The sequence below is a fragment of the Hydractinia symbiolongicarpus genome, chromosome 12, assembly GCF_029227915.1.
Source record: "Hydractinia symbiolongicarpus strain clone_291-10 chromosome 12, HSymV2.1, whole genome shotgun sequence".
Classification (NCBI taxonomy): Eukaryota; Metazoa; Cnidaria; class Hydrozoa; order Anthoathecata; family Hydractiniidae; genus Hydractinia; species Hydractinia symbiolongicarpus.
This window is the reverse complement of record NC_079886.1, coordinates 13,302,580-13,426,222: the sequence shown is the minus strand read 5'-3', so window position 1 is coordinate 13,426,222 and position 123,643 is coordinate 13,302,580. Positions and strand designations below refer to the sequence as shown.

The window sequence follows — 123,643 nt, the reverse complement described above, 5'->3', positions numbered from 1 at the left end:
TCTACATTATCAAGTAATTCAGGTGGGAGTTGAACCCACTGCCACTTTTGCAAGCGGTTCTTCCATTTAGAATCTGAATCGAACAAAATGCATGAAATAAACATGCAAATTATAATTACTTATTTTAAACTATATTTATATATATTATAACATAGACGTAAACGTTAAAAAAAAACTTGCACCAAAAAGTATAAAAAAAATATTATATATACATTACTTTAAAGTATGGACAAACAACTTTATACTAAGATAGGTTTTTCTGCCAGTTAAAACTTACGTAAGCTACGTAAGCTGTATTAGCTACAATAAATATATAATGCCTAGTGAAAGAGAGCAAAACCGAGCTGTGTATTACACTTATTGAACTCTTTATTTCTCGTCAAACCATTGTTTAGTGATTTCATTAGTGTGTAAAAAGGCTTAATTAGGATCTATCATTTATTTATACAGTAACATTCTATTTATTAAAAGCCTTTCCTTACTTAGTTTCTCTAGTATATATGTCATGTCTGTTTTACCTTCCGCTCTACCGCCTCTTATACATATAAAAATAACTACTATATGTTGAATGTTAATAAACAAACCTTTTCTTTTGTTGGAACACATGTGGTATTGTGTAAATTTAATGCAGAATAACTTAAGACCTTGTACTGTTTTCTTTTCACTCTCTTTTCCACTTTCCTTGGAATCCCTTCTCTTCCACCATTCAAATACTTCACAATAAAATTAAACATTTCATTGGACATCAGAGTTGTATTTTTTTGTAACTCCTTATCCAACCATGCTTCAAAATTAAGTCCAATGTCGTCCATTTTGAACATGCAACTCTAAATACAATATATTATAAAAGAATATTAATGTAGCAACTGCTAGCTACATAGATAGCTTGGTGTCAATGTAACCATCAGGACAATGAAATTAAAAACGAAAACTATGTTTTAAAACAACTAAACTGTGTATCACACAAAGTCGGGCCTTGTACGAATTTTTTTCCCTATCTGGTGCATGTAAAAAAAGTTACATTGCTGATAGAAAAAAGAGAGCATTTTTTAAGTGTTTGAAATAAGAAAAGAAATAAATAAAGAAGAAAAGAAATTATTTACGGCAAAATAAAAAGAATTTTTTTACCATATGTATAAGAAAACCACTGTATTGCAAAAAAATGCCTTTTGCTCAGCTTTGTGCAATTAAACCAAATTACGCACAATCAAAAAGGGCGCTTTTTATGACGTGTTTAGGAAAATAATACGTTTGGATAATTTTAAGATAAACCAACTCATAAAACTAGCAGCCTTTATTTGTAACTGTTTTGCGTGATTTTTTTAAGAAAGCAATCAAAGGTACCGCAAACCCTGGCTAGCCAAAATCTGTTTCTACTTCCCTGCACAATTTGTAATCTAGTGCTTAGGTATATTCCTCCGTATGGGTTGACAGAAGCTTAGAATAATGAGATAGAGGTTGGTATTCCTGCCCAAAGCTAGTCAAAAATCGTAAATATTAAAATGCCCTACTTTGGGTTGTTTTTATTCCTGCCCAAAGTCGATCAAAAATCGTCAATATTAAAATGCCCTACTTTGGGTAGTTGCTATTTCTTGCCAAAGACGGTCAAAAATCTGAAATACCACTCTATTCTGGGCATGCTTTTATTGAAATAGTTGAAGATTAAAAGTTTAAATTTTGGTTAACTATGTGTTCATGTTATGTTATACTTGGCGCTTCATATTATGCGTATATATTTATGGTGTAATCGGCACTTGATATAATATATATAGTTAAAACTAAACATGACGCTGCGAACAGGATTAACCAGCGACAACTATTGTTGAAATAAAGTAGACGTTATATCTTAAAGAATCTTTAAAATCAAAATATTTAATTAACGTTATGGAAGAACAAATGAAGAATGCCCTTGTTCCACCTGTATTGGATCTATCAGTTTAAGCTGGAAAGAGAAGTGGACTGACTATGCAATGTTGACTGGACTTGAGGAAAAAAATCCACAATACATCAGTGCATTGATACGTTACACTTTCACTAGCGAGACGAGAAGTATATATGAGTCGTTTTCGTTAACAGAAGAGCAAAGGAATGATCCAGTAGCAATAATTGAAAACCTTGAGAAGTTTGCAAAAGGACTTGTGAATGACACATTAGAACGTCATATTTTCAACTCACGCACTCAAAACGAAAGTGAGAAATTTGATGACTTCCTGACAGATGTTAAAAACTTGAGCAATAACTGTAATTTTTGCCCAACTTGCCATCCAGGTTTAGTGAGAGATCGAATTGTCTCTGGTATTGCCAGTAGTGCTACTCAAAAGAAACATTTATCTGAAGCCAGATTAACACTCGAAAAAGCTGTGGATATTTGCAGAGCTGATGAAAAAGCAACCGAAGGTCTCATCACATTGAAAGCAAAAAAAGAAGAGGAAGATAATGTCAACTATCTCCACGGTAAATCAAAAGTTGCAGGTATGAGGAATGATTTCTCCAACAGTAATAATGTTTTGTGCAAATTTTGCGGACGTAACCATGCATTTGGGGAAAGGTACTGTCCCGCATGGGGAAAAAGTGTATTAATTGTGGCCAACTGAATCATTTTGCTAAAAGTTTACTCTGTGGGAAACAAAATTATCAAGGCGGATTTAATAAGGACACAAAGGGAGCCCATGACATTCAAGGGACTGATGAAGGGGTAGGTGCCCTTTTTCTCGGGAGAGTGGGGGCCTCTGTAGATTCAATTGAGAGCAGCTGTGAAGTTAATGTGCGTGTTGCGTGTAGATAATAACAATTTGAAAATGAAAATCGATACCGGTGCTGATATTTCTGTGATCGGACTCAATCATCTGGAACAGATAGGGTATCAAGTTCTTAACCTCCATCCAACAACTAAAAAGTTATTCGGACCGGACTCGCATCGATTCAAATGTTATGGATTTATAAACGTGTCTCTGAAAGTTCACGAAAAAACTGTTAGTGACAAGTTGTATGTGTGTGAATTTGTAAAAATAGCCCTTTTGGGGCGCCCAGCAATCGAAAAGCTCAATTTAGTAACAATTAATCAAATTAAGCAGGACAATGACTATCCAGAAGACATTATTTCTCAATTTCCAGAGGTGTTTGAAGGTTTAGGTGAAATTAAAGGTGAGCCTATTCGCATAGAAGTGGAAGAAGGTAGTACTCCTTATCATATATTAGCCCATAGAAGAGTACCATTACCATTGTTGGATCCTCGTAAAAAGGAACTTGATCGAATGGAAAATTTAGGGGTCATACGTCGAGTTACGCAACCAACGGAGTGGTGTCATCCTATCGTAGTTGTGCCTAAACCAAACGGGACTTTGCGAATATGTTTGGACCTGACCAAATTGAATGTCGTAACAAAAAGAAGTCTTTATCAACTGGACAGTGTTAATGAAACTTTGGCCAAATTAGGGGAGGAATGTGTAGTTATGTCTAAATTAGATGCCAACTCGGGTTATTGGCAAATGAAACTAGAAGAAGAAAGAAAGCCAGTTAAAAGCCACATTTATCACTCCATTTGGTCGGTATTGTCCAACTCGTTCTCCGTTTGGCCTTACCTCCATGCCCGAAACATTTAATGAGCGTATAGATGACATGAATGTGGGGAAAAGTGGTATTGTTAAGAGTATGGATGATTTTTTAGTTTTTGGAAAAGATAATCAACATCATGACGAACGTTTGAAAATATTTCTATCAGACTTATCTAAAAACAAAGTAAAATTGAATTTAAAGAAATGCCAATTCAGGAAAACTGAAATTGAGTTTTTAGGACATAAAATTTCAAAAGAGGGAATTCAGCCATTAGCAACTAAAGTGGAAGCTATTAAGAAATTTCCAGTACCCACAAACATTACCGAACTCAGACGATTTATGGGAATGGTTCAACAAATGTCACGTTTCAGTGCAGATCTTGCTAAAACTGCAGAGGCACTAAGAGACCTTTTAAGTTCGAAGAATGAATGGATATGGACAGTTGTTCATACAAACGCTTTCAACAATTGTAAAGAATCATTGTCAATGCAACCGATTCTTACACATTATGATGTTAAAAAGAAAACAAAAATTAGAACAGATGGAAGTGTTACTAATGGTATCAGTGTCATACTTTATCAATACGATAATGAATGGCGATCGGTTGGTTGTGCTTCACGTTTCCTAACAGCAACGGAAAAGAATTATGCAACGATCGTGGTGGAAATGTTAGCAGCTTCGTGGGGAATGGAAAGAATGGCAGTTTATTTGTACGGAATTTCTCATTTTGTACTAGAAACAGATCACAAGCCGTTAATACCAATTTTGAATAACAAACCACTGAATGAATTGTCTCCACGTATACAACGACTAAGAATGCGTATGATGAAATTTAGATTTACTGCAACCCATGTACCCGGGAAAGACCTACTGGATGCTGATGTATGATCACGTGCACCATGCCAGGAACCAACAGAAGATGATGCAATTGCTGAAATTGAAGTGACTGCATTTGTGAATCAAGTGATACACAGTGTACCAGCATCAGAGCAACGATTAGTAGAGATTAAAGAAGCCACTGCAAATGATGTCGTATTACAAACAGTGATAACAGCAACCCAAACTGGATGGCCAGAACAACGCAGAAACTGTTCAATTGAAATTCAACCATACTGGGAAGGCCGTGCTAATCTCACCTACGTTAATGGTTTGCTACTACTTGGAGAAAGAATCATAGTACCAAAGGAACTGCAACGTTCTATATTGATGAAATTGCATCAGGGACACTTGGGTACAGAGAAGTGTAAACGCAGAGCTCGTCAGACTGTTTTTTGGTCTAAAATGAATCCAGACATTGAAGATTTCATAAAGAAATGTTCGACTTGTCAAGAAATGCTACCATCGAAAACCAATGCTCCATTATTGCCTCACTTATCACCAGATATTGCTTGGCAAAAAGTTGGCACTGACCTGTTTCAATATGCTGGTAGATCATACCTTATAGTTGCGGTTTACTACTCATTGTGGCCAGAAGTATATTTACTCCTGATGCTGCTTGTGTCATAGAAGCTACTAAATTATATTTTTCTCAACATGGCATTCCAGAAACATTAGTCTCTGATAATGGGAGCCAGTATGTATCTTATCAATTCAAGAAGTTTGCAAACGAATGGGGATTTAACCACATTACTAGCAGTCCTAGATACCCCAGAAGTAACGGTCTGGCTGAATCAATGGTGAAAATTGAGAAACGTCTTATAAAGAAAACAGAAAAATCAAATGACGATTTTTACTTAGGATTGTTAGCCATCCGTAACGCACCGTTAAGTTGCGGAAAGTCGCCTGCCCAATTACTGCTTGGGTTCAATCTATCCGACACCTTATCGTCAGTTGTTCGTCACACACCAAACTTCTTCAGAAACATGGATAGAGAGAAAAAACAAATGAAAACCTACCATGACCAAAAGTGTTCTGGTACGGCCTCAATATTTCAACTGGGCCAAATAGTCTCCATTCAACATCAGGACACTTGAGAATGGACAATCAAAGGGAAAATATTGAATGAAGTTGCGCCTCGCTCATATACAGTTCGACTTCGAAATGGAAATATTATTCGACGGAATCAAATTGCTCTCAGGCGAGTCTATGGGGTGTCTCTCCTGGGGAAGGGGTTTATTCCTCCCCGTTAATGCAAACGACAGCGAAGACACTATTCCGTATAACGAATGCGAGGAAATACACAGCGATGCTACCATTCCGTATGATGACAGTGAAGACAGTAACTTATCTGTGTCAGAGAACAACAACGTAAGATACGATTCAAGTGATGATGTAGTGCAACGATCAAGATTCGAAAGGAAAATCAAACGTGAAAGAGTGTTAAACTATGAAGAGTTATAGAAACGTGTAAATACAGTCAAACCACATAACCTTGGTTATGTTTTATAAATTTTAAAAAGGAGATGTTATGTTATACTTGGCGCTTTATATTATGCGTATATATTTATGGTGTAATCGGCACTTGATATAATATATATAGTTGAAACTAAACAGTTTATAAGAGTAAAGTAGTTTAAAAGAGTTACTTTAAGACGCAACAATGCAGTTTCAACTGATAAAAGAATGTGTTTTGTCACTGTGGATAGTCTTGCCCTACTTAGGTTATGATTTGAAAATGCCCGACTTTGGGCAGCCGCCCTACTTTGGGTGGAACAACCGTACCTCTTGACTACCACAAAGTTTTCCGCTTCAATTTGTAGGGTTGTGCGATGTCTGACAAGCACAGTGTGAAGTTAGGTAATTAACAGAACGCGGAAAATATTGCCCAAGATGATGTAGAGGACAACACGGGTTGGAACAGCTAGCGATAACTGCTTTCGCAGAAAGCAGGACAAAAATTCAATTTTTTTTCAATTCAATTTATTTATTTGTCATAAAAAAGTTGAAATTACAGTAGGTATAATACAATATATAACCAGTTACATATAGTTATATTTCAATGGCTGGGGACCAACACCATCGAAGCTAATAGTAACGTGAAAGCCAACAAATGGCACGGGGAGTAAAAAGGGTTAAGTGTATAGACAGGGAAAATACTATTCCATTTTCCCGATACAAACCAAAGGGTAAAAATAATAATAATAATAGTACGAAGAAAATTGACACAGATGCACACACACACACACACACACAAACACGCACGCACTTTAAGATAGAAATCCATGTTGACAGACATACATACACAGCACGTACAAACACGCACACACACTACTGAAGGGTCATTTCTTAAGTGTCTAGAAAAAATCTGTTCAGTTTATATTTATAACAGAATTTGACAGTGTGATAAAGGATAAAGAGGTAATTTTTTGTAAATTATTCCAGGAAGTAGTGCATTGGGATCTAATTGAGTTGGTACCATAGTAAGTAGTGTTTGAGAGAAAGTGGTCAAGCATTCCTTGATACCGTAGGTTTTTGTTAGAGCTATAGGAGTGGAATCAAGGAGAACATTTTTAATAAAGAGAATGTTGGAGATTTGTACAGTATCAAAAAATTTTAAAAGACCAAGTTGATAGAAGATAGGATCTGTTGTAGCAGTAGATTGAGAAAAAGTTAGCAATAGAACAGCCTCATTTTGCAATATAGAGATACGTTTGATAAGGTTAGAGAAAGGTTGACCTCAGGCTTGACAACAATAAATAAGATTTGAATAAAAAAGGGAGTAATAGACCTGGATAGTTACTCTCAGTGGCATATAGTGTCTAAGCTTAGCAATAGCACAATTAGCAGCCATTTTTCGCGAAAATTATTACGCTAGAAATTATTACGAACAGGCAGTAGTAGAACAAAGATGCTAATGAAAAATATCTACATACCACTATTGCACTGCTTTTCGTCATCCTCACTGCTTTCCATGCCTGGTCACTTTTTTACTTGAATCAATCAGGGTCCTCTTAACAACTTTCTTCTTATTTAGTTTGATGGTTACACGTTCGCGCATTTGATATCACTTTCAACTTTTTAAACCCAACAAAAATAACCGCTGGAAAATAACAACCTGCGCGGCAGAGGAAAAACGCGAAAAAAATGAATGAAATTTTTGTTTCACGCATGTCTGGAAATTTATAAACTTTTTCTTTTGCTCTTTCTACGTCTGGGTATGATACATATGTAGATGATAATCTGGTCTCCAGAGCTCTTCTACGCCTATGATATTCCGACACATAAGCGTACAAGAGCCCTGAAGACGAACTTGTATGATATCTTCAACATTCCTGCCCTATTAACGGTTTAAGAAAACAACTAAAAATGACATGGATCATGCATATCGCGAGCAGCAAATATTTCATATTGAACAAAAATTAAACAAATTTAAAATTGTTTCGCGGCTGGTTGTTCTTGTTTTTATCTTTTCTATATCCGGACCGGAGATGCTCGTCTTTCTATATCCGGACCGGAGATGTTCGTCTTTCTATATCCGGACAGGAGATGTTCGTCTCGCCGTCTTGATATGAAAAAGAAGCGACTGCAAGTAAAAAAAAGTATTGTAAGCTTCAAAGAAAATTGCAAGAGAATTGCTTTATAAATTGCTTTATATTTTTATAAGGAATGATTTGAGCCTGTGGCTTTTATTATGTTGTGTCGGAAAAATATGAGGTTCGTGTTCTTTTAAAAAAGGACGTGTGTATATTTCGTGTTGACTCAAGAACCTTGTCAACGTATATATTATTTTGCGTCCTTTCCTACTCTAGGCCTTTTTTTCTTGCGTTCTTTTTATAAACAGCACTGGGAACGAGGGGTCAAGCGATATTTCAAGCCACAATGTTGCTTTGCTCTGCACCTGCACCGTAGTGCAAACAGCACCTTCACACGATCAATTATAACTTTCCTAAGTCTCGTGACGAAGACAATGTTTTCTTGATTATTATTTTCCACAGAATGTCCTTTATCAACGCGCAGTACAGCAAATGGGGAAATTATTGGAAAGCCTTATCTCACTGTATAGGTATGAAAAAGAGACAACAGGCTTTGTAAACGAGGTTGGACTTTAAAAACCTGCGGTAGTGCAAGTAACAGTCATTTCTAAATATAAAAAAATTCAACTTCACACAATCTGCCTTCCTTCAGTGCCAGAAAATATTGATATCTTTTAATTTTATTCAAAAAAAGAATAAACTGCAGGCTTGAACAGATACTTTACAGCAATATTTGCAAAAGCGTTAAACCATCACGTTTGCTTCCTAGCTTCGTATACGTCATTTGTTTATTTTTTTCGCATCCGCTGAAACTAGATCGTTTCGAAGAAGGCCGCCGTTACTGCCAAAGGTTGCACGTAGTATTTCTAACTTATATTAACGAATTGTAAAAATAATTATTAAATTCTGTAATAGTTTAACATTATCACCGATATAAGTTAAGTTTTTTGAGGTGGGGGTAACCTTTAAGATGTATAAACAAAGTGATGCAGGGTCGAAAGTTGGTGAATTTATCCAAACACAATGACTTTTTATCCCCAAATTTTACTAAAAACTAAGGTTCTCAAAAATTAAATTTTCGCAAGAATGTATATTGGCGGGAACATATTTTTGCGAATAGAGACAGTGGCAATCGAAGTATTTCGCGAAAAAGAAGAATTTTTGCGAAATTCCGAAACGAAAATTCCATGGTAATTCTTAAATCTATATGCTATGATTTTAGGTGATGGACCGAAAGTCACGTGAAATATGAAGTCTGGCAAATTCAAACCATCCAATGGAAAAAAGTAGAAACCTGTTCTTGATCATTATTATTATTGTTATTATTTTTATTATTAACAATTTAACAACTCGAAAAAAAAATCTATAAAGTGATTTTTTATCGTAATGGATTGGAGTCTTTTGAATACCCCCGTTTATTTTTGTCAAAACATTTGCAGTACGTGGAATTAGTAAACGATTAGATGCAACATTTCCAGCAAGAATTTCAAAATCGAGAACATTGTCTCTCATATGACACACCACTAATCTTGTGCCATTGCACAATCCGTTTTATAGCAGGAGGGTTATTAATACACCTGAATTTCCAATAAACCCTGTGTGGCGGCATACTAGAGGGTGTAATGCTATTTAAAAACTCCATAGGATACATACCAGGTCCGACGACACGAATTTTTAAGTGGTGTGCCTAATGCATCAGCGCCAAAATGTTTGGCATTTGGACCCTCTAAATTTAGAGTAGTTTTCTATTTTGAATAGCAAAAAAATCAGCTGCTCCCACTTTTTCCACGGCGGGTTTGAAATGTAACTAAAAAATCTTTGAATTGCTACACACTGAAAACGGATATTTTTTATGAGGAGAAAATTATGAAACTGTTCCGACCCATATTGTCCGGTCGACCCATGTTGTCCGAAAAACGGCAACAACCCATATTGTCCGAGTCCAACCCATATCGTCGGGATAAAGTAAATACATTTTTATCGCTTGGTTAATTTTCAGAAAATACATCCTGTGTCAATGCTGACTGTTGGACCCTGAATAAGACCATTTAATGAAATTTAGAAGGTGACGCAAATCTCATTCTCATCTAAACCTTTTCAGACAACATGGGCTGGCATATTGCCCCTACCCATATTGTCCTAAACTTTTCTGGACAACCTTGGCAGACATATAGCCTTTACCCATATTGTCCTAAGCTTTTTCGGACAACATGGGCTGACATATAGCCTCTACCCATATTGTCCTAAACTTTTTCGGACAACATTGACAGGCATATAGCCTCTACCCATATTGTCCTAAACTTTTTCGGACAACATGGGCAGGCATATAGCCTTTACCCATATTGTCCTAAACCTTTTTGGACAACATGGGCAGGCATATAGCATTGACCCATATTGTCCTAAACCTTCTAGCTCAACATGGGCAGGCACAAATCCAATAAAAAAAACACAAAACAGTGCAAATTTTTTGAATGAATAAAAGTCAGGCATATATTATTTATTGTTGAATTCAAAATTGGTTTCAAATAAAGATTAAAATGCAGTCCAATGAAGTTAACCAATACAAACGTTGTAAAAAGATTGTGCCTTTACTTAGCAATTTCTACTTGGCATTTAAGCCCTATGTCAAAAAATTAAATTGTGTTCTATATCTTTTCTTTGCTGGACAAAACATAATATGCAACGGCGCCAATGAAAACGACTTGGGACGTTGTAGCGCATTGAGACTGGAAGGAATAGGCCAATGGTAACCTGCGCAAGCAGATGGAAGCACGTGATTTACGTGTGAGGCCTTTATTAGACTGCGAAAGGCTACATTACATACACCTTTTATTGGACTGTGCACGTAGTTAAGAGAGTTCTAAGGCAACAGCGCTAAAGAATACCACTTGGAACGTTGTAGTGCATTGAGACTGGAAGGACTAGTCTAATGGTAACCTGCGCGGGCAGCGGAAACCGCGTGATTTACGTGTGCGGCCTTTATTGGACTGCAAAAGGGTATATTACGGTCTTTATAGGACTGTGCACGTAGTTAAGAGTGTTCTAAGGCCACGGCGCTAACGTAAACCACTTGGAACATTGAAGTGTATCGAGACTGGAAGGAACAGTCGAATGGTAATCTGGGCAGACAGGTGAAACCACGTCATTTACGTGTGACGCCTTTATTAGACTGCAAAAGGCAATACTACAGCCTTTATAGGACTGTGCACGTAGTTAATAGTGTTGTAAAGCAACGATATATATATATATATATATATATATATATATATATATATATATATATATATATATATATATATATATATATATATATATATATATATATATATATATATATATATATATATATATATTCCAATGTGGAGAGCAATTGTGAGTGCATATCATATTAACAGGATACCATTACAAAGTTGCAGGATAATCGCGAAATCCCTTTGCCTCGGCAGCCCAGGGACTCGAACCCGGGATCGTCGCATCAGATGCACCACGGGCTCTTATCCACTGAGCTACGTCGTCGGCAAAGGATTCGTGAGAATCCAGACAACTTTGGTATTTCGGCTAACAAGCCTTCGTCAGCGGATACCAGAGCCAGTATTGAGCACTGCAGGAACTCTGGGGCAGCTCGAGCTATATATATTCCAATGTGGAGAGCAATTGTGAGTGCATATCATATTAACAGGATACCATTACAAAGTTGCAGGATAATCGCGAAATCCCTTTGCCTCGGCAGCCCAGGGACTCGAACCCGGGATCGTCGCATCAGATGCACCACGGGCTCTTATCCACTGAGCTACGTCGTCGGCAAAGGATTCGTGAGAATCCAGACAACTTTGGTATTTCGGCTAACAAGCCTTCGTCAGCGGATACCAGAGCAAGTATTGAGCACTGCAGGAACTCTGGGGCAGCTCGAGCTATATATATTCCAATGTGGAGAGCAATTGTGAGTGCATATCATATTAACAGGATACCATTACAAAGTTGCAGGATAATCGCGAAATCCCTTTGCCTCGGCAGCCCAGGGACTCGAACCCGGGATCGTCGCATCAGATGCACCACGGGCTCTTATCCACTGAGCTACGTCGTCGGCAAAGGATTCGTGAGAATCCAGACAACTTTGGTATTTCGGCTAACAAGCCTTCGTCAGCGGATACCAGAGCCAGTATTGAGCACTGCAGGAACTCTGGGGCAGCTCGAGCTATATATATTCCAATGTGGAGAGCAATTGTGAGTGCATATCATATTAACAGGATACCATTACAAAGTTGCAGGATAATCGCGAAATCCCTTTGCCTCGGCAGCCCAGGGACTCGAACCCGGGATCGTCGCATCAGATGCACCACGGGCTCTTATCCACTGAGCTACGTCGTCGGCAAAGGATTCGTGAGAATCCAGACAACTTTGGTATTTCGGCTAACAAGCCTTCGTCAGCGGATACCAGAGCCAGTATTGAGCACTGCAGGAACTCTGGGGCAGCTCGAGCTATATATATTCCAATGTGGAGAGCAATTGTGAGTGCATATCATATTAACAGGATACCATTACAAAGTTGCAGGATAATCGCGAAATCCCTTTGCCTCGGCAGCCCAGGGACTCGAACCCGGGATCGTCGCATCAGATGCACCACGGGCTCTTATCCACTGAGCTACGTCGTCGGCAAAGGATTCGTGAGAATCCAGACAACTTTGGTATTTCGGCTAACAAGCCTTCGTCAGCGGATACCAGAGCCAGTATTGAGCACTGCAGGAACTCTGGGGCAGCTCGAGCTATATATATTCCAATGTGGAGAGCAATTGTGAGTGCATATCATATTAACAGGATACCATTACAAAGTTGCAGGATAATCGCGAAATCCCTTTGCCTCGGCAGCCCAGGGACTCGAACCCGGGATCGTCGCATCAGATGCACCACGGGCTCTTATCCACTGAGCTACGTCGTCGGCAAAGGATTCGTGAGAATCCAGACAACTTTGGTATTTCGGCTAACAAGCCTTCGTCAGCGGATACCAGAGCCAGTATTGAGCACTGCAGGAACTCTGGGGCAGCTCGAGCTATATATATTCCAATGTGGAGAGCAATTGTGAGTGCATATCATATTAACAGGATACCATTACAAAGTTGCAGGATAATCGCGAAATCCCTTTGCCTCGGCAGCCCAGGGACTCGAACCCGGGATCGTCGCATCAGATGCACCACGGGCTCTTATCCACTGAGCTACGTCGTCGGCAAAGGATTCGTGAGAATCCAGACAACTTTGGTATTTCGGCTAACAAGCCTTCGTCAGCGGATACCAGAGCCAGTATTGAGCACTGCAGGAACTCTGGGGCAGCTCGAGCTATATATATTCCAATGTGGAGAGCAATTGTGAGTGCATATCATATTAACAGGATACCATTACAAAGTTGCAGGATAATCGCGAAATCCCTAGGCGATGCCGAGGCAAAGGGATTTCGCGATTATCCTGCAACTTTGTAATGGTATCCTGTTAATATGATATGCACTCACAATTGCTCTCCACATTGGAATATATATAGCTCGAGCTGCCCCAGAGTTCCTGCAGTGCTCAATACTGGCTCTGGTATCCGCTGACGAAGGCTTGTTAGCCGAAATACCAAAGTTGTCTGGATTCTCACGAATCCTTTGCCGACGACGTAGCTCAGTGGATAAGAGCCCGTGGTGCATCTGATGCGACGATCCCGGGTTCGAGTCCCTGGGCTGCCGAGGCAAAGGGATTTCGCGATTATCCTGCAACTTTGTAATGGTATCCTGTTAATATGATATGCACTCACAATTGCTCTCCACATTGGAATATATATAGCTCGAGCTGCCCCAGAGTTCCTGCAGTGCTCAATACTGGCTCTGGTATCCGCTGACGAAGGCTTGTTAGCCGAAATACCAAAGTTGTCTGGATTCTCACGAATCCTTTGCCGACGACGTAGCTCAGTGGATAAGAGCCCGTGGTGCATCTGATGCGACGATCCCGGGTTCGAGTCCCTGGGCTGCCGAGGCAAAGGGATTTCGCGATTATCCTGCAACTTTGTAATGGTATCCTGTTAATATGATATGCACTCACAATTGCTCTCCACATTGGAATATATATAGCTCGAGCTGCCCCAGAGTTCCTGCAGTGCTCAATACTGGCTCTGGTATCCGCTGACGAAGGCTTGTTAGCCGAAATACCAAAGTTGTCTGGATTCTCACGAATCCTTTGCCGACGACGTAGCTCAGTGGATAAGAGCCCGTGGTGCATCTGATGCGACGATCCCGGGTTCGAGTCCCTGGGCTGCCGAGGCAAAGGGATTTCGCGATTATCCTGCAACTTTGTAATGGTATCCTGTTAATATATATATATATATATATATATATATATATATTAATAGTGTTGTAAAGCAACGATATATATATATATATATATATTAATAGTGTTGTAAAGCAACGATATATATAATATATATATATATATATATATATATATATATATATATATATATATATATATATATATATATATATATAATCCTGGATGAACTCAAAGTCGACAGTGACCTAAAATTCTGCGATAAGTCGACACAACTAAACATGTTTAAAATAGGGCTTCGTAACTGCAGAGTGTCCTGTTAACGTTATATATCGTCATTTTAGCCAACTAAAATATTTCTATGTGCCATTTTAAGAAAAAGAAAAAAAAATGTCGACCTAGCGATTTGCAGACACTTTGTGTCGACTTACCGATTTTTATCACATTGGAAGGGCCTTAAGTCGACAAATGTATTTTTCGTTTTTTAATCAAATGGTGACATCTTTGCTATATTTGTCTGTTTTACGCGACATATATATAGGTGCAAGGCTGTAATTTCCTAGTGGCAATTTAAATTTGAAAGGTGCGAAAACGGAGAAAATGCTAGTCAATGCACAAGTCAAATTAGAAATCTTAGTCCACCTGTGGTGAGTATTGGTGTATAGTTAAATTTAGTTCTTAAGGACGTGCAGGATAAGAATGCGCTCACATGTTAATTAGTTCTCGAACCGTGAACGCTACTATTTTCCGTTTAATTCATAAAGACGTAAAACTTTAAAAATTCGATGTACAAAGTAAGACTGAAATTGACATGCTGTAACATTTTACCACCATCCATCTTGTGCTTGCTGATACAGATTCCTGTCTGTATAGAGCTGTCACAACAACAAATTTGGAAACTTTATAAAGAAAAACCGACAAGTCAGCCACAGAAAAATGTACTTGATGTACTGGCATCCATCAGATTGGATAAAACAACAGGAGCCGCAAACACAAATGTTCCAGACCGCTTTTTTGAACATGGTAGACGGCGCTTGAAGAAAGTCAAAGATATATGTGGAGGATGACGTCGTGGCGCATTCATTATACATTACAAAAAAAATCGAGGTCTTTAAAGCACCTGCCAACCTAGCTTTTTCGTACACACTAGTAGAAATTGTTGCGTCTTCTCTGTCTTAGAAATTAGTGAATAAATCGGGATCTTCGGTTGACCGCAGCGAATTAATATGTTTTTTTTTCGAGAAATATTTGCACGTTACAAATGAACATTTGTGAAAAATAAAAGGTTATTACAATTAAAATTTTTTCAGAACAATAATTAGTAAGTATCGTGTTGCAAAAATAGCAAAACATTGGTAAAATAACAAAACACTGGTAAGACATAAGCCATTATATTAAATGGTGTAAACGGAAGACGTTTTTACGCGCACATCATCATCTTCATATTTTTTTGAGTTCTTTTTCGTTTTTTCATTCGTTCGTTAACTATTCTGGTTCGAATTCTTTCAAATGGTACACCGTGAAGCTCCCCAAACAATTTCATTTCATCAGTGGCTGCGAATAAAAAAATGTAAGGTTATTCAATAGGTCACTTAGAGGCTGTTTCGTGAATTGTAATAGAAACTTTTCAAAAATTGTGAACAAAATGACGCAATGAAGATTAAGTGCACGTGTATTGCGAAGATAATTCAAGAAGAAAATACATTAAAAATAAGTACGTATGGAGAGTTATTTTTACTTACTTGGATAGCCACGATCTTTGTCTAACCATTTAGAAAATACTTTGTTAAACATTTCCCTTTGTGAGTCTGACCAAATAAAATAGACTCGACCACTCGACGACCCGACACTGGGTCCTACAACAAAAAGTAACGTAAAAGTAAATATAAAAGAAAATACAGAAGTTTAGAAACGACAATATCACACAAACAAAAAAGGCACAAAAAAAACAAAACAAAAGGCACGAAGTCAGCCATAGTTAACTTGTAATGTTTTGGGAAATATAAACAAAGGAAGCGCTCACAATGAATCTACTTTAAAGAAAGAAACTTTCGCGCCACAAAATGCCAGCAACGATGAATAACCATATGAATTTGATCTACTTAAAAAGTAGGTTAACGATTATTACACGACAACTTAAACAATTAGGATGAAAGGGATACACGGATTTTTCTTTTCATCTGACAAAAATAAAGTACAAGGTTGAAAAAAATTTCGCGAGAATTAACTTTCGCAAATAGCCTATTTTAACATTATTTTGAAAAAAAAAACTCTCGCGATTAAGCCTTTTTTAAACATTTTTCGCGGGGCCTAACTGGGTGATTCGCGGAGGTTTCTTCCCTTAAAATCAAACATCTATCAATGTCTCATTAAACATTGCCAACTATGTGTTTATTTGACTTATCATACTTCCAGGATTTTCACAGCGCGTCAAGAAACCTATTAACGTCCACAGCTGCAGCCAAACTGAATTTTTTTATTCAACCCAACGAAGTAAAGTGCGCATAAACATAAATAGCACATTATTTTTGGTAATGTTATTTTCAGAGTTTTTAGCGAAAAGAAAATTTGGCGAATTTGAGAATTCACCTAATTAATTTCTGGCTAAAAAAATTAATTCTTGGAAGTTGTCAAATTTTTGCGTTACTATAAGTTACCTATATATTTTTGTTTTATTTCTTTCCAAAAGTTTTAAAAGCTAATTCCACGCCACATCATTATGATCGTAGTTAAACTTTACACGTACATCGTGGAAACGCTGCCTTAGAAAAGGTGTTTATTACGAACCACGAAATAAAATGCATAAAAAATCGGATTCGTTAGAAAAAAGTGGCGCGCTACCTAGTGGTGATGAAGTTCTCTTCGCAAAAACGAGGTCCGAGCATCCGTCGTTAATATTTCTTTAATAGAAGCACATCTTCGAAACTAGGACCTTTCACGCTAAAAAACGTTTCTCAATTTTTCCCTTCTTACTTTCACCCGAAATTAAATTACAGCGAAATACACATATTCGTTTGAACAACGATAATAAAATGCTTTGACAAGAAAAACCCGCGAAATTAAAAACCCGCAAAAATTTTTAATGCCTCGAAATTTTCATGCAATGAAGAATGCTTATGCGATCTCTAAGTACACTTACGCGATGTGGTTTCTGATTGGATTGCTTCACTTTCGCCTTCTTTGTCCGATTCATTGTCAGTTTCGTCGGATTCATCGCTTTCATCCGATTTGCGCCATTCATCAGAATGGCGATCATCAGTAGTTGTGATATATCTTCCATGCTTTTGATCAGCTTAAAAAGAAAACGATTTTAAGAAATATTACTAATTATTAACTTAAATTTTAAGAAAACTACTTCAAAGTCATCTAGGGTAAACTTCCAAAAATTGTTTTTTATATAAACCTGTGAATGTTAAAAAGCGATCGTACCCGTTCTTAATCTGTACTTTTTCACAGGAGTAGACGTAGCGAACTTTCTTTTTAAAGACAGCAATTCAGGGGAGTTTTCTCTATTAACTTTAGATGACTTCGTATCGCAGCCAAACACGTTAGGCCTTTTCTCTTTAGTAGGGCAGATGTTTAAAGTCGAGGCTGGTGTTTTTACCATAGTATCATCCACTTTACATGAATTCGTATCGCAGGCAAATACGTCAGGCTTTTCCTTGCTAGTAGGGCAAATGCTTAAAGTTGAGGCTGGTGTTTTTACCATAGTATTGACGTTATCGGTAACATAACACGTAGTTGAATGAGAGTTACTGCTGTGTGTAGCAGTATCAATTTGTGTAGCACTTAATGCACCATCCAAACCCTTATCGATTAACTCTAAGTAACGACCTGTTGACTTTAGCTGTCTTTCAGCTTGGGGAACTTGATATATATTTCTATTTACATCACCACTATGACCAAAATGGTCAAAAGCCAACTGCTGTTCTACCTCACTTAGCCCAAAAGATCCAATCAACGTCGACACACGGTGACGATTCATAGTTCCATTTACCTTGTCAGTCAGGTTAGCTTTTTTGCAACAAGCCATAAGCGAGTGCCAACCTGATACATGGTTATCGCTTCCTTTTGTGGACGCAAATACGTATTCATTCTCCTCTGCTACATCCGAGTGTTTTCTGATAGCGAAATCGCAGAGGAAATTCATTGCATCCACTACGTCAGGCGGAAAGAAAACCGGAACTTGTTTGTTACCTTTACCTTCCTGAAAAGTTATTCGGTTACCGGTTTTAATTGCACTTTGATATTGTTCACGCGTTTCGGAACGCAACCATGTACCATCAATAGCTTCTTTCCACTGATATATAAAAAGACGAGCAAGTTCCCCCCCTCTTCTCCCGTTGTACATGGTAAGCCTGGCACAAACTGCATCACGCACATCAACATATATTTCTGCAGGTAATTCATAAGCAAACTTTTCTTTCGAAGTTAAATTTCGTAAGTAAGTAGTTAGCTGTTCTACAGCCTCGCTAGTGGGGAGGTTTCCCGGTTTTCGCGTGGTTTTGTTCCTCTTTTGCTTTATTTTATATAAAGCACCTCCGAATACCTCGTCCTCGACCAAACTCAGCACCGCCATAAAATCTCTCACCTGGTCAGCTTTCATATCTCCCTTAACTAAATAATGAGCCTGCAACATCTTAGCAGCGCCTTTAATAGTATTTTGTAACTGCACTTTTAGACCACATTTTTCATCATCCCCACATAACTTGTCGATAGCGCTTCTTAAATGACATATATTGTTTTTGTTAAACATTGCAGAAGAATCTACAAGAATTCCTAAGGACTCTTTAAATGCAATGAACAAACGGCTCAATTGCCTCATCGTTTGACGAACCTTCTTTTCTACTTCATGTTTTTTTTCGGACTTACACTTTTGGCCATTAAACATGCGAGATCCAATCATAAGAATTACAGCATCAGATTTTGCCATTAATGATACATCATCCAAAATCATTTTGTTTAGTACTGCTTTGAAGTCATCTTTTAAGTCATTGAAATTGAGAGCTTCAATAGGTAAAAGAGGTACCATAACTTGGCCATTGTTTTTTCCACAAAAAAGTTGGTGCCTGGCCTTATAGTTCTTATTGTACGTTCCTTTACATGTAACACAAACGAATAGCGCATCGTCGTCGTTGCCTGTTCTTTCTCGGATATACTTTGGTACTTCTTTCGCCATCTCCTTTTGGTTGTAATTGAAAACACCTATCTTCTTCAGGTTATCAAATGCTTTAATTCTCTCGCGACGTGGCAGTGATAACGCCTTGACAACAGCTGGATCCTTTTTATGTTTCAGAGATAAGTGTCTTGGTAAGGCACTTTGCATGTATCCACATATTGGACATGGTCTATGAATTTTCTTTTTAGTAACCTTTTTTGGAGATTTTTTCTTATCTTCTTTCGACGCATCAGTTTTTTTATTAGGTATGCTTTGTATGGTCAATGCAAGTTCTTCCGTATCGGTATCAATCACTTCGCCCAAGCTATCACCAAGGCCCACACCAGTGTCGTTAGCTATGATTTTTTCATTCACTGGTGGCATTGGCGGAAGGATTTCTCCAGAATTTTTTACAATGAATTTATTATCTTTATCGTTATTAACAGTATCAGACATAATAGTAGATGCTTTCTTGCCACTGTGAATGCCTTGCATTGACGGACAGATTTCTTCAGAGGCTTTAGGTGATGGGTTCTCTTCTCCGTTTTTACCATTACTTTTTTGTTGTCAGTATCTGAGCTATCACTTGATCCCACAATGTCAACTTGTGACAAACCGATAGAATCAATCTAAATTATAAAATATTACACGATGAAAAGAAACATGCAATGTTAAAATTGTAGAGAAAATTTCCGCTGGGTGACAAGTCCTGCATTTTTCGCATCTGTCTGTTTTAAAAAGGACTGTTCGAAGAAGAAAGAAATGTGCTGAAAAGGAACTAAACTTTCGTTATTTCGCAACTTATAAATAGTTAAAATAAATATGGAATGCGTTAATCCAACAACGATGTGACCCATTCTAAGTTTAACTATTTTCGGGTGAAAGGTCCGCTTTAGAGCGAGTGAGAGGTCATACGCATCACATGTTATCTATACAAACTAAATACGTCTTAATCTTAAGTCATTCTTAATTTCCAGGAATTTATATCTTAAAAATGTTTTTGTACTTATAAACGACTTCATAAACAACTCCGGTTTTTTTCATTTTAGCTTAAGTTGCTACGAAGTTGTTAATCGAAATTCAAACTTTACATAATATCACCTTTTTGCATTTTTTAATTTTATTTAAGGATAATCCCCTCCCATCCTTTCTAACGTCGAATTCACGTTAAGCGTACACTTTTCGATTTGTCATCCCTTATTAAACAACTGTTTTGTTGGTTGCTTGTTTAATCATCAACATTAAAGCCTCAGTGTTCCAACTTCCCAAAACTCATCCTGGTAAGTTGCTTAGGTTTAGCACAACTCAATTTCTTATAAAATCTTGTACTAGAGAAACACCTAATATTCTTCCCACTTGCTGCTACCACACAGTTTTAGGTAACCATTAAGTAAACTATTAAAAGAAGTGTTAGTAAATTCATTTAGAAAAATTTAAAACCAAAGTAGAATATAAGGTGAGAAAAAACTTACATTGCGGTCGCCGGAAACTTTATGAAAATCAACATCTGCGTCTCTTGTAGCATCTACCAAATCAAGGGCTAAAGAGAAAACAATTGTTGCAAAATACAGTCGTAAAAAATTAACACAAGACTTTTTTCTTCGCGTTTTCCACACTTTTTCATATCTCCGCGGAACTGACGTATGGACATACCACAAAAAAATTGTATTAAGATTTGATTTGTGATTGATTAATTCTGGTTAATAAATTTTAATTTTAGGATCATTATTTAATTTTACATTTCCAATTAGTCTTGTTTTCAATTCTTCTGAGATCGGTTTTTGTAAAAAAGTTATAGAGCTCTGCAAAACCATTGCGAAACCAATCCTGGTTTCGCAATGGAAACCTAATATTGGGAAAAAAACCTAAAAACATAATTCAGTTTCATCTTAAAGCAAATAAACTTATTTCTAGTTCAGCGTGTAGTTTTTTTATTGTATTACTTAGACATTTCTTCATTAATAACAAAAACGATTACCAGAATGAAATAAAAAAACTAACTGAAAAGCAATTTAAGTTTTTCTTCTATTCGCGCGTGAAAACTAGCTTAGCTGAATGCTCAAATGCACGAAAAGGTCGAAGCAGGTGATTGTACACGGCAAGGGAAATAGTGAGTAAAAAAGATTTGTAACAAATTGTTAATTTCTATGCAAGAAGTCAAATGGTCTATGTATACAATCCCACGTATCCAAGGTTCAAAGCACAGATACCCATGAAGTACCCATTTTTTCGTCAAACGCATTAATAAAAGTTGGGAAATGTCACAAAATTTCAGCACTAACAAAAGTTATGCCTGGTCTTTGTGCCGCTAATCAAAAATTGTAATACAAAATGTAAATACCTTTAAATGTAGACAATTTAATTCCACTGACATTTTTTAGCACATCTTCAATGCTAGCATTATTAGTCATGTCCTCTTCATCATCGCTAAATGTCAAAGCCTCAGTGTTCAACAAGTCTTCAGTATTTAGAGGAAAGCCTTGTTCGTTATTAACATTGGTTACTGAAAATTAAAAAAAAAAACGCCAAATAACAAGATCTAATGTAGACAACATTTTTTTGCATTTTAAGTAATACTCTTTCACAAAGCATGAGATGAATATTTCAAAAACCACTTAAATACCTTGGCACATAGGTATATCATCTCTAATTTCAGCACTAAACACAACAGTGCCTTCTTCACTATCTTCTTCACCATTCGAAGGCTCAGTAACTCTTAATGTACTTTCAACCTGAAAACATTTTTAAGCAAATATGTCTTTAATTGTAACAAATTAAAGTTAAAACACTAAACCAGGAACCTAGCCTAACGTTTTGACAAATTCAAATTAATCAATCAGTGCCCTAAGAAAAAAAATATCGTTTGAAGAAACTGTAGATAACAAATTTTTTAGATATCAACAAGAAAACCTTGGCCGTTTTAATACTGTCTCATGTAGGATCTGGATAAAAGGCAAATGTTTAGCAGTTTTTCTCGAATTCTAAATTTTAAATTTGCTTCCTTTAATTTCCTCAGGATCTATGGGAAGTGCCTTCAGTTACACAAATATTTATTTTCTTTTAGCTAACCTTTTTGGGAGATTTCTTATCGTCTTTCGACGCATCGATATTTAAAGGTTTATTTTTATCATTACTATTGGTTTCTTCATTAGGTATACTTTCTAAGGTAAATGCTAGTTCTTCCGTATCGGTAAATATTACTTCGCCCAAGCTATCACCAAGGCCCACACCAGTGTCGTTGGCTATGTTTTTCTCCTTCACTGGGGGCATTGGCAGAAGGATTTCTCCAGAATCCCGAGTTGATAGAATGAATTTATTATCTTTATCACCTGGGTCAACAGTGTCTCTGGTAATTGTTTTTTTATTTACTGATAACATTGACATACAGACTTCTTTAGAGGCTTTACAGGATGGGTTATCTCCTCTGTTTTTACCATCTGTACTTTCATCACGCAAACATTTGCTGGCAGACATTACTTCTTTCTTGTCAGTATTTAAGCTATCACTTGATGCAACAATGTCAACTTGTGAGAAACCGATAGAATCAATCTAAATTTTAAAATATTACACAATGAAAAGTAACATCTATGGGAAGTGCCTTGCTTAGTAGGTCACATCAGGCAAGATCTACTTTAAGTGGATTAAATTTTGTGTTGACTAATTTTCACAGACACCATATTCACTGTATTTAGCGTGAATAACATGTCTACGGTATATTTGCCTGAACTGATTGCTTGCCGTCAACCATCTTTTTCACATTAGCGACAACAATTTGAAACTTCTTGCCGAAATTGAATGAATTTGGAAGGTGATGGACATCTCGAATATATGTGATATGTAGGATCAATGTTTCTGATTTTTTTTTGTCACTTTGATACATTTTTTTATCACAATTAATATTCGTGGCAATGATTATATATTGCACATTCAGTGGCATGCAACAGTGAATTCTCATGGCGGAAGGTACAAATTGTTATGCACGTCATTCCTGGAAATTTAGAAACGGTAAAATCCAACATGTAGTACAGGGTTTAATTATACCCTCATCAAGGTTTTTATGGAGCTGTGTCAGTAAATCAAAAACTCTTTAAATGCACACTTTACGTCACAAGCAATAATATCTGTTAAATTGAGACGTTTCAAAAAAGTCACAAATTTTCGCTATGTTGTGTTTTGTGCGTCTAATACTTCAAGTCTAATACTAACCCTACAATAACTGTTTATGAGGGCAACACCGGAGAATATTGACCGACGCCAAAGTATTGTCCGAGCTTGTAAGGGCAATACGCCACAGAGGCCAATATTCGAAGGTATTACCTGAAATAAACAGTTTCTACATGGATTATTATCCGGGTACTGCATTTTATAACAAAAAAATATAACAATATAAGCAGGATGTAGAAACCATGTCTTTATAGAAACTATTCCCATATGGAAGGTACATTTGAACAAAAAATATTCTTTTTTAAAATCAAATATCGTGTAAAAATAACATTTATTGTAGCTACAACATAGAATTCTTTAAAAGATAACAGTAAGTTTCACTTCTGTTTCCCGTTTTGTTTACTTTTTTCCGTGTTTATTTACATTTAATGCTACAATATCTTAACTTTAAACACGATTGCTATGGTAGTGGGCAATACCGTGGAATCTTGTCAGCTTCAATGCCTTAAGGTTACTGTAAAAGAAACAATTTTTTTTAGCTTTTTTGCAAAAAATTCATGACATAGAAAAACAAATTCTCTTTCGAATTCCTTTTTTTCTGGAAAAAGCCATTTTAGAGGTGTTATATCCTTCACACATTCAAGAAAGTATGTGTAAAACGAGTTAAGCATATTTTTTGTAAACATTAAGCATGATATGGAACTTCGGTATAAAAATGTGCATAATATTTTTTAGATAATTTACTTTCACTATCGATATATATATATATATATATATATATACATATAAACGTTGTCGTATAAAAAATCAGAAAAAGCAAACTAATTTATAGGAGTATACATAGGAGGTATGAGATTGCGAAAAATTCAAAGCCAGCTAATGTAGATAATTGTCCTAATAATACCGTAATCTTCTTTTTAAAAATAACAAACGAATTATCTAACAAGTCGACATGTGAAAATCTGTGTATTTATACGGCTATGTGCCATGCTATCAGAAATCTGAATATTATTATTATCTTGTAACCCTGACTTCTGTTTATTAATAATTCTGAACACATGCCAGCATATTTAGCTTGAAGAAAAATTCGCACTTCTATCATCTTTCTGCATACTCAGTTCACACATTTTCTTAATACCTACGGAACTTTTTTAAAACAAATATCTCATTAGTAAATTTTCGCATACATTCCTTCACGTCTGTAGTCTCTTTTTCAGAAACCTTCCTATTGGGTTATTTAAATTTTCGATAATAGAAAGCTGAATAAATTATGCACAAAAGACTTCTGGATTTTTTTTTGTATAAATTAGTTATAAGCGAGTTATGACATCAGAAAGAAAGAAATATGCATTTTTTTTTGAATAATTGAATTTTTTTTATATAATTACAAATAATTTCATAATGATGCTTTAAGAAAAAAAAAACTGGAACTGTTTTGAATTTAATTTATGCTGAATGTAATTGTGCAAAAACGAGAAGCTTGCAACCACGCGTTCAGAAAAAGAATCCATATTGAAAATGTACGGCGAAAAAAAATGTGTGTCAACATCTCATGAAAATAACACCATCTAATAAGTCTTTTATCAAGCACTCAGAACCAAAATAAGAAAAAATAAAAAATAGTATTAAATTAGAAGAGCTGTTCTGAGACTACTTAACAAGTGAGTTTTTTCCTTTACAGTTTTTATAATTATAGCTATTCATGTTTTTGTGCTAAAAGTTTATTTAGTATTACCAATAATAATGGAAAATGTAAATTGTTTGTTTAAAATTTTGCCAATTTTGGTGATGATTGGTAAATTTTGCATTCTTTATAAAAAGAGGAGTGTATTAGGGAGAATTTAGTTTTGTTGACACTCCACCAAATCACACTTTCCTCAAATAATTATTTTTTAAAATAAAAGCAATGCGAAATCATAGCATCTCCATACTTATTATGGAGATGCTATGATCGTCTGTCTGTCTGCAAGAAAAGTGTCAAGCAATGGGCACACAAAATAGCGTTTAATTTAAAGACGGACAACCCCGTGTTTTTTTCCACGCTGTGTGTGACCCATAGCTGGTAGTTTTACACCAGCTCACACCTGAAATCTTTAATAAACGACCAGCTAAAATATCAGAACTAAGGATTAAAATTTATGACAATTTTGAAATTATAATACCAGCAAAAAATAAATACTGCAAATGACTGAATAAGTTCCGTCTTTTAAATAAGCCCTTTTTCCGTTTAACCCCCCCCCCCCCCCCTTAAAAACGATTTGTTAAAAAGCTCCTCTTCAGAATAAGCCATTTAGGATGTTTCTCTTTTTGCTGTTCCATGGAAAATAGTTATTGACAGAGACAATACTGATTTTGTCATTTTATTGTATTTTAGGACCATTTCTTTGGAAAAAAGAATATTTAAGCCATATTTGTAATGGGATATATATTTATATATTTTCACAGATTAATCCCTCTTGTCTTTAAGTTCCTCTTCTCTTTGTTAAATACGCCTCCAGGGGCTTATTCGGTCAATCACAGTAAACAAAATAAAAAACTTACATCAGCATGATCTTGCAGTTGCAAAGAACTTGTGTTTTCACCTTGCCGTTGGGAAGCAGTCACATCTTTATCTTGTTTTTCTGAAAGGATTGTGTTTTGGTCTCCTATCTGCAAAGGACTCACGTTTTCACCTTTTAGTTGCAAAGGATTCAGGTTTTCTACCTGTAGAAAAACAAATTGTGAAAGCATGGTCCAAACTAAACAAACAATTAAAAGCAAAATTTTATCAACAAAACTGATAAATTTTGTGTGATTACAGAAAGTCATTGTTTCGTTAATAAAATAATAACTTTCTGTTGTAAACTACCTTAAATGTGCTCGTTTTGTAGGCATTAACTTATGGGAGGTATACAATGGTGAAATAACCGTGGCTAACATTAACCGAGCTATTTAAATGTCATACCTTTGTTCGCCAGAGCATTTCCTTTGGATCATCTCCGTAGTCATATCTATATTATGAAAAATATAATATTTAAAATACCCGTTCCTCACTATTGAAACTTCAATACATGTAATTTTGCTTTGATTGAGAAAAAATTACCGTAACTCTGTGCCCATTTCAATATCTTTAAGGGCATACAAATTAAGATAAACTTTTGTACCACTGCAATAACGCTTCATTACAGAATTTGCATATTTTACTGGCGAGTCGTTGACATATCTAAAAAAATCATTTTTAAGATGATTTTGATAGCAAAGCAAAAACTTTTTCATATATTATAAGTAACTTGAAAGGAATCTTTAAATGAGCAGGCAAAAATAAAGTTTATAGAGTATCTTCATATTGCTTTAAAGTTCATATTCCAATGCATTTCCTTCAATAATCAGTCTTAGTGTGCACACAAAAGCGGTTTCTCAAAAACAAAAACTTTTGTGTATTAAATTTGTTTAATGGAATCGTTTTAACATTTGTTTCTATATCCCATTCCCAAATCAATTTTAATAAAATTTAAAGCCTGATCATTTGATGAAGTTTATAACCTAATTATAAACATAATTTTTTGGCTATTGACTGTTTTATTTGGGCAGTGGTGATATTTGCAGCCTTGTTTTTGATTAAGAATATAATAATTGTAAAAAAGATTACCTTCCAGCTTGATTTGAGTTTGTTGCATCAATGCTAAAAATTAATAAAAAATGAATTTTATTGTATCAAAGACCCATATAACATTAGATTCTTTTATTGATTTACAATTTTAGTCAAATGCATTGGGATACATGTGATGATCATAGTTAAACTCTTTAAAATGACGAGAGTAGACTCACCAAAACTTCCCATGGTATCCAACTACGTTATAGTAAATATAGCATCTTTTCCATTATTTTGGTAAGAAGCCTCTCTTGACTCAGCTTTGTTTTCGGAAATCTGGTCCCCTAAAAATATCACAAATACTTAGACCTCACGCGATATGCAAAAGTTATACAGCTGACTTGATGTTGCAGAAAGTTATTTTTGAAAAAAGACAATACGCTTGAAAATCTGCTACTGTGAGTATAAATATAAGGTAATGAGCAATTATGGCCATCACACCTCCACTCATGATCGCCAAGTTCTTGAAACTGACAATCTGATTATATTATCGTAAAAAAGTTTATTTTATGCATTGTATATAGTATCTAATTCAGCTTCTCTATTCTGAGTATCCCACTTGACATGTGGCATTGAGTCTGCTACTTAATAACAAAACTAAAATTTTACCTGCATATTCAAGCAAAAATTCTCCTTTGGAGAATCTCTTTCCAGCAAATACACCAAAACCTATAAAGATAATTTATAGCAATCCCATAGAAAAAATACAATTGTATGTACGGAATAAACCAGCTGTAAAAACGAAAAGAAAAAAAGGGGAAAAGAAAAAAGCGTTTAGGATAATATCTCGTTCCTTGTGACATGGGTCGATTTGTTGCATATTGCCAGGTACAATCTTACTTGCTCAGGTAACCTTTCCCCTTGTATTGGGAAAGATTTTTACTTCTAGATCTTTTCTCTTTATTTTCGTCTGCCATTTTGAAAATCAACTCACTCACTCCTTAAAATTTACAAATCCGCACATTGTGTATGAAAGATATTCTCAAAAAAAATTCCAAGACGGCTTTTCATAAGTTTATCCAATACCTGCTGACATTCACACAAGACCAAAATTACGAAATCTCATCATACACAATATGATTAGAATAACTTTATGACTCATGTGAACTGTGCTTAAATAAAATAGACAATAACAATTGCAATGTTATTGCCAGTGGACTTGCCTGTGCACATAATTTTATGAAAACAGTTTTATTTCTTGTGTTATTAAAGCCTTGACAAGAAGCCTAACTATTGGCATATTTTATTGTAAAAGGCTGAAGCCGTCACAATTCATTACAAACAGTCAAGAAAGCTATCATGCAAATCTAAATTGCAAAAATTATTATTACAGGATTATACACAGGGGTCGAATTAACAACCAGTTATTGCTCATGCTTGATCAGATTTAATCTGCTCATTTTTTTGTCACTACAACCTTGTTCTTGGTCAATTTATTTTTTGTCAAGTCTAGTCAGTCAAAAATAATCCCTAAGGCTGAACCGAGAATTTTTAAAACTTCTAAAGACCCCCAGCCGTTTGTGCCACTTGCTGACTCCCTTTCTACATGCTACACAAATTTTATGACCGATGAATTTCTTTCTGCTATTTCGATCCCTGATTTGGACATGCATGATGTTTTTTCCTTTGCATGCAAAAAGGAATAAAGCATTTCTTGTATTTCAGATTTAAACTTTTTGTCTAATATCTAATCTATGTGACCCATTAGGAAAAAGCCAGAGAACTAAAGCATATGCAGGTTCACATGATCTATGATCTTTAAAAAAAATTCAAGGGGGGGGCTATTTACATAAAAAATTTTTCTTCTACGACAATCTGTCAAGTAAAAGCAGCAATAAAACTTTATGAAGCCCATTAAATCGCAAAAAAATGCAGTCACTAAAAAAACATAAAAACAAAAAAATTTTTATAAGCTTGTATCAACATTGTTATTTGTAAAGTAAATCACAAGCGAATAGGAAAAAAATATGCTTCGTTTTCAAATTAAATAAAATCTTCAAATTAACCATGTGGCTTAAATAAAACATCTGAAATCATTCAAAAAGGTTAGCTATAATTTAACAATTTATACAGAAGTTATATATACCACACTTGGTTTCGGTTTTAAAATTATTTGAATAAAAATAACACTTGCTGCATAAAGAAAAAAATCAATTAAATGGGACCTGCTATGGTTGCAAAATGTTTTTTCAAATGATCAATTCTTTTAATTTTTTCCCAATATCGATGTATGCAAAGAACAATAAAAAATTTGAAGTGGCATATGGCAGAAAAATTAACGTGAAAGATCTTCTATCACTTCAATTTACACACCTGAAAAAATGTCTCTTAAAATAGAAAAAGGCTTCATCTTGCTTTTGTCTGACGAAAGTTTACGAGCTACAAGCATGTCCGACCAACTGGAAATGCGTTGAAAATTTTGTTATGAGCGTTGAGAACAATGACAGTATATACAACACTTTTCATAGATTGGTAAGACTCGCTCAATTGGAAGAAATAAACAGATCGGGTAAATTGACAGTGGTAAAGTAAGCCACTCACCGAATCTGGGGAGTAGCAAATAAGATAACCTTGACTACATAAGCGAGGTTTGTGTCAGTAGGATTTAACTGTTCTAAAAGAATCTTGAAAGTTTCGGATTTTTTAAAACAATTTTTTCAGAAAAAGTACAATTCGGGCAAGTCTTAACTAACTTAGAAGTTGCGGACTCACCAATCAGTGAAAAGTGCCATATTGACGAAGTTTCCATGAGAAGAAACCCACAGGAAAAGACCTATTTTCAGAAAGCTCATAGGATCTTTTTTTCTGCCCTGAAAATGCCAGAGCCTTAGAGCTTACCTTACCACTACTCAATTCATGTGGGAGCCTGCATTGAGGTTTACCATCATATGTTGTTGTATGTGTTAGTGGTTTGTTAGCTAGCTGCTAGCTAGCTGCTAGCTAGCTAGCTTTATAAAACAGATTTAGAGGACATAATATACAGCTAGCTAGCTTTATGCCACGTATTGATCTCAGGTTTTAAAGAAATGGACTCTCTGTTATAGATGACTTGCTATCTTAATAAATTTTTTGTTTCTATTTTTTTGGCAGGCAAAATAAAGCAATTCAATTGGCTAATACTTCTTTTAGAAGATCTGATTGGTTAAAAAACTCTTTGCCTATAGAAAAAAATGTAAACACAGCTTATAGTAAGTCATCTAGCTATAGCTAGCTAGCTAGAGGATTTAGCTTGTTTCACTTTACATAAACTAAACGACTTAGCTAATTATATTATTTCCCTTCATCAAAACACTAACCTATTGCAGAATTTATAAACTTGACTTTAATACTTTCCTGGTCTCTGCAAGACCCACAATATATATTTTCCAATTTTGATTGGTGTCGACCTATCCGGCGCCTCGCCATCTTGATGATTTCAAGCAAAAACATAAAACTGTCTTTTTCGGTGGTGGCTAGTTTGTATTGTTCTGCCCAGATTGCGAAAACGGCCCGTTTACAACCGGGACAGCCGGATTATGTACGTATGGTCCGATTATGTTTTTTTAGCCCTAATTATGTCGTGGTGACCGGTTTATGAACGCTGATATAATGGCAGGCAGGCTGTGATTGGCATTTCCTTCCGACTTTTGTAAATGAAACATTGACGAATCTTTATGTACGTGGGTAAGTTTATTTTATCGTTTTAAACACCTGTTATTCCAAAGAACTAATTTCAAAGCTGTGAACGTGGTAATCTGATAAAAATAAAGGTTTTGAAGCTGATAAAAAATCTTCTAGAAGATGTTTAATCCCTCAAAATTAGCCGCAACTTTAAAAACACCTCCTGATTTCTGGTTAAGCAACAGATTACAATGTGGGTCTAGAGATTTCTCTATGCATTTCTTCAATATACCTTTTTCAAGGCATCGGGTTAAAAACGCCCTCCATTGCGGCTCCAGTGGGTTCTCCTCTTCATCAGAATCAATTATCACTATAAAACAAAGTTAGTAATGCTTCACATACAGTTAGGATTAAATAAACAGGGGCAAAATATTCTGACTTACCAGTTACTTCTTCAATACAGTTCTTACGTTTTCTTTGATGCATTTGCATATGTTTGTTTTGCATCCTGACTTACAACCACATCGACTCACTACATTATCTGTTACATTTTGAAGGCGATTTGCTTCCCTCAAGCTGACGAACTTATCAGAATTTTTAAGGTCCATGTTGAAATTTCCCCTGAAAAATTCTAGATCCCCAGATCTGTATTTATTGTGCAATACGCCATGTTGTGTAAGCAGTTGATAATATCTCTCTTTGTCACCAGAAACACTGATAACCACACATGGCATGCGTGAAGCATGAGTGTTGCTGTGGTCTTTTTTAGGGAGTCGAACAGAGACATTATCCCCAACTTCATAAGCATTGACTTTGCTGCAATGGTTTTTCTCAAACCGTTGAACCATCTCCTCTCTCGTTTTTTTTATCTTTTTAGAAGCTGTTGTTCGTGGAGTCCAATGTCGTTGGAGTGTTGACAATGCTGTAATATATGCAAGAACTATTAATATAAATATAAAAAAACTGAGTATGGACGTTACTATTTCTTATTGTCTTGTGAATGGAAAAGCACCATGTTGATGGTTTTCATGGTAAATATTTTTATGTACTATATGTTTCTTCTTTGAAAATTGATTATTTTTCATTAATATGAAGGTCCACTTGAAAGTTTTTATATTTTTTTTTTAAAAACGTGTCAGTACTTACAACCAGTTTCGCAATCGTCTTCAATAACATGTGCTTCATTTGTGACGTTCTTCGAATTCGTATTCTCTTCGCCTACACAATTGATTCACAACAAAGATTAAACACAGAATTCATAATAAAACGTCAATTTTAATTTCAGTTCAGTTGAAGAAAAAGTACATACCATCATGTTGCTGTTCAGCATGACGTTTGTAATTCATTTGTTCTTTAACAGGTATGGAGAAAACGTCGATGTCTTCATCGTTATCAAAGTTCGAATCAGTGATAACCTTGACTGTTTTGAAACAGTCGGTATGATTGTGGTTACTTACTTGGAAGCGTTTCATGAAGCCATTTGATATAATAGGCTTGATTGGCAGTACAGTCTTCTGTGGCTGTTTTAAGTGGCAAGTTTCGCAAAGATTGATATACTCTTCAAAAACCGATCTTGGGATACCCCAAAATGAACTTGAAACCTTAGTAGGAAAAATACGAATTGAGTAGTTATTTGTATCAATCTTTATATTTTGTCTAGGGTACAATTTTTTATGTAAATATAGTTATTAATTCTGATAAGAAAACACTAATACCTTTTTGAATGTCTTTTTCACACCAGCGTGTTTTAATTCATTACAGTGAATTGAGCGTATGATGTCAAAGAATTCATCTACGTATGCCACTCTTAAGTAACCTTCAGGTATCGATTGATTACTTGTATGGTTTTTCTGAAAAAAGTAACGGTTATAATAATTACTTACATTGTTGAACATCGAACTAAAAATTTGAAATCACGATTTTTCACTTACAGCTTCTTGTGAAGGCACAATCAAAATATCCACCATTCCCAGCTCTTCGCAGTTCATCAGTTTAAACTTCTGGGTCAATAATCTGAAGCGACGTGCTTCTGTACCCTTTTTACTGTCCGACTCATTGCTTTTTAAGTTCTGGGAAATTTTCTTCCCGAACTCTCTTGTTATTGTGCCACTCGTTGGTCTTTTACCAGTGCCTTTGTAACGCTGGGCAAATTGTTTAAATTTTTGGCGATGGACTTCCATGGCTTAACTAAAACTAGTGTAGCTCCGACGATTGAAAAATTTAAATGAAAGTTTTTTCGAACGTTTTCTTCGAATTTGTAAGAAACTAGACATCCTGTCTGGCGAAAGAAAAAAAGGCTCCACGTAAATTGCGAATTTCGTTTCATTTGCGATACTTTCCTATTTGCTTGTCACGAATGATATAAAAGCCGGTCGGCCCCGATTACGTTCGTTGTATAAGTGTCGAATAATATTTGACTGTCATACATAAGCCGGCCTTCCCGATTATGTTCGTTCTATAATAAGTGAGAAATAATAGAAAAATGTCATACATAAGCCGGTTGGCCCCGATTACGTTCGTTCTATAAGTCTCGAATAATATTTCACTGTCATACATAAGCCGGTCGGCCCCGATTACGTTCGTTCTATAAGTCTCGAATAATATTTCACTGTCATACATAAGCTGGCCGGCCCCGATTACGTTCGTTCTATAAGTGTCGAATAATATTTGACTGTCATACATAAGTCGGCCTGCCCCGATTATGTTCGTTCTATAATAAGTCAGAAATAATAGAAAAATGTCATACATAAGCCGGTTGGCCCCGATTACGTTCGTTCTATAAGTCTCGAATAATATTTCACTGTCATACATAAGCCGGTCGGCCCCGATTACGTTCGTTCTATAAGTCTCGAATAATATTTCACTGTCATACATAAGCTGGCCGGCCCCGATTACGTTCGTTCTATAAGTGTCGAATAATATTTGACTGTCATACATAAGTCGGCCTGCCCCGATTTCGTTCGTTCTATAAGTGTCGAATAATATTTTTTGAGTAATAAGCCGGCCTGTCCTGATTATGTTGCCCTGATTATGTATTTTCTGCCCTGTTCTTAACCGGGACAAGCTGCCGTACTTAATCAGGCCAATGTTCATTATCCGGGCAGAACAGTATCGGTGAAAGTTGGCGGCCTGAAATATATTTTTTTTTCGACGTCGTGTGACGTTAGCGATGTCGTCTCGCCGTGAATATCAGATTCCGCGGGAAAAGTACTTCATAAAATTATTATATAATGAGAAGAAGGTGTGCGTTGCACGTGTTTTCATAAACACGAAGAAAATATTAAAATTGAAAGTTTTTTTTCACAACTGTATTTTTTATACGTATTTTGGTGGTAAAAACGGAGTACTTTGTGGTGTTGTTGCTAAATTATGGGTGAGTTTTTCATTTATTTTGACTGAATTTTTTTTTCATGTAGAAATATTTATCCACGAAATGGATTACTACATTTTTGATATTTTTTCTCAAGGTGAATCCGGTGAATCTAGTAGTTCGTTACATCGTTATCCCTCGTATAGTGAATTTCACGAGGCTTTGGATTCATACGAAGTGAAGACGAAAACTCATTACACAGTTTTGTCAGAAACCAAAGATTTCAACAAAGATCGTAAGTCTTCATTAATATTATCAATATATTTCATTTGAACTCATATTCAGCAATCAATGCAATAACAAAAGATCAACTGATCACACATCACACAAAATGTAGATTTGATCGTTTTGTTACAGAATGTTTACAAGAGGTTTTAGAAGCCTCTTCATCACCTCAAATTTGTTGGCAATTAACACATAAAGAAGACAGTCTTCCCATTCATTTTAATGGCATACCATATATATGGCTCGGTACAAAGAAATACCAATGCCACCAAGGGAAAGACAGAGGTATCTCTATAAAAAAGAAATACAAACAAGATCGAGAAGAAAAACTTCGTGGTGACCACCCCGAATGTGTTAGAACGAGAAAACTGGCACAACACACCAAGAAGTTGGATTGTCCTGTTGTATTCAGCGTGAAGAAACTCCTACTGTTTCCTGGGTATAAAATTGAAAAAGATTCTAAATGGAACAGAACTGTTGCTTCAAAAAAATTGAAAGGCGCATTGGTGAAGTATCACATGAAAGATGATCAATTAACAATAGAGAGTCGATTGCAGTATATAACGACATTTCCAACTGGTACGATTTTTATATTTCTTCATATACCAACCTATATGTTCTTCTTACTCGACTTTGTTCTATCTGCAACATGTACGACAGCAAATTTTGGAACGAGCGCTAGCGCATACTGGATTTTTACGTTATTTTTTATTTGTTTGTTTTATTATTATTTTTTATTATTATTATTTTATTTTATTTATTTTTTTTTTATCTAGAGACGCATGACATTGGACTATGATCTTTTTGGCGCAAATGACCAAGCTGAAAACGATAATGACGTAACTGATAATTTGCCAATAACGAACACAGCCTTATTTCACTTATTTATTCGAAATTTGTATGTTGAAAACGTATTTCTTCCATGGTCAACCTAAAGTAACTTTCCTTTAATTCAGAACTCACGATCTTGCTGATACCGCACATGATGACACTCTCGATCAAGGTGGTGACGACAATGAAGTTTCCATCATTGATGAAATCCTCCATCCAGACTTACCACCAAGACCATACAATGGTGTGTTAGACGATACGATGCGCAAGGAAGTCATGAATGGAGAACGGCTGACACATGCAACAATAAATTTTGCTCAGAGTATTTTGAAGAAGCAGAGTGGTGTAGATGGATTCGAAGATACGGGACTCAGTTACACCTGTCATTCAAGATTTCCGAATCAATTTGTACAGATTTTTTTTATAAAAGAGCGAAATCATTGGGTGACAGGAAAAAGAAAGTCGCAAGACGAAATTTACTTGTACGATTCGCTCAGTGTGTATAACAAAGAGCTTGAACGAAACACGTTGAAAAAAATCGCTAGAATGATGTATTGCCACGATGACGCCATAAAGATCACTAACGCGTCAGTACAACAACAAGAAAATGATATTGATTGCGGTCTATTTGCCATTGCGTTCGCTGTCGAAGAATCCTTCGGTAGAAGTCCACAATCGATATCTTTTGACACTAAACAGATGAGACCACACCTACTAAAGTGTTTAGAATCAGCAACCTTTAGCTTTTTCCCAAAATCAACAAAGAGAAAACGTTTCTGTAGACCTTTTGCGAAGACACATTCGATTTACTGCATATGTAGAGATATTTTCTTTGATAGAGATGTTGAAGAAGATAAAAATTTGTTCATGGCCATGTGCGGTGAATGCAAAGAATGGTTTCATCGTCGCTGTGCGAAAATTCCAGCAAAAGTTTTTGCTAGCGACGATGAGCATAAAAAATGGAGATGCTTGGCATGTTAGGACGGACATTTCTTTTAGTTGTACCTATATTTTTTAGATTTAGAGTTTTTCTTATCAACAACAAACCATGACACAACACACCTAATTTCCTCCTTTTCCATGATAAATATTCCCGTACGGAGGAAACACAAGGGACCGTGAAGTCGAGGCGCGGGACTGGCGGCAAGACGAATTTTGAAAAGTCGTCAAAAAATATCGACCAACTTTCACCGATACAAACTAGCCACCACCGTCTTTTTCCCGCAAAAAAAATATATATTTCCAAAATTGCCAAAATTAATACGACGTGGTTGAATTTACCCATAAAAAACACTAAGCCTCTATTAGGTGCTTCTTTTGGAGCGAAAAACCATGTAATATATCCAATTGGGTAGGAGCAAAAGCGACGCGAAGTTCGTGTCGACCTAGGGTTTAATTTTGGACATACTGTCGACTTTGCGTAATATAAGCTAGGCTAGAACTAGAAGAGCTTTTTATAGGTACAACCCTCTTTTGATGTTTTGTTTAACATGGCATGGGCATCATGGCGGCTAAGCCTATCAAGCATATGCTTTTAAGATAATTATTTCTCTTTTCACGGAAAAAAAAATGGGGTCAAACGTTAAGTCGACACAACTTTTGTCGACCTAACGAATCTGTCGACTTAAAGCAGGTTTAACAACATCGTTTTGTCGACTTAAGGTCGATCCATATATATATATATATAAAGAAAAAGCACTGCAAGGGCTTCATTATTTTAATGTAGGATATTGACGGTAAAGTAGAGTTATATTGACGTCGCGTCGTAACGTTATAAAATTTAACATATTAGACATGCATTTTTCGGCAACATCAATGGAAATGAACACATCCACTTTGCCTGTCACAGACACATGGAACTGGCGTATTATTATATTGACTATTTGATAAAGCCCGTGGAAAAATCCACTTAGGATAACAGTAAAAATGAACCTTCATTTAAATTTTAATGACTTCAGCTAGGATCTGTCAAGAGAAAGAATATTTTTTTCTTACAAATTTTTTTACTTGTTGCCCTATTGTGTAGAGCTTGAATAGATGAATAAAATAATATACAGGATCATTTGTTTTGGACAAACGCCTAAGGAGATAAAAGGGTTTAAAAATTTGCTGACGTCAGCAAGAACGAACAAATATGCAAAAAAATTATTTAAGGAAATTTGTATACCCGTTGCTTCCATCGTATAGATTTTAAAACGCTGATCAAGAAAATGTATATGATCATGTATCTTTGACAAACGGTTGCAGAGATTTTGAGGTTTGAAGATTTTCTGATGACGTCATTAACCCGCCCATTCCGAAACAGATTGGGGAACCAGGTTTTGAAAAATTACTTAAATTGGTTCTAGGTGGTCCCTAGTTACCCACGAGGTGAAAAATCATTGACGTCACCACCTCGTTTCCAAGTTATTTGGCCTCAAAATTCTATGTGCATTGTAATGGCTTCATTAATTTGATATAAGATGTTGACGTGAAGTTTTAGTATTGACGTCGCGCCGTAACGTCAGAAAACTTAACGTATTAGACATAAGTTTTTCGGCGACATCAAAGGAAAATATCCACTTTGCCTATTACAAACAGACACAGTCTCCGTATTATTATACGAGACTAGTCGATAGGGCCCGTGGAGTAATCCACTTAGGCAGAACGACAATGGAAAAATAGGTTGTTTTAGATTATTTGCTGATGTCAGCAGTGCAAATACACAATAAATAAATTGAGAAACTTGTTTTCATGTTTCCTCCATTGTGTAAAGCTTACACAGCTGATCAAGAAAATGTATATAATCGTGTGGTTTTGATGAGCGATTAATGAAATGTAAGGGTTTTAAAAGTTTGCCGACGTCAGCAATGGCCCGTCAAAACCTAAAATTTTATTTTAGAAATTTGTATAAATGTTGCCTTCATCGCATAGATCTTGAAACGCTGATCAAGAAAATGTATAGGATCATGTACTTTTGATAAATTGTTGCCAGAGATATTAGGGCTTGAAGGTTTTTTCATGACGTCATCAACCCGCCCATTCCGAAACGGATTCGTGGACCCAGGTTTGGGAAACTTACCCAAATTGGTCCCAGGTAGTCCCTAGTTACCCACGCAGGAGATGACGTCAGTTATTTCCACCCGTTTCCAAGTTATTTAGCCTTAAATTTAAAAGTGCAATGCAATGGCTTCACTAATCTTAATATACTTTCTTTGACGTCAATATTGCTCTAACGTCAAAGTTTGATAATCTACAGAACAAATTTATAGACGATGTTTTATAGACTTTATCAAAGAAATTTTATCGACTTTGCAAAAGTCACAGACAGAAGCTCCGTATTATTATAAGAGATAGTCGATAAGGCCCGTGGAAAAATCCACTTAGGCAGGATAACAGAGAAAAACAACCATCATTTAAATTTTGCAGACATCAGCAGAGACCTGTGAAAACCCAAAAAAAAATTTTCAGAAATATGCATACCTGTTGCCTTCATCGTATAGATCTTGTAATGCTGATCAAGAAAATGTATATGATCATGTATCTTTGACAAACGGTTGCAGAGATATCAAGGTTTAAAGGTTTTTTGATGACGTCATCAAACCGTCCATTCCGAAACGGATTCGGGGACCCAGGTTTGAAAAACTTACCCAAATTGGTCCCAGGTTGTCCCTAGTTACCCACGCGGTGAAAAAACATTGACGTCACCACCTCGTTTCCAAGTTATTTGGCCTCAAAGTTTTAAGTGCATTATAATTAATGGCTTCACTAATCTTAATTAACTTTCCTTTGACGTCAATACTATTTGTTATAGCGAATACACACTTTAATGGAGTACACGCTATACGATGGAGAACATGTCGAAAACAAGTACGAAAGAAGAACTGTAAATATTATTATTTTTGAGAATAGATTATGTTGAACACACGTGTCCTCAGTTTTTAACATTGGCGACGAGAAATTATATTTTTAACGAAAGATCCTAAACAACAACAGAAATTTACTTCATTCTCAGAAGAAATTAATCTTGGTGTAATTCGTGTGTATTACAAACTATGGCTATTTCAACTTTAAACCTTCCAACTTTTCCAAAGTTTGATACGGATGATTTTACTACAATCTCAACTCGATGGGAAAAATATAAGAAACGTTTTTTAAACTTGTGCGTCGCTCTGAACGTTGAAGAAGACAAGCAGAAATTAGCCTTATTGCTTAATTACATTGGTGAAGAGGCGTATGACATATACGACAATCTTTTAGTACCAGGTACAGATGAAACGTTTGCAAACGCCATTACAATATTTGATGGATATTTTTCACCTAAGAAAAACATCGATTATGAAGTGTATGCATTTAGAAAACTAAAACAACACCCCGACGAAAACATTCATCAGTTTTACATACGGTTAAAACAGCAGGCGAATAAATGTGACTTTGGAACAAATTTGGACAAAGAGCTTAAACAACAAATTGTGTTATCTACTCATAACAGCAAAATTCGTAAACACGCATTTAAGAATACAGCAATTAGTTTAGCAGACTTATTGATTTATGGAAAACATTTGGAGGATGCAGATCAACAAGCCGATGATGTAGAGCGTTCGATGAATCCACAGGAAGAAATTAACCGACTTACAAAGAAACTGGAAACACTCAGAGGTAAGAACTTGTCGAGCAGAGGGAATAGCAGTAGCCGAAAAGATAACTATAAAACATGTTATAGATGTGGGAACGACTACCCACATTCTCAGGCATGTCCGGCCGAAGGGAAAGAATGTAATAAATGCCACAAGATCGGTCATTTTGCCCGTTGCTGCAAAAGTAGTGCTAGGGGTCCGATATCTCGAGGAAGGCGCTTCGTGAACAACAATACGGCTACTTCTGATTCCTCTGACTCTGGTGCCGAAAATGTGAACAGTTTACATCTATTTATGTTATCTACCGCGGGGAATGCTAACAACAACAACAATAACTGTATTGCTAGTGTCCGTTCTAATTCAAATACACACTATGAGTCAAAAGTTTCGGTTTGCGTTGAGAATAGTGAGATCAAAGATTATGCGTCAGTAAATTCTATAGAAAGATTTTATACAAAAGTGAAGGTAGAAGGGGTCACACCCACACGATTCTTAATGGATACCGGTTCTGCTTTGAATATTTTGAACACAAAAACATTTCACAAAGTGAACGAAAATTGTGGCGGGAAACTTCGCTTACAAAAGACAGCCACCAAGGTGATCACATACGGCTCGAACGAACCCAAATTAAAAGTCCTCGGAAAAATTAACCTCGTTATCGAAAATAAGCACCGCCTTACAACAAAAGATTTTTATGTAATTAACACTGACCACAAAAATCTTTTAAACGGCAAAACTGCCCTCGAATTAAAATTAATAATTATGCCGAAGGATGACGTGATTCCTCAAAAGAAACCAGATAAATCTAGAAACACAAACAATGCAGCATATAAGATTAACGTTGAAACAAAAAACAGCACGAGGGAGAGCAAAACAAAACATGCCCAAAAAGTTCAACCACCTACTAGATTACGTGCGTTGATTGAAGTTTACAAAGAGAAGCTTTTTAGCAATAAGATAGGCAAATTTACGGATTATAAGGTCAAACTACATATCGACGAGAAAGTGACACCGGTCACACAGGCGGAACGACGTATCCCATTTGCACTAAGACAGAAAGTGAAAGCAGAGATAGAAAAATTACAGCAACAAGATATTATAGAGGAAGTCAAGGGACAACCGACGCCGTGGGTCAACCCAATTGTTGTCGTACCCAAGGGCAATAACGGTATTCGCATATGTCTCGACATGAGATGCGCAAACAGAGCGATAGTAAGAACACGTTATCCCACGCCTACTGTTGACGACCTACTTGTAAATCTTAAGGACAGCAAACACTTTACTAAACTAGACCTTAACGCAGCATTCCACCAGTTAGAACTAGACGAGTCTTGCAGATATATAACAGCGTTCCGCACACAAGACAAAATTATGCAGTACAAACGATTAATATTTGGTGCAAATAGTGCTTCAGAGGAACTACAACATACGATCCAATCAATACTTTCAGACATAAACGGTGCAGACAATATTGCCGATGACATACTAGTTTACGCAAAAACGACAGAAGAACATGACAGAATCTTGACACAAGTGTTTAAGACACTATCGGATAAGGGTATAACATTAAACCTACACAAATGCTTGTTTGACCAACATAACCTTGAGTATTTCGGCTATGTGTTTTCAGCAGAGGGGATGAGACCAAGTCCGACAAAAATTAACGGTCTTTTAAACGTCAACCGACCTACAGACGTCAAATCATTAAGAAGCTTTTTGGGGATGATTAATTATTTGAAAAGATTCATTCCGAACTACAGTACCATTACTTATCCTCTCCGACGTTTAACGCGAAAAGATGTAAAATTTGAGTGGAATACAGAATGCCAAGAAGCGTTTGTAACTTTGACAACAACATTATCCGAAAAGTCGTGTCTGTCATACTTTGACGAAAACAAAGAAACACTCTTGTTCTGCGATGCAAGCCCAGTGGGAATTTCAGCGATCCTACTTCAAAAAAATTGTAAGAAAATGACATAGATGTGATATCTTACTCTTCAAGATCACTTACGCAACCGGAAATGAATTACTCCCAGATAGAACGGGAATGTTTAGCAGCGACTTATGCATGTGAAAAAAACAATTTGTACCTTTACGGAAAGCACTTCACACTTTTTAGCGACAACAAAGCATTAGTAAATATACTGAACAATCCCAAATCAACACCGCCCCCGCGAATTGAACGAATGATGTTGCGACTACAGAGGTACAACTTTAAAACAGATTACGTCAGTTCTGCAGATAACATATGTGACTACCTAAGCCGAAATCCAACGTCTATTGGCACAGATACAAAATACATCGAAAAACACGTTAATTTTCTCACGTCGTACGCAACACCAAACGCTTTAGACATTAATGATATAAAAACCGCCACACTAGCTGACCCAGCATTAAAACAATTGATATTAATCATTAGCACAAACAAATGGCGACATCTGGAAGAAGCTCCAGAATCAGACGAAAAAAAGTTATTAAAACACTTCCACAAAATAAAAGATTCCTTAACCTTGAATTCAGAACAGAATCTAATACTGAAGGACAAACGAATTGTATTACCAAGAATATACCACCGTACAGTAGTTAAACTTGCCCACGTTGGTCATCAGGGATTATCAAAAACAAAAGCCCTTCTGCGAAGTAAAGTTTGGTTCACCGGCATGGACAAACTAGTAACAGATGAAGTAAACAACTGCATTCCATGTCAATCTGTCAGCAAGAAATCTACGCTACCACCCATCCAGCCAACAGAATTACCGGCTCGTATATGGCAAACAGTCAACGCAGATTACTTGGGACCGCTCCCTGACAATAAGTATGCCTTAGTAATGATAGATCAGCGGAGTAGATATCCTGTCGTGGCATTCACAAACAATACCACAGCAAAGAACTTCACCAACATTTGTAACGATACCTTTGCACACTTTGGAAATCCGGAAACACTTGTTTCCGATAACGGACCGCCGTTTCGTTCCAGTGAAGTGAAAAGATATATGGAAAAGAGGAGAATATATCATAGGAGGGTTACGCCCTTATGGCCACAAGCGAATGGCGAGGTCGAGAGATTCATGTTACCATTGACGAAAATAATCTGTACAGCACACATTGAAAACAAGTCGTACGTCGAAGAAGTGCAGAACTTCTTGATGGCGTACCGTATAACACCTCATTCTACAACAAATATTCCTCCAGCCGACCTTATGTATAATCGCAAAATACGATGTGCTATTCCCGACTTTTTTAGCAAAGTTGACGACTCCATCGAACTACAGTTAAACAAAAATGACCAAGACAGTAAACAAAAAGCAAAAGAATATGCCGATAACAACAGATACACACAAGAACAAGAACTAAACATCGGTGACCGCGTTCTGGTGAAACAGAAAAAGATAAACAAAGTGACACCTCCTTTCAATCCGAATCCATACCACGTTACTGATATCAAAGGAACGATGATCACTGCGATGAATAAGGAAACAGAACACCAGATCACCCGCAACATATCTCATTTCAAACCAATTCCAGATACTGCCAAACATGTGCCAATAAAAATAGACACTGCGGATGAGGATGATGAGGAACACCATGTTACCGTTCACAGACCTGAACTTGAGAATAGCGGCCCCAAATCTACTTCTAAAACAACCATGACAAACAACTCTGCGTCACAGCGAACGTCGAAAGAACCGCAGTCGAGAAAGACATATCCAAAACGATATAGAAGACCAATACAAGAATGGAAAACACACTAACCAATGAACTTTCAAGACATCTGTAGATAGCAATTCGACAGACGTTTAGACAGACACGTAGTTATGTTAGAAATTTATGTTATGTATAGGACAAGTTGCTTCTCTTTTGTTTTGCTGTTTCAGGGGAAGATGTTATAGCGAATACACACTTTAATGGAGTACACGCTATACGATGGAGAACATGTCGAAAACAAGTACGAAAGAAGAACTGTAAATATTATTATTTTTGAGAATAGATTATGTTGAACACACGTGTCCTCAGTTTTTAACACTATTTTATCGTAAAGTTTGGTAAATTACAGAACAATTTTATAGGCGATGTTTTATAGAATTTGTTAAAGAAAATTTTGAAGAATGTAATCCACTTTGCAAAAGTGACAGACAGACACACGGAACTGGCGTATTATTATATAGACTAGTCGATAAGGCCCGTGGAAAAATCCACTTAGGCAGGATAACAGAGAAAAACAACCGTCATTTAAATTTTGATGACGTCAGCAGAGACATGTCAGAACACAAAATGTTTTTTTTCAGAAATGTGTATGCCTGTTGCCTTCATCGTATAGATCTTGAAACGCTGAGCAAGAAAATGTATAGGATCGCGTATTTTTGACAAACGGTTGCAGAGATATTAGGATTTGAAGGTTTTTCGATGACGTCATCAACCCGTCCATTCCGAAACGGATTCGGGGACCCAGGTTTGGGAAAATTACCCAAATTGGTCCTAGTTGGTCCCTAGTTACCCACGCGGTGAAAAATCATTGACGTCACCACCTCGTTTCCAAGTTATTTGGCCTCAAAGTTTTAGGTGCACTGTAATAGTTTCATTAATTTTATATAGGATATTGACGTTAAAGTAGTGTTATTTTCGTCGCGTCGTAACGTCAGCAAATTTAACATATTAGACATGCATTTTTCGGCAACATCAAAGGAAAATGAAGACATCCACTTTGCCTGTTACAGACACACGGAACTGGCGTATTATTATAGAGATAAACAAACAATCTTTTAAGAGTTATTTTCCACCAACTAATCACAAAAAATGTAAGTTTAGTTTGTATGTCTAATAATTTTGACTTACGATTGAGTCATCCAATAGGTAGGATGTCCTGTTAACAGGGAAATGCAGGTTTGAATCCTGTCTAAATCAATTTGATTGTTTGATGGCTATTATAGAGATGTTTTTGTAAGTGCATATTATGTTTTGTCCAGCAAAGAAAAGATATAGAACACAATTTAATTTTTTGACATGGGGCTTAAATGCCAAGTAGAAATTGCTAAGTAAAGGCACAATCTTTTTACAACGTTTGTATTGGTTAACTTCATTGGACTGCATTTTAATCTTTATTTGAAACCAATTTTGAATTCAACAATAAATAATATATGCCTGACTTTTATTCATTCAAAAAATTTGCACTGTTTTGTGTTTTTTTTATTGGATTTGTGCCTGCCCATGTTGAGCTAGAAGGTTTAGGACAATATGGGTCAATGCTATATGCCTGCCCATGTTGTCCAAAAAGGTTTAGGACAATATGGGTAAAGGCTATATGCCTGCCCATGTTGTCCGAAAAAGTTTAGGACAATATGGGTAGAGGCTATATGCCTGTCAATGTTGTCCGAAAAAGTTTAGGACAATATGGGTAGAGGCTATATGTCAGCCCATGTTGTCCGAAAAAGCTTAGGACAATATGGGTAAAGGCTATATGTCTGCCAAGGTTGTCCAGAAAAGTTTAGGACAATATGGGTAGCGGCAATATGCCAGCCCATGTTGTCTGAAAAGGTTTAGATGAGAATGAGATTTGCGTCACCTTCTAAATTTCATTAAATGGTCTTATTCAGGGTCCAACAGTCAGCATTGACACAGGATGTATTTTCTGAAAATTAACCAAGCGATAAAAATGTATTTACTTTATCCCGACGATATGGGTTGGACTCGGACAATATGGGTTGTTGCCGTTTTTCGGACAACATGGGTCGACCGGACAATATGGGTCGGAACAGTTTCATAATTTTCTCCTCATAAAAAATATCCGTTTTCAGTGTGTAGCAATTCAAACATTTTTTAGTTACATTTCAAATCCGCCGTGGAAAAAGTGGGAGCAGCTGATTTTTTTGCTATTCAAAATAGAAAACTACTCTAAATTTAGAGGGTCCAAATGCCAAACATTTTGGCGCTGATGCATTAGGCACACCACTTAAAAATTCGTGTCGTCGGACCTGGTATGTATCCTATGGAGTTTTTAAATAGCATTACACCCTCTAGTATGCCGCCACACAGGGTTTATTGGAAATTCAGGTGTATTAATAACCCTCCTGCTATAAAACGGATTGTGCAATGGCACAAGATTAGTGGTGTGTCATATGAGAGACAATGTTCTCGATTTTGAAATTCTTGCTGGAAATGTTGCATCTAATCGTTTACTAATTCCACGTACTGCAAATGTTTTGACAAAAATAAAGGGGGGTATTCAAAAGACTCCAATCCATTACGATAAAAAATCACTTTATAGATTTTTTTTTCGAGTTGTTAAAATGTTAATAATAAAAATAATAACAATAATAATAATGATCAAGAACAGGTTTCTACTTTTTTCCATTGGATGGTTTGAATTTGCCAGACTTCATATTTCACGTGACTTTCGGTCCATCACCTAAAATCATAGCATATAGATTTAAGAATTACCATGAAATTTTCGTTTCGGAATTTCGCAAAAATTCTTCTTTTTCGCGAAATACTTCGATTGCCACTGTCTCTATTCGCAAAAATATGTTCCCGCCAATATACATTCTTGCGAAAATTTAATTTTTGAGAACCTTAGTTTTTAGTAAAATTTGGGGATAAAAAGTCATTGTGTTTGGATAAATTCACCAACTTTCGACCCTGCATCACTTTGTTTATACATCTTAAAGGTTACCCCCACCTCAAAAAACTTAACTTATATCGGTGATAATGTTAAACTATTACAGAATTTAATAATTATTTTTACAATTCGTTAATATAAGTTAGAAATACTACGTGCAACCTTTGGCAGTAACGGCGGCCTTCTTCGAAACGATCTAGTTTCAGCGGATGCGAAAAAAATAAACAAATGACGTATACGAAGCTAGGAAGCAAACGTGATGGTTTAACGCTTTTGCAAATATTGCTGTAAAGTATCTGTTCAAGCCTGCAGTTTATTCTTTTTTTGAATAAAATTAAAAGATATCAATATTTTCTGGCACTGAAGGAAGGCAGATTGTGTGAAGTTGAATTTTTTTATATTTAGAAATGACTGTTACTTGCACTACCGCAGGTTTTTAAAGTCCAACCTCGTTTACAAAGCCTGTTGTCTCTTTTTCATACCTATACAGTGAGATAAGGCTTTCCAATAATTTCCCCATTTGCTGTACTGCGCGTTGATAAAGGACATTCTGTGGAAAATAATAATCAAGAAAACATTGTCTTCGTCACGAGACTTAGGAAAGTTATAATTGATCGTGTGAAGGTGCTGTTTGCACTACGGTGCAGGTGCAGAGCAAAGCAACATTGTGGCTTGAAATATCGCTTGACCCCTCGTTCCCAGTGCTGTTTATAAAAAGAACGCAAGAAAAAAAGGCCTAGAGTAGGAAAGGACGCAAAATAATATATACGTTGACAAGGTTCTTGAGTCAACACGAAATATACACACGTCCTTTTTTAAAAGAACACGAACCTCATATTTTTTCGACACAACATAATAAAAGCCACAGGCTCAAATCATTCCTTATAAAAATATAAAGCAATTTATAAAGCAATTCTCTTGCAATTTTCTTTGAAGCTTACAATACTTTTTTTTACTTGCAGTCGCTTCTTTTTCATATCAAGACGGCGAGACGAACATCTCCTGTCCGGATATAGAAAGACGAACATCTCCGGTCCGGATATAGAAAGACGAGCATCTCCGGTCCGGATATAGAAAAGATAAAAACAAGAACAACCAGCCGCGAAGCAATTTTTACCAATTTGGAAATCGTACTTACTAAAACAGGAAACGACCAATAACGACCAACAACGAGCAGAAAACAAACAGAAACGACCAGAAACCAGCAGTTAACAAATAATAAAACCTGTGCTCTCTCCTTCTCTCTCTCTCTCTCTCTCTCTCTCTCTCTCTCTCTCTCTCTCTCTATGACCCACGGAGGAATCACCAGAGTAAATTACTGTGCAATATTTATTTCACACATAATATCTTCAAAACCCCAGGTCGTTTTAAATTTGGCCGAAAGCTTCGTTTTCATGTAATTAATGCACGAAAAAAAAACATGTCTAGACATTTAAAAATCATTCATGAAGAAACTTCTAAATTTGTTTAATTTTTGTTCAATAAGAAAGTTGTTGCTCGCGATATGCATGATCCATGTCATTTTTATTTGTCTTCTTAAACCGTTAATAGGGCAGGAATGTTGAAGATATCATACAAGTTCGTCTCCAGGGCTCTTGTACGCTTATGTGTCGGAATATCATAGGCGTAGAAGAGCTCTGGAGACGAGATTATCATCTATATATGTATTATACCCAGACGTAGAAAGAGCAAAAGAAAAAGTTTATAAATTTCCAGACATGCGTGAAACAAAAATTTCATTCATTTTTTTTCGCGTTTTTCCTCTGCCGCGCAGGTTGTTATTTTCCAGCGGTTATTTTTGTTGGGTTTAAAAAGTTGAAAGTGATATCAAATGCGCGAACGTGTAACCATCAAACTAAATAAGAAGAAAGTTGTTAAGAGGACCCTGATTAATTCAAGTAAGAAAGTGACCAAGCATGGAAAGCAGTGAGGATGACGAAAAGCTGTGCAATAGTCCGGTGGTATGTAGATATTTTTCATTAGCATCTTTGTTCTACTACTTCCTGTTCGTAATAATTTCTAGCGTAATAATTTTCGCGCAAAATGTTTCGCACGTAATTTCCGTTGCGTAAGCATGCGCAAATAATGTACCGATACATGTCTTCCATTATACTCTCCTGGTATTTGCAGCAACCAAGACTTTGAGCAATCATCTGAAGATGAAGCCATTGTGAAGGAAGTTAAACGGTAGATAATTTTATTTTTTAACATATTGTTTTTCTTTTTTTACTTTTTAATGCTTCAAAAGTTAGTGTACGTATTGTTATATTTTGATTTTTGCGTTTAGTAAAGACAAAAAAGACACAGATAAAAATGACTAAAACGGTTGGAACAAAAAATATTTCATTGTAAGTTCTTAAAACTAAACATTTTTAAATTGACATTAGGCCTGAATATTCCTGGTCTAGGTACACTTTTTTTTATAAGAACAATTTTATAAAAACAATGAGGCTGAAAATTGTTCAAAAATAAGAACAATAGCAAGGCTGAAATTTTTCTGATTTTCTCTTTTTCTCTAAAAAACACAACAAACATGGAGAAATATTTTTTAAGTTATAAATTTTCACAGAATCAATTGTTGCGATCTTACGAAACTAACTTCTAAAGAATAAAAATGGTCAAAATTTAAGAACAGAATAAGAACACTTCAGGCTGAAGCCAAATTTCCTGGTTCTTATATAAAAAAGTGTACAACTAAAACATTTAAATTAAGTTTACAGTAACCCTAATATTTCTAGGAAAGATGCTAACGATGGAATTGGTGAGTTTGATAAGTCTGATGTCATCTTTAATATACTGTTGGACAAGCCTCATGAATTTGAATTAACGAAGAAACCTTCAGCTGAAAGACAAGATAACTTCATGTGTACATTGAACGCCGATAAGATATCTATAGCCTCAGCAAGAGCAAATGATAATGGGGCTTATACCAAACGAGGGAATGCATCCAGATGTTATTATGTAAACGGTGATATATGCAAAATAACTCATAAATATGATCTTAATGGGAAAGTTTACATTAATGTGAGGGACACGTCAGCAGCGTATGTCGATGAAGAAAATGTTTATTGTTTAACTCGGCATTACCGTTACAGCAAATCTAACAACTTTTCCAATATGATCGCTACAGTGAGATGTGTGAAGAATAGTGTCCCACCTAACAAATATTACTTGTACTTGGATCGTTGGATTGGTGATCAGAGTGAAATATTCAATATCAAACGACATGGTAACGCTACCAAACCCCATGCAAATGCCTATTACCAGAAAGATAAATCCTTCCTGACTAACGTACGAAGTATGCTTGCTGACAGTGTTGCACCTGATGAGGTTTACGTGAAGTTAAGCCAACAGAACTGTACACCATCATCTGTAAGTGAAATGCTGAATACTCCCAAAGTTGTTCACAATGCGAAACATCAAATGTAACGAAAGGAAAAGACTGTCGACGCGTTAACCGAAGCAGAGAGTTTGATTGACTTACTTCACAATGGATCCATTGTTCGTTCTGTACGTTTCACTAGGGGAATGCTATATGTCATTAAATTATATGCCTTTCATGCTTCATGACCTGTACAGATTTTGTTGTCTGGGTAACTTTGCGTTGGTCATCGACACAACATTTAAAGTGGCAGATAAATTGTGGCTCACTGATTCATCATACACGAATGAAACACTGATTGATGACAGTGGCAAACATCCAACATTCCCAGGTACATTTTTTCACATTTATTATGTTAAAAAATTTCTACTGCCAAGTCAACTCCTACTATGTACTTTATAATTATTTTATTTTATTGATGATAATAAAATATTATTTTTAGGCCGAGTCAGTGGCAATTCAAGAAGAATCAAAATTCCTATCGAAGTTTCGTTGATGAGATTGTGATTTCAGAACCTAAGCTCGTCAATATAAAGAAAGTAGGACATGATTTGACCACGCAATCGCCAACGGTGTAAATGACATCTTGCGTAATGCAAGCCATTTATGGTGCACGCAACACCTCCAACAAGCAGATTCAACAAAATTGAAAAGTATGGGAATCAATCAAAAAAAGTTGGAAGAATAATGGCAGATATATATGGTATGCAAATAAACGACCTAGAATGCTATTTGGGACGACATTATGCCTGGATTTCACTTGTGGTTTCAAAAACACAGAACAGATATATTTAAGCAATGTTTAGTTATGTCTGCACGAGAAAAACTTCAAATTGATGGACGGTTTTTCAGCAACAGCTTAGGACTAAAGCATAGGCTATTGAAAAAAAAAACTTAGCGACCTATCAAGCACCACCGATGTGAGTCAACATCTGATGAAGTGGGTTAAAGAAAACTACTTGGACGAAGTAGAAAAGGCCTTGTAAGGGAAGTATAGACTGGCACCCGGATGTCAGCATTTTTTTGTTGAACCGACAACAGGGCTTGGTTGGGGCCCAACTAGACGAAAACAGCATTTCGATGCATTTATGGCGTTCATCCCTTCTTCGTATGACAAGTATACTAAGCCATCTGACGCTGGTTTAAAAAAGACTCCTGGTCGAAAACGAAGAGTTCGTCAGCCTGAACCTGATATATCCAAAGTCAAAGCCTTCCTACTGTAAGTAAGTCCTGAAATTAAATAAAAATGACACCCAGTGGCAAGTAAAAAAAAAGTTATCCACCATTGAAATATTTGATCCGTGCAATCAAAAATGTATACATTGGTACATAAAATAGATAAAAGTGGCTTCCCGAACAGTGTGAAGCGTTATGAGGAGTGCAAGCTAACATTTACACAGACAGATGTCATAGCTGTTAAAACAACTGCAATCAGACAGTGCACAGACAAGAAGAAAAGTAGTGGCAATGTGTACTTACATTACCTCCACACCTGCTTGAAAAGACACGACCAGAAGTTCCAGTTTAACGCTATTTTGGTACCGAATAAGACAAAAGAGTTGCTGTCCGATGAACAAAACATTAAATTGTGTGTTTAGATTTAGTGCCCCCTCTTCAAATAGCGCCCCCATCGTGCGGGAAATATTCTAATACTTGCGTTAAGTGGAACTTTCAATAATTTGGAACCAAATTTCTCGATCCATTAAACCTCCTGACTAAATCTAAACAAAAATACTTCGCTGAAGAGAAAAGACCCCGGATAAGCAGGACCTTTTTTACGGTCCCTCGAGCAAAAAAACTTCGGTTAAGTGAGACATCAATGCAATGGCTTCCCAGAAAAAAACAAAAAATGAATAAAAATTGGGCGCATAATCAAGCATTTTGGTAATCTTTTCGCCGGTCATATAGCCATTTGCTCTTGTATTTTGGTTGTATTTTGGGCTTTTTGATGGTTTCTGCTTGTTTCCTGGTGGTTTTTGGTGGTTTCTGCTCGTTTCCTGGTGGTTTCTGCTCGTTTTCTGTTTTAGTAAGTACGATTTGGAAATAATGTCCACATTGAGTATGGTAGTGAAATAATATTCATAATATGCGCCAGGCTTCAAATGACAGCCGCAAAAATATGCGAAGGTGTAAAAGTTGTTAAAAAATTTTATTTACGTTTTTCTCCGATTTGATTTGTGATGTGGGGTGTTGGATCCTGTGCCATAAGTAAACAAGAAACCGCACTCGGTTTAAAATCACACTTTAAACGTAGATACTAAAAGTAGGAACCAGCAGTAACAAACAGTAATCGGCAGTATTTTGAAGTAACCACCAGTTAACCAGCTGTTTTTTTAAGTAACCACAAGAGAACCAGCAGTTATTATTAATTTACTCCAGATAAGGCAGCAACAGCGGCGCAAAGGTGTTGTGATTTTTATGCACAACACTTCATGACCTCTAACTACCAAATATGATAAATAAAAGGGCACCTAGTGCCCAGGGCTTTTTTCTGATACTTTATGCTCTTGCTAACTAGCTACTTTTAAGTTGTTTTCCCGAGGCCCAATAAATGCATTCCGCGAAGATTAATTTTCAAAAATATGAATAAAATTAGCGAAATTCGCGATAATTAACCAACTTAAGTTATTTATTTATTTATTTCGCCTAAAGGCAATAATGGAATCAAGGAAGAACAGAACGAAAATAGCGTTTTCAGGATTAAAGTTCATTATTTGAAATAAAATGTAACACGTTTCAAGAAAAAAACGTTTATATCGAAAGCATAATTTTTTTACTTGAACAAAAACCACGTGAGAAAAACAAATGTATATTTTCTGCCGGATGCCACAATGTTTCTCCACAACATTTATTAACTAGCTGAATTCCCGTGGAAGAATCCACTGAATCTCTCATTAAACCGATGTAAGGGATCCAAACAAAAACATACAACACAGTAATTTGAATTTTCAAAACTCGCATTTCAACCTCGACCCCGCGCTCTTTGCCCTTTTATAACGGGATAGCAAAAAGCCCTAGGGTCGACGTTGCTCACAACCTGCAATATTCTATGATTATAACCGCTGAAACAAAACGTCTCAAAATATAAGCATGTGCAACAACAACAACAAAAAATTATTATAAAATAAAAATGGAAAATGTCCAAAAAATCAAAGGTGTCTATTAATACATGAGAAATATAAAAACTTGAATCATTAGATATACTGCATATCTACCCAAATATTTCAATCCAAAATATTAAAAGAACAGTTTGCCGTACAGACCCAAACTTATAGTCAAGAAAATCAATTCTTTTGAAGCGTGCTGTGTATGATAACAATGCAGTGTTTTCGAATTTAAGAATCGAACATAGTTCAAACGATCGTAACGTCGTAACAGATATAAACATTGACTTAGTTTTAAGTTTGTTTACAATAAGGTTTTTTTATAACGTCATCAACACTGCATCGCCTACTTCGTAGCGTTAAAAACAGTAACAACGGAAAAATTACTTTTTACATTATAAATTTTTCTCTAGGATACACTCGCTGTATTTTATAAGAATAGTGTTTTTACATTTCAGCCTCAAAGTTCTTAACTTTCTTGACAAAAACTATCCTAATTATTCTCAATATGTTCTTAACATGGCTATGGCCTGAAAATAATTTAAGTCAAGCCAATTTGTTCATAAAAATAATTAGAACATGGTGTGTAAAAGGAGGAAGAAAAACTAGTGAAGAATAAAGCCAAACTCTGACACCTTCTGAATAAGATTTTTAAGAAAGTCTAGTTTACGAGGGTCATCAAACTTCTGCATGCTTTTGAGTTTCTTCAACCATTCTTATGACTCCAGGCAAGTGCTTGTTTTCAAAAATACATATTTTTGTATCCAAGCTCTCTCCTCCGCGCGTGAGAGTTTTTTTAAAAAGAATACAGTCGACTCTCTCTATCTCGACTACCCTCTATCTCCAACATCTCTCTATCTCGAACCAAAGTCTCGGTCCCTTGGACATTTGTGTAGGCTCTAAGCTATTTTCCTCTCTTTATCTCGAACCTCTCTATCTCGAATACCTCTCTATCTCGAACCAAAATCTCGGTCCCGTCTGACTGTTTCTCTATCTCGAACTTTTTCGAATTTAAGAACCTATTTACACTAAAAATCGAATTAAAATGTTCCATTTTCGAACGAAAATGTTTGACGTTCGAATTCTAAAGTCACTCACAAAACATTGTTTACAGTGTTTTGAACCAGAAACCTTCTTGAGGTGAAGATGTCGGCTTTAAAAAGAAAACTCAATAACGTTTCTTTAATTCAAAAATGTCAAATAATTCGGGAAATAGAGAAAGGAATGTCAAACAAGAAGGCAGCAGAAAAATACGGGATCCCCAATGAAATGCAAATGCTTATCTCCAAATTCGAAAAAATGTATAATGAAGACAGAGTGGCATCAATTAAACAAAAAGACATAACCGATTTCTTTAAATAAAGCTGTAAATTTATTTTATGTATTTATTTTAAAAGAAGTCTTGTGCATTGAATATTAACATTTTAACATCTCTCATTGACCTCTATCAACTCCCGATACACTGAAGGTTAAAAATACGTTTTTTACGAAAAAATCCAATTTTTGTCAATTTTTCTCTATCTCGAAATTTCTCTATCTCGAACAAATTTTCTGGTCCCTTGCGAGTTCGAGATAGAGAGAGTCAACTGTATGCAGAAAGAAAAAAAGAACAACTCATATTCGATGAGTTGTGCTTTTGTGAGGGCGCATGTGAAAAAATCAAATCCAAACATAAACTGATAATTTTTAAAAAAATGAAACTTTATGTTAATACAACATTATCCGGTTAAAACACAATAAGTTATCCGCAAATAAATTCTTAGCTACGATTCTTAACTACATAGCTAGCTACATACACATCATAATAAAAATGGGTTGTTTGTTTTGCTTGTTCGTTTGTTTCGTTATAAAAAAAAATCAAAAATTTCCCTGCAAAAACTCTGAAAATTCTCTTTTATATTTTTTACTTTACTTCATTTTTGCTTGCAAAATTTCGAAAACTCAGAGATTGCATAGCAATAAAAGCTTCTATTTCCATCTTAACAAGGGCCGTGCTTCGATGAAAGATAAAGATCTTCTTTCTGAACTTTATATCTTTTTATATAACTTTATATCAGCAAAGCACAACAACATCAGCTTTCCGTTTACGGGAGGAAACAATAGAGAATTTTTAATCCAATGAAATGAGCAATAACAATGATTCGAATCCAGTGTGATTAAACTGTCCTGAAACTTTGCCGCCGCGATGAAAGGGTAAACCAACATATCACACTACTTTGTACGTGTCATTTAAAAAGCTCTGGTTAATAGAGTTACATTGTGTTGCTGACACCCGGGGCTAAAATAAAGATTCAAAATTTTATCAATTTTATTTCGAGCTTAATTCAGAGAAAACAAGAGAAGGGTAGTGCGTAACATGAAAAATGTCATAGGCTAAGTATTCGATTCCAACCTCGTCCCCAGGCCCTGGCTGGTCACGTGCCGACAAAATACCCACGTATGGTGGGTATTTTAAAAATAATTATTTGGCTCGCTCTTCCAACGCACACGGTAAAAATATACACAGGCAGTCGAGACCATCATCAAAAATACTTATTACATGTTTTAACCTCGGCGAGTTACAATTTTAGTACGCCAAATGCAGAAAATGGACAAAGTGGTGAATTTATTTAGTCGTATTCAAACTTCACTTGAATGTAATAATGTGGCCGGCTTTTTATTAAAACCTAAGCAAGTTGCCTGTTGGGAAAGCTTGCTCAATGGCCACGACGTACTGGCTGTTCTTCCAACTGGATATGGGAAGTCTTTGATATACCAACTGTTGCCTGATTTTCTACCAAGAAAATGTTCTCAAAACATTGTAATCGTCGTGACTCCATTGACGTCAATTATTGAAGATCAAATAAAAACAATGGAAGCTCAATGTGTTGCAGCTGGCGTTTTAAATACAGAAAGAGAGGAAACTAGTGAAGTTATCAGCTTATTTAGCAAAGATATCGGTCACAAAATCCAAATAACAGAAAATGTAAAATTGGGGAAGATCAAGATATTGTTTTCTCATCCAGAGTCGATTTTGAGACAAACTATTCTCACATATTTTGGATTTTCTTGTCAAGTACAAGTTTCATGTTGTTCTAATTGTAATGGAGATGAGAATCATTGTGAAGACAAAGTATTAAACCACATTGAAAAAAAAACTTTCAGACCACTGGATGGTGTTAATTTCGAAAAGTTACGAAAAGAACTATTTGAAGTAAAAATCCAATCTGAATTAGCGTTATTCCATGTCTTACTGCAACAAGAATATAATTCAAAACTAGCCGGGAAACCCGGCGTCGAAACGCCGGGTTAAGCCACAAGTAAAGGTGTGATCCGGCATTGAACACTCTGTGGAGCGCTTAATAAGAGCTGTAAACTGTCCCGCAGATCAGGTGGAGCGCTTTAGTACAGGTATACAGTATGTCGTTAATCATTTGAAGCGCATACAACATTATAGTGTGCGACTGTAACATATTTTTCAAAAAATAACTTTCCCGCAACAATAACTGATATAAAAACAGAGTTTACAAAGTGTTGTTACTCCATCATAGCAAAAACAATCAGTCAATATTATTTTATTTTGTGGAAAAGTCTTTTTAAAAGTTAAAAAATTAATCGTGGCACTGGGCTGAGCGCTTAGTACAGTTAAACCGTGTTGTACAGCGTATAGTAATAATACCCTTTTGAAAAAACTTTCTCGCAGACACAGGGCTGAGCGGTTAGTCCAGGCGTGATTCACAAGAAAGTTTAAAAATTAATTGTCACAGTGGTGGGCTGACCTTAGTATATACAGGTAAACGGTGTTGCACATGCCCATAGGCGTAACAGCCTTTTACAAAAAACAGTCTGTTTTTAACACTGGGCTAACCGCTTAGTACAGTTAAACACAGTTGAACAGGCGCATAAGGCGTATTACCCTTTTCCAAAAATGTTCATTGCAACTTCGGTTTAAATAAAAACACAGGGAACAGCCTGTCGTTACTCGTCCAGCCAAAACAATCGCTCAGCCATTTCATTTGCAGAAAAAGTTTGCAGAAAAATAATAAAATATGTAGCTATACCTAGCTAGCTAACTGCATTTAGCATAAAAATTATATATTGCTTAAGAATATTGTTGTAGCCAAACTGCATTTTTATACTTTCACTTTTTAAGGAGCTAGCTAAATAGCCACAGCCTCAACATAAAAATAAATGTTGGCTAGGATAAAAAGCTCTTATACCATACATAATAGCAATAAGTGAGGCTCTAGCTAGCTAGTAGCTATAGCTAGCTAATCTTCGTTCCTAGCCAAACATCCTAAAACTGGTGCGTTTAAGATCTGTACGTGGCTAAAAAACGTGACAATATATTTATCCTAACATTGAAAACAAACAGAAAACAAATATTACAAATATATAAGGCTTTTAGAAGATAAAAAAGTCAAACAGGCCTACAAACCTCACACACTGACCACAAACACGACCATTATCAAAATGGCCTTAGTTCCGCGAAGATCTTGGATTCTTTCTGGTCGCGAAAATCTTGGTTTTTTTTTAAAGAATCAGGCGTTGTGAATGGTGTTCCACGCGCGAGCGGTCAAAACAAAGTCAATAAAAATATATCGCATTTGATATTCGTGCACATTTTAAAAATTTCGTGTTTCCGTTACGGGACGCGGCTCTCGCGGACACACAGACAGAATACGGCTATTATTAAAGAGATGTATTGAAGACATCTTACAACAGTTACATACCTTGGACGATATGTTTGATAAATTTGGTATTTGCGATGAAACGTACTCAAAAAATATGTACGACCTTATTAAATGTTATGCTCCTAGGTGTTAAAAATTTGTGAGTTTTTTTTTTATAACAAGGATATGAAAAAACTATTTTTATGCAATATAAACACTGACTTTTCTGTATATTTTATTATGGAGCAAATTTGACAATTTTTATGTCTCTGGTCCATCAAACTTAGAAAAGAACTCTGTCCATCAAACTTAGAAAAGAACTCTGTCCATCAAACTTAGAAAAGAACTCAAACAAAAAAAGCTTCCACTTGTGCAATTTCAGATGCATATCTTTTTTGTACGTTAACTCGAATTAATATTTTACCTTTAAGGTATATAATATATATCATATATAATATATATCATAACATAAAATTGTAAAAAATATTAAAGAAAATAAATGCAACTAATTTCAAACTACTTCATCTCTGTGTTTTTTCAACCAATTGTGAAAATCTGTCACGTTCATATAGCGCAAAGGTGACCTTTTTATAGCTGGGAAACTGTTATGGAAACGACCTGATGAATGGTGAAAAGGTTTTAGTTCGAGAAGATCTAATATCATTTCATTCTCATCTTCAAAAGCATCACTGGTGCTATGTTGTGTAGAGGATCTGTGTATATTAGCATTTTTGTCATAATTTTCCAGGATTTCTTAAATTCCGTTAGCAGCTTCAGTAATTTTAGTTATAGATGATATTGTCTTGTTAGGACCCATTCTCTGAACTATATTTTTGGAAACTTTATTCACAACCTCGTGAGGAAGGTCGTCTTCAATATTTTCCCCTTATCGCCACGCCAGTTGACAAAATTGCCCCACTTAAACTCCTCAGATAATCGTGGTGTCAGTAAACACTCAACTTGAGCAATGCTGACAAACATTTCCAGAGCATATTTGCTGTAAGAACCTAAAGATTTAAACACATTTAAAAGCATCTTTTGGTTGATAAGAGTACGGTTTCCATCACCTTCTTTTGCTGCATCCTTGAGTTGCAGAACCAGGATCGTAAGAAATATTACGCAAAAACCATAATTTTCAACAAAATCATCACCATCTCTTGGTGGGGATTTCTGCAGCAAGTATTTATCTAAAAACTTTGTCAATATGTTATTCATATACGCGTCTTCTCAGCATCAGATTTATGAACAAAGTTAGTAGGGAAAGGGTAAACAGATGGTTTATCCTTCAAACTTTCCATTCCAAAAAACTTCATTAGTGTAACAACAATATATGCACGTCCAAGACTGATAAATAATTCCTCACATCCATCAAAAGAATCCAGTACTTTAGCAGGAGTAACATTTTTTCGACGAAACTTCTCCCTAAAATACTTTATCGTTCCATTCTCAGCAATGGATTCAGGTTTATGCAAGAGGTGGTATGAATATTGCAAAAGATGACCACCAATCAAATCCAATAAAACCTCTCTTCTGCTCGGGCACAAGCAAACACAAATCTTTGAAACCGTATCTGCAACTAAAAACAAAATATACATACACACCTGTTTACTGCAACCACCTTCTATTAAAAGAATGGTGTTAATTCTTTGAAATAAACTTAGTTCGTGAACGTGACTGCATCAGAATTGAGTAAATGAAAGCATATTTTATTTCATTCTGCCTACTTTCAATATCACCATCAATTGTTTCCCGAATATCGACAAAATAGGGGATTTTCAACATCTCAGTTTTGATATTTTTGATCTGCAAATTTGAAAGTCCATCATAGGTATTGTTAAGTAAAGTTGAACCATTTTCATCTCTCCCCTGCATAGACTTTTACATGCCATATTCAGATCAGAGAGTAATAAGTTGACAAAAACATCTTTAAAACCAGGTTTCTTTTGTGCCAAAAACATTGTTCATTTTTTTCAAAATACTGTCACTTGATTCAATATTCTCTTATCAATGTTATCTGCACTTTGTACGTTTGTTAAATCAAATAATTTCCTAGGAGAAGGTTCATTTTTGCTTGTGATTGTGTTACAATCTTCGCGTAGCAGCATTCTCTTGACAGACATGTTTCGATTAAGTTCACCTTGGACCTTGTGACAAGATTTCCTGTACTCCTCAACCTTGGTAATAAAAGATTTGCATGTTCGGCAAACGACATTCGTTATACAGTCATGCTCGTTGATACCTATGCCACACACTTCATGCACTTTTGAAGCAAGATTTTTTGCCAATCCAATTTTAGAAAAAATTTTGATTAGGTGTCTCTGCTGAGTGGATTTTCCACATAATCTACACACTCCCTGTTGCAAAACATTTTTTCTTGGATAAAACTTCTTTGGTGTTATAGCTGCTGCCATGCTATGTTTGCATTCTCCATTTTCTGAAAATGTAAGAATTAGAAATATTACAGAACAAACAAAACTACTGTAAGGGTTTTACTGACAAGGATTTGTATATATTGTCCATACACAAGAATATCATACAATAATGATGAATGTTGAAAGTACAGTGAGAACACAAATCACAAAGTAATACTCTAACAGAACACAAAATGGTACATAGCCTACGGTTCCTGTGTAAGATACGAGGCCTACCCATATTCGATGCAGGAACAAGAAATCATAAAGCAAAATATTAAATAATAATAAGTACTTTTAAGTCTACCCTAGCACACAAGATGATATACACTTACTTTTCCATAGCTAAACATTATGTTACATATAGCTAGCTATATATGTATGACAGTTTTGATCGCTTGTGAAGTTCGTTCCTTCTTCAGTTCATTTAACAGAGTGAGTTTTTAGCAACACAAGATACTCAAACCTGTTTTCAACCAGTTATTGTTAATCTTCTTTCTGGTAAAATACTTTCAGAACTGTTGCAGTTCCATATCAAAAATAATGTTTTTCCAAAATTTTGAATCTAGCTACATTTAGCTAGTAGAACAACATCAAAAACCAAACCAAACGCGACACCCACAGAATAACAGCCAACATTTTTAAAGAGCTACTTTTTGAATTGCTAATCCGCGGTCCATCACCAGTAAAAGTTCTCGAATTTTGATTTTTTCTCGCCACATAATTTTGCCTCTAATATCACTTGCGGGACGCGTTTTAATTATGCGAGTTCTTACGGCCAATCAAATTTGTCAAGTGACCAGCCAGGGTCAGGGCCTTGTTCAGGCCGTCCAAATATAAAAAGCCTAACAAGCCCTGGGGACGAGGTTGATTCGATTCGGAACCCTTTTCAGAGAACTTTTCTTCAGCTAGGCCTAAAATCACCAAAACTAGGCAAACAGAATGCACATAGCGAATAATATCATAAAGTGTTGTTCGATTGAAAAATTTACTTCTCCAAATTTTTTTCTTGGGTTCAAAAAGAAGAAAAACGGAGTGCGTATAATAAATAATGTTATAGAATGATGTTATATTCGAAAAATTTTGATCTGACAGATCCTCTTTCAGCAAAAAGTCAATAAAGCAAGACAAATTGAATGCATTTAACGAATAATATCATAAACTGGTGTTCGATTTAATATTTTTTCTTCTCAAAGTTTTATCTCGAGCTTAATTTAGGGAAAGAAGAGAAATGGAGTAAGAATCTATATAATACGCCATTTCTGTCTGTCTGTGACTTTTGCAAATTGGATTATATTCTTTATAATTTTCTTTAACAAATTCTATAAAACATATCGCCTATATAATTGTTCTGTAATTTACCAAACTTTAACGTTAAAATAATATTGACGTCAAAGGAAAGTTAATTAAGATTAGTGAAGCCAAATAACTTGGAAACGAGATGGTGACGTCAATGATTTTTCACCGCGTGGGTAACTAGGGACCACCTGGGACCAATTTGAGTAAGTTTCCCAAACCTAGGTCCCCAAATCTGCTTCGGAATGGACAGGTTGATGACATCATCAAAAAACCTTTAAACCCTAATATCTCTGCATCCGTTTGTCACAAGTACATGATCCAATACATTTTCTTGATTAGCGTTTCAAGATCTATACGATGAAGGCAACAGGCATACACATTTCTGAAAAAAAAATTTGTGTTTTGACATGTCTCTACTGACGTCAGCAAAATTTAAATTTCGGCTGTTTTTTTCTCCTATTCTGCTTAAGTGGATTTTTTCACGGGCCTTATCGACTAGTCTCTTATAATAATACGGAGAGTGTGTCTGTGTGTCTGTAACAGGCAAAGTGGATGTGCTCATTTTCCTTTGATGTTGCCGAAAAATTTATGTCTTAAATGTAAAACTTTCTGACGTTAGGCCGCGACGTCAATAACACTACTTTAACGTCAATATCCTATATTAAATTAATGAAGCCATTACAGTGCATTTAAAACTTTGAGGCCAAATAACTTGAGAACGAGATAGTGACGTCAATGATTTTTCACCGCGTGCGTAACTAGGGACCACCTGGGACCAATTTAGGTTATTTTTCCAAACCTGGGTCCCCGAATCTGTTTCGGAATGGACGGGTTCATGACGTCATCACAAAACCTACAAACCCCAATATCTCTGCAACCGTTTGTCAAAAGTTCATGTTCCTATACATTTTCTTGGTCAACATTTCAAGATCTATACGATGAATGCAACGGGTGTGCGAATTTGTGAAAAAATTTTTTTTGGAACTTTTGGTAGAGACTTTGCTGACGTCAGCAAAATTTTTAAACCCTTATATCTCCTTAGGCGTTTGTCAAAAACATACAATATTATACATTTTCTTAATCAGCGTTTCAAGATCTATGCGATGAAGGTAACAGGTATACAAATTTCTAAAAAAAATTTTTTAGATTTTCACCAGGCCGTTGCTGACGTCAACAAAATTTTTAAACCCTTATATCTCATTAACCGCTTATCAAAAGCATATGATTATATACATTTTCTTGATCAGCATTTTAAGCTCTACACAACCCTAACGTGAAAACAAGTTTCTAATGTTTTTTTGTGGATGGATTGCTGACGTCATCACAATTCAAATAACGCTTCATTTTCATTTTTATCCTGCCTAAGTGGATTTTTCCACGGGCTTTTATCGACTAGTAACGAATAGTTATAAACTCGTGTCATGGGCTAATATTCGATTAGGAACTGTTTTTCCGAAAAATCTTAATCATTTGAGCCTAAAGTCAGCAAAAAGGAAAAACAGAGTGCGAATAACGAATAATGTCATAAACTATTAATAAAATTTGAAATTTTGTCCTCTATCAGATTCTATTTCGGTCAAAAGTCAATAAAGCAAGACAAACGGAATGCACATTAGCGAATGTCATAAACTGGTTTGATTCAAAAAATTTCTTCCTGGACTAATATGCAATTAGTACGGCGGTCGATGAGTGCCGGACAAAGTAGTACTCTAATTTATTTAGATTTGGGTATTGAAGACGAAAATCCCTAGGTGGTGCAGTGCAATAAGAGGATATGCAAAACAAATTTAGATTTAACGTATCTTCATTTCGACACCGTTTCCAATACAGTAGATTCCGTATTACAAAACCCCAGATATAGCGAACTCTCGCTAACGAAATCATAATCCATTTTCCTCCTGTTGTAATCCATATTCTAATATCGTTGTCTATATAACTGACTCTCTTCACCAACTATTTTTGATTCCTGAGTTTGCTAGCTAATTGAGATTCTGGTTGCAAGCTTGATCGCGTTTCTAAGCAAACGCGGAGCAACTCTACGTTACATTTAAGGAGAGGCGAACAAAACAATTATTTTGTGGCAGGCAGAAAATAAATTTCAAGCTAAAGAAAAAAAATTATAGATTTCTGAATCCTAAAATCCCTTAAGATAACTACTTTGATAACAAATAACAATATTTCACAACTAAGTATCTAAATCTTTTTAACAACATTTTTACATAATTTTCATTGTGTGAAAGTAAGCAGGCCATTAAACAAAATGAGATATTTGACTTGAGATAAATAAGAATATTTTATGTACTATACAAGTAGGAACATTTTATAACCTTCGTTTAAACTTCTTAACTTAAAAAAAATCTGTAGCTAACGACAAACAAAAATATTTTTTGAGCCTCTTTTCCACAACATACTACGAGCTTAGAACGATGAAGTTTGTTATGATGAGATGGCGCCAAATTTGAATAAATATACAGATCGGAAACAATCAACAACAAATCGAACGCGCAATATGGTGGCTTTATCTTTATTCACAAATGTTTACTTTCCTTATCTTTACTCGCAAAGTAAATATCAATTTTTTCAGTACTTTCAGAAGTATAAAATAATAAAAATAAGTTCGTCACATGTTGTTTAACAAGAAGATCTGTGTGAATACGAAACGGTTTTGAGAATGAGTCCAGATGTTTCTGATGAATTGCTTGCAATTACAGAGTCATCCATACAAAAACAAGACACAGTGATAGCGCTGAGCTTAGTCCTTGCATAAAGCTTGCTGCAACAATTCGTGTGTTAGCAATGGGTGCTAGTTATTCCAATATTTAACATATTATATTGAAGAAGAACTACTTTGTTCATCAGTAACATACTGCCAAGCAGTGAGCGGGATTCGATCCGCGGTCCCCAGACCTGGGAGCCGCAGACGAACCCACTACACTACGTGCGGCAATATGTTAGTGATGAACTCACATAGTTTATCCGGATGGTGTGTATACATATAGGTGAATATTTATCATAGCACATCCGTATTTCATTCTCAACAGAGAATGCTTCACCCCGATCAGACCTCTGATCATGACGGGCGAGTATAATGCGTGTAAGTCATATTGAAGAAGAACTACTTTGTTCATCAGTAACATACTGCCAAGCAGTGAGCGGGATTCGATCCGCGGTCCCCAGAACTGGGAGCATGATCAGAGGTCTGATCGGGGTGAAGCATTCTCTGTTGAGAATGAAATACGGATGTGCTATGATAAATATTCACCTATATATGCAACATATCTTTCGTGTCCACAGCACACTTGGCAAAATTATTTAAGAGGTTTGCGATGCAATATACAGCAATTCAAAAGAACGTTATATGAAGGTAATATTTTTTCTCTCAATCGTTTTTATAAAAAGAAGATGAAAATTTAAGGAAAGTTATAATACGATACAGTTAGCTCTCTATAACTCGAACAGCCACGGGGAATAGGAAACCGTTCGAGTTACAAAGATGTTCGAGTAGTAAAGAATTCGGGGTTTTTCCAAGTCTTTGTATAAAATTTGTATAAATGGCCAATTAAGTGTACTTTCCCCCCCTTGGAATATGGAATGGTAAAGAAATCTTTCTTTGTACAGGATAAAATTTCGACCTTGTAGGCAAAGAATCGTTTACGTTTCCTTCGAATGAAAACAATGCAAAAAACCTGCTTGTGTCATATAAAGTTTTAGATACATATCACGACGTTCGAGTTATAGAGAGGAAATACCCGAACAGACCAAAGAAAACGTTTGAGTTAAGGAGAAATTCGAGTTATAGGGGTTCGAGTAATAGAGTGTGTTATGAGAGTTTATTAGGAAATTCCCACCGTGCCAGCGAAATCGTTCGAGTTAAGGAGAGATTCGAGTTATAGGGGTTCGAGTTACAGAGAGTCAGTCCACTGTACTTCCAAAGATGTATTGGGAGACGACATCTGTGGCGGAAAACCAGGTCGTTTAACAGCCATACCAGAATGGTTTTGTGGATACTGCAAAATGTTGGGACATGACAACCGAGGAGCTAGTTGTCCGAATTGTGCTTTAAATAATATTTATGTAATACTACACAACGGGTGTGCCACTGTCTGTCCATCCTCCTCGTCCAGCGGAGTTGTTTCAGATACTGACCCCACATTATTTAAAACGGTTGTTGCGGTTTCAATTAAGCTATCTTCATTGCTAAATTTATTGAATTCTGTAGCAGTCTTTTCTGTCGGACGTTTTGTTGATCTATTTTTTTGTTTCTCGAGTATTTTTATGCTCCGATTACTTCACTTTAAGCACCTCTTTCTTGCTATCTTGTTGGGTTTCCGCCATGTCTGACCCTTTCATCGTCCGAATATTCCTATAAATTGTAATAAAAAGTTTGCTTTAAATTTTAGACACCAACAAATAGCGAAGAATGGAAAGAAGTAGCTGAAGCATGCGAGACTCAATGGAACTTCCAAATTGCATCGGTGCCATGGACGGCAAACATATCGTTATCAATAAAGCCAAAAATAGTGGCTCTTTTTTTTAAAATATAAAGGTACTTTTAGTGTAGTGCTTTTAGCACTAGTTGATGCTAATTATAAGACGTTGGCTGTAACGACAGAGTCAGTGATGGTGGAGTATTCCGTAATCCCTCACTTCTTCTGCTATAGAAAAAAACATTTGGATCTACCGTCGCTGAGATATATTGGAGAGTTGTTGCTAACTTACGTTATTGTAGCTAATGATGCTTTTCCATTCAAAGAAAAATCATCAAGCCATACCCATCCAGGTCGCTCACAAAAGAAAAAATTGCTAATTATCGTATATCAAGAGCACGTAGAGTTTCCGGGAATGCTTTTGGTATCATGACCAATAGATTTCGAGTGTTCTTAAGCCCTCTGAAGTTAAACCCAACGAATATTGAGAAGGTTGTTCTGGCAAGCTGTGTCCTGCACAACTTTCTGAGATATAAATCACCCCTACAATATTTACCTCCTGGAAGTTTTGACAACCAAAACATTGATACCCGAAGTATTCAAGACGCCAAATGAAGAGGCATGTCAAACACTATGCAACCAATATGCATCAGTGGGATAAATAATTACTCTCTATTAGCGAAAGAAGTATTTACTGGCAAGAATACTTTGTTTAGTATTTGGATTTTCAACCGGTACTTACAAAATATGATGTACTGTGTCTCGGATACATGCACTTTGATTCAAATGTTTTGTTAACTCCCGCTCCACTCTTTTTTGATGTCTTCATTTTGACTAACACCCTCAGATAATAAGATCGTAACGAATATATCTTCACTTTCATCGTTCTCTAAAAGAAGAGAAAAGAGAGATATTTAAAAAGGAATTTTTCATGTTAACTTTTAAAATGTAGAAGAAATATCTACTACCGGTTATTGAAATTATAGTTGATAATTCTTTGTAGCATTTCTTTTTCACGTCCGTCTTTAAACGACGCCAACGTTACATCCCACAGACAGGTTCGTTAACGCCATTTCTCGATAAAATCCTCTGTAAATTCAATTTCTCGATTTTCTCTTTCTTATTGCTTTTTATTGCAGTTTTCAACTGTATTTTGCATAATATTCCGAAAGTGATACATGACGTCAAACGTCAAAACAATAGATTTACGAAATTTTAATAGTGAAAGATCATCCGTTTAATTAAAAAAGATGAACACGTCCATCTTTTTGAAATGGCGGATAGATCAAATTTCACCTATGACTTATCCATCAGGTTTAAACCTTCCGTTTAAACGGATCGTGTATTTCAGCCTTTAGCCTTTGTTCCTATATTTTTTTGTTATGATAGCTGTAACATGTAAATTGATTTATTATGGAGCAGACCAAGGCAACCGGTCTAGTCTTCTAAATCAACAATGGCATCATGAACTTTTATTCAGCAACCATGCCGTGCGCAGATCAAATCTCCATCAAGCATAAATGTTAGCTCATCTACGGTCTGAATCGTAAGTTTTTATTGATAACATTTATAGGCAAATGGTCTTAACACGAAGTCATCGGCAGCCGATTTCATGACTTAAATCGATCCTTTCGCTTGTAAATACTCATATTTATTGCAACAAAGTCATTGTTCTTTGCTTTTATATTTTTCCTCTTTCGCTAACTTCATCGAACTCTGAGTACGTTCCTTTTAACAGGCCAGATACCTTGCCTGTGCTTGCGTAACATTTGTAGTTTTGCAGTAATTTACATATTAAATGATTGATGGTTGTGGGCATTGATGACTTTTTGAACTATTAAGCTTTCTGTATTCTGATTTTCCACTAGAAGATTTGAATAAGTACTGAAGTCACGTTCCATTTGGGCCATGTGATAGGATCAGCAGAATCTTGATAACTTTGGCAAACTTAACGAAATCTTTAGAATATGACAAAAAACTCATTAAAAACAGATCCAAACGTTGCTCTTTCATTGTCAAACTTTAAAAACTCGATTTTTCTCTCCTTGACAGCCATTATGATAAATTTATGGTACTCAAACTTGTCAGCGACAATAGGGGCAATGGCTTTCGAGCTGACCAATTTGGATAATATTTTCAGGCATAATGGGAGGACAAACGACTCTTCCAAATCAAGTGAGAACACATTTTAGCCAAGAAATCAATAGCCTCTCTCTTGAAGTTCATTACTTGATTTTCACTTACCGTCTCGTTTCTTTTAAGAAGTTTAACCTCATAATTCAGAGCAAAACCTAAATCTACCATTGCCGTTGCCCCTAATTTTCATGATCATTTAAATCAATTTTGATAAGAGATAAAGCAGTATGAGCTCTATGCATGATGTTAGTATTAACTTTTCCATGAAGAATATCACATAAACATCCATCTGACCCCTCTTTTCAATTTTGTTATATGGTTTATCAAAAAGGTTTTTCTATGCGAATGATTTTGCCACCTTAATATCAGAAGGCACAGCTGAAAACAAGTCATTTTTATTTGAACTAAAATTAAAAGAAAATATTGAAAGCATCTTGCAATACTTACATTTGTTAATACTTTTGCAATCAAGGCTTAAAATATTCGTTCTGCAACCATATATTTTAATAACTGAATTTATCTTTAGCTTTTAACATTATTTTCACTACAGAAGACATAACATGTTTAAAATAATGTAGTTTCAGTTCAATTGAGAGCAGATTTATTGGAACAATAAATGATAAAGGACAGAATGGCCAAATAAGAGTATGATTTTATTATGAGCGTACATCATACATAAGAAACTCTACACCACAACAATTTATTATTGGCTAAAACCATTCAGTGAATTGCACGCACACCCCAACCTTACAGTGAAGTAATCAAATCTTTCCCTCGTTCTAAGACTAAGTTAAAAGGATTTGAGGAAAAACTTCAAAAAGTACGAATTTTGGAGGGGTTTGGAGAACTTCTGAGTAGACTTTTCGAAATTGAGGAGTTTTGAAGTAGGATCGTTTCAACCTCAACAAACTTATTTACCACAAAGAGTATACTTTTCCTTTTTCTTTAACTTATAGACAATTCTACATATATATACGGGAAGTGGCTGTTAAGGGTTAAAATATACTGATATCAGCAGCCAAAATCTGAAAAGTATGAAGCAGAACCATATCTTATCAAAATTACCCAAGAGCTCCGCGACGTTGTCCACAGTATTGGCTATTGTAAAAGCGACGTACCTGAACTTCACCGGTGGTTAAGAAATCATGACTTGAAACTGAAGACGATGCAAAGAAATGTCATGAGTAGTACAAGTAAAATAAGAGAAAGTTTTGAACATTTTTTTTAATTGAATATGCAGAATTTTGAGGTACCCACAATAAGATTTAAAGAACAAAGAACACTCTCTGATATCTGCTTATTGGGGATGGTCACATGTTGATATAACATTGATTTTAAAATTTTGAGCCATCTAGTACCACGTCAGCGCTGCAGAGGCATAATTGTTTGTACACTTTATTTATGTAGGTAGCTTAACTATACGAGTCTTTTTGACTATTTTCCAATCTTTCCGTAACGGCGAACAGTCAAAACTTGAGTATATAGCTAGCTATGTATGCAGGGTATTGTATGCTGGACAAATATGTTGTGGCAGTGAACCTATTTTTCATCTTTTCATTTTTTTTTTCATAAACAGAAACCTATTTTTTATTAATGAATACTGCAGGTTTTCAGGTTTCTTTAAAAAAACAAATGAGATCTAGTAATAAGTAATACTCATTCTAAAGATCTCGCAACGATAGGTATTGTTGATTGTTGCTGTAGCTGACGTCTCCGGGTTAAATACTTCGTAAGGGGTAAACTGCATCACACATCGGGGAGAGGGCACTTAGTACTGGGACCAAAATAGGAGTAATTTCGTAAACCTGGGTCAATCCGCATATTTCGGGTTTACCAGGTACTGTACTTTGGTTAGTCTGCTGATGTCAGCGAAGTTTTTAAATTGTTATATCTTCTGAACCGTTTGTTGTGAGTACCAATCCTACACATTTTCTTGATCAGAATCTCAAGTTCTATACAATAGACGCAACGGGTAAAAAATGTTAAAAACTATTTACTGTATATGCATTGCTGACGTCATCCAAAGCCTTAAACCACCTATATTACTTTATTGTTCTTCCGGCAAAGTTGATTTTTCTACAGGCTTACGACTAGTTTTTGCAACAGGAGTATCGCATTTGTTCATTTTCCCTTAGTTGCCAAAAACGTTATGTTTAATTTTTCAAATTTATTGACGATACATCACAACGGAAATACCCTGACAGAAATAACTTACGTCACCTCCCGCCTGGGTACCTCGGAACCGCGGGAGACCAAAGTTAGACCAATTTCTTATAGCCGGGTCAAACAACGCTTCTGAAACGACTTTAAAACTTTTAAACAACGAAGGTTTAAAACACATAAAACATAAATCAATAAGAGTCTTCTACTTTGATCTATTTGTTCTCTTCGACAAAAGTTTACACAAAAATTTTAATAAAAGATTTTTGCGAGGTTAAATTCTAAATCAGCAAAAAGCTTTATAACTTTGCTGAGCATTACTACGTTTAATAAATAATACTTTTTAACTTGATTATTTCTGAGTTTGTGTAGAATTGATGAGATGACATGAGAAAATAAAAATGTGAAAAAGAGAAGTTACACTGTTGTAAATGAATAAAAGCTCTTTTTACATTAATATATGCAGTTATAAAAAGAGAAAAAAGGTCACTTATGCACAAAACAATAATAGCCAAATAAATGTTTTCTGGCAATTCTTTTCTTGACCACATGAACGAAAATACAATCTTTCAGCACACTATTTACAAGCTGTCTTAAAAAAAATCCCGCATTAAATAAATCAGCGGCTGGTAAAACTTATTACGATAATGCGCTAACGGTAGTTGCTGCTGCGGGAGAGGTGTCGGGGTCCAGGTAGTCAATAGAACCGGAGGAAGAGAATGAAAGGGTTTCAAAGGTTGCATCGATTAATAAAAGAGAAAAAGTAACATCGCAGTAACATAGAGTGTGCCTAATTTATGTAGTTACAGTTGTTCCCAAAACAACTTGTTGAAAACAATTTTGTAAAAAAAAAACAAAAAAAAAACGATTATGACGCGCAAAAGTCGGGGTCTTCTGTCTCGAACTCTGTTTGTCCCGCTGGCTTCAGGTCTCTGGCTAGACAGAGAGTTAAGCTTTATACAATTTCACGAAATTACAATAATACATAAGTTAGAACGGGAGACGTTAAACGTGGAAAGATAACATTACGTAGAAAAGTTGCATGACAATCCTAATAACAGTTTACAATGTAATTTGCCCAGAATCTATAGTTCTTTTAAATTATGAGATTTACAGTTTTAATATACCGTTGCCTCACTTAGCTGGAGCAAATAGTTTTAAAAAATACTGAATACTGTTTTTATTAACTTTGATGTATTTGTCTAAGATTCAGCATCATTCACATACCATTCACTTGAAGTGGTGTATCGAGAGAAAGTAAAGTAACGGCATGGATCGTACATTTATGGTATATCACTCGCTGCGATTCTGAGTCCATTAGTTGCGTGTTAATATGTTTAATATTAGGTTATGACTCGTTGCTACCCCATGTCTTCAATACATGTTTTAAACTATTATAACAGTAAGTTTAAAAAATGTCTTAGCGGTCTCCAGTCCATGACTGTTATTTCGTTAATCCCTTTGTTTCAATTCAGAACTTCTTTAAACTTTTTTTTTAAGTGTCATTAAACTTAAGTCATAATTAAAATCACTTATACATAACTGCTAGAAGTTAATCTAAAACATGTATAAATATATAACAAAGACACAATGTTGGAGCAGTATCAAAGCCATGCAGAAGAAAACTGAATTTTCAATTTGTTCTATACATAATAGCCCATGTTTCTATCCATTTATAAACCCAACCTATAATTACTGTTTTATGTTGGGTTTTTTTAACTGAATTTTGATGGCATCTTGGTCAGAAAAGTATACACATTATACAAAATGTTCAAAATTATTGAGCAATTCCTTTTTATGACATATACATGGTTAACTGTTGCTCCACCAAGATGAGTTGGTTCTTGTACTATCTGGTAAAATTCGACAATGTGACAATGCACTTGGGCGTGTGTGACCTTGGGCATTAATATTAAAGTCGCCCATTAATTTAAATTGATGATAATTGAACAGTATCAGTTAACGCTTTACAGAATTAGAAAAAGAAGACAAACAAGATGTGTTTTTTCTGCATAACACTAACTTGAATAGATTGAGTGAGAAAGATGATTTTTTTAATTCTTCAAATACCAGTGCTTTGGTAAAAATTAACTTCAGCATTAAGATCATGGCAAAAAGAAATACTTTGAAACTTATCAATGGATTTGTTACGTAACATATGAAAATTACTTAAAATATCAGAAACACCATCTGTACTTTGTTCTGGTAAAAGTTGAGTTTTAGTGAGACACAATATGTCAGAGTTTATCAAAAATTGATCATGAAAAATATCTACAGCATGTCTGTTTAGGGACCTTGTATTTAATAACGTAATTGTCAAGTTTCGGAATTATAAACTTTATGTAATGGTTGGAGTCAGCTTCTCTTCTCATGCGATCATATTCACATGATGTTTCAGCATCAGCTTTAATAGCAGATGGTTTGAATTCACCTGTTAATATGTCCATTCAAGGAAGTAACTCTACTTAAAGCTACATACATTTGACCATTGTTAATTTTTTTTTAAATTTTAATAACAAAAAACTAATAACTGCCTCAAGACTTAAACCTTGCACTTTATTGACCGTACAAACGCAAGCTTACATCAAGGGGAACTTTATTCCCTTTATAATTGCAGAACTATCTTTATTAGTCCTTATTATAATATTTGCCTCTGTTTTTTCAATAAGAACCCATCTGTGTTGCCTTGCGGAAGGATTGTTTTGCATTTTTTTTTGGCCAGCTTGATAGTCATCAAATTTTATAGAAATATTATTACAAAAACCAGTGGCATCAAATATATATGTGTAATTGTATTAAGTTGTCCGCAATGTCAATATTAACTGTTAAGTTATATTGCTTTGTGTAACAAAGCGAGATTTTAGTAGTTTCTCATCTTCTTCTTCAGTTGAGGTAGTCCCCTTTGGCGCATATTTTGATGAAGTTCAACCATCTTAAAAAGATTCCACAAATGTGCTAAATTTTGCCACAAATCATTGTACTCAGAGTCAGTGGATAAAAGTCACCTACTGCTATCACAGTTATACCAGCAAATGGAACATCATTAAAAACCCGAATATTTCATTTAACCGTAAGTGAAAAAAAAGTAGGAACGTAGAGATAACGATAATGATAATGGCTCGCAATTTGCACAGATAATGTGCACATTTCGCAATGCAGATCCCTTTTCATCATTGAGTCTAAGTAAATTTTTTCCAATTCTACCAACTGGAATGCCAAGAGCAGAATGAATAGTAGTTCCATTAATTTTAACAGCAGCTACACCTGTTGGAGCAAGTAATAATATCTTACAATTTTTTGAGTTGTATAATAGGATTTTAGTCAAAGCGTGATAAACAGTTTTTATTAACTGTAATTTACGTGTTCCAGCGGCTCTACGTAAAAACACATCCAATGGAGAAATCTCAATAGTTTGAACAGCCGACAGATTTTTAGTAAATCTTTTTGCCCAATTATAAATTACCTCAAAACATTGTCGTTGATTTTTATTAAGTGATCTAATTTTTGTATTTAACTTCAGTAATAATGACCAGTGGGCAACGAGCAAGAACAGAAAACATTATCTAATATCACAGCATCCCCAACTGGATCTTCTGATTCAGAATTATGAGGGTTTTCATCCATTGTGCCACTTTATCATTTTCTTGATCAGCAAATTGATCCTGTTTTGAAGATAAATTTGAACGCAAATTTATTAATGCTTTCTTAACTAAATTTGCACAAGGTTCAAAAAATTGTTTGTTTCTATTGACATTATCAATAACACCGAGTTGATTGAGCTTGTCCAAATATATTACGGAAGTCGAACATTTAAGATCATTTTCATTACGAAAAGGATAAAACATAAGAAGCAAATGATATGCGTATCTCTCAATAATAACGCAGATACTGCTTTAAGCTCGCGACATTTTAAATTTCCTTTGAGTTCATTAAAGGGATATTTCGGGGGTAGTTACAGCTGGTATTCTCAGCTTCAAACAGTATCCTGTAAACAGCTGCCTAATTATCGTTTACAACATTATCTTTCGCAGGCAAGTAACAATGTGCTATAAATTCTACATAGCAAAGCTATCCACAATATTATACTTTCCACCGTAAAACTGTAGCATTTGGTTTATCTGTGTAACGATCTATCATGTTACGTTTAAAAATATCAACACTGTCTTCGGGTCACTCAACAATTTCTTCCTTGCTGCGACATATTCTAAAACGATTCTCAGGAAGATTACTATTAGCAAAAATTACACATGGAAATGTTTTTCTAAGCTACAACTCAGGCATTAAAATATAAACAGCTTCCTGAACCGAACATTTTCTTTTATAAGCATATGCTCTGGCAATTGCTCTCATTTTTTTTATAGCCGCATTATTTGAAATGAAAGCTTCTTTTGCTGACTGCTTCATAGCCTCGGGTCTCATCTTCAGAATTTGAAAAATAGGCACACATGTATGTAACAGCCTTGTCATGATTAAAAACAGGTTGCAAATCTATATTTGCTTTCCAAGCTGCTAAACCTTAGAGATCAGAGATAGAAAGAGCCTCATAATAGTCATCTTCATAAATCTTCTTCTTAAAGAATCTTTTTTATTGATGGGACTTGAATTTAAGATGCTTCTTTTCGATGGTCTAAGTTTTCATCAATGTATTCTTTAACCACGGCAAGCAGCAACTTGCGCTATTCAAGAGTTTTTTTTATTTAATAGTATATTGATTGATAGTGGAGTAGCAATAAAGGTACGATCACTGAATAAACGTCCAAAATGGTATCTACAACTTTTATTTCTATATTTTCAGCATGACTTAGAATTGGAATAAATTTGATATGTAGTTACCAGTTTATAGAGCTCAGGATTTAAATCACTACCTGGAACATATGCCCTAATGACAGAATTAAAAAACGAAATATATTCACCATCATTTCTTTCACTTAATACTGAGGCATTTAAAACCTATAAAAAAGAATGAATATGAGGACGAACAGGAAACTGAAATTTAACACGAATCGCATAATAGTTAACATTGCCAAGAGGCCCATTAATCAAAATTACTTTGAAAAATGATTTACCTCTGTATCGAAAGTGTCTTGCAAGCAACACTGGATTAAAATTTAAATAACTGCATCGCTCAAAATAGGTCATTTTCATCAATGTTTTCCTCTAAAATATTTTCACATTTTAGTTTTGAAATTATTGAAATCAATTTATTCCACATTAAATCTTCACAACTTAACGTTATAAAGAAAGTGGGCAAACCAAGTTGCTTAACAATGGCGTAAACCTCGGAGAGAAACTTTTTCTAGTAAACTGGAGTTCCTTTAATTGTATTTATGAAATTAAAAGCTTCGTCTTTTGCAATAAATGATTTTTTTTTTGGATTTTGTAACAGAAAGTTATGATTGGCAACGACTGGAAATGACCTTTTTATTGCTATAATAACTTGGCTGTTGTTTAGATTCAGACATACCATGACTGAAAGAGCATAAAAAATGTAATTAAGTCTGTAGGAAAATTCTGTTTATAGTTTAGCAAGCGTTGATGAAAATACTTCACTGGATTTAAGTTAATACTGCAGTCAGCTCTGTATCCAAATTTTTTAGTAAGGAGAAATGGATGAGAAAATTCCCCACATTTTTTATTCATGAAAAGTGATAGAGGTGTCAAAGTTTCCCCTGGTGCAACTACTGCCTATTTAGGTTGTGGAACATTAGATAAAAGAACGCTTTCTAAAGAACCAACCCTAAACTCAATTAATGGGTTACAAAAGTCTTCAATTACACGTTTTCGACAATTTCAGGAATATGATTTTCCGACTGTATTTCAATTGGCATTTCAACAGGTTCAGCTAGAGATAACATATTGGCCGGTATCTGAGCTATATTAATAGCAATATCTTGGTACAGAGAGTTATTTGTTTTTGAGTATTGCAGTGCTGCCTGAACTTTTCCAGGTGAAACAGCTTCAAAGTAAAAACGTGTCCTCTATAAGTTAACTTGAGCTTTAACTTTAACATTACATTACCATCACCATCAATTCCTTGAGGCAATGCTAGTCTATTGGAACATATATTTGTCCTTTAGGCAAAATGGTAAGCTTTTAAATAGAATTCTTCTGGATATTAACACATTTTCAAGTCTGTTTAAATTTTCTAAACAACCAGGAAAAAAATAAATATCAAGTCAATAACTTGTGCACGGATTTCTGACTTTTTTTATCTTATTATGACAAGTGCGAAAATGTAAGACTTTCCATCAGGACTTAAAACTATTCGCATCTATCTCGCATCCTCTTAAGTATAATTTCATGCATGCCAGTACCAACAACAGTAGCAAAACTTACTCACCTTTTTCATTTTTATCTCTTCATGCTCACGTCTTTCTGCAATACTAGCACGCTTTTCACATTTGTCATTTTTAATTCGCTCAGGGTAAGGTGCTCCAAAAATTTTTGCCCGCTTTTCACATTGTGCTTTGTTTTTTTGTTCATGCTGATGTGTTCCTATAATTGCTGCAAGTTTAAAACATTTTTTCACATTTCCTGGTATTGTATTAGCTACGATTACAAGGTTTATGAAATGAAATTCTGTTTTTCGTTACAGAAGATAAAATTTCTGAACAATTTCTGGATTCTATAACTTTGATATACAGTATTTTAAACTGCACATTTGCAAAATCATCAGCAAATTTTAAATATTGACACTTAATGTGCTTCTGTACATCGGTAAGTGATTTAAAAGACAAAAGCACTAAACTTCCATCCTCTGCTAATGTGCCAACTGTACCCCGACTATAAGAATCAATAGTTTTACATATAAAGTACATTTGATATCTTTATAGGTTATTTTTTTATAAATATCGTTGGTTTTTTAAAATGAGCAGGAATCTTAAAAAATAGTCATTCGCAAAATTTTTTATTTTTTGTATCAGGAACTATTTTTAATTGAGCATTGCAGCTATCGCACTTAAATTTATATACGACTTTTGAACGTAGAACCTAAATCGCCAATTCTCGAACCTGAAGAAAATATGACCTAACTTTACGAGATGGTAAATGCTTTAAGAATTTTTTTTCTAAACGAGTCCAAAGCCTCAGTGATACATTCCCTAGAAAAGGCAATACAATAATAAGTTCATGCTTAGAAACAGTTAATATGATTTGAAGAAATGTGTTAATGCAGCGGTCGATAATCTAGAAGGATAGCCATGGTACTGTATTATTATCCAATTATGTTATAGAATTTGTAAAGGTGCGTTCAACCAGATCCGAGTTGGTATGTAATTAAACACCAAATATTTTTGATGTAATATCGAAGTATGTAAGATGTATGTTTGTAAATATGACGTGTATACTCTACTATACTCTAAAATAATACTCTACAAATAATATAGCTCAGATACCGGCCATGTCTACAGAGATTTATGTTTTATATACCCCTAGGCTGTTAAAGCCTTTTGTTCCATTTCATGAACTTTATTTAAAAAACTATTTCAGCGTAAGAAGAATCAAGAGGAAGCTTTGTCTAATCACAATGTAAATAATGAGTAAGTTATAAAGGCCCTTACATTAACGAATTCCAAGAAGATAAAGTTTTCTCATTCATACTTTTGGTTGCGTATTTAGCATTTTTATAACACCGCCAGATGCTTCTATTATATCCATTAAGGAAACTAAGATTATGCTGTTGGAGATTAAAAGTGACGTTCTGGATATTTTTACAGGAAAGGTGGGTTTTATGCCTTGTTATAGTTTCTTTTTTCTTGTTATAATTTGCAGTAAAATATTTATGATATTATATTGTATATAATTTAGAAGTTTTCTGAAAGACATGAACGTTGCAAAAAGCGTGGAAGGGAAAAAAGTAAGTCAGATAACGCAAATGTTAATCGTTTAGAAATAATATATGAAGTCTATCTCAATTACTAGGTTCTTTGAATATATGTGTTGGGTTTTCTGGATTCAGTGATGAGCAATATGAAGTTGTTGCTGCATTTCTCGTTAAAATGTTTGTTCAAAATCATTCATAGTAAGTAATCCATGAACATTATTGTTTGTTTTGTGTTGAGTTGATGGCTCCACAAATAATGTGTTTTTTTAGTACTTTGATTACGTCATGAAAGTTTTGTATCCTGAAGCCTTGGCATTAATCTTCAGCAAGATTAAAAACATTACTGTCGAAGAGGTAAAATGCTCTTCTTAAATTTATTACATAAAGTTTAAAGTTTTAGCACGAAGCTTTTCTAACCGTGCTGAAAAGCTTGCTATACAAATTATCCTTAGAAATTGCAAGAAAAAACTGAATGCAGATAATTGTTATTTAGGCTGACGCGTTGTTATTGTATGGTGGAGAGACCGAAGAGTTAGGAATTGCAGACGGAGTCGACTCAAATACTTCTACCGAGGAAGAAATTGATGATTCTCCATGTGCAACTAATGTCAATTCAAATGCTCCTGTAGAAGACGGACTTGATATTGATGCTTTATGCACAAACAATGTTGTTGACTCAAGTACTACACAGGAGAAAAGACCAGATACTTCTCATACGAATTACATAGGTGCTACGACAGAGAACAGACCGAATTCTACGATCAAGAACAGACCGGATGCTCCCGAAAATTCAAATCTTTCGCAAGATTCCGATACAGCAAAGTACAACGAGTTCGATGCTCCTTTATTCGCAGGCGACGTTGCTTTTTAAAAAATCGACAAAAATCCACTTTGGAATGAACATTTATGAAAAAGGCAACTAAAGTTATTTGCAAAATTTGACTCTTGTAAAAGACGTTCGATATTACTTGTGTGCAAGTTTCTTTTTATTTAATTTAGGACCCGAACCTTGCAAAAAACCTCGTCGTTTCAAAAAAAAATGCCCAATCAAAGATTGTGGTCTTCAGAAAAGGCTAGAAATGTTAACGCGTTATATGAAAGCAGAAGACATATAAATGGAGTCAAGCTCCTCCTATTCGCAAAAAGAACGAACTCAGGAGTAAGCAAAGAAAACCAGTGCTGACTAACACATAAAGAGACAGTGTCCAGTGGCTGGTTGCTTTGCTGTTTTGAAACGCCTTGATAAACATTTAAGATTTGTGCACAAAATTAAAGCTGGCACAAGCGAATACACTGGATATCGTAATAGTGCCCTCCACCTCAGAGGCGATTAAAAAAAGACGGTAGAAAACAGAAGGGACCTCCTTCGAGAAGAATACAATGCAAACATTGCAGACTTTGAAGTGGACAAAAGCGAAGCAATATACTTGCCTCCCGGATTTGATAAAGAGGAATCTCCAAGCTCTGAAGATGGTAAGAGCTGTGATAAAACTGAAAATGCATTGTCCAACGAAAAGTTACTTGAGAAATGCAAAATTTACCTCTTCTGTTGACGGTAGGAAGTTAGACTTAAGAATAGCACAGGGAGCCGCACAGGATGTGCGTAAAATGATGCGTGCTTTGGAGACTAAAGATTTATCCGATTTGCTCCATTAAGCACTGTTAAGGTTATCTGACATCCCTTATGCATTTCTATGATTTTTTAGTTGATGATAATATTCCTTTAACCCTATTTGGTCCGGGATGGGGAGGGGGGCGGATTCCGCCCCCTCCCCCCCCCTCACGGTTTTTTTTTAATAACTCCTGATTGCTGTTATATGGATATGATACTTACTGAGTTTCAACATTTATCTATTAGACACCTGCATGCGGAATTTTTAGGTCCCATATCTTTCAGAGGCTTTGATATTTGCCATCACTCGAAACTCCCCCTAAAAATCTCTATGAAATCCTTATAATGGGGAAAATATAATAAACTCCTGTTAGGATTATCCTTAGAACTTGAAACTTGCAACACAACTTTGTTTCATCAAGAAGAATCATTTTAAATAATTTGGACACGTGACTAATCCGATTTCCCGATTTTGTCGGATTTTACCCGAAAATCGGAAAAAAACGGATTTTCGGGCAATTTTTGGCAATTTTTTATCCGATCCATGTAAAAACCGGAAGATATGTTAAATAACTTTTATTTAGCTTTCAGAAACTTCAAACAGAATGTTAAAATTCGCTCTAGAACAAAAGTAATTATATTTAAGCAGATAATGGCATTTTTAACAATTTTCAATCTTCTGATGACGTCACAGAAAATGTGCTGACGCAAGCAAAAATTTATTGACGCCATTTTGTTCCTTTTATGACGTGCTATATGTGTGCCAAGTTTGATTCAATATGAACAATCCTACGAAAAGTTATTGAGGTACGGCGGTCATAGTATGTTCGAAAAACCCCGGACCGAATGAATTTTAATGTTAATGAATTTTCCGGCGGATGATATTTTACAAATGAAGGTACATTATTGGTATGTATTAAGAATATAACACATATTATAACACATGGCTTGCGTTTTCCTCCCTTATTCATTGACTGAAGTAGATTGCTTACAACTTGATTTGATTTCTTTAAGAATTCGTGTAGTTTAAGCTTGAACTCTTTGGTGCGATTGCACGGAATTAATTAGTGCAATCTGCATGTTTGAAAAAATCTCAATTATCGTTTAGAATCGAGTGAAGAAGTGGTCAAAGTCGTATCTGTTCGGAAACACGAATTCACGAATGGTATTTATGAAAATTCGAATCCGCCAACCCGAAATGTATCAACTACAAAACCTCGCAAGCCTTCTTCAACTGAAGTACTGGAACATCATCCTGAAGTATCAAAGGATGTGACAGACTTACTATTACATTCAGAGAATACCCCAAAAAAGTATTACGATGTGAGACGACAAGAGATCAGTAGCGCACAAGGAGCAAAACATGTTGGAAATCTCTTGCGCTTTGATCAATATACCCAGAAAAAGAATGTCCACCTTCTGTCGCGCCAGAACGCCCACCTACTGCTGTTCCTGAATCACAGCCCAATAGTGTTTAATATTCCTCAGCAAGTCCGAGACGCAAGTGGAGCGATGCAGAAATAGATGAAAAAAAAAACCCTAATTTTTGCAGACAACATCAGAGAGAAATTGGTAACAAAGGATATGATTAGGAGTATGGAAAAAGACTTTGAACGACTACAAGGTTTGCCACTACTAAAGATTTACGACAAGATTCCATCCATATGTCACAGTTCTGAAAATTTAGCTGCGGAATTGGAAACTTTGAGAGATAAAACTTTGTCAGAAAAAGTTAAGCGGGTGATTCCACAAAGTGTCTTGGAACATGATCAAGATATTTCTGATGATTTAATTCCGCCTTCAGTTTCAAGTTCTTCACTCCGAAATCAAAAATTATTTACCACACAGAAGTAGAATTAATTAAAAAAACTCCGTGTGGAGATTATCCAAACAGGTCCAATTAGCAGAAGTAGGATAGTCGGTGCTTTAGATGAAAGTAAGGATGGTCGACAACTTTTGAATAGTTTTTCTTTTGATTTGATATTTAATCGCGTTAAATACGAACGAAGACTAAAAAGAAAAGTTTGTAACTAACCCTTTTTGTGTGTCTGTGTACCTAACCTTTTTTACGCTGTTTCTTGATAAAGATATCCTTATTTATTAGAAACCTAGTTGTTGTTGACTTCAGCCCTGATTGTTCTTAAAAAAATTTTGGCGAGAATTTAATTTATCGGATGCTGAAAAGATTTAACTTTGGAGGGAATTTTTTTTTGTCAAATCTGCTTAAGCTTGTGCTTTTAAAATGCTCTGAACGTAATTTTGTGCTTAAATTTCTTCCACGTCAATGAAATAATAGCGTACTGATTGAACGAAAAGAGCAACAACCATTTTAAGATGAAATTTCGTGTGGTGGTTAATTTTAAAAATATTCAAATAATCGCTTATATTGATTGATATTGTTTTATCTTTGTTATTCGATAGTCACAAGCTTATCTTTTGTGCCCTTGGTACAGCACCAGCACTTTGTAAAGGAATCATATTTGTGAAAGTGGTACATCCTTAATTGGTCACCACATGTTAAAATTACTGGTGCTCACAGTACTTGGCATTTTAATGAAATGATTGGTCGATTTTTTGTTTGCAATTTAATTACAGACCCAATATGTCGTTGTTTTTGAATCACGAAGCTAACAAAATATGTTCACATAAGTGTGTACCCTACTAGCTTATTTCATGCTTTGCGGGATTTACTTTTACAAATAGGGTACAAGAAATAGATTTATGACTCGATAAAACAAAAAATTGGCAAGGATGTTTTTTGATAAGCGATTTTAAAGATAAACTTCCGCATGGAATAATCCGATGAAACATTTTTTCAGGTGTTATTTTTGCGATTCGTGGCCAAAAAATGTTTTTAGGTGGGACTTCATTTTGCGACTATTGTGAATATTTGCCATTTTGCAAAAATAAGACATGTAATAATTAATGCCACAAGATTTAATCTAGCGTCAATTGAACTGCTTTAGGTACAAAATATTAGGTGTTAAATACAGGGAACGATACAGAGAAGCTGAAAAATAAGGTAATCTCGAATAATTTAAAATTAATCGACCTTATATTCGTGAGTTGCACGTCCAAACTCTAAAAATCTAGAAGCAAGTAATGGACATTTCCCAAATAAAACAGGTTTTTGAAAACGTTCCAAAGGAGGCTACTTTTTGCGTTGTAAAATGTTGCAAGGCTTAAATTTGTCGAATAAACAAGAAAACCATATTGCAACAATTGAAAGCGTTGATGTGATAACAATCAGCTATAAAATTCTAATCGGATTACTTCTTTTATCTGGAATATTTTTTAGACATGCTTGTGCGTTATTTATTTTAAGTATGCAGATCAATACTTACAAGGTAACCAAAAATTTGCATTAAAGAAACTCTTGAGTAAGAATAGGGAAAACTTTAAAATGTAAAGCACATAAAAGGTGCGAATTACAGTTTCTGATCATCTTCGAAAATCGGCGAAGATGCATTCATCACAGTAAATGTTCGACCATTAAAGTTAACTTTTATGTTTCCTCGATTTTTTTAATGTTGAATGCTGACCTTACTTGGTGTTCCTTCTCAGTGGCATATTTAAAGAAAGAAAACCTGCTTCCGGGTCCGCATAGCAGTGAAAAGTGTGAGGGTAGCTCATCCGCGGAAGAAATCTGACACAAAATTTCGGAATTTCTCAGATAGCAACAACCACAACATTTCTCTTCACAATGTTTAATCCTATTTCGATGAGTTGATGCATAATAAAATGGAAGAATTCGGGTGTAATCAAACTTACTTTTTTTGTTTGTTATAATTGTGAGGTCCCCTATTAATAAAAGAGAATCACGTGGTTTGCTTCATACAAGATTTTTTAATAAAATTAAGTCTTCTATTTTTTGCATCTTTGTAAGGACATTGTTCATCCATAATTTTAATAATTTTGAAAAAATTGTTGCTGTTTTTTATCTATGAAATGAATATCTCCAAATGGGGACTTACTGATTGAATTTTAGGAGGTGTGTTCCCGCTTTCCTTCCGAAATTGCTATTTACCTTTGTTTGTTTTTAATAAAACTTTGGTCACGCATTTAGTTAAAAATGGACTATATTCATGCGAAAATTTAGAAGGAAGGGATGTTTTAATCAAAATTTATGGCGAATCAAGTTTCTTAGTTGTAACTTTTGAGATAATTTCGAAACGCATAAACGGTGTTGGATGAGAAAACAGTTATTTTTGCTCGATTTTTTTGTAATTATTGAAAAATAGTCATTTTGATGTGACATGAGCCAACCAAAGAGTAGGGGACTTTTACAACATCCTTACTCTAAATATCATTTTTAAAGTATTTTTTTGTGGATTCATATCATTTAAATGTTTTGGATGAAATGTTTAGACCTTGAAGTTTAGCGATCCATGAATTACCACCACAAATTTGCCTTATTGTCAAACATACAGCGTCACTTTAATTTACAGCAAATGGGACAACAAACAAGCAGTTGGACACTAACAAAGCAAAATTCTACATTTTAGCCCCTTTAATTAAAAGTTGAAATTCATTACACTAATGGCAAACAATCTAGGTCACTTGAGAAAGTTAAACATTGGATGCAAAATGATAAAAAAAACTAACCTTTATATGCATACTCCAGAGCACAGGCAATTGTAGTAATGTCCATTTCAATAGTTCGTGCCCAATTCTCCACATCACCAAGTTCTTTTAATAACTGATTAAATTTCACCAGCATGGACGTCCATTGCTGTGTTTGTTTGGAAAATTGTATCACATGTTGTTGCAAATGTTTAGCTTCTGTTTCAAGTGCACGTTGGTTGTTGTAAGCCTTCTCAACGCTAGATATAAACACAGAATAATGAAACATGACAATTAAACAAACGAACAAAAATAGGTGACAAATGAAAAAGAGTCTTGGTAAACACGATTTTGGGTATTAAAAAGAAGGAAGTTATTTTGAATCCTTCCCAGTAAAGAGTTCCTAAAATAAACATAATGTAGCTAATAAATGCCATGACCAAAAAAAACTAACAACAAAAGAAAAAGCTGCAACAAAAGAAAAAGCTACAGCAATAGCGAAAGAAAAAACCACGGCCATTGTCATAAAAAAAATTGTGGTAAATGTCATGGTAAAAAAAAACTACTCGTTTTTTTTTTATCTTTCGCACATTTTCAAAAAATAGAAGCGAAACTTCAATGGACCTGAATTTATTAATTAACTCATGTTTTAAATAACTCAATATCGAAAAAAAGACAGTTTAAATAAGGAGTATTATTAGTGCTAGTTATTAGCAAACATTTTGTAAATTAAAACAATTTAAATTGTTCAAGTCCTAAATTCTATTTTTTGAACAATTTCTGACTCATTTTGCCCACGAATCTGCCATTATTTGTCTAGGGAAAAAGTTATTGAAAAACTGACTTCATCACATTTGCGGGTCAAATGTTCTCTATCTTTGTGAAGAAAAAGAGAATGAACTAAATATCAAATCCTAAGAAATGTCCTAGAAACCATATTTTAGGACCGTTTTTGCTTATTTTGCACATAAATCCACCATTTTTGAGGCGATACGATATTTTCTAAGAAAAATTACTTCTTCACTTACTAGGGTCTATTGTTCTCTATTATTGTACATAAAGCCAAAAAAAACTACTGATCCAACCCTAAAAAATGTCCTAAAAACCATATGTTAGGAACGTTTTTGCTCATTTTGCACATACATTTACAGTTTTTGAGCCAATAAGACTTTTAAAAACAACTAACTGACTTTGCCACATTTGAGGGCCTAGTTTTTTTTGTCTTTGTGCAAAAAATCAAAAACCAACGATTCAATTCTAAAAAAAGCTGGTAACGGACAGATGCATGGGGACACATTTCAATTTATAGGACCTCACCTGTACCAGGTAGGGAGAAAAGCTGGTAACTGATGGTTGCACGAACACACGTCAATTTATAGGACCTCCCCTGTGCCAGAATTGTCCAACAAAATATTTTAATACATAGATTTTTACCTGTTTAAACTAATACAGATGAACAGTTTTATCTTTTAACAAAACTGGCACATTTACATGCATGCGTAAATATTCTTCATTTTCTGTTTTTCTCATTTGTTTGTCAAAAGCACACGATCCTACACATATTTCTCATCAGCGTTTCCAGCTCTACACAGAATAGGCAACGGATAAATAATTTTCGCCTGGGACCAAATCGGGTTAATTTCCCAAACCTTGGTCCCCAAAGTCGTTTCGGAATGAGCAGGTTGATGACGTCATCACAAAATCTTTTAACTACAATATCTCTGCAACAGTTCGTCAAAAGTACATAATCCTATACATAATCAGCATTTCAAATTTTTTACATTAGTGAGACTTTGCTGATGCCATCGAAATATAGACAGACAGACAGACAGACAGACAGACAGACAGACAGACAGACAGACAGACAGACAGACAGACAGACAGACAGACATATTGCTTTATTTATAGTCGTTAATGTACAAAAGATTTAAAATATATTAATAAAATATACTAATAAAAAAAACAAAAAAAAAACTAATAATATATAATAATAAAATACCATTTCTCTAGTAGGATCAATCTAGCTTTTTGGCTGAAAAACATGAAAGACTCTACTGGAGAAGATGATTGGTCTATTAAGACTAATTAAAATCGACTGTCTAAACGAAAAATTAAATAAATCCTAAATTAATTATGTATTCTGCACAGATCCGACATTTGCATTGGAAAGACGAAAATTCGCCTATAACTCTACAGAATTTAACTAAAGACTCTGCAGATTTGATTTCATCAGGAAGAGAATTCCATAATTATATCCAAATGATTGCAGCCCATATTTTGGAGATTGCACTCTAGATCTAACTAAAGCACTTGATGACCTTAAATTGTATCCAGTATCATTTCTAAACTGAAACACACCTTCCATGTAGGAAGGATTCAATTTCCATTTCGTTTTGTAGACCTCTTTTAGTAATTGTCTACAATGTTGAATATGAATACTTTTCGTAGAAGAAATGAATTCCACTTTAGACTGACACCTTGCCCTTTTTAAAACTCTATCAGCCTTTGAAATAGATTTTGATTTTGAAATAGATTTACAGAAATAGATTAAATTCATGTGGCGGTTCTATTTTTAAAGGCGGGTAATCACCCTGAACGCAACTGTTTTGAGGTGCCTATTTTATTGTAAAAATTGAAAGATATGCACGAGGAAACATTATCCTGAAAATTTTATTAAAAACTGACAACCAGAACATTCAAATGTTTCATAGAAATAGCAAACTCACCCCAATTTCTCTTTGCCTGCAGAACCGCCATTACATTTCATTGCACGAATCATGCGATAATATACGCACGGCAAAATCGATCACATGGCTGTTGGATTCATGCCATTACAGAAAAGATAAATTAATGAGGGAGAGCATCTGTAGCTGTGTTTCCATCGTAATGCTTTTATAAATGTATCAACAAAGTTCCGAACATGATAAATCAGATAAATCAATCGAATTTTCTCTGAAACCAGACTTCTTTGCAACAACGAACTCTTCTTCTTGTTTCTGAAGATAGCTTCACCTCGCTAGCTGTCTTACTTTCTGATTATTTTCCTTTGTTCAAATAGTTAGTCGTTTTCTTATGGAGACATTATCAGATCTAGACAACTAGAATAACTAAATTTTCAGAATTTCCTCTTTTATGCTCTAAATTTAAATTCAACTATGACAATGTGCATTCTCCCCCATTGGGTTTTTTGCTTATAATATGCAATAATCCCAGTCATGCTAATAAAAAAGGACAGAGCGTGATAATCATTAATTATCATAATTATTAACCACGAGACAATGTTGTGATTTTTTTTGTTTCGTTTTGTCTCTGGTCTCCAAAAACAATGGCGAATAGAATAAAGAGAAAATTATTTTTCTCTTCTGTGTCTTTCCAATAGAAACTCCTGGGATAAAATTTCGTTCCATTTTTTGATGCCATGTTTTACAAAGAAAAAACAAGCTCATTTGAAGTTAAGGCCGTTTGTTTACGTACAGTTTCACACGAACATTTTGCGACAGCCCGCTTATTAGACGGGAATAAGAAATCAACAAAATCGTTAAAGTGGCGGCTAGAAAAAAACAACAATAAATTTAAGATATTAAAGTACCATTATTTCCGTTTCTAGTAAGTTTTATATCCTCAAATTTTCAGGAAAAGCATATCTCCGTCTGAACTTTGAAATAAATAAAAAAAATGAATGTGTTAATTTTTTTCGAAAAAGGTGATTATGCGCCTTTAATTGTTCTCGCCTTAGTAGATTTTTGCACAAACCTCATCGATCGAATAATACGAAGAGTGTGTCCGTCTGTCTGTGACAAACAAAGTTGAATATATTCTTTAAAATTTTCTTTAAAAGCGTCTATAACACATCCTCTATAAAAACGTTCTGTAGTTTATATAAAAGTTTCGTTTGCGATTTTAATTGGCTGAACAAATCATGTGATAAAATGAATTGATTTCACTAGTTGGGAATTCAATTGCATGCTACTTTAAATTTACCTTGACAGGTGCTTTGTCATAAATCATTGCACGTAAAATCACAGTTACTTAACGTTGTTTTTATTGTTGTTCGTTTCATTAAAAAAATTTAATTAATCGTTTGTTTCTTTTAAGGTGACTGTAAATCTTTTGAGCATGTTTTTTTTAAATCCCGATTTTTTCAGCGTTAGTTAATCAAAGTATATTCATTCATACACCAATAAAAAGCATTTTTAAATACATATCAAATGATATAAAAATAATTTTAACATTTTAACATTTTAACTTGTAACACCTTACCTTAAAAAAGTGAGTTCATTTACAAAACTACTTCGTTTTCAACTCTCATTCGAAGTTCTTTGGAATCATGATAGATGTATGTAAAAACGATTTTTTAATTATTTTTCACACAGTCCACGTTTTTTATTTATTTTACTTTATTTTATTTTACTTTATTTTACTTTTTCAATATTTTAACTCAAACTATCGTCTTTAAGATGTAATATGTAGAGAATCGTTGATTTTTTGAAGATAAAAAAATAGCTTTTAGATAAACACGTTGGCTTCAGCGCAGTAGCACTCTCCCTTGTAGAGCCTCTGTAGTTTTGTAAAAAAGATTTGTAGATGAAATGTAGATGGTACACGAAAAAACCAACACTACGATTCAAAGGATGTTTTTTCCCAAAACGTTACGTTCTACTTAACGTGATTTTGCCACTGGGTTTGACAATCTTAAACACTGAATATTTTTAATAGCCCTTTACGTCATTTTTCTGTGACTTGCAGAAACAGTACAAGATGGCATGGAAAAAGATAGAAGTTTACTTTGATTTCTAATCAGTCTCCTTTTTGCTGCAGAATTAAATTTTTTTACATTGAGACACGAACGGCGTATTAGGATAACTTGACATTTTTAGAAATGAAAGATTTGAGGTGATTTTTTCCAGATGGTCATTTCTTTTCGGAAAGGAAATATAACAGATTTTTTTATTTTGAAGAATTATGCTCAAGAGGACGAAAGTGTTAAAAACATTCACTTGTAACTCCTATTCCATTTGAAGGTGTGAAAGACCGATCAGAAAAAAAAGTTAGTTATTGGATAAAGTCAAAATTCCCTTTCAAAAAATAAATAAATAGTTTCACCATTGTCGTTGCTTCAGTATAAATAGCTAATAAAAAAATTTTGATCTTTTGATACAATAAAGGTATACCGTCACCCGAAACGAAATTGACAACAAATCATTTTGTGATAAGAAGCATACAATAAATTTTTACTTTAAGCTTTTTATTTCAGTATTTGACGGCCATTTTCTTTTTACAAAAGTTATGGTTGATAGCTATTGCAAAACATTGCTGCTGACTTATTTAAAATTAAAAAATCAAGGGTTTTTTTCAAAACAAGCTTTCGTCATCCACCAATTCCAATTTTCACCTATTATTTTCCTTAAACCCTATGTTGTATGGTTATGAAACTTACTGAGTATGAATATTTATCAATTATACACCAGCAAATTTTTAGGACTCAAACCTTTAGCCTTAGATATTGGCTATTACCCAAAACTACACAGAAAAATCTCTATGAAATCCTTATAATGGGGAAAATATAATAACTTTGTTCAGAATTATCTTATGCAAAGTATGTAAAAAACGGAAAATATGTTAAATAACTTTTATTTGGCTCTCAGAATTTTCAAATATAACCTTTAAAATCACTCTAGAACGAAAGTAATTAAGTTTTAAGCAAATATTATTTTGGACAATTTTAAGTTTTAGAGGACGTCACAGGAAGTGCTGACATAAGCAGAAATTTATTGATGCCATTTTGTTTCTTTTATGACTTACTAAAAGTGTGTGAAGTTCGATTTAATTTAGACAAGCCTATCAAAAGGGGATGAATCCTGTGGTCATAATGTTCGAAAAACCCCAGGGTAAATAGGGTTAAAATAAGTTCTCAATATTGTTCTTAATTCGTGACAAAATCTCAGATTCAACATTTTTATAAATTAGGTTCTTACAAAGAAAAAGGTGGGTGGGTTCCAGCACTGTGGCATACTTGAAGTTACAAAATGACTGTGAATAGCATAGCTGAAATTTGTTAGACTTTTGACAATCTGTTTTAAATTGATGCAATCAACCAGCTGTTCTAGCAGGATGTTCTGCAGCACATTTTAAAAAAAATCGGAATTTGCATAGACAAATTAAAATATTGATATTAATTAGTGGCAGAAATATTTCTATAAAAGCAAAAATGACCATTTGACCAATCATTCCAAAGTACTACTGCAAAAGCACAAAACACTGACTTCTTTAAAATTCAACTCAACTACTGTACCACTGCAGTGTAAAGTTAAAAGAAAAAAAATTATATTATATATATTTTTACAATTTCATACAAATTATCAGACAAATTTTCTCATGTATAAAGTTTAAACTTGATAGAACAAAAAATCAAACAAAGAAAATAATTCACAAAGTGGTGGATAACCAATACAACGATTGACAATTGCTCCTCTCAAGAAAATGCCTCTTAAGGGGACACAGTTCTCTCTGTTTTAAGGGAAATAATTTTAAAAACAACAACACAACAAGTGAATCAGATAGAAGTTCGTTAAAAGGTAGGTCGGTGTTGATTAATATTTCTACACCAAAGTACCCTGAATGTCTAACTGGGTCAGCTTAAAGACGTCTGCACATAATCATCAGCAAAAACTAGACACCCCTATCTTTCTCAAGCAAACTTCGAAAATTAGCACTTCAACTTTGCTACTCTTTGTTCTAAATGACTCCCTGACGTCAAGACCAGTTGTGATAACTTCACTGCTAAAGTTTTTATCTATGACTGGGGTAAAAAGTGAAGCTGTCACTCTTTAGAAGCAAAACCAGGCATGATCAACCCCTACTCACAATTCTTATTTTAATTTTTAATTTTTGACTGGCGTAATAAGTGGAGCTGTCACACCCCATAGCCGACAATTATTTGTAATGACTGGCTGGTTAGTTGGCTTATCTTTAACTCTTCGAAAAAAGAAAACATATGAATCACCGTTGTTTGTTCTCCGTGCAAAAAACTACTTCTCCATCATTGCAATGGATCCAATTGTTATGTCTTTCGTGTGAGGGGGTGGTGGTGTAATGACCATTATATAAGTTGCTGCAATTGTTTACAACAGGTCTTATTTAAAGAAACAAACAAAATAATTCTATTGAAGAAGAACTACTTTGCTTATCACTAATATGCTGACTGGCAGTGAGCAGGATGTGATCCCCAGCCCCCAGATCTGGGAAGTGCAGATTGAAAAAAAATGGCATTGACCAATTAAAAGGGTGCAAATACGGTTATTCTGTTAGGGTAAATCTGGCATCAAGCACCAGGTACCAGCTATATATATACTTGTCATATCTTCTATGCATCACCAATTGGACAAAGTACAGATTAAAGATACATTTCTTTATTTTTTTTTTTGGAATGCATTTAATAGGTGAATTTGTACAAATTACTTGCTGTCAAATATATTTCAGCCTTAAAAACAATACCAACAAGTAAACAAAAAAAAACATAAATAAAATATTAGCCCTTTACAACCAACTGCTCATCGTAAACCTGAAAACTTCATTTAAAATGACACTTTAACCATCAGAGGTAACATAGAAAAGACGTGATGGTTGACTATACAGTCAAAACGTTGGGTCTTGTTTTTCATTAGCTATTCATATCAACTTATGCAAGGAAAGCTTTAAAATATTTTCTCCAGACTACTTCAACAACACCTTAAATGAAACTTATAAAGCATTACTTTACTTACTCAGAATTTAATGCGTCAACCAACTTTCCAGAGAATTCATGCACTGCAGTTACAGCTGTCTTTTTCCTTTCCTCTGTTAAATAAAAAAAGACAAGACTTGAGCATTAAAAAGATATTATTTCTTCGGGAGGACTGGTTCAAAATATATGAAACTCATGATGGCATAAAATTTCATGCCAGCACGAAATTTCACATCTGTTTTGGTTAAAACATCCGTATAGGTTGCATGATTTGGATGACATAAGATGTTATGTCACCTAAATCTGTCTTTTCCGCCACTACAGACATAAATACACATTCATATTGTCAACACAGCCTTGAAGCATTAAAAAAATTCACACAACAAACACGGATGTATATTTTTGTCAAAACGAAATTACCCCCAACCACCAAGGACGTATGCACTTTCATTTTGAAATAAAATTTCCTCAATTTTGGTCGGTGTAATAAAGATTTTCTTTCTGTGGCTGAAAGGTTACTTTGTTCAAAGCAAAACGCTATTGCATGGCAATCCATTAAATTTTTGAACCAAAAAAAAGGGAAAAAAATTATTGTAAACATGGCGTCTTCTTGAGGCAGGTTGTCTATAAAAGAAGCTGTACAATATGTAACAGCTGACATATATTCGGAAGAATACTATTCTTTGGACGAAAAGCTTGATTTCTCTAGTTTATCCTCAGGAGAACAGAAAAAGGAAGAAGAGTATGCATCTGAAACTGTGGAACAGGACATTTTCTTTAATATGACATGCTTTTGACATATTGTTGCAGATGGCAAATATTATGAGTAAATTCTAAACAAAAACAACAGACATATTATATTAGTCATTGGTGGCCAAGGAAATATTACACTGAACATATATACATATATTTCTGTGGTGTTCAAAGGGCTAAGCGGTGTATTCTCATTCCACTTAATTTATTTCATTAAAAGTATTCTGGTAGTATCTAAAAGCCATCGACCAAGAGGTTAGCTATTTTCCATATGACAGTGTGTGTATCAACATTGGAAATTCAACATTAGTATGACCACCAGTGTTAATATCTTAATGAAAACATTTTTGTTAAAATCTTGGCTGTCACATAAATTTAATTTTTTATTTTGTTCTTAAAAAATTGGCTGTTGGCTGCATTACAGATGTGGCAGCCTTACACAGTAGCATTTGTACTAAAGAATGAACAAAGAGAATCAACAGTAGCTGCAGTAAAATTGTGGTTGCCTTATGTAGGTGACAAGAAAGGCATCAACTTTGATTTTTTTGTAAATTATAAAAAGTTTGTTTTAAATAATTATGTACCAAACTGGTTCAAACTGGATGGGAGAAATATCACCAATCATTGAACAGCTTACACTGAGCTGTTGGTTCTCCACATCCGAGATGTTTTATCAGTGCATTACATCGTACAGATGAGTTCAGGTATTACCTTTTATCAATTGACTGTTCCCCTAACCCACTCTATGCATACTTCTCCTGCTACTTTTAACTTTCTTCTCATTGTAGGATGAACTCAATTTTAACCAAAATAACGCAACTATCACAACACCGTCTCTTAAAGCTCACCGCATAGATTCCCCCATGATCAGGGAACTCGATATGGGTCTGCTTCCTTAGACAATGATACTAAACACCCAACCTTGACATTCCTATTTCACTTTTACGCAAAATGTTACTTGTAGTGTGTAAAAAATTACAATTAGAAAATCTGGGAAATTCTCTATGTAACATAATAAAATATCAAACTACTGAACAAACAAATAATTAAACGGAAATTCTAACCTAATATACAAACACGAGAGCTTACCCTCTTTCAACATCTTAACAACACTTTCTAATTTTCTATTACACAAATCTCCTCATTAATAATTGTAACATCTGAACATTGTAAATAAAATAAAAAAGATCTTCTGTTGACTTCACATTTTTTTGGTATCGCCTAATATACCTCCAATCATCAACCACAAAGAGTGCAATCTATGCCTACAAGTTATACTTTGTAACTTCATCCACATAAACAGAACCTTGCAACCAGCCAATTCTAAACTGAAAGTTCCAATAACCTCAAACAGCCTATCAACAGGTTCCAGCAAAAATCACTCCATAATTATTTCCTTTTCAAATAAGCCTTATTTTGCCTTAAAGTAGGACAAAATTCCTATATATATGTAAAATAGACCATAAATTCACTGCCCAACAAATCCAAAACCAATTTAGTCTTACGACAACCCTTCAGCCCCTACAAGATTTGAAAATGTTTCACCCTTAACCTGCGCATCCATAAACAAAAACACGTGGGTTCATCTTTCCCTTACCCTCAACAGTTTTCTTTATCTGAAAAGTAAGACCATCCAAAACATTCTCCACCCTTTTACCACTTCCATGAAGCTTAACATCCTCGGTAGTTCTAAAATCAATCCACAACACAAACTTTTTAGTATAATAACAACCCATATCCATTCACACAATCATTTCCTTCTGCACATTTCCATACTCGTGCAACTGACCACTGGCAAAATGTTTCTTCATCACTTAACAACTGATTAGGATGATCGTCCAATATATGTGACCAATAGCTGGGGCAATATTAAATATGCAACCGCCTTTGGTAAAATAATATTCTCAGAACTCCCTTCAATTTGCAGAGAAATGTCAGGCTTATGCAATCACTATAATTAAATAGTTTTTTTTAAAGCCACACATTTCTAAAAAATGTTATTTGTGGCATAATAAACCTTTTTCACCCATTTTTAAGTGTATGAATTTTAGATTTGGAAATTATATTGTAGAAGTATTATATACATTAGTGTGTTAATGTGTTATTAATTCAAAACATGACATGGCTTTTAATATAATTTCACTTTTCTGTGTGCTTTTTTCCATTAGAAGGCTGAGCAATTTTGGTCAAATTTTAGTTTTAATATATATAAAAATCAGTCATCTGTATATACTAACCTGTATTGTTTACCAATTAAAATGTTTTTTAAATTTGTGGCTTTAAAAAAACCATTTTATTGAGCCATGAGACATGAGCCATGTGATTACTGTCACATATAGAAACATACTCAACAATTTCATTTGAAACATCTTTGCATATATATTCAGTATTCAATATTTCTTCACTAAACATCTCTGGAATTATATATGTTCGAAAAAATGTTCCAAACCAGGCACGGATTGATTTGAATAAACAGTATTTTTTCCCACTCTAATTGTGTATGATTCTTGTGGTAAATGTATGACAAAGTCAGCATAATTTTCTCCAGTTACATGCCTTTGATGCTAAATTTGTGTGAAATAAGGATGGCCAGGTTTAAAGGTATAGACAACCTCAGATGTATCAGACATGACATTAATGCAAGAGTTATGCCATTTAGCATAATCAAGCATATTTTTATCACAAGCACTATAAGGACATTTGATTTCCAAAACTCCTAAACCATCACAGCAAGTACAAAAAAATAAGACCATCAGCATTAGCACCAAGGCTATGCTTTTTATGATGTATTCTTAGGCCAGCATCTTTACAAGAGAAACTCTGTGCAAAGTCTTGTTCATTACACCATGAAAGTGATGCAGTCTTTGCAATTGGTGTATAGCCCAATATCTTAGCAACCAAATTATTTATTGCAGAAATGTTATGGTTTAAACAGCTATATTTAGCAAGAACAGCATGTGCTACTGAGGTTGAGATAACACCATAGCGATAATCTATCTGTGCTTCAGTACAATTTTCCATTAATGATTTGTAAAAATCATCAGATGTAGGTTGTCCCATAACCAGTTCGTTCATATTTAACGGTCTTCTTGCAACTGGTGTTACTTCATTAAAACTGTGCTCAAAAACAATGTTACTGTCTTTAAAGCACAGAACAGAAGCTTTATCATCTGATGCTGATAAAAGTTCACTTCAATTAATAGTTGAGTTTCGCTCTTGAGGTGGACGATGATCGAACATATATTTTGGACATTTTATTGGCAAGTGGTTGTTTTCCAGATGAGGTCTTTTAAAGTTTAAGGGCACAGGTTGGTGAACTTTACCCTTTTGGTAACAGTTTCTTGCCACTTTTGTTTTTTAGACATGCAAGTTTTGTCCAGCCTCTTTATTTTCAACAAAATGTAACAGAGGAAAAATATGCTTACACAACTCACTGTATCCTGCATCACTCTCCAGTCACAATTTCACGAATGTCAGAGTTTATACACACCCAGACATTATAAGGCATTTCGCTGTGGCACAACATTGCCTTGAATAAAACAATACTTTAAGCAAATTGAGATATTGTTAAATTCAACATTTGATACATCCCTGCAAACATCAGATTATGGCCTTCTTTGTAACCTTTTCTCTGAAATACTCTTTTAGGCATAGTCCCTGAGACAGCTGGTAGTTATGTCTAGAAAGTATACAACGGAATTCATCCAGCCTTATTTTAACTCTATAGAAAAAGCAATTTTAATGTAACCAACAGTTGCAGCTCTTCGATCCAGTATCTCCTTGCTGAGCTGAGCAGCTATGACTTTCTTAATTAAATAAGCTTTTCTACTCCCTTTCCCAGAAAAAGATTTGCCTAGGGAAGACAAATATTCTTAAGTGCCACAACATTCCAATATATTAATTCTTTCATAGTAAAAATCATGATTAAAACAAATACAATCCAACGCAATCCAACAAATTCTTCTGTTTACACCAACTTAAGATACCCCAGCCATCTGGAGATGCATTGTGAAAGTAGGAAATCCAAAACGGTGTTGCTATCGACGAGGAGGTCTATTGCGATGACAGCAATTTGCAGCCGCTTAAACAGAGTGAACATTGATGCTCAATGTTTGCTTTTGAAAGCACTTATCATAGAAGTTTCCATTCAAATGGCAGAGTGATCAGTGACTGGTTAGAAGACGCGACTTCAGAAAAACACAAACAAGGCAATTTATTTAGTGTTGATGGCCGTGGTGATATATTATGCTTACCATAGCTTGGCCTAGTATAAGATTTTAAAACAATAAAGTAAAATGCTAAAGTCAATGCTTAGGCTGTTGTGCTTTTGACCATGTCTTATTTTTTTCTGCTTAGTAAATTCTTAAATTACAGTACTACTTCAGCACTTGCTGAAGCAAATAGTTCTGAAATTCTGAGGCTGTTTACTAGTTAACTTTGGAAGTAATGGTCTTCCTCGCATTTGTGCAGAATCATGTAACTTTTCATAACTTGCTGTTGAAAATGCAACTGATCCAGAATTATACTGCTATTCAATATTTACCTACCTAAACTTTTGCAGTGTTGCCATCTTTGCATTTCGTTTTAAACCTGAAATTATCTTTCAAGCTATAAGACCTCAGGCAACACTGGACACTGTCTCAGTCTGTTATGTATTTTATTTGTGATATTGAGTCTCTGAAGAGAATCTTAGGCTGGAAACCACAATCAGTAATAAACAATGTTGACATGGCTATTTCTAGAATAGATTTACACAATTTTGAACTTGTCAATGTTCACAGTGGACTTAGGATCTTAGCTTTTTTAGTTAAATTCAAATTCTTAAGCCATGCTAATTGTTGGTGTTGCTGTAAGCATGACTCCTTTTTTTGAAATTTTAAAACTTTCTTTTATAGTCATCTATTATACTACGTTATCAAGATACACATCACTTGGAGACACAAATAAGGCACAAATAACGAGGAAACTTAGCAAAAGTTAAAATATAAATTAAAATACACATCAGCCTTAGCGTCTTCCTTGCCCAGCAGTAACACAAAAATTTACACCCTCCATATCCAAAAAAATATTGTGAGTATGTCGATGTACATTTTTTTTCCTTAGAATGTATGACATGGTTTAATACACTTAAATAATCAATGCTACCACCGTACATTTCCTAAATATTGCCTTTTAAACATTTTTTCTTTTTCATTTTTGCACGATATTTCTGTTTCACTGTTATGTTGCCGCCAACAAATGTGATGCTCTCTAGGGAAATCGACCACTTCTCTTTTCGTATTAAAAAATACGAAATACGGAAATTTGGTATTAAAAAATACGGAATTCGTATCTTAAAATACGCATATTTTTAGAAATACAAAATACGAATTTTCGTATTTTTAAAACTATGAAATTCTATTATTAGAAATACGAAATTCGTATTTCGTATTTTGTAAAGATAGAAAATACGAATTTTGTATTTTTTAAAAATAGAAAATACGAAATTCTATTTTTAAAAATAGAAAATTTGAAATTCTATTTTTAAAAATAGAATTTCCTATCCTTAAAAATGTTACGTGTATCAAGTGAGTGGTTAATTAATTAAATAGAAAAATTACTTCTCGTCATTTTAGAATGGTATATGGCAACTTTAGAGCTTCGCAGGCACATTTTCTCGTAATTTTAGAATGATATACAGCAACTTTAGAGCTTCACATGGACGTTATCCCGTCGTTTTAGAAAGAAATATGGCAACTTTAAAGCTTTGCTGAGACGTTTTCTCGTCAATTTAGATTGAAATACGGCAACTTTAAAGCTTCGCAGAGACGTTTGCTTGTCATTTGAGAATGAAATACAGCAACTCAGAAACTTCGCAGGGAAGTTTTCTCGTAATTGTAGAATGATATATGGCAAATTTAGAGCTTTGCAGGGACGTTTTCTCATCATAATCCTATCAAATCGTTGTAAACTTTTTTTACAAAATCGTTTTAAAATCGTTTCATTTTTCTATTGTAAAATATATAATCATTTCGTGAAAAAATATAAAACCTTTAACTCTTTTTTATGCCTTTGCATTTTAAATCTACAGCGTATTTTTAGAAATGCGTATTTTTAGAAATACACATATTTTTTAATACAAATTGCATATTTTAGGCTTATTTTTAAATACGAAATCCAAATTTTTTGAAAATACAAATATATGTTTTTTTAAGAAATATGCGTATTTTAAAAAATACAAAATATGGAATTCTATTGTTTTAAAAATACGAATTAAAAATAGAAGAGGTCGATTTTCCTAGAGAGCATCACAAATGAACAATTTAATAAAAAATATGTGTATGGATATATATATAACAAAACAAAAACACCTTTGAGTGTCACATTTTAAAATATATATTTCTATCAACTAATTTCAACAATCATATTGATAAATTGTTTTATATTTTAGAAACTTGTCTTTTTTATTAGTGAGTTTTCATATAGAAATTGTATATGTGCTACAAAACGCACATGTAAATAAAAATTTTGCTGCATATATCATGAATATGATTGTAGAGACTAGTTGATAAAATATATTTTTAAATATGACACCTAACAGTGTTTTCGTTTCATTGAAAATAATTACTAATTTACTTTTACTGAGAACTTTTAATAATATATTACACACCAAAAAACATAATTTATCAACAAAAAACACCAGTCAACAAAAAGATAAACAATTAAATAAAGTGAATACCATGTTTTTCTTTGGTGATCGCTTGCTTTAAATTGTGTTCCTTTAAAACTCTTGACAACATTGTTCTGTCTTAATATTTCTCTAAAATATATATACAAGTTTATTCCTTTATGACTGATGGCAATGAGGGAGAGAGAACTCTAACTCACTACCTAAGACTAAATAGACCACATGATAGACTAAATATGATTTGTCAAACTCACAATGTATTAAGAGGATAATCAGATTCATTCATAAACACTTAAATGAACTCAGACAAAAAGATGTTTTGGCAGCCATAATTATTATTTGTAGTGAAAACAAATAAGCAAAAAAAAGAAGCTATAAGACTATAGCTTAGCTTGTGAGTTTGGTATATTAAAAAACAAATATACAGCAAAGAAAACAAGATTCTTATTTCAAAGAAGTATACAATTATTTCCAAAATATATTTGCTATAATATATAACCATTTGGTTTAAAAAAATTTGTTTCTTGCACAATTACACCAAGCTTGCAGAAATAGAGTAATTTGCTGGATTTAGTTTCTAACGCTTTCACTTCTTCTGAAAAAATATTATTGCTAATTTTTTTCTGACTTTAGTGGCAACAGTTTCACCACAAAATGAAGGAATGTGTCTATCATGCTTAAAGAAAGTGCTAGAGATAAAACAAATTATATTACTTCCAAAGTTGGAGCAAAGTATTTTACTTTTAGCACTAAAACCTCTTAACACATTCCTTTTTAGTAGAAACAGAAGAACTATCTGGTATAAATCTTAGAACAACTCAAACCTATCTGGTGCAATGGAAACCTAGCCTATATTAAAAATGTGATTTTTGAAAAGTCATTTATGATTAATCATACAGCCCAAAATTATCTTATTTTTAAAATACACTGCATCATTTACACCATTATGACAAATCATATTGTAAAAGACTTAAATTTTAAAGTAAAAGACTAGAATTTTCACAGCAAACTAGCAATTAGTTTTGTGAAAATAGGGAAATTCCTTTTGATATTGAATTTGGGGAGGGGGGGGGGGGGGAGGTTACTATGTATTGGAAATGTCAGGTGATGCTTAGTTTTCTTAGGAGAGTGTTTTTAACTATTTCATAACAAAATGCAGTATTCTTTACATTAAAAAAGGTTCTTATCGATATTGTAATGAAATCTGATGTGTAAACCTAGTAAAAACGTTATTAACAAAAACAACAATTCACCTCAAGTAAAATCAAAATATAGCAGACACATGTGAATGAACCACAAAGCAGGCCAGTTCAATTTGCAAGTAAAATGAAAACTTGTCAGTATAACTTTTGATTCACTCCAAGTAAATTTATTTCTTTTAGCATAACCTTCTGTATCAACAGGTAACTTACTAACATATCTTAAAGATTCGAAACATGTTTAAAGATGCCAAACATGTCTAAATAGCTGGTTAGCTACCTCACAAAATCCTTCAAAACTATAGTATTGGAAATTTATTTCTTAAACTTAAAGTTCACCTTTAGGGTGTAGGGTTTAGTATGAGAGTATAGCTAACATGCGTCTTGGAAGATGTCATCCAATTTCTTCTTCTCAAACACTATCCATAATCTATGAAATACGATAATGTGCATTAAAAATTCTATACGATGATGAAGAATCTTCGCGCTAGTAAATTGACAACAACAAAAAACAAAACTATATACATTATTTGCGACGTTTCAGGTGTTCACACACCAATTTTCAAGCAATCCAAAACGTACAATGTTCTTCTAAATATCAAAAAGTTTAACAGTAACCATAGTTACAGATTAAATAGTAATTGTGTAAATACAATGGAGCAGATTAAAGCGCCATAGAGCAAGGTTAGGTTGGATACAAAGTGGCCCGAGGTACTGTCAAGCTATAAGGCCAGTAAATTCTGAAATAAGATTAAATTTTGCCTCTGAATTAATTATCACGAAAGAAGATTTTCACGATGTAATTTTCACGGACGAATCAAGTATGGAGCGACATTCAAGAATATGTTTTAGGAGAAAAAATCACTTTGCCAAACTCAAACCGAAAGTAAAACATCCCTACAAAGTTCATGTATGGGCTGGCATTTCCGGAAGAGGGAGAACAGGATTGCTTATTTTCACTGGTATAATGAGAAAGGTATATAAATGTGTTAATCCACCTCATCTTTTGCCCTCTAATATTATTTATATTAATAATATCTAATATTATTTATATTAATATTTATTTAATATAACTATATTTATACTTTATTTTCCAGGAATTTTACGTGGACACAATATTGGCTAAAGTACTGTAGCCATTTATCCAAACTGTTTATCCTGATGGGCACAGACTTTTTCCAGGATAATGATCCGAAGCACAAATCAAAATACGCCATGGAATTTATGAAAAGCAATAAAATTAACTATTGGCCTACACCTTCTGAATCTCCGGACATGAACCCTATCGAGATGGTGTGGGCAGAGCTAAAAAATTATTTACGTAAGCAGGTAAAACCTTTGAGTAAACGAGAACTTGTAGATGGAATTATTAAGTTTTGGAATACTGTATGCATCGCAAAAGGTAATAAATATATTGACCATGTATTAAAAGTTTTGCCAATCGTCGTACAGCGAGGAGGGAGAGCGTCTGGACATTAAAACATTATATATTTTTCTGTATATATATATATTTTTTTTTTTTTGAAAGTACTTTTCATAACCTGTTTAATATTCTTGTGTTTGTTTATGTGAATACTAAAATGCATAACTTTAAACAATAGATTTGCGCACAATGAATAGAGCACAATAAAATCACATTAATAAATAACAAAATTCTCTTATGAGATTTAAAAAGGATGCGCTAGCCTTTTGTATTAAAAAGAAATGTAGATAATTGTGTTTTATAGTATCACGCTACATTTTATTGTTAAAAACATTGTCTTTGTTTTTTCTAGCGCGCAACAGTTCTATCGCTTAAAAGATTTAAACAATGCTTCCAACAAACAATGTATCTCGCTGTCTATTTAGTCTTGCCGTGTCACATTGATAGAGTTGATAACATTTTAAATACTTAAAACACTATCTAACGAAGCAAGGAGGTTTAAAAGAGAAGGAGACACATCTTCGCAAAAATATTTCTATCTCCGTTTTTCGTTTTTAAACTTTTAAAATGCGATCTAAAAAACATTTCTATCGCCGTTTTTCGTTTTTAAACTTTTAAAACACGATCGAAAAAACTTTTCTATCAAAATTAAAGTTTCAATCTTTGTTAAAATATAATAATTTCTATCGCTTAAAAGCTTTATTTAGCCCGCACAACCAACAAGGCCTTCTCACTAGTTTATTTAGTTTCCACGCAAAACTTTTATTTAATAAAACTATTAAACAATGGCTCTTCGTGTCACATTAATAGAGTTGATAACATTTGCAATTATGCTATTGGGAATAGTTATGTTAATACTATTTAACAATAGTTACGCGCAGTTATAATAAGCTATTTTTTCTTCAATAATCTTTTGTTTATTACGCGCAAGTTAATGACTTACAAGACTTGCAAAATAATTAATAAGAACAAAAGACAAACAACTACTGCCTCCGAGAAAAAGTTGTGAAACTTGAGTGTACGCGTACGCTTACATCTGGACTGTACTGTAAACACTGGCTATATAGACATACAGTGTCAATTGTTAAGACTCCATTGTCTAAGACATGTAGTGTCATACTTGTCTGTTACAATGTCTTTCAGTACAGTAGTAGTAGTATTTATTTATCAATAAGTCATTTACAAAGTAAAAATAAATAAAAAATAATTACAATAAATATTTTGTTACGGAAATGTAGAAGACACACCTATAGGTCAAAGACTATCCTAAGGAAGGCCACCAGTGTTTAGTAGATGATTAATGTTCTAAATAACAACCAATGAGAAACAAGTAAAACATTTGTGATAAATTAGGCAGTGTATTTACTTAGCAAGGTGCTATTTTGCAATTTAGTTTAGATTAAATTTTGATATAGTTCAGGCCACATATACACTGCAGCTCATTCTAGTGAACAACTGATTGATAAACAATTGAATTAATACCATATTGGAGGTTTTGCAGTGCCTTTTAGCTGATAAACCCCATGATTTCCCCCTAGTGATGTGAGTATTAGAGTAGTATCTGTGATCAAAAGTGTTACTAAGAGAAGAATTTTGCCTGTTTAAAATTTGATAAACCGTTAAAACATTTAAGGTTTTAATAAGGTCAGTAAAAGCTTTAGAATGCGGAGTTCATTAAATAAAGGAGATGTATGTGCATTAAAATCAGAAAATGTCAAAAACCTTGCACATTGCTTTTGGGTTCTGGGCCCAAACCAGTCAGCATAATCTTAAATGAAAATCAAAGAGAGCAAAATAGATACAAAGAAGAGCAGATTTAGGAACAAAATAACATTTGGAAATGATACTTTTAGCATTTTGAAGTTTAGCAGATACATTTTGTATATATAGGATGACTGCAATGTTTACCATTAAGCTTTAGACTAATATTTGGAATGATTTTTTTACTTAGACTATGAAAGAGGATAACCTCAGTTTTCGAAACATCAAAGGATATTTTATTTGCACATAACCATTTGAAGAACCTCTTGAGATCAATATTGACACATTTGTTGATCCTTTTTAGAGAGGGACTTGAAAAAAGTAGACATGTATAATCAGCAAAAAATGTAGAATGGATAATATAGTATTGTAAATTTCTTAAGAAGATATCCTTGTGAAGAAGATTTAACTGTCTCTCGTCATTAATATAGATGATAAAAAGTAAGGGACCTAACACAGAACCTTGAGGTATGCCACATAAAACCTTCCTTAAAGTAGAATTTTCCCTCCATAGTTTACAAATTGAGATATTTTAGTAAGGTAAGATCTGAACCAATTATTAGCAATACCCCTAATACCACATAGTTCCAGCTTTCAAAGGAGTATACTATGACAGTTTAAAAGCTTTTTGAAGATCTATGAACGCACCACAGGAAAACTGCTCATCATCAAGTGCCCTACTTGTATCTTTGGTTAAAATAATCAGAGCATAATAAGTAGAATGCATACTTCTAAAATCAAATTGTCTTTTAAAAAATATATTGTGCTTATTTAAAAAGGATGCATATTATTTACCTACGCTAATTGTTCACATCTTGGTTTGATCGTTAAGGGACAATGGACAATGAAAAATTGACAATTTTCGTTAAAATAGGAGATATATATAGTTTTGATACAGAAACAAAAATGACTTTGGAAATACTGAATTCTCAATGGTCTTATTATGGTTTAAAGATTGGATTGTTTTGAGCACTTCATCTTGTTGCTTAGCGACCGGCCAGCTAATTTTAATTTTTTAAACTGATCAGAGTATTATGAAGTGTCACTGAGCGTTAGTAAACTGTATACTAGTAAGTTTTAGTCTAAGTTTACTTGGAAACAGCATAATAAGAATGTATTCATATCATTCTAAAAACGTGGTTATAGGTTTTAGAGGTTTAGCTAACTGGTTAGCTAACATATACCAAAAGATACGCCCTTAAAATCTGTAATATTTTGACTTTTTTGCCACACTACCACTACCAAAATCCTCTTTATAACTGTGTTAACTATGACTATGTGAAACTGTCAGTTAAAAGCTGTAAAAGTCAATATTTTGTTGATGCATTCTTCAAACTTGCATGTATGTAAACAACCAGCATCCTGAAATTTGCTCATAACTAATCTCGTTTTTATGTAAATATTTATTTTATTTTTGCATGCATATTTTTATATAAGTAGGTCTATTCATAAATATTTCTCTCACAAAAGTTACTCCGATTAAAGTAATAAAATGTATGCAGTGTTCACAGTACAGAGCAATTACCCTATAATGTCTTTTAGCAAAACTGTTAAATGTATACATGGTTTGAATTAACACATTGTAAATTGTGATTCAAAAATAAGTTTCTATACATTAACAGACCAGCTTAACCTGCTAAACATAATTTTAACAGATTAGGAAATACAGTGTGATTTAAGCTTTAAAAAAGCTTTTTAACAGTTTAACAATGAAAAATGACAATGTTCAAGTTCCATAAAAAAATTTGAATTAACAAAATAATTTTGTAATTAAAAAAGGGGAAGTTTTGTCTCTTAGGAGAGCTTTTAACTATTATATAACAAAATGTATATCATTCAAGTTTTTATCACTTTTGTAAATCACTTTTTTACATAAATTTTAATATATTTACTATATTTACTATAATTATGCTAAACAACAGCAATTACTTGTTTTAAAGCTAGTTCATAATGTCATAATCTCGCTTAGTGCAACTTTCAAGACAAGAAATTTTTTGAGAACCAATAAAGATTTTTCAAAAAAATAAAAAGATTCTTAAAAATTAAAATCAAAATCAAATATATTTAAACTGATAAATCTACATGTCAAAATATTTTATATTATATTGATGTACAAAATGTGACATCATCATTCAGTACCTAACTTAAGGTGTGAGTAAGGGAAAAAGTGTGATGTTTTAAAATAGCTTCTATTAAAATTACGTGAAAGTTGTGATATTGTTGTTTAATATTTTCTGAAAGTTTAAAAAAATGTCTAAAAGATGATATGAAAATGATTGGAAACGAAATAATATTAAAGACGTTAAAAGACGCTAAAAAAATGACCCCTCCTTTACTAATGCATCTCCATTTACAAAACTTTTAGTTTTTCATGATTGATGTTCATTGTTTTGTAATCACAACACATTGATCTAAAAATGATCTGAAAATTATGGTGTAATTATTTTCCGTTTTAAAGATATTTTCCATTAACTTTTTTTATCGAATTACAAACCATAATTCGCCAAAAAATACGTCATAACTCAAGATCTGTTCACACTTACAAATTAAATTCAAAATCATTTTTAGATAAAACATCTGTGTTTAAAAGCCGCTCACCCTCCACCTAGTAGCTTTTATAGTTTTGTAAATGAAGATGAAAAGGCTAGCAGTACTATCACACAAAGTGAACATTGTGAAAAAGAGCTTTAAAGATTTTTAAAAATATCATCACTTTCGTATAGTTAAATGGTCGCTACGGGTGCTTATAACAACTTCTGTACAATGTGCGTGTCTGCTCATATTCGCACTTAAAACATATTCACAAGAAAAGAGATGGGCAAAGTAAAAATAAACAAAAAGGAAAAGGAAAAAATGTTACAAAATCTGATGGAATAGAGATTAAAAAAATTAATATGATAACATAAATGTCTGAGTCTTATTTGCTATCGCTGGATAAAACATCCATTATTTTCTTTCAACTTACACTTTTGTTCAATTTGTGTATTATTTTTTATTTTTAATCTTCGCTAGGCTGGAGAGTTAATTATTATTATTATTATTATTATTATTATTATTATTATTATTATTATTTATTATTATTATTATTATTATTATTATTATTATTATTATTATTATTATTATTATTATTATTATTATTATTATTATTATCTCTTTCTTGAAGGAGCAGAAGCTTTATGACGATAAGTAGACATTTTTTAATATTTTATACAACTTGATCTTGTTAGTGTTGCTCGCTTGTAAAACAAAACCTTTTTTCCTGAAAAAGCATTAATGAAAGTCAAAGTAAAAAAAGTGATTTTTAATTGATTGGATAAAAACAAACAATCATTAAAAGAAAAGCGATACAAGAAATTCAATAGTATCATTTTTTACAACGGTTGTGGTAACGTTACTGTTACAAAATATGCTCATATCACAGTTTATCCCAAAGTGAGAAACATAAACATTTACACCTATATATATTTGATCTTTTTAGCGTGTTCAGCAGAAAGACAAATGATGAGGATTGTGTTTTTGGAAAAAAGTCGCATTTCTATCCTATTTTATAAAAAAATAATTTCACCATTAAAAAGTCCATATATATATAAAAAAAGTTAAAAAAGAAATTTGCAAAAAAACTTTTTTTCCCTTACTCACACCTTAACAGTTTTATTAGCAGTCTCATTATGCATGATTGTATCATCACACTCCATCATAGCTTCATGTAGACTTTCCAACTAGACAGTTAATGCCAAATAATAAGCAACAGGATTTAACACTGTTTAAGTTTACTGAAGATAACTGGTTATGCTTTTCTTCAAAATCTTTATTCTTGTGTGTAACTGTCTATCGGAATTGTTGTGTGCAGTGGTTAATTTAATGGTTGATTGGATATCAACATTCCGCACAGCAGTTTTTTTAATGTTTGATAAGTCACAGAATTTAGCGTCAGATTAAGGAATAACTTGGTCCATGAAGTTAAAGAAGATTAAAATATGCCTTTTTGTAACCCTGGTGGGCTAGCTGTTATGAGGCACTGTATATATGATTTTCACACAGAGTTTTTGTGAGAGTGTCCAGTAGCACAGTTTGCTGCTTCATCATAAGACTAAGCTTGTTGTGAAAAGTTTTTCTAATTTCTAAAATATGTTGTTGTGATTTATTTGTGATATATTTATGTTTTTTATAGAAGATCTTCATATTTAAATACCTAGTATGATAACCTCTCCAAGAAGCTTGTATTTTAGTAGCAGCATTATGTTCCTTCAGCATCTCCTGATATCTACGTTGCTGAAAGAATCTTTTAATGTGCGCTTGAAGCAATGAAGCAGCAATATTTAGGAGCCTCATTGCTTCTTCATGAGTCATTTGTATAGGTCTGATTAATAAAGAGTCAGGATATTCACGTCCACTGATGTACTGGTTGTTTGACAATACATTTTCTAAATTTGAGCTATTACCTAAACCATTGCAACTTTTTTTTATATTATCAAGCTGTAGAAACACAGATTCAGACTCCAGTAGTGATGAATTTACAGAATTCATTTTTGATAACCATTAAGTTGCTGGGGCAAAGCGAGCGTGTTCCACCCAAAGTAGGGCGGCTGCCTAAAGTCGGGCATTTTCAAATTATAACCCAAGAAGGGCAAAACTATGCAAAGTAAAACACATATTTTAATCAGTTGAAACTGCATTCCTTGCGTCTTAAAATAACTTTATACTATTTTCATGCCTTAATTTAACGAAAATTCGCTCTTATGAACACATATTTAACAAAAATTTAAACTTTTAATCTACAACTATATTTCAGCAAAAGCATGCCCAGAATAGAGTGGCATTTTAATATTGACGATTTTTGATCGACTTGCAGGAATAAAAGTCACCCAAAGTAGGGCATTTTAATATTGACGATTTTTGATCGACTTTGGGCAGGAATAAAAGCCACCCACAGTATGGCATTTTAATATTGACGATTTTTGGCTAACTTTGGGTAGGAATAAAAGCCACCCAAAGTAGGGCATTTTAATATTGACGATTTTTGACTAACTTTGGGTAGGAATAAAAGCCACCCAAAGTAGGGCATTTTAATATTGACGATTTTTGACTAACTTTAGGTAGGAATAGAAGCCACCCAAAGTAGGGCATTTTAATATTGACGATTTGTGATCGACTTTGGGCAGGAATAAATGACACCCAAAGTAGGGCATTTTAATGTTGACGATTTTTGATCAACTTTGGGCAGGAATAAAATTTCTTTGGAGTAGTTTTAAATTTTCATACATTTTTAGACAAAAAAAGTGTTTATAATAAAGAAACAACGCCCTTCAATTTCGTTTTAGTGATTCCTTTACCTTCTTTACATTCTCGCAGATTCTTTCCGAAAAGGCTTTGAGAAATTCACTAAACACCATACATGCGTTTTTGCATCATCATTAAGATTATATATGAAAATATTGGAAAAATATAAACTACCTGTTCTGTTGGCATACATAAAACGTTATGAAGCCTGAGTGTTGGATAATCCATCAATTTATAATTATGTCTTTTTACACGCTTCTTAATTTTTCGATCCCTATCTAAAATTTCTCGGAAGCCGTCAACTTTCCCTTATTTTGAGCCAACAAATATGCAACAACTTCATCATGCATATCTTGTTGCATGATGCCTCCATTACGCTTCCCCTCCTCAGATTTTAACCACTCTTCAATTTTTTCTCTGTTCTCGTGTGTGCTCATGTTAGTTGATTGATCGAGTGGGAAACTTTCAGAAAACACCTACATGTGAACAGAAATTGACCAACCTCGATGAGCTTTTGTCAACTCATACGGAAGAATATACCTGGGCACTAGTTTAGAAATTGTGCAGAGAAGTAGAAACAGATATTGCTTTTTTTAAAAAAAATCACGCAAAACACTATGCTCAAGGTAAGTCGAGATTTTATGTAAATGCGCATCTTTAAGAGACTCTAAAGCGTTACGAATAAAGGCTGCTAGTTCAATACGAGTGTCCTTTTTTAGTTTTTTTTAAAATTACTCTTAAACGTATCAATTTCATGAACGTGGTAAAAAACTCCCTCTTTGACTGGGCCTAATTTGGTTTAATAGCACAAAGCTGACCAAAAGGCACTTTTTTGCAATACAGTGGTTTTCTTATGCTTATGGTAAAAAGTTTCACTTTATTTTGTCGCAAATAATTTCTTTATTTCTTGCAAATAAAACACTTAAAAAATGCGCTCTTTTTTTTAATCAATACTGTAATTTTTCATACATGCACCACATAGGAGAAAAACTTTTAAAGTCAGGCGGCTAAAGCCAGACAAATATTTTCGCCCGACTTTGTATAAGGCCCGACTTTTTGTGGGACAAGCGAAGCGAAATTGTGAAGCATCAAAAAGGCAAAAAAACCCCTGGGGTTAGATAGCGGACAAATTCAATATGTCAAATTGACAAGTCAATTTGTCCAATTGATGATGATGATGGGCATATTTTACATGGCTAGGCTCACAAATTTCGAAGGATATACCCTGTCTATTATTTCCAGGAGGGCTTAGACAGGGAGTCCTAGAGTATTTAATGCTCATTTTGAGCTACGCAATCCCAATTAGAGTCCGCGCTCTCAGACAACTCCCCTGCAACATCCAACAGCCCACGCAGTGTGCTATATCTCCTATTTCCCTCACATGGCTTGGGTTAACCAGGGGCTATGGCAACATTCACTCGCCCATATTGCTGTCTCCCAGAATAACCTTGTCTCCCAGGTCGAGTTAGAACTTTAGCAAGTCGAGCTCTGGTTGAAAAAAAAACAAAATGACTGTTAATACGGACAAAACTGAAACAATCTTTTTCGGCAACCACAGCCAGTTAAAAAAGTTGAGAACAAAACTATCAACTATATGGGTATTCCCTTAAAGATGAGCGAAAAAGGTAAATATCTTGGGGTAACATTTGATCAAAAAATGCAATGGGAAGAGCACATTAACGACATAAATAGAACAATACTAATTAAATACTCTAAAATTAGAACCATTGCATCATGTTTAACACCTCACACAAAAAACCTTTTAATTAATGCCCTTGTCATGCCATATTTCAACTACTGCTCCTCGGCATAGGTTTGTGCCAGCCAAGGTAGATTGGGAAAACTAGAAAAACGATTAAAATGTGTCCGAACCTTTCTTGGGAAAGAGAGGGAATATTCAATGAATAATTTACTCATCAAAAACGATGCCATATTAGTTTTCAAAGCCATGAATCACATTGCTCCTAATTACATGCGCTCAAAATTCCTTTTGACAAAAAACTGTCATAATCATCAAACAAGAGGAGCTTCAAAAAACATGTTCACACTTCCCTTGGTCAACACGGAGTTTGGCCAAAAAGCCTTCCCAATTAGAGCTGCAAAACTGTGAAATAATCTGCCTAATGTATTTGGCAACTAATAGAGATCACTTTTTAACTTTTTAGTTTTTGTTTTTTATTCTTTCTTTTTTTTCAACTTTCACAGATTATAAGTGTTACTATGTTTGATTGAGCTGAGGCAGTCTAAGGTTTATCATTTTTTGTTTCTTTTTGTTGTTCTAGTTAGTGGCCCCCAGTGGAAACAATCCACTGACTACAGGTTTTTGTGATTTTCTGGGCTAGCCATTTTAAATATTTATTATTGTTATTGTTATTATTATTGTTATTATTATTATTATTATTGTTATTGTGTTATTGTTATTATTATTGTTATTATTATTATTATTATTATTATTATTATTATTATTATTATTATTATTATTATTATTATTATTATTATTATTATTATTATTATTATTATTATTATTATTATTATTATTATTATTATTATTATTATTATTATTATTATTATTATTATTATTATTATTATTATTATTATTATTATTATTATTATTATTATTATTATTATTATTATTATTATTATTATTATTATTATTATTATTATTATTATTATTATTATTAAAAGCCGCCAAGGGGAATCGAACCCCGGTCTCCCGCACAAAATCTATCTCGAACTCGCAAGGGACCAGAAAATTTGTTCGAGATAGAGAAAGTTCGAGATAGAGAAAAATTGACAAAAATTGGATTTTTTCGTAAAAAACGTATTTTTAACCTTCAGTGTATCGGGAGTTGATAGAGGTCAAGAGGACTTCTTTTAAAATAAATACATAAAATAAATTTACAGCTTCATTTAAAGAAATCGGTTATGTCTTTTTGTTTAAGTGATGCCACTCTGTCTTCATTATACATTTTTTCGAATTTGGAGATAAGCATTTGCATTTCATTGCCTTTTTCGCAACACATTGCTAGATCTTTCAAAAGATCAATACTACACTCGACTTTTGATCTTGATGGTTTTTCGACAACTATATCAAATGAATCATCCTCCATGTCACTGCCATCGTCTTCAGCTTCGTCGTCCTGAGATTTCCGAAATTCATCAATGATATCCTCATTAGAGATTTAAGGGGCGGTTGCGATAACCTCATCATCCAAGGTCACAAGATCATTAGCACTGAGATCATTTGGTACCAATGATGGATCAGCCTCTCTTAAATCATCCAAACTTTCTTGAAGATCTTTAAGTGGGTCATCCGAATCAGCAATAGCATCCTGTTGTCCTGTAGAAGAGATTCCAGATTTCTTAAAACAATTGATGATGGTTTGTTTAGTTACAGCCTCCCAAGAATCAGCCAGTATCTTCATTCCGCTTAAAATTGAAATCTTTGGCAAAGGTTTGTTGTTCTCCAAAGCACTGCACAGCAAACGTACAACTCTCCTTCGGTAATGCGCTTTTAGACTTCGTATGACACCTTGGTCCATCGGTTGCAACACAGACGTTGTGTTAGGGGGCAAAAAAACGAGATGAATGTTTGTTAAGTTCGAGATCGATGGGTGTGCCTCCTTGTTTGACATTCCTTTCTCGATTTCCCGAATTATTTGACATTTTTGAATTAAAGAAACGTTATTGAGTTTTCTTTTTAAAGCCGACATCTTCACCTCAAGAAGGTTTCTGGTTCAAAACACTGTAAACAATGTTTTGTGAGTGACTTTAGAATTCGAACGTCAAACATTTTCGTTCGAAAATGGAACATTTTAATTCGATTTTTAGTGTAAATAGGTTCTTAAATCCGGAAAAGTTCGAGATAGAGAAAGAAACAGTCACACGGGACCGAGATTTTGGTTCGAGATAGAGAGGTATTCGAGATAGAGAGGTTCGAGATAAAGAGAGGAAAATAGCTTAGAGCCTACACAAATGTCCAAGTGACCGAGACTTTGGTTCGAGATAGAGAGATGTTCGAGATAGAGGGTAGTCGAGATAGAGAGAGTCAACTGTAAACTACGGCGCCACTAAATTGACATTCTCCATCCATTGACATTTAATTCATTAAATTAAAATGCCTCTTCCCACATAATCAGTCGCCAAATTGGAAGTTGAGATAACAAATCGAGACTGCTTCTGAGACATTTCGAAGAATTATAAAGTCGTCAACTTAAACTATCAATGGAGTTCTTTGACTCTCTCGCATGTAACTTTCGGCCAAGGTCAGTCTATCAGCCGACTCCGTATTCCAGTCTGTGGTTTGTACCGTGCTCTTCTAAAGCACTCCACCTTTGTGTTTAAAGGTTACTCAAATGGCGAAAGCGGGAAAGGCCACAACAAATCAAAACGAAAGTGCTTAGGTAAAGCTAGCCGTACCTAACAACGGTACCTTAGTTGTACTTAGAAATTTCGTAATTAGCAGCTATGTGTAAGACCACTTGCGTCTAAGCTCAAAATTAGTAGTTAACATATATCAAAATTAAATTCTCTAACTTTTATTTCGTCTTATTTTAGGTGAATATCGAGGCCGATAATGATGATGCAAAATGGAGCACTCCAGTAACCGTAGTGAATCCTGAGTCCTGATGAAATACCGATGATTATACAGTTGAACTCATGTAATTCAACTCTTCAGGGGTTCTCACGATTTGGTCGAATTACATGAGTTGTCGAATTATAGGATTTCAACCTTTTTTTCGGCCAAATTTTGAGAAAAATAAAATATGGATGCTTTGCGCAGCGTAAAATATTTTGCATTGGCTATAAGAATGGGTACAAGTTTTTTGTTTTAGTTTTGTAAGAATCACTACTTCTATCTTTTCAACAATAATGAACTTTTCATACAATAATTTGTTTTGAAAAAAGTCAGTAATGGAAAACTGTGTCAAACCGGCTAATCTTCTTTGCTTGATTTGCTCTGATACTTTCATATCAAGAAAGGGATCTAACTGCGAATCAGTTGTAAATAATGCTAATCTATTCAGAACTTCGATTGTTTCGTCAACTTCATTTCGCGATGGTGGTGATATTGGGTTCTCGGGAAGCTCATCCTCGTCACTGCTGAAATCTTCAAGTTCAACTGGCTGTGAAACGTATTCGTTAACTATTTGGTCAACATACAATGGTTGAGATTCGTTTGTCACGACCTTTCTGTCAAAATCAATGAGGGTGTCAGTATCAAGGTCTTCAGGTAGCAAGTCTGGCCATGTTTCACGAAGTTAATTCAGGTCAAACTGCAACTCTTCTACATTTTCTTCCTCGCTGTCGTCCTCTACACTATCCATCTCTTTAAATGGATCGTCATCATTATCTATAGCAGCTTTACGAGCGTCTTCGGAGATCCCTGACTTTCGAAAACAGTTGATAATTGTTTTCTCAGTCACATCATTCCAAGCTGTTTTAAGCATCATCATGGCTTCGTGAATTGATGTTTGAGGCAGTTGTTTATCCTTTTCTAATCCTTTTATTATCTTACGAATAACAAGGAATCAGTATTCAGCCTTCAATGACCTGATAGGGAGAAAGAAAGAGAGAGAGAGATAAAAACATATGATAATCTTTCATTCCTGTATAAAGGATTAAAGGTGTTTCCCACTAGGCAAATTTAATAACAAGATGAAAGGAAGATGTGTTTAGTTTAAGCTGATGTAATGTAGCAACTTTTTTTAAAATTTCGATACTGTTTTTTTCTCCACTCGTTTTCCAGTAACAATGACATTAGCAGTGTTTGTTAAATTAGCTCGTAGAAAATAAAAGACTGTTTTAGCATATCGACCAGTTTTTCCTTTCTTTAAGAGACCAATAATGTTTCCATTTTTAGTAACGGTAACAGCATATTTGTCAATCTCGTTTTCAGGTTTCAGACGTGTCGTTAAAATTTCTTCTAAAATTGGGGTCCACTCATGCATATAGGCATGGTATCCTTTTATCATCGAATCGTATTTAAACTCTCTGACTATTAACAATGGAATTTCATAAGTTAAAGAAAGTTTTTTTGCATCGATCTCTATATTTTCTTCCATGCTTCGTGCGCTCAAAGAAGTTGCAAAATCAAAACATTCGATTGCTAATTATTAATCGTACGGAAGACATTCAATCGAAAAATATATTAGACACGATAGAAGTTCATAAAACAAAAAAATACGTACCTGATAAAGCCTTGATCCATTGGCTGCGTACAAGACGTGATATTTGGTGGAAGGAATTGTAAATTAATGGCCTCCAATTCTGAAACATTTGGATGTGCAGGACAGTTACCAACCACCATAACAATTTTTCTTCCTTGTATAGTAAACTTACACAAGCTCGCGTAACCATTCTTCAAAAGGTGTTCCATCTATCCACGATTTTTTGGGGGATCTATACCAGGGGGGAGGGGGGAGGTTACGAACATTTTTAAAACATTCTCGGTTTGGCTGATTACTTTTTCTTTGCATTACAGTAAGTTCCTTGGATTGGAATTCCTCTAAAATGAGATTTTGTTATAGCTACACCAGGAAACATTGCTATTAACGCAAGTTACAGTGATAATGACTTATATTCTTTATTTCATTTGAAGCTTCAGCTGGCATCATAAAAGCGCATTCAAAAACAAACGTTCGCTATGATATTATTTTTCGTTTTTACATGATGGTTTTTACTTTATTCCACCAAAAATTTTCCCGCTGAAGCTACCATTTTTACGTTGTTTTTTTCCCGCAGTTTGTGCGCGTCTTTTTTTATATGACGGAAAAAAGGCCGACACCGTAATGAAAATGACGTCAAAGTACCGAAAATGACGGAAAATCAATAAAAACGCCGTATTACAGTTCGCAACACTTGTGGGTAATGTGGCGTCAACGGAAATTTTTTTAATTCACAGATAATATGGCGATGACCTAAACAAAAGCCGTTTAGAGTTAATTGTGTAGTTATTTATATGGACTTTACTAAATTAAAGATAATTAACTCCTATATATGCGGACGTGTGACACTCGAGGGCTAAAATATGCTGATATCAGCAGCAAAAATCTGAAAATCATAAGGCAGAACCACATTTTTCCAAAATTACCCAGGGTTCCTCGACGTTGTCCATCATATTGGCTAGCGCTGGAACTTGTGAACGAGACGCGGTTGGAAGCTAAGGAATTGTGACTTCGAACTGAAGACATGCTAAGAAATGCCATGAGTGGTGCAAGGAAAAGAAGAGTAAGTCTTAAGTAATTTTTCATTGGATTTGCAAGAATTTGAGGTACTCCACAATGAGAAGTAAAGAACAGAAACTCCTTTCTGATGTCTGATGATGAAAGATGGTCACATCTGGATAATATTTATTTTGTGATTTTAAGCTACCTATAGTTAGTACCATGCCAGCACTCCAGGGGCACATTTGTTATTAAATAATTAAGTGATAAAGTACAAGAGCTAAATATATTTTTATATAGCTAGCTACACAAAAGATTTTTCAAGGCATTCTGTCATTTTAAATAAAGATAGCTCTGCTAGCTATTTGGACCTCACATAACATTCCCACTTTCTCTGAGCTGGATAAGGTAGTAGGTCCTAAACCTGTGACACATTTTATCTGTTTGAATTATTTTGAATCCTGAGAATCACTTTTGAATGTTTTCTGTACACATGGCTTGTCAAAATTGATATGCTGTCAAAAACAGTTTATCTGCGTCTGAAAAAATGGCTAAATTCAGGAACTCAGAAACTATGATAGTAGCAAAAACAATTTTTGGGTTCATTTCATCAAACTGGTCTAAAAACATATAATACTAAGTTTCAAGTCATTATTTCAATTTTTACTGACGTAATAGGACTTTTACTTAGTACAGTTAGCATAGTTTTTCATATCGCTGACACCAAAATGGCTGCAGGGACTAATCGGTTTGAAATTAATTTATAATATTTTAATAACAACCTTTTTTTCTTTGTGTTTTTCCTGCAAAAGTTGTTGCATAGCTTATGTATATGACATTATGATAAGGACGAAAAAGTTACCGACATGGGTTTTAAACCTTAAAAATTTCCAGCGAGAAATTTGAAAACTAATAAATGACAAAATCGCAAAAGTTTATGTTAAAAACTTAATTTTTGTTAATGTGAAAGTAATCCACTTGAAGGTTTTTCTGAGGTTTTTTATGAAGAAATCTTCCATATTACCCATATGGGGTAACTTGATGAATAATGAATTTTCCCGCAGGTGTTCTGTAGTATGTGTAATATAATTTTAAAAACTGTGATGTAATTTTCCACTTAAGTTTTGACTTTTAACCCAGCTAAAAATCTCAGCCTTGTCCTTTCATACTTAGTCTAGCTAGCTATAGCAAAAAAGTTTAATATTCAAACTTGACCTATTTTACTGAGTATTAAGTAATAAATGCTAGTTTAATCCTAAATCTAGCTATAGGGTAGCTAAGCTACCTGTAAGAACAACATCAAACAACGTCGAGGCTGTTCTCTTTTGTAAACAAAACCAGTGGTATTTTTGTAATAATTACCAAATTTTATGTGTGCATTTCTTGGACTTATGAGTGTAACCAAAGTGCCCTGTACATAAATCCTAAAAATTTATGTAATTGGCTCACTCTTTACGAATGACACCACGTAATAAAGAAACCATTCTTTGCTATTTCCCTATTAAGTGGACAAAATCACCCGAGGCTATACCGACGTAAACACAACAAAAAAAAATTTAACAGCTTTTTTTCAAAAATTGATGCTTCCCCGGAACGAATAAAATAAACCACGAGACTTTATTATAAGTCAGGTTGGTGAGAAAATGTGTAATAGGGCAGTTGAGAGGAAGGCCTGGATGTTCAGGCCGCAGTGAATCCAAGATTGGTTTGTTACTGAGGATATGTGTAGGAGGGTTGGGTTAAGTCCAAATTGGTGGATGCCTATCGGCAGCGGAAAGCACAGAAGGTTAAAATTAAAAATGAATTGTAAATTGTGTAAAAAAATATATAAAATGAATGAGTCCATTCGAAATAATTAAAGATATGATGGAAATTGTTTTTACCAGCGCCGGGGTCTCTATCTCAGTATTGGCGATGGCCCTCATAGCCTTCACTGAAAAAGATAAGGAGTTGATTGAAGGGTCAGGTTTATGAATTTGAAAAGAAGGAGCTTGAAGAACTAAGGGCTAGGGCCAGAAGTCAGAAGGGTAATCTTATATTTTTTGTGAGAAACATAAGATAAACGATGGAAGAGCAGTGTGATGATTGTGAATGTCCACTCGATGAATATGAAAGATGTAAATGTGGGAGGAAACTTGTGGTGAAAGGAAAAATTTTATGTTGTCCTTGTTATTGAGTATACTTTATATAACGGTGGTAGTTGTAGTGTTTGCAAAAATAAAGAATAAAAATAAAATTAATTGATAAATTTTTTCTTATAAAATAAAAGAGCATGTTGAAATTTGGAGACAAAATTATTAAATCAAAAGAATTTTACACTAATATCACGCCACTAAATAACGAAGATGTGAAAATTGATAACCTAGTGGTGAGTAATTTCATACCAGCAAACAAAGGTAAAGATGAACGGTTTGTGATCGGTTGTCATGACCAAGACGACAACCTATCCCCGTTACTGATAAAAACTCCTAAACAAATCTACTCTCAGGGTGTCTCTCAATATAGTCAAAATTTCGCGTTCACTATGTCGTTTGATCTTGGTGAGTATCCTGAGTGGTTGAGTAAATACGACGAGATCTTAAAAAAAGTGGAGTGGGAAAGTGGGGCTTACTTCACCAACATAGGTGTGAAGAAAGATCGTTATATCAACCCCAAATTGAAGGAGTGGGAAGGTAAAATTAGAACTAATTTTCATAAGAAAAAGATACTTGAGGAATCTTGTTAGTGTACGGCAATCATTAAAATAGGAAGTATTTCTTAAGCAAGGGTTCACCTATTACATACAGACCTACTTGGAAGAGTGTAAATATAAGGAAGTTGAAAGGTATGGCGCTAGTTATTTGAGGGAATCTGAGGATGATCTCGATCACGAGAGTTTTACTGAGTCTTCGTCAAACTTTGAAATGATGCAAAATGGCTGAAAATTCCTCGTTACTCTACGATGAAGAAAACCGATCTACTTGAGGTAATCCGCGAAATCAATACAAAATCAACACAGATAGACGGCCCTTATTGCAAACCTTGCGTTAAAATCGCATATGAAAAAAATCTTGAAAAATATTTGCGACAACTCGCTAAAAATCACAACGTATAGTACATGATGGGGACTTACTGATCGATGTTGATACTGGTGAAGTGGTATGATATAGTAGATAATGATTTGTAATGGTTATACCATCACAAATCCAGGAAGAATTACTTTGGTGGATCTTCATGAGCTATATGACATTGACAGGTGGGGTATCGGAAGTGCGGGAGATTTGCTGTAAAAAATCATGCTTTCCTTGTTTTCAACCTTTAGCTAAAATGGCTTCACGTTGCTCGGCAGTGATGGTCTCTACAACACGCTTTGATTTTAGTCGAATCTACTCTTTTAAACTACGGTAGTGGTCGACTTCTTTAAGGATGAAATGATATTCCTCAAGCGAAATGTGAGAGTCTTCTACTGCTTTTGAAATGAAGCTCGAGATGGAGTCTAACTTGGCCTCAGCCAAGGTCTTGATCTTATCATGCTTCTTGGCTTTCGAGTCAAAGATTTTTTGCACTTTATGCACGACAGCTGAAGAGAGTCCAAGGATGATTCCAGCTGAGGCTAAAGCAATACTCAATGAAATTCCAACTCCTGTAGTAAGGGTTACGACTGAAGCGAGTTCAAGAGCATTGATTGCAGTGACTACTGAAGTGTCATTAATCCTATCTGCAGTTGCACGATGCTTGCATCGCTTGGTAAGGTTGTCTCTGTAGTTCACATCTGCTAGTACAAACTTTTCGATCTCTTGAATTTTTTTTAATCTATAGACCTGACTTCCATCCTACATAGTATCGTCCTCAGGCGCACTTGCCTGTGGCGGTAAGGTTGGGTATAATTTCGTAGTATCGATCTTCTTTTATTCTATTAGAATTTGCATCGTTATTCCTGTAAAAGCTACTTTTTTTTAGGGTGATATTGATCGGTCAGCATTAACTTGAGTCTATCTGTCGACCCTTTCAACGGGAGGTAGATTGGAGTGTCGAAATTTCCGGTTAGCATATCTCGCCAATTATCTAACTCTTTGGTGGGCAGCATCGCGAGAATTTTTGATTTTTTACCATTAAACAAGCAATCATCCTCATCTAAATGGGGGCAGACTAAACTTAATCTCTGATAAACATCGGTCATATAGTATAAATCATAACCGCCCTTCGTATAATTTTTTCCATCAATAGGGTCAAATAAACCAATGAGTTCTTGAAGTGCTGAATTAATAACAACTTCAAATCCATCATTTACACGAAGTCGGCAGTAGCTGTTATTCAATACAAATACCTCTGCCTTTCCATTAGCCTGTTTGTTGATAATAGCTGCGAGATCCTCGATTTTGTACAAACCTTTCACGATCCAGATCCGGGTAACCAGCTGGTTAGATTCCGCCTTCCGGATCGTGAAATCATTATCATTACCAAGATTAAACGAGCCGCCTCGAATACTTATCGATTTTAGAGCGATCCTCGTATCCTGACCAAGGTAACCATCAAAAATAGTTGGGTTAAGAATATCAGTGATAAAGAGTTGTATCATGTTTTTTATAATAAGAAAGATGAATATTTATTCGTACAACCCCAAAACAAAGTATGCACCAAATCATGGGAGATATCTGGAACGTCTTAAAAGAAATAACCTAACGGTGCAGAACATCGTTATTGATGATAAAGTGTTCTCTTTCACTGTAAAATTTCCAGACATTTTTTTTGATTATGAATTCCATTCTGGTACGAGCTCACTAGTGAGGGAGTGGAACAGCCACCCTTTCAGCCTTTGGTCTACGCAACTTAATTTTGCTGCTTAATGTGCAACGTCCACCTGCGGTATATCCATGCAACATCTAAATGCTGAGTTGCCTATGGTTCGTGCAGTGTATCGTTTCCACGCTTATTTTCAAATACATAAAATTCTATTCTAACTAGAAATATCACTACCTGGCTCAGCCAGATTTCGATGTTTAAACAACCTATTCAACCAACAGAAACTCCATCAATTGGCCAATGAATTTGGAGTGTCTGGCGCTGAACAGAATTGGAGGAATGAAACCATCTTCAGTAGTTGGCAACGTCATCGCAAGGATTATCCTGGTTTAGGACCAAGTTATTTTGATGAAGACTCATGGAGCCGCTGGATTATTGAAACAAGTCAAGTCCTCACTCGCATTGGTATCGAACGCTTATCGCAAAGTGTGAGATTTTATGCTTATTTAATCCTTGAGAGTCAGGTAAACGCGAGATCTGGGATAATTGGGAACCAAGGGAGTGCAATTGATGCTCAGAGGTTGTACCTGACAACTTTTGAGGATCTAATAACCAAGGATACGGGTAAGGAAATTGGTCAATTCCAAAATGTGTTGAAATATGCGCGGTCCAAGGTGGATTTTAGTGTTGCTCATGGCGTCTATATGATACCCAGTGATATGAACCTTCACATTGGAAATATCGTGAATTTCACGAATAAAATTTTGATCAGCAAGAATTATTTCTCTATTGGTGTTAATCCGAAGATAAATGTGAAGAAGGTTGATAAGACCCCGAAGCCGGCAAAGCAACCCACTGATGTGGCTAACCATACGTCAGAGACTTCGCTAGCTGTGCCATCAATAGAGGCAGATCGCGAAGCTCAGCACATTGTGAATCAACATGATGACACCATGGCGGCGTTGATTTCAACAGGAATAGGTGTTATTTTGCTTTACATATGATTCAAAAAGAAGGAATGTAGTCTAGTGTGTTTTATCAAGCACACTAGACAATAAATGGAAGTTTATTTACGACCTTTTGCCTCATTTCCCAACATAGGGCACAACAAAAGTAACAGCGCCAGCGATCGCAATGTACAAATGCTTTGCCACAAATTCGACAACTTTTGCTGCCACTCTGAAAAAGAATGATACTACCGTGCCAATGATACCGGGTAATGCTGCACCTGCTTTCCCTGCCAAATGTGTTAAAAAATTTCCAAGCCTCTCCAGTTGTTTTTGTACAAAGCCCCTACTGCCCCCACCGCTTGCTGTCGCTGCAGCGGCAGACTATACTCGCTATAGTGATGCCTTGATCCTTAAAAAAAATCTTGAGTTTTTCAACCAGAGATTTGTCGTCTCCCGCGATTTTCATTAGCGTGTCTTTAATTGCCTTCAGTTGACCTTGAATCGTGGATGATAGTTCAACATGAGCTTCCCATGTTGCTGCTTTTTTATCCTTCAAGTTTTCAATCTCTTTTTTAGCCTTTGCAATGCCATTGTTCCAAATCTCTTGTTGTTCTTCAGTCATCCCGGGCAGTGCTTTCTTGCCCTCCAGTCATTTCACATTGGCCTCTGCCTTAGCGATCTTACTATCATATGAAATTATTTTACTTTTTAGTGATTTTAAATTCCCTTTTATGGTTTGAAGTTCACGGTCGAGCCCTCTTCTTTCACGTTCGGTAAAAACTTCGCTACCAGAAGTTCTCACAAATTCCTCCGTTTCATCAACAAATTTATTGTGGATGGGAACCATTTCTATCTCATCCGGATTTTTAGCCTGAGCAAGCTCCTCGGCGTGTTCATACCTGTTTAGAAGGTTTTGGGCTATAACCTTGCTCCCTTTATTAGGTGTAGTAGTATAATCCCAGAAACCTAACTGTATTACGATGTCTGCTTGTAAGTTTGTCTTTATTCCACCGACTGATCAGAATCCCCTTTTTGTTTATATATCAGGTTGGTTATATCTACTGGCTCATGTATGCTGGCTTTATCATCTACTTTATCAAAGATAAGCCGATTATCTTCTGTAAGTTTAAAGTTGTCATAATGTCTATCATCTGGCATTCCTAATGTCTCCTTAAGATGATTGTAGAGAGCGTTAACCTTTGATATTTTGCGCTCGTTCATCATATTATTTGATCTGTAGTTGACTGGCACAATACGAACGTACTATCGTTTCAAATATCGGCAAGAGTCTGGTACAGAATCTGCGCATTACATTAAATGGAAATGAGGTGCAAAGTTTAAACGACTACAAAGTGTTCGCTGTCTATAGAGATCTCTGGTTACCGAAATTCGAACGCGAAAACAACTTGATCCTAGAGGGGATCAATTCAAATGGTGGTACGGCCAGAGCGCTACAGGTTAAGGCGAGCGATTATGCTGGTACTCTCGAGGAAAAAGCGATTGCTGCAGCTTATGGTAATACATTTTGTATCCCACTTGGAAAAATGTTTGAGTTAATCAGAGACATGCCTTTTTACCAACCCAGATTACACGATAGGTTGCAATTAGTGATACATTTTGCATCGTACGATTCCGTCATCAAAGATGCAGGTACAGCTTCAGGATCTACTGCAGCAAGAGCGTCAGATGCTACATATAAGATTACCAACATTGCACTGGAATTTGACAAGGTGAATCACGACGACCTTGCAAGTGCAATGGTATCACGGTACAGTCGTTTAGCACTACCCTTTGAGAGAGTACTTCGAAGCAAAGTGATCATCATGAAGAAGGAGGGTACGAGTTATAATCTTCAAATTAACACCCCTGCGAAAAGTTTGAAAGAAGTATCATTGATCTTTTATATATTAACCTAGAGCACCCTAGAAACTATAAAATTCTGAATTGAATGGTGGTGCTCCT

The 123,643-nt window shown here is 34.7% G+C and overlaps 4 protein-coding genes and 1 long non-coding RNA gene across 8 annotated transcripts; 1 reads left to right on the top strand and 4 right to left on the bottom strand.

Moving 5' to 3' along the window:
* Positions 1–15,508: 15,508 nt before the first annotated feature.
* Positions 15,509–20,042, bottom strand: LOC130621857 (uncharacterized). The gene is made up of 4 exons (XM_057437213.1): positions 17,691–20,042; positions 17,401–17,553; positions 16,004–16,117; positions 15,509–15,815 (listed from the first exon to the last, which is right to left on the bottom strand). Exons 1-4 carry the CDS (start codon positions 19,912–19,914, stop codon positions 15,682–15,684), a joined length of 2,625 nt encoding a protein of 874 aa, XP_057293196.1. The 5' UTR covers positions 19,915–20,042; the 3' UTR covers positions 15,509–15,681.
* A 1,040-nt stretch (positions 20,043–21,082) lies between these two features.
* On the bottom strand, positions 21,083–30,654 carry LOC130621858 (uncharacterized). The gene is made up of 10 exons (XM_057437214.1): positions 30,511–30,654; positions 27,824–27,883; positions 27,391–27,498; positions 27,212–27,244; positions 26,666–26,785; positions 26,528–26,573; positions 26,125–26,286; positions 22,489–22,968; positions 22,043–22,151; positions 21,083–21,922 (listed from the first exon to the last, which is right to left on the bottom strand). Exons 5-10 carry the CDS (start codon positions 26,743–26,745, stop codon positions 21,732–21,734), a joined length of 1,068 nt encoding a protein of 355 aa, XP_057293197.1. The 5' UTR covers positions 26,746–26,785; positions 27,212–27,244; positions 27,391–27,498; positions 27,824–27,883; positions 30,511–30,654; the 3' UTR covers positions 21,083–21,731.
* Positions 30,655–30,765: 111 nt separating this feature from the next.
* LOC130621861 (uncharacterized) lies at positions 30,766–32,534 on the top strand. The gene is made up of 3 exons (XR_008980946.1): positions 30,766–30,877; positions 31,692–31,845; positions 32,175–32,534. It is a non-coding gene; the product is annotated as an uncharacterized LOC130621861 (long non-coding RNA).
* LOC130621859 (uncharacterized) lies at positions 32,503–33,250 on the bottom strand. Its single transcript, XM_057437215.1, has 2 exons — positions 32,746–33,250; positions 32,503–32,664 (listed from the first exon to the last, which is right to left on the bottom strand). Exons 1-2 carry the CDS (start codon positions 32,992–32,994, stop codon positions 32,503–32,505), a joined length of 411 nt encoding a protein of 136 aa, XP_057293198.1. The 5' UTR covers positions 32,995–33,250.
* A 12,857-nt stretch (positions 33,251–46,107) lies between these two features.
* On the bottom strand, positions 46,108–99,338 carry LOC130622189 (biogenesis of lysosome-related organelles complex 1 subunit 1-like). Of its 4 annotated transcripts, XM_057437624.1 has the most exons (6): positions 99,232–99,338; positions 91,801–91,873; positions 84,080–84,297; positions 76,381–76,544; positions 75,107–75,197; positions 67,878–74,990 (listed from the first exon to the last, which is right to left on the bottom strand). In XM_057437624.1, the coding sequence occupies exons 1-6, from the start codon at positions 99,290–99,292 to the stop codon at positions 74,965–74,967; spliced, it is 633 nt and encodes a 210-aa protein (XP_057293607.1). In that variant the 5' UTR covers positions 99,293–99,338; the 3' UTR covers positions 67,878–74,964. The 4 variants fall into 4 exon arrangements, with proteins under 4 accessions (XP_057293608.1, XP_057293607.1, XP_057293605.1 ...); XM_057437625.1 differs by lacking the exons at positions 67,878–74,990; positions 75,107–75,197 and adding an exon at positions 46,108–46,259; XM_057437622.1 differs by having other exon boundaries at positions 67,878–75,197.
* Positions 99,339–123,643: the final 24,305 nt, after the last annotated feature.

Bases quoted from the DNA above. Each gene is read 5' to 3' on its own strand.
- LOC130621857 (XM_057437213.1), bottom strand. From the start codon at position 19,914: ATGCAAGGCATTCACAGTGGCAAGAAAGCATCTACTATTATGTCTGAT. The intron at 17,554-17,690 runs GTACGATCGCTT...TTTCTTTTTAAG, and splicing joins AAAGTACAGATTAAGAACGG to CTGATCAAAAGCATGGAAGA. The intron at 16,118-17,400 runs GTAAGTGTACTT...TTTTTGTTGTAG, and splicing joins CCAATCAGAAACCACATCGC to GACCCAGTGTCGGGTCGTCG.
- LOC130621858 (XM_057437214.1), bottom strand. From the start codon at position 26,745: ATGAAGCGTTATTGCAGTGGTACAAAAGTTTATCTTAATTTGTATGCC. The intron at 22,152-22,488 runs GTTAGCTAAAAG...AAATGTTTTCAG, and splicing joins ATAAGAAATCTCCCAAAAAG to GTTGAAAGTACATTAAGAGT. The intron at 21,923-22,042 runs GTATTTAAGTGG...TTTAATTTTCAG, and splicing joins TGATATACCTATGTGCCAAG to TAACCAATGTTAATAACGAA.
- LOC130621859 (XM_057437215.1), bottom strand. From the start codon at position 32,994: ATGGAAGTCCATCGCCAAAAATTTAAACAATTTGCCCAGCGTTACAAA. The intron at 32,665-32,745 runs GTAAGTGAAAAA...TACTTTTTTCAG, and splicing joins TTGTGCCTTCACAAGAAGCT to AAAAACCATACAAGTAATCA.
- LOC130622189 (XM_057437622.1), bottom strand. From the start codon at position 99,292: ATGTTGTCAAGAGTTTTAAAGGAACACAATTTAAAGCAAGCGATCACC. The intron at 84,298-91,800 runs GTAAGTAAAGTA...GTTTATATCTAG, and splicing joins GTTGACGCATTAAATTCTGA to CGTTGAGAAGGCTTACAACA. The intron at 75,198-76,380 runs GTGAGTAAGTTT...AAAATATTTTAG, and splicing joins AAGAGATAAAAATGAAAAAG to AGGAAAACATTGATGAAAAT.